This window comes from Stigmatopora nigra, chromosome 13 (genome assembly GCF_051989575.1).
Source record: "Stigmatopora nigra isolate UIUO_SnigA chromosome 13, RoL_Snig_1.1, whole genome shotgun sequence".
In the NCBI taxonomy this organism is placed as follows: Eukaryota; Metazoa; Chordata; class Actinopteri; order Syngnathiformes; family Syngnathidae; genus Stigmatopora; species Stigmatopora nigra.
Window position 1 is genome coordinate 9,709,603 of NC_135520.1, and position 143,029 is coordinate 9,852,631.

Consider the following 143,029-nt stretch of genomic DNA (forward strand, 5'->3'; position numbering starts at 1 on the left):
TCATAATACGTGGACCTAACCAAATATACTCCTATTGTTATTACTCTGTAGTACATATATGTAATACTATTGATGTACAAGAACACACCAAGTTATAATCTGTGGTCATTTATCTTGTGTCACTAGATTAAAGATAATCTCTGTCCTTAATTCCATTTTGAAGATATATATAAATAGTTTTCTACAAGACATTTGCCTCAAGAATGAATTTACTATACGGATACTTGTCTAGACTTGATCCAATGCTAATTTCTGTCAAACAATTGGCATTGAGCAGTTAGTTTTAAACACTTAAATTTAAATTCTGGGACTAGAGTCTAGATTCCGGTATACTATATACGTTCCTTTGTGGAGACACATACCCGTTCTATATTTCCTGGATATGTACTGAACTCTTCATTCCCAGAAGCTTGCACATCATAATTTCCCTCTCAGTGGGACTTTCCTCCCTGCAAGTAACCTCCATGATGAAAAGGCATTTCCACCTCAGACACACATCACTCCGTGCCTTGTGTGAAAATGTAATTTCTTCCTGACTTCCATACCAGTACAGAGGTACACTGTGCCTTTTATTTTCATGTAATTTTTATCATATTCGCACATTTTATCTTCAGATAATCCTCAAAATAATCAAAGAGATATAATATTTTTGTGTAATACATAGTTGTGTATAGTAGCCCACCAGTTTTCCATATATTATGTGCTGGTAAAAGTTCTTTATCTTTCATATATAGATGGGACATTTAGCGCTATCAATGGGAACCAGTCTGTAAATAAGGAAGTGATAACTTAGGCCATTGTACATGAATGACTGTTTCCTAAAATGTTGATTTTATTGTGATTACCTTTTAAAGAACCTGAATAGAATAAGTTCGGCTGATTGGGTGCCATTGACGGTAAAAGATATCCCATCCATTAGAACTCGTTGAAAGTATTGGGGACAAAATCGTATCATTTTAAACTGAAGGATGAAAAGGGTTAGGGTTATTTATTTATAATTGAACATCTATCTTTGTTAGTCGGACTTGAAAGAGTTCATTTTTAATAGATATTTAGCAATGGGAATACCTCTGGGATCAGAGCAGAAATGAAGAGGTGGGCGAGATATGATAACAGCTGGCAGCACTCCTCTTAAGGTGACATCTTTTGACACCTGAGTTTAACCCTAATCATAGGTAGTCCTCTGACAATCAAAGTGGTTAAATTCCCTGCCGTCTATATATAATAAGTGTTCCCACGGCAGTGCTGCCTGTCCATCAGGCCTCAAACTTAATTGCTAGTATGATCATTGACAAGATACTTACACAGTTTGACATTAAGAGATGGAAAGGAAACTGAGGATACAAAAAGGTAAAGATTTAAACAAAAGAATTCCTTAAAATGGTTTGAATAAGATCACACAATATGCATCCACACCTTTTAATTGTAGATGCATCAGGATTTTTTTTCAGCTGAATTCATCTTCCATTTTATTTTGCCATTGGGGTATATATCCATTGGTCAGCTGATATTAAATATGCAATCACAACCAAGCAAAGACTGTTAGCGGCAACTCAAGGTTGCCAGTTGTGGAGATGTAGTGACATTTTTGGCGTGCAAGATTTGCAGGTGTCTGAGGATGACTGGGCTGTCAGGGTGACGCAAGAGACGAGATGTCACTATAAATAAAAGCAGATCTACACAGCCCTTGACTAACCAGCAGTCTTGAGAACTTTTGTGAAGTTGAACCCAAGGGAAATCATTTGCATGTCAATAAAAATAAACTCTGCCTCTCTTTTCTACGTTTTACTTCTGAGAAGGGAACAAAAAGAATACCTAAGCAACTCAGGTTGAGGCGCAATGACAGATTTGGTTTCAAAATAAAGGCGAGTAATGTACGAAAAGATTAGGTTGAATACATGTTCAAGTGAAATTGTGCATGAATTATACTTATTGACAACACTTTTGCAAGATCTTTAGCGCAGCATAACATTATCTCCATTCCACAAAATACTAATATGAACTAGAGTGTAATGTAATGTTTCAATGGTCCTATTCAGAGGTTGGTAAACAGTGCCCTGATTTGAAATTTAATTGCTTCCATTTGTTGTAAACATGGTTGATCCTAACTCATTCACTACCATTGACAGTCATAGACATCAAATCCATTTGAACTGCAAAGGCTGGCCTTGAGTGACCATGTTTCACTGCCATTGATGACGATAGAAGACCAATTAATTTTGACACAGGGACTGGGAACGATTGTCAATAGCAGCCAATGGAAAAAACAATCTTTGAAAAATGAAATGGGGGGGGTAGGGTATCTTTTCTATGGTGAGTGGTTTAAGCGTCGGCCTCACACTTCTGGGGTCAAGAGTTCGACCCAAGGCGGGTCCTCACTGTATGTAGATTCCATGTTCTTGGGTGGTTTTTTTTTACCGGTGCTCCAGTTTCAGCTCACATCCCAAAAACATGCAGAGGAGGCTGGTTAAAACCTCTAAATTGCCCCTTGGCCATGATTGTGGGCATGAATGGTTGTTCATCTCCTTGTGCCCAGCAATTGGCTGGCCGCTGATTCACAATGTCCGGCCTGGTGCCCGAAATCAGCTGGCATAGGTTCCAGCATCCCCCGCAGCCCTTGTGAGGATAAGCGGTTCAGAAAATGAATAAATGAATAATATTATTATCATCACCTCATGTTTTTTTTGGTTTTTTTTCCTCTCGTTCAATCTTGCCCCATTTACACCTGCAAACCGACCCGCCTAGAGGCTCTCAACCGGGTTCCACCACAGCTCTGGCATGTACCCCCTGAGCTCCGCCCCCGGTTCGAATAGAATAAATGAACAGCATCAATTGCAACATGTGAACATTTTTTTTATGGCAGCATAATTGAGTGGTGTTTTTTTTTTGCAGGCTTGAGGTAATTGAAAAGACTTTTGGATGACATTCAAAGGGTTTTCCTATTCATTACTTTCTTCTCCAAGACAGTAAACAAGTTCAAACCTCCTTTTAACAAGTATTTTGGTGTGTCTAAGTGCCTCTTTCCTGCTCCCCACTTTCTCTTTCTCCCTCAAACACTGTAAAGGTGTTTTTCTTTCCACTCAACATGTTGCAGCTAATCCTTTCTGGGTTATCTTTTCAATACAGGCACATTGTGAGTGAAAGTGTATTTGTATTTGTGAGGAATGGAGATTAGTAGCATTAGTAAATATAGGGCTGGGACATTTCTCCCAAATATTTATAAACGTGTGAGCACTAGGCGTGTGAAAATGTGTTTTTATTCAGATTTTCTCAAGGAGTATTTTCAACTAAAACGAGAATACAGGCCATCCAAAATCGGAAAAGGAAAAGTCAATTATAGCATTCAAGCTTCTACTGTGATTTCAACATGTAGCTTCTTATTTGTCTGTTATTCTGTTAAAGGCCGACACGTCTTAAGTTCCTCCTTCGTGACTTGACGCCAAATGCGCACAAGAAAACTGATGTTTTTTTTCTTTTTCATAACTTACTCCTGTTTTTGTAAGATTGTGCTGTTTGTATTTTTTTTGTGTGGATGTTCTATCTTTATACAGCTGCTGGCCATAATGCTTTTGTTTCCCTTTTCTAATGTATACTCTGGCCTCATGTTTAAAGAAGCAAAATCCATTCTGTCATCTTAATCTACCTTCTGTCACAACATTACTTGGTTAAAGCAATCTTTATTCTTTTTATATAAGATTATGTGCTACTAAAATTGAAACAACAAAATAAAATATTAGGTATCAGAGAAAATAAAAGGAATGACTAACAATTTCAACCTGCTAGAAAATACTAATGTCTTTATCTTGTACAATTGGATGCTGTTTAAAAAAAAAGTAGCAAAAATACCAGTAAGTAATTAATACATTTCACTACTGAATAAATGATGAAAAACAAAGGGGAGACTAAACATATTTTTTTCTGTGTTTACTAAAGTAAAAGGTGTTGGGCTTAGTTGGGGTTTTGGGTGGAATGTGTGTGTATTCACCTTGTGTGTGCTGTCCATGTGATTATTGTATGTGTTTTGTCTATTTGTCCCTCATGGCCTCCCTTCCCTCATATGATCAGGTGTGTGTATTTGGTAATCAACCCCTTTCTGTCTATTTAAGTCCAATGGGTTTTTCAGTCATTGCCAGATTGTCTGCCTTACCCTGATTTGTCTACATTACTCAATGTTGCTGGCATACATGTTCCAAGTTCCTCGTTTCCCCATGTCTTCCATGTCAGGTTTGGTATTGTCATTTAAAGTCTAAGTCCTGTCATTCTAAGTCCTTGTTGTTTTCCTTGACACCCATCCTGCCTTAGTTATTAAAATTATTGGCAGAGCACACCATGCCCTTGTCCCTGTTTGCTTCCCCACATTTGGGTCCTTCTACTACATTCCAAGTTTGACACTGCATTCAACATGACTAAAGAGGCATTTGAAACTGTACAAAATTCAATTAGAAAACCCAAAATCTTTACTTACTTCTGTTGTATGTGTTTTTTTATTTATTCCAGCATTACAGAAAAACAGCCTGCTTTTTGTTGCATTACTATATTGTATGGTTCTATAATATTGATGTGCTGTTACATGTATTATAGCATATGCAACCAACCTTGCAAGGTTAAAGAGGCTCATGATTTGTAATTATTGATTTGACACAGAGTTGAATGTAACATTAGCATAGGAATACCATAATTAATGTATATTTTTAGCATGCTCATGTGTGCTTTCAACATATAAATGAATTCATTATTCCACTAAATATTTTCTGATTAGTGTTATGAAAACAGTGGCCTTAAGGTTATTTTTATCCATTTTAGGGCAATACTTGTGTATCATTATCATGAGACAGAATGGTGAGATTCACTTTTTTATTCGTGCAGCAAGTGCACATATCGTGTGGTATTTCTGAAGTAGAACCCAAATCAACATGACAGAGGAATCTCTACAGGGCTAAAACTAATTATAAATGTTTAGCAACAGATGTAGTATTTTTAGACAGCCTTGTGCTGAAAAGCTTTCAGGTTTTGTCATGAGCTTAAAAACACAAGTTTTTCCAAACTAATGAGCCAACAATAACATTCATTTGTTTCACAAATAAGTAAAAGAGGATCATTGATTGGTGATGTTAAGTCACAAATGAGTAATTTAGACACTGATTTTGCAGGCGTAGAGCTAGATTGTTTAGGACTTGCATCTTTTGAGTAGGTGAGAAAGAACAGGATATTGTTTATTGCGCTCCACTTTTTCTTTTTCATTTTCTGATAACAATCCTTATTTCTTTTTTTTCTGCTAAACTGTCTCAATTTTCATGTAGAGGTTAATCTCCAGAAGAACCTAGAGCCATTCTTTAGAGAGATTAGTCACAGGCATTTTAAACCTCGACTCCAATAATGGTGAGAGATGTACAATCCATTAGAAATGGAAGGAATGACACCCTCCGAATTCAAATTCATTTGAGATCTACTGGTGATAAACTCAATTGAAGAGTTTTTACTTTTTAAGATTTAAGAGGCTCACAAATGGACGTCAATTCTCGCCAACGGCACTGAAAGAGTTGAGAGGTTGGAGCAATTTCATTTCATGCTCATGACAACCGTGACATTCAGTCATCAATAAATGTCACACACTTGGCTAGATTATTAGAATAACCAAATTCATTCTGTTTATGGAATGATTTGGAAATTATTACAAATATTATACAACATGATTCTGTAGCTCCTTCCAAACATTACTTGGCACCTAACCACTAACTCCCAGGAGTTTTCTAAGTGGATTGAGAGGAGTAAAAAATTCTGTCTCTCCCATATATTTAGCCACTTCATAAGTCAATGCACTGCAACATAAGCTATTGCTCTTGCAATATATTGCTTATGCCTGTTTAACCTAACTAAAACTGATCAGGCAGATACAGATAGCACTCTCCATGTCGTATCGCTCTATCTCATTGCATGCCTTTTATATTTTACTACACACTCTTCCTTTCATGCATTAAACTTGAATCCTCTGTCAGTCCTTCCAAACCCAATGTTCGCTTAAGTGAAAGTGATAGGGCAGATTCAGATAGCGTGTGGGAATGACTGGGCCGTTCGCTGAAAATAGACTGATAACATATTCATTGAGGCTCAGGCACAATAAGTCTTCAGTCAGGAATGTAGAGCAAGACACAAAAAAAAACAACGTCACATTTTGTTCAGTTCGTTTGTTACGGTAGCATGGACTGTTCCCGTGTGTGTGGGTGGTGGGGGGCGCGGGGTGCACGTGGGTTTGAGCGTGAACGCCTAGGTGTGACATTGCCTCAAAGACAACGTGCTGTGGCAACTGGTAATTGCGTTTTTAGTGTCCCGCTCTTCTTTTTGCCTAGCTTGCTTCTCTCCTTCTTCCATGTCTGTGCAAGTAGGACAAGGACATAGAGACAAAGCAGTGCTTATTAGTGCCCTCCCCAGAACCTACAGACAAATTAAGGCACACACAAAGTTGTCACTTAAAGGTCAGTATAAGCACAGTATAGGCGTAAGTACGACAGCAACGTCAAGCTACAAGAAATGTAATGCCTTGCAGCTGAACATGTTTTTAGAGAGCGAGACAGAGAGAGGGATAGAGATGAAAAAGAATAGTAATAGTAAAAAAAGAGATCAGACTTTAAAACTTTCCATGTGCAATTATTACATTTTACTACATTTTATTTAACTTCTTACTAGACTTCTAAAACACTAGTTTCACAGGTTTGGCTAGTTTATCCTATTTTAAGCCAAATTAGAGTTCTGCCAAGCAACAACATGCCAAGCAGTAATAGAACAGAATTGAATAGGCTTTATTGCCATTATGTCAGTAGAATTAATATTACAGAGGGTCTGGTTCCTAGAGAATTGTGTAAAGAAAAAAACAAAAAAGGCCCAGAATTTAAAAAAAAATTGATTTGTGCTGCAAACCTTTCCAAAAGTCATGGGGATGCTCGAACATATCTCAGCAGACATTTGGTGAGGGGCACGTTTAATAATGAAATCGCCACGTGATTAAAACTCGGTCCAACAACATAATTATTATTTTTGCGTCTTTTTAAACTTGTTCTGAAAGCAGGGAAGGAGAAAAAAAACACGCATAACGGCACATATTTAATTCAGCAGAAACTGGTCATGGGAATGCTACCTTGACTCAACTTTGTAAAAAAAAACATACTTGTGTGGCAGATCGTCACGTGCATGTATAAAATTGTGAGTTGTTCTTTTAATATTTTTTTTCTGTGAACTATAAAGAAAAGGCAATGGTAAAATAACACCCAACAAACATAAAAGTTGCATTAGCCAAAGAATGCACAACAAAATGGAAAACAAATGTCACACTAGACATAAATTGTTGCATTTTTGGTCATCATTTTTTTTTATATTTCTCAGAAACCATGATAAAGCTTTGTATGTTAAAGTAATAATGAATTAGAACATTAGAAAATCTGCTGTTTAGTTCTTTTGGATATCTACTATTACCTAAAACACAAGATGAATTGGCAGTCAGAGTAAAGAAAATAAAACCTGTAAGTTGCACTTGAGTTTAATTTGTAGGTCCATTCCTAATATGTAAATAGTGCAACTTATAGTCCGGAAAATACATTACTGCTCTTGTTTTGCAGAAGCAAAACCAGCAAAATTGGATGGACAGAGTAAGTCAAAATGGGTGTTTTAATGGCTTATATAGGATTAGCTAACAATTAAATGGTGTTTACACAATGGCCACAATAACGTGAATAATTGTTAATCAGCATTGCAATCAATGGCCCCCATTCAGCATTTTTATCCTTTTCCCCAAGTGCCTCGGTCAACTACACCCAAAATCCGGCGAGATCAGCTGCCACAAATCCATCCATCAATGGTTATCGAGAGTGATGCTGTCGTGACAATTACTAGTGCTTTGCCCTTGGGTTGTAGCCTTTGGTTAGTCAAAGAAATGAAGCTGTTTGAAATTAACCTTCTTTTATGAGCATCAGTCAGCCTATTGTGCTTGTTTCTTCACAAATGTTCAGCTTTCAATTGGTAAGGTGTTCTTGGTTGTTGTTTTTTCCCACCCTGTTGCAACATTTATCTTGCTTTACACTTCATTTCATTTGATCAGCTCCACTTTTTACGTTTAACCTTGCATATGCACACTTTCTCAGTCAATGTCACATATAATTAATGCCTCCAGCTTGAGACGGACAGACTAATTAAATTGAATTGCGGTATCATCTGTTTTTTTCCCCCTAGACAATCTGTTTGAAAGTGAAACAGAATAATGTTTCTCATTTATTACTATTTACTAGTTTATCAAGTCTAAATAGATTGAATGAGGTATGGTGTTGTTGCTTAAGAAGTTGAATTAAATATTTGGAAACAAACAACAAATAAAAAAAACCTGAAACATAAGATTTGGTCTCTTTTTCTATCCAAAAGCTGAATGCATTCATCTTTCCAAAACCTTTAGTAGCAACATTGTAACCTGTAATACTAGGTATGATTGTCAGCAAAAATAATTGTCTGTCTCCTTCTGCCCTGCGATTGGTTGGCCACCGATTTAGGCTGTCCCCACCCAGTTGACGAAAGTTGATAGGCCCCAGCCTCCCCCGTGACCCTTGTGAGGAAAAGCAGCTCAGAAAATAAGTGAATGAATATATGAGACATTGCCGTTTGTAATTTATGGTAGGCTTTTTTAAAAAATAAAGTTTTATTTGACAAAACACCGTTATGTTTGTGCAAACTGGCCATGCTGCTCATTCGTTATTAAAGTGAGCCATGTTGAGCTAATAGTGAAATAAATCCAAGGCAAAACTGTGAACAAAGACATTTAATTCATCATTCTATAACCAATCAAACATGCACTATTGATATTGATGGCCTGCGACACTATTACATCTGTATGTATGACTCATTCGACGACTGAAGTTCCACTGTGTTTTCCTGTCTCATTGCTCATAATGCACACTGTCCAGATGACAGATGGTAAACCTGCAGTGGCACACATTACACAGTGGAACAGAAGGTTACATTGCATTCAGTTCGGAAAGACATGGCACGAGAGGGAGAAAGAATGGTTGAGAGAGAGAGGGAGGGAGGGAGAAGGAGAAAGAGATTTGATATGAAAAAAACATGTTTCACTAAAATACTAACTATTTCACCACTGATAAGAAGAAAAGTAACAAGGAGTAAAGGACAGCAGGGAAAAAAAATGGAAAAACTTTAACAAAAGGTTTCTGCAAAAAATCAAACGCAGATGCAATCAATACAGTGCTTAATTTTGAGAATTTCTGCTTTTATAAATTCTGATTTCTGCTTGCTGCCTCTCGTGGGACTCAAGTGTTTCTGATTGTCACGTCAACCCATATCATGTCTATTTAAACCATAGGCATATATCATTCCTGATTGGATCGTTTAGTGTTCACGTGTGTTATCCCAATGTTTGCAGTGTAAGGTTTTCTTTGGTTTTAAGTTTTTGTTGTTTTTGAGTATCTTCCTCAGTTATTATTGTCAGGTCAGTGCACACTCACCGTTTCCTGCGTCCCTGGATTTGGGACTCACTGCACACCGCATACATAACAGGTGTTTTTTTTTTTGGTAAACATCAAATTTGCAATTCTTATCCCCAAAAACAACTTGTATTTTAATATTAAAACGTTTATAGAGGGTGGCCCAAAAATGTATAGACATTTTAGCAACAGACTGTCATGCAAAGACATTAGAAGGACTTTTGAACATCTCGGCATGAAGGGGCACACCCACACTACCATCCCGACGTTAGATCCGTTCTTGTTGGAATCTTGCCAAACAGGTAGATTGCACAGAGTGGTTCACCAGACCTTACACCTTGTATATATAAATGGGTTAAGTGTAAAGTCCTTAGATATTTCCACATTCATCTTAGAATCCATTGACATTGGATTTTCTACCTACTGAAGGGTAACAATCTTACATTTACGCTTATTGACTCTAGAAGTAAGGATAGTGTCTGAAAAACTAATAATATATCATCTGAAAATATTAAAATTGGGATATTTTTTACAGGTGCACATTGTTAATACTACCTCTACATTGGCCACACATATTTTTTTACATGCATTCTTTAGCAAAATGTGTGGCTCCAATAACAGAATACGCTACTTATCGGCTGGTCCACTCTTATGAGCTAAATCAGTCGTAGGGGGAAAAAATTAATAAGAGGCTTATGTCTTCAGTGGTTGTGTTGGAGCAATTTCCTAAACAACATGTAATAACCATTTTTCCGCTAAAATGATTGAATTTCTTGGAAAAACAACTAAAACCCTGGACGCCATAACAATTAAGAAAACGAATGAGGTCGTTGTGTGCAAAGAAGCCAAACTTCTGCTACATATGTACCTTCTGGTAACCGACTCTGGCTTCTTGGCCGAGAGCGCAAAGGGATTAAAACTGTGGTGTGCACTTTTTTGTGTATTTTACAAAATAAAGTACTACATTTGTGGCTCAGTGAAGTCCAATCTAGCAAATCAAGTAAAGTACCTTCTAAAGTGTTAGGGGGCTTTAATGCCCCATTTAGGCTAATGTCCCTTGTTATTCTATACATTGACAGATAGCAAAAGGTCATCCAGCCAACACCAAATTTACGAGTTGTAATGCAAAGCAGTCTTGCACCTGAGCAATTCATTGTCTAGTGATCACAGACTCACAATGGGTGATAATCACTCACGTACCGTCTAGATGTAGCCGTCTCCAGTATGTTGAGATGAACTATTGTAAGTTCATTGACTCAAACATGCTCACAAAGAGATGACGGGTCAGCATAGAAATTTAATAATGCTGCGCACACTGCAATTAACAATTGACTGTCAGCCCCGTGGCTTTGGATCACAGAGGATTAGTATAAGTATCTTTGCATGAAGTCACAGGAACTGCAACATCACGTAAGGCCACTTTGTGTCAGATCACTCCATGTATGCTAATAGAACAGGCCGGCCACATCCTATAATAGGTGCATGGATATGTTTAATACACTGTAAATGTGAGTTTTTCTTCACAGAAATTACAGAACTAAATGTCTGCTTCCAGTGGGCATATGATGAATAGCTATGAAGTAATGAATCTAATTGTGCCTAAAAAATATCAGAATGGGGAAGTGACATATTCCAGTGAGCATGCTGCTTTTTGTATTATTTTCTTTTGTGTGGTCAAACTTTAACATTTAATATCTGGAATTATTTACCTACTAAAATCTTTTATTTTCCAATCCATATAACCAGCCATTTTTTAAATATCTCTGAAGCTGATATTTTGCGAAATCGTGTAGACCAGATATCAAATATTTTACATTGTCCTTGGAAGAACACACACACAAGAATGGGTCATTATCTGACCAGCCTTCAACACCAGCCAGCTGTAAAATATGACAGCTATAGACTCTGAATGGCACCTTTGTATCGATCTAGTGCCTCATGAAAAGAGGCTGACCGTCACTGACAGATTCAATTAATTGGAGAGTAAAGTGAAATAGAAGAACGAGTTAAAAAGGGTTTTCACAACAATGGGGTCCCAACATGTTAAAGATGAACAAAAGTCGACTAAGAAAAAAATCCCACAGTTATAAAACAGTAGGTTTGTAGGGAACAAGGGATTGAAAAATCACGAATAATCACAAACCTGTATCTACTATCAACCTGAAAAAATAATCAGATACAGATCCATTTCCAGTAAAAAAAAATTCTAGCAGATAATCAGTACAATTTGAGAAGCTTGACACCACCATTGTTATGATTATACATTAACCAGGTGACCCATAGTAAGCACAACCCAATACCCAGACTCCATTGGCCCAATTACAATAAGGTAATTTGAGGGTATCGATTGAAATTTTAATCAAAATTTGGACAGATTTACGTAGTCAGAAATGGTATTTTAGAGGAGAAACTGTTGAGCGAGAAACTGAGTATAAACAGAAAAGCAGACAAAACAGGATACACATAACAGTTGAAACACACTGCAGGTCAAATCCGGTTTCTTAACCCGTGGGCATGTCTGTGTGCTTCTACGTAAGCATGTGTGTATGTACATGTGAACGCTGTGACAAAGTGAGGGTACATGAGGTTAATTCTTCACAGCCGGATTGTCGGGTTACACGGGTTAGACAAAGAATTAGTATCTCTTTTGCCTATAATTAACTCAGGGCTTACCTCTCTACAAATACAGCCACACAGTGGAATTCTAAAATAGTAATATGGCAATAAAATTCTGTGGTTAAAAAAAAAAAAAACTTGGTTAAGGCAATCCATTGAAACTTACATTTACTATGCGCAAAAAAAGAAACAAATGTGTCTAAGGAGTAGAGGCAGTTTATTAGCCTCGGTTCAGATGCCAGGTCTTAATGGACTAATTAGGTATTTTTCTCGTATCGGCTCTTTTCGTGTAGATGATCACAGCAGTTTTCATTTTCTGTACATAGCAGCTTTAACGTGACATGCAAACAAAGCTAATCTGAGAATGAAGTAAAGAATATTAACAACTAACAGCACAAGCAGCCTCAGTTCCAGAAGCCTTTGGCTGAGTATATTGTGCATTAATTTTCCTTTTCAGGGGTGCTGGAGCTGATCCCAGCCAACAACAGGCAGTAAGTGGAGAACACCTTGAATCGGTAGCCACCCTAACCCAATCGGAGGCCGCAATGAGATAGATAACCATTCATGCTGTCACTCATATGTGAGAAGCAACCGGAATACCCGAGGAAAACCCACGCAAGCATGGGGAGAACATGCAAATTCCACACAGGAAGGACAGAACCCTCAAGCTCAAAAATGTGAGGTGGAGGTCCCAACTACTTGATATAGCATTGGATCAATTCCTCACATTATATTAATGTAGTTTAAAGGCTATTTATTTTTGTTTAGGATTGGAGCCATGTTCTTCGGCGTCCCCTCTCAGCAATCTCTCAAAGAACATTTAACACACTGAGTGGTTACAGTCGGTTTGCTCATGTTAGCTTCAAATTCTTCCATTCTTACAAATGAATGGTAAAAAAAAACAACTCTGACAAGCAATTAGAATTCAGAAGTATACACTGATATAAGCTCTGGCGTAATATCGACAACCAACCATACATACCGACAGAGAATTATGAGTCTTCAGTCAACATTTTGCATGTTTTGGGGATGTGGAAGGAAACTGGAGTAGAAGGAGAAAACATGGGAAAACATATGAGCACTACGGATGAAACTTGCAACGTGGGATCGAACCGTTGATCTCAAAAGTGTAGGGTGCTGTGTCAACCATTCTCACTCTATTAATACCAAAATATCTAACAGTCAACTTAATTGAAGAGTTAATGCTGCAGATACTTTTATACAAAATAACTGTCATAATAATATCAGCAAACAATAAATAAATAATGATATTTTATAAATTAGTTATGTGTGTTTTGGGAGTGGAACCTGTTATCAATAATTAATGTCTTAAAGCTTGGTTACTGTTGAATTCTTTCATAGATGTGATAGGCACACTAGGTAAACCAGTAAAATGTTATGCTGCATGGCTCTCAGCTATTTTGCTGACATGAGAATTGCTTGTTCATGGTGGTAAAGCATCCACATTTTGCCCTCATACATAGACCTGACTTGAGCGAATCCATTTGAGTTTTAATGCATTGTAATTAAAATTTAATACACTACGCACTAGGTGAATTTGATGTATACTTTAGGCCTATTTTCCAGTGTCCTTTACTTTCAGTCCTTCCGTTCTACCTCCTTGAGCTCGGTCTTACTTCTATGGGTGTGTGTGCGTATTGGCCCTTTTTGTTGGCATATACATAGTATGAATTATTGTTTGCAGGTTTGGACCAGTTTGACTGATCAGTTATATTCAATAAATTTACAGAAAAATACATATGTTTTAATAAAATATGTCTTAATGATTAAATACAACTTTTTTTTAAGTCCAAAGTTAAATATAACTGAATTATATCTGGGCAGAATTTATCTGCGTAATACTAATGGTATGCCAACCACAGTTTAGGAGTCACTGTTTGACCAGATTATGTGACCCATGAGGTCAAAAATCAGATTAAACCTTTGGGTTGAGCTCAAATCCCAAAATGACCATGGCAGCTTTAAGAGAAGTTACGTGTAAGTTTGTTTGTGGGAAGTGTGTGTGCTTTCTTGTGGCGGTCCATTAAGGTTAATTCTGAAAAGCCGGATTTCCAGATTGAAGATAAGTGAATAGCCGGTTGATATATCGGTACATCACTGATATATATATGCTATATATTTGTAAGGCACGTTTCAAATCCTTTATAAATACTGTAGCCAAGAGGGCACCATGGGAAGGGATAGCACTAGTAACCAGAAGGATAAGAAGAGGAAGGATAATTCACATAGTCAGGGTGAGTGCAGAAGCAATGTTAGTGTCAGTGATCTGTTGTGGGGAACCCATTTTTAAGAACAATTTTTTTGTTAGTGTTACTTTGTTGACATCTTACTTTTAACTATGTAATATCTAATTCTGGAACTAGAAGATCGATACTTTTTGTCCAGTGAAAAGTCATCATGCATTGCAGGTGCTGAATGAAAATTAAAGTTTCCTGAGTTTCAGATATTTACAGTGAGAAGTGAAGACAAGCTCGGAAAAAACAATGATATGCATATTATGTAAAACAATCATTGCAAACATTAACTATATAAATACCTTATTAAATAGACACAGCATGTTTAACATATCAACAGCATTTCAGTGATAGTCTTGTTGCCCCCATAAAGCTCATCACCAGCAGCTGCTACAGGCTGCAGGCTAGTTGACCCATGGAAAAAGAGCTTCATGAATAATGAAACAGCTACATCTATTGATTTCAGATATAGCACTGTCATGATACTTGTCTTTTCATTTCTTCTCATTATCAATTCATTCTTTAAGGATAATTAGAGATACAAAATTCATGTTCATTAGAGTATATGTCAAGAGTAATCACTTGAAAATTTCTTTTTAAGAAGGTACAATGTTAAATATATGTATGATCCCGACTTCTTCAATTAGTTTTTTGTTAATTTCAATATTGTTTTCTGGCTTAGAAATGCAATAAAAATTCATAGGTAACAAGCACAATCCTAGAGAGACATTAGTTGGATGAAGAGCTAATTGGGAATGTTCAATCAACTTGCCATGCATGTTTTGGGAATATGGGAGGAAGCCGCAGTGCCTGGACAAAATCCATGTACAACATGAAGACTCCACAAAGGAAGGCAAAAGCCAGGATTGATCCCATGATCTCAGAACTGTGAGAAGGACAAGCTGACCATGTTCCCACCATGCCACCTCATTTAATTTCAAAATATATCATTAGGGAAAACAATTGCACATCTTCTAAAGCCAAATTTTGATTCAAATTATTATTGCGTGGGAACAACTAGCGACAGGTTGAAGCATGCAGGCTTTTTTGCCTCATTTACCTTAACGATTATAGCAGTGCTAATCAAATTAAAAGGGACGGAGATGGAGTATGTATTAGGAAATATAGTTAAATACTCTCAGTATTCTTATTTTGCTGTAATAAATAAATGAAAGCACCAGAGAGGAGTGGGGAGAAAAAAAAAGAAGGAAGAAAGGGTGTTGTTTTATGTGCTGACCTCAGGTGGTGTATTGCGGTTGACAAATTTAATGGACCCTCATTTTCTCTACACTGTTCACCTCGCTGCACCTGTCTGGACCTTTACACCTCTCTTTATATCTGCACATCTCTCTCATTCTCTAGGTACTATGGTAATTATGTATGCTTGAAGGAGACTGATCAGTCTGCCCAGCCACCGTGTTATTGTTAATAAAACAGAACTCTTTGGAAAGTACCGCCCGCTCTCTTTTCCATACTCCTTTGCCAGAGCATCTGTTAATACACTGCCATTACAGCTAACCAATCTAAATGGAGAGGAGGATTGAGCGTAGTTAATTTAGCTTGTGATCAATGTAGATTTAAAGCAATGAGAACGAGAGTTCCATGAGTAGTTAAGGTTTCCAAATGAGGGAACAGATAGAAAGCACAGACGAGCCATCTGTTATAAACAAACCATGAATAATAACAGCTTTGGACAAATAGGGGTTGGTATTTAAGTTCCAAGTTCAAATGTGAAACATCTAAGCACATTGTAAGTAGAAGGGATTTTGTATGTTGTTCTTAAAAATTGTAAATTGATTGAATAAAAAAATGGATTTTCAAAATCTTTAAAACCTAGCTTCGGTGATTAGTTGAAAAAGTATATTCAGTGATACCTATACTTACAAAATGAATTGGTTCCAGAACTTTGGTGACTTTATATATAGAGTATTTTATATCTAAGTTCTCTAATTCGTTCCACGGTGCTCAAAAAAATATATTTTCTATTTGTGCAGGCACATAAGTTTAAGGAGGAACTTACATTATGCAACAACTTCAAATTATTAATTCAAAACAACTTAGCATTGAATAGAATTTGCAATATCAGTCACGGATGGATAACAGAACCCACGTTTACATTTCATTTTCACCTTTAGTGTTGAATAAAGAACCAAGTTTCTTTAATCAGACTCGAAAAACCAAAATAAAAAATAAAAATTATCTTGGATCTTGTTTTCGTATATTGGAACAGTAATTTACATATCAAAGGGTTTCATAACCTGAAAATATTGTATGATGAAGCATTTGCAAGTAGAGGTACCACTGTATATTGGTTCTCGGAGCAATATAAAAGGGCCAAGCATTATTATAAATGTATCCAAGAAACTCGCATTGAACACTAGGATGTTGTATTCTGATGAGCAAATGTAAAATTGAAGTGGAACCAAGAAGTGTTGAAGGGTCCCCATCAAATTTCAAACTGCCTACATTTGAATTGCAAAATTTGGCACATGAAGTACAGATTTATGCTTAGCACAGTTGACGATCGTGATATGAGCACCTTAGCTTACACGTTGTTTATGATTTGAGCACCGTCACAAGAGAAATTGCTTATCATTACGACAGCAAATTTTCACCATGAGTGAGGAGTGATATCCAGAAAAGCCTCACTCTCTCTTAGCGTATCCGAGTGCCTTGCAGCCTGGCCAAGTGAAATATGAGCTCTTGTGCATTGTCTCCCCAAGTGTCTTGGCGTACCCCTATGGAACATACAAGAATCTTGCATCAACAGAATCCCCCATCTGCCCACTTGCCGGTCATCCTCATGTCCCCGGTGAATTTTGTATCAACGTGCACACAAATCATTTATGCCTACAGATAAAAATTTGTTCTGTCCGTGTTATGCAAGTTATTTTAATGTTAAGTTGTATATACTATGGCTTTCTCTCCTCCTGCTCAGATGACTAACATTTTCATTATGTCGCTAGACTTCAGTCCTCAAGGAAAGTGCTTGTAGATATTCATTAATTCATTCATTTTCAACACTTCTTATCCTTGCCAGGGTCAGAGTGGTGGAGCCCATCCTGACTGAAAAGCAGACTACACCCAAGACTAGTCAGACTTAGGGCACACAACCATTAACACTCACAATTACCCCGCCACCGAGTGGGAATCGATCCCACGCTACCCGCGCTGAATGAACTGCTGAATCATCTGGTGGCAGCTTGGATATAAATAACATTTATTTATTATCCATACTATTCATCCTCACAAGGGTGGCTATGGGTGGTGGAGCCTATCCCAGCCAATTATGGCACCCAGGGTAGACCTTGAATTGGTGGTCAGCCACTCGCATATATCTATGGGGAAATTAGACTGTTCAATAAGCCTACCACTCATATTTTAGATGTGGGAGGGAATCGGAGTACCCGGAAAAAACCCATGCAAGGGATAATTGCCGAGGAGAACATGCAAACGCCACACAGAGGTTGGAAGCCACTTGGGATTGAACCATTCATCTAAAAACTGTGAGGCCGACACGCTAACCACTCAATCATATAAAAATAACATTTAATTTTTTTATACTTTAATTTCCTTCTACAGATTAAAAATTCCTTAAGATGATCCCTTGTATTATTATTTAAGAGAAACATGACGGGTCATGGGAAGTGTTACACACATTAACCTGGATTCATTACTAATTTCATATGGAGAAAATCAATTCATGCTATGTTGACATTCACCTTATGAGCGTGGCCATGGAACAATTGTGCTCGTATCCAAAGGGTCCAATGGATTGAAATCATTATCCTCATGTTTAATGTTCGTACACGTATGTGTAGAAAAGCCAGAAGCAATCAAAATCTGACTTACTATCTTGCCCTTGCTCAATGATCAGCATTTTCTTCAAGTGAAAAATGCCAGTTGGTGATCATAACTTACTTTAAAAAAACACATGGAATTTGTATTTTATAATTTTAAGTAAATAATTGGGAATTAAAATTGCTTGCAAGTCTTACATACACAGTTCACAAGACCTTTCATCGGTGGTATCGAGAAAAAGTCTATCCTTTGAAGTTTTGAATGCTTTTTTTTACTAGACAAACTTTAGGAAGGTAAAGTCTAAAGTGTGCCATGAATGCTGCTAATGACTGCAACAGAAAAGAGGCTCTTGGCTGTCTTAACTGACATGCCAGCATGCTTATCCAAGATTTCAGAAAGCTTTCTGGCATCTGTAGTATTCCTGGCGCATCTCGATGGGCCAACTCTAATACAAAAAAAAAGAAATGTCAATCACATTGGCAAAGCACATGACTGTTACTTTCCGCAATGTTTTAAACTTTTAGTTCTAAACTATTGCATGGCTGATAAAGTATTTACCCAATTCAAAGAAACTGAATTGTTTTGACATTCTGATTACAGTGTATACCTCGCCTGGCAAATATACTGAGACATGCCTATGCAAGTAAATACAATTCCAGAGAGAATACATGAATTCAATTAAAGAGCTTCCTCAATGAACGTCGCAGTTCTAACATGAGGATACGAGTATGAGAATCAGACACCCGTTGAGACACATTGTGTTCTACCTTTTTTAAAAACCTTCCATTTAGATCTCAAAACACTGTCAAGGGGATATCAAAACAACACTCTGAAGGGGCAAAGATTGGTGTCAACATGTTTTTTTGTGGAAGTATAAGTGGAGCAAGCCTACAAAAGGAGGATAAAATTCATATTTTTTTCTAAAATAGGATTCTGGAAGTGGTGCATCGCCTAAGCTTTGCTTAATACGGCACCTGCTCTCATATTTTAGCCTTATTGATGATGAAATGTTAAGATCCAAGTTAATGGTAATGACAGTGGGAGTCAAAACTTAATGCCATTCACAAGAGATTTGGCTTGCTGTCCCAATGCGCTGCTCGTTCGGCTAAATCAGATGCTAGTATGACAACAACATAACTCAGACAACAAACAGATATGACAATGAACGACCAACTTTCTCTTTGCAATCTACCAGTTACTTGAGATTAACATATTTGGCTTCTCTGTTCCAGACTATGATATAAATCAAATGAATGAATGAATCAAATGTGTTTTGTACTTGTTCCCCTTACTCATAAAGTGCAATTGTCGAATTCATTATGACTGCGATGGCAGCAATCATTAGATCGCTGAATTGGATTGAATACCTATCACCGTCAATAGCAGTGAAACATGAATGCTCAATGCTAGCCATAATATTCTATTTTGTATTCAACGTGAATCACGTGCAATGGCAGTGAATAAGTTAAATAAAAAAATAAAAAAACAAGGTGAGAAATTTTTGCAATTCCAAAATTATATGTTAGTAATTTCAAACTCAGTATGCAATAAATGATTTCCTGACATTTTGGCCTGGAAGGTGACCACTTTGATGTAAAGGATGTAGGAAAGGTGCTCATATTCTTCAGAATTTTATCACAGCAATAATTGCTTTAGGAGCCAATCAAATAATTCTCTTGGGCATCCTTAATGAAAACCTACTTCTGTACTTCACATGCACATTTTCTCCAAAGGACACCTAAGATTTATTAGGATATGGGGCATATTGTTCACTTGATCAGATCCATTAATTGCTTCCTCTTTCTCCGCTTCAGCTTTTTCCCCAGGGGAATGTATGACAGGGAAATGGACGCTGGAGTTAAAATGTCACCTTCATTAAGATGAAACATAATCAATATGTGGAAACTGATAAAGTCCCAGTATGGCTAATCATGCTTTTAGAGGTCAGAGCGGGCAATAACGTGCCTCAGAAATTGTTCCTGTAAAATGTGTTAAACTGCAAAGAAGGAACACAACGTGCACACGCACATAATCTTGAGACTGGGGGTCCTGGGAAGTCATTGCAACTAATAGAAGCTACATTTTGATAGAGTGGAGATCAAATTCATTCCCTGACAATTTCCATGTCATAATTTAATCATCTCAGATTTCAATAGTTTTATTTGACAGTGTTATAGCATTTAAAGAACAATCAGTACATTTACATGAAATAAAACAACAAATATTTAATTTTCATTTCATGAAGGAAAATACAGTACATACTGTCGGCCCTTGCCACTTCGCGGCTTCAGTCAATCGAGGTATTTAAAATAAAACAACTGCTCATAAAAATGTAAAAACTCCTCGGTCTTATTCAAAAGTAAAGTTCTTTGGGTTGACAAGTTAGCTGGACGCCACAGAGCAGCGGAGTGGATGTTGGATTTTTCCATAAGTGCGCACACCGGTCGGAAGCTGTCTGACTTTTCTGAAAATAGAGCTCTCCAAATGTCCTTGTCCTTGTACAAAACTATATTTATACAAAAAAAAAGAAGAAACAGCGGTCACAACTCGCCATCAGTGTGTTCCTTCTGCGCCGAAAAGCTCCCGCAGCCTCCAGCTTCACCTTGGATGCATCTCAAATATGACAAAGAAACTTGGAATAAAGCTCTCAATAACTTGTCAAGTAAATCTTCGTTTTCATCATCTTCACTTCACCTTCATCTATTTTTTGGGGATTCAAATCAAGCGGAGAATAGCTATAGTCATGTTGACTAAAGTATTTAAAGATTTATTATATCTACATTCTATTTAAATATTGATACATTACAATATTTACACATAGATACAACTGTGTAATAGTTAATACACTTCTTGATACTGAAGTATAGGCGCGAAAACATGTAGTATGCCTTAATAACAGGGGAATCCTACCTTGGGGTTTTTCGATTATCGCAGCTGTGTCTGGTCTAGATTATCCCCGAAAATGGAGGGAAGACTGTATTTGAATGACAAGAAAAAGATGATTTAAAAAATCATTTGGCGGCAAACTCAGTCAAACAAACCTTTTTTTGTAGTTGGCACACCCACCACCACGAGTCGTTTTAGTCCACTCGTCTCTGTAGATAATCCCCAAATCTGGAAACTCCAATTTTCAGCTCCAGCTGTAGATTTTCTATAAAATGAATATAGGAACCTTTCCGTGACCTTCATTTTTTTTGGAGCTGTATTCCTTTATTTCTCTTGACTTTATGTTTTAAGTTGTTACTGTGTTGTCTGGGAGCAATTTTCATTATCTTGGAGGCAAGGAGGTTGTCAAACAAGATTTGGCGATACGTAACCCCATTCATCTTCCTGTCTCCTCTTAGAAGGGAAAGACCCCCAAAGCATAATGCTTCCTTCCATCGCCATGCTTTTCAGAGGAAACTTCTATAACAGCAGGTTTTAAAACCATTGCATCTCAATGGATTACCAATGAGTTTCTTGGTGACACTTATCCCAGTTGCCTTGAGATTATTAAGCACTTAATTTGTGTAGTACTAGTCTATGGGTGTCCCAACAGATCCTCAAGGGCCGTTTCAGGTAGAGGTTTCTGCCAAAACAAGCAGCATTTGATAACAGTCGAACTATTAAGTAAGTTAGAAGATTAAGTAAGAGACCAGATTGGTGAAAAACTGTCCTCTTACTCCATTGAAATTAAAACCTTGGTTGAATATTTTGGACACTCCTATTTTATATTATAGCGAAACAATGACAAAAAAAACAAAAAACAACAAGCGAGAATTAAGAAATAAGCGACAGCAGAACAGGTGATAACCAAGATAATATAGCCCTTTATATAGAAATGAAACATGTATAACAGAATCATATAAGCTATATCATACATATCTATAGATTTTCTACGAGAAATTCATGAATATTGAAGTGTTGCCTACTAAAACCCAATGTCAACTATACACCACACACTACTGCTAGGTGTTGAGTGCTTCAACAGTAGGCATTATTTACCCTCACTTTTAAATACGTATATATTTGCAACAGGGTTGCATCTGTGTTGACACCAAAAACAGACGACAATGAAGTACTAAACTACCAGGATATTGTTAGTGTTAGAATCTATTTATTTTTCAAATGGAACTTTTTATAGATATAACATTACTAATTTAAATAGCACGTGTGCCACTTCTGCGGAATTATTCAAAGAGGGCATTTGTAATTTATTTAGCATTCCAAAGTTTTATGAAAATACTGTACAATGGATCCGATGGAAACTACTAGTGTGTCTTAATTTACACTTGTCACAAGTGTGCAACAAAACCACCAAATTACATACAAGTACCCACATTGATGTTGAAGTACGTGTTTTGGAAGGAGGTTGTTATTGAGTCAATTGGTGGGTTTGAAGGATGTTTCATTATTACATAAGGGATTTAAACTAACACATTTTACTACTTGCACGGTAACCCTTAAAATAATTTATTTTCTGTTATTTATTCTTGTTTTTCAACTTCATTACTCTAGTCCCTCCTGAATCTAAGTGCACTCAAGGAGTCCCCTCTGGCCAAGAAGCTCTTTGTCAGGCAAGCATTTGCAAAGAGTGAATAGAAAGCTTTTAAAACAGTAGTGCAAAACCAATTGGATTCTATAAGCAAGTCACAATACTTTAAACGCTTGATCATTTATGCATAAATGCGTCAGGTTAACAGAATATTCTACTTTTGTGTAAAGCTGGGATAACATGAATAATTTTTTTGTTTTGTTTTTCCTCTTTCCCTTTTAACTTGGCATTTCAATATTTACAGTCATGTAGAATACTGTGTGTGAGGCTTTCAAACTGAGGAACTAGAATTTTTGATGACCTCTGTTAATTGCACATTTCAGTACATGAACTTTTGTAATCCAATCTAACATGTCATCATTCTGAGACACACCTTTTAATTGTTGCACTAACACTGACACTAATGTCGTTTTAATAAATTGCATTACAAATCTGTACATGAATATATTTGTAATCCACTCTAACCCGTCATCACTCTGAGACACACTTTTTAATTGTTGCACTGACACTAATGTCCTTTTACACTGGAACTGTGTAATAGTGTACAGTAAAGGGTTTAAGCCTTCTGTTTGTTATATAACAACAATAAAATGGTAATGTCTGCTTACAGGTGACTCTTGAATGAATTATTCAGAATACTATATTATAGTCATGATCATAATCTTGACAACAGTTGATAAATGGATAGAATTTACCATCAGCCCATTTGGATCTAAATGAGGTTTTAAGTAGAGCTAAAATATGTAAAGGGTAGAAGGTGGAGTTTAACAAAAAGCACTTTGAAAAGCTCATTTATTGAAAACCACAAGAACATGGATATAGGCTGTTTATCATCTGATCATATACTTAGAAAAATGACAAAAAAATTCCAAACCAGAACCTTTTCTCTGTGAAAATCTAAGCAATGAATTGCTCCACTGGTTTTGAGAACTGCATCGTTGTCCTATTGAAAAGCCCATCTGTAACCAAACAGACGAGGGCCCTCAGTCATGAGGGATGCCCTTTGGAACATCTGCACATGATCAGCCGGCGTTTGATGACCCTTCACAACCTGAAGCCTCAGTGCTCCACTGAATGTAAAAGCACCGCTCCACTGTGCCAGGTATAAAACATATCAGGTAGTATCTACTTGGCATGCCAGTTACGTCGGAAGCCATCTGAAAGATCAAGGACATATTTTTTTTCTCGAGAAATAACTTTTTTTCACCTTTCAATGTCCCATGTATGATGCTCCTTGGCAAAGTCTAAATGGATAGTTTTCTGCTACATTTGACACCAGCGAGGGTCTTGATTTGGGTCAAGGACCACCTTGTGGCTTAACGGACAGCCAATTGGGCCCTTTTGGCTTAGCGCCTTCGTTCCGCTTATCCTCACAACGATTGTGGGGGGTGCTGGAGCCTATCTAAGATAACTATACACACCAGGCGGGGAAAACATATAAACTCCCCACAGGAAGGTCCGGACATGGGATCGAACCCTTACTCTCAGAACTGTGGGGCCCATTGGTAACCACTCGCTCAGGTTATCACAGGTGTAATTTTCTTCTACTACTTGACTTTTTATCTTTATTCCACAATGGTCAGATTTTTTAAAAATACTTTAGGTTGACTTTCTTGCTGCGTCCAAACTCAGCAGCGAGGGCACTCTGCAAGAGGTCGTGCTCATGCAGCTCGATGATCCGAACACATTCAAAAAGAGAGATTCAGCCATCAGGAGGACATGACCCTGTGAACGCCTGAGAGAAATTGAGAATTTGGAGCATATTTTTTCTTTCATTGCCCTTCTTCTTAAACTTTTGATCAGGTGATGACCTATTTTAGTTTTCTTTTTTTAATTGAAAGTTCTACTTAGTTTTCTCACTCCCCCTTGTTTCTTTTGCATATTGTAGCTCTATGTACTTATACCTCATTAAGGTCCAAATAAGTAAAAAGAACATTCTAGCAATTGGTGGAGAAACAGGATGTACTACTAAAACAACCCTCAAAAGGGGAACTTTTGTTTTTGATTCAGTTTATTTTTAGTTAGTTTTTTTTCGCAATTAGCTTTAGGCCCCATGTATTATATACTGCCATCTCATTTCAACCTGATTTTCTTGTCCTTCTTTTAATGGTGATTGCCTTCTTAGGTAAATGTTGAATGAAAACGTAATGGTATATTTTATCAAAATTTCACAACATTGTCTACGTGTTTTATAAAGAGGTAAAGGTAAGGTATTTCCCGTGAAGTTGATTTTAGTGATGGTGATTGGTGAATTGATTTTACACATTACTTTTAACCTCAGGCGGGAAATATAAAAAATGAGCTGGATGAAAAAAATTATTTATTTCCGTTATTTCATTCAAAACTTCAACACTTGTGAATTACATCATTTCCTAACAGACAGACTGACATTCATTCATTAATTCATCTTCCATACCACATATCCTCATAAGGAGTGCAAGGGTTGTTGGGAAAATATCAAAGAGACTTTGTGTCAAACTTTAATGACATAAACTCAAAACACTTGCGTGTGTCCTCAAATGGTCTCATCCAATTGCACCAGAATTATACTTACTTTGACACTTTTAACTGTTTACTATTAAGCAGTTGTCTGTATCAGAGCTATTACACTAACCGAAATGTTAGGTTGCTCATTAAAATGATAATTCCCGATTTCATTCTTTCAGGGATTTTTAATGACCAGCCTCCGTCTGCCTTTCTTGCTGTCTGTCTACTTTAATTCCTCTCACTCTCCTCCCTTATTGCCTACTTATTCCCCTTCATTTAATTCTGATTAAATTGTGTTCAATGATGCCCTCCGTCATTCAATCTTGCCCATCCTTTCCATTCTTATCTGTCTACTCTCTGTATATCATCTGAGCCATTCACATTCAGTTTGATCAAGTTTACTCATGGTTTACAATTCTGTCTTCATATTGCCACAACCCCCCGAGATATGAAATTGTTTTTTTCTGTCTCATCTTCTGGCTTTAACAGATTGTATGAATTGTGATGTCGCACATCATCTGACTTTTACTATACATATGTTGTATGATCAGTGAACGTACACAGAACTGATAAAAAAGGACAACCCTTCAAAATATTTTACAGCCCAATGACAAATGATCTGTTGTGTATGGCAAGCCATTGAAAGGTGGATCCACACAACTCAGGAAAATGAATTAAGACTCAGGAACATGAATGAAGATTTACAAAACTAGTGGTTATTAACAAAGGGGCAAAAAAGTGAGTAAAGATACCACAAAAAGCACCACCTACTTGGTGAATAAAACTAAGAATCAAGAAGTATAACTAGAACTACCCATGCGCAAGTACAAAATTACACAAGATACAACCTTGTAGGAGGTCTCAGCGGAACAGCTTTATCCCGACTTCGAACACAGCGTGGGGGCTACCCTGAATTGGTGACCAGCCAATCACAGGAGACGAGGAGACAGACAACGAACCATTCACTATCACACTCAAGTCTAAGGGCAATTTTGAGTGTCCAACCAGGCTTACGTGCAGGTTTTTTAAATGTGGGAGGAAACGGGAGTACCCACAGAAAACCCAGACAGGGCCTGGGAGAACATGCCAACTCTAAACAGGTGGACCGACCTGGACTTGAACCCAGGACCCCAGAGCTGTGAGCCCGACATGCCAACCACTCAACAGGCAGGTTGCCTTAAAAAGGTTTTTATTCATTTAAAAATAAAAATGAATCTGGAGATTAATTATTGATCAAAACCCTTTTGCTGAAAATGTGAAAGGAGATGTTTTTCTGCAGTTTTCATAATTGTATCATCATTTTTGTTCTAAGCGGGTTGGCCTCACACTTCTGGGGTCATGGGTTCGATCAACTGTCTTCTCCCAAAGCTTTTGCTATTTTACTGACCCTCGGTATGAATTTGAGCATGAATGGTTGTCCGTCTACCACCAGTTCGGAGTTCCTTGCCTCGTGCCTGTAGTTGGCTGGGATAGCACCCCACAATGACCCCTGTGAGGATAGGCGGTACAGAAAATGAATGAACGTAAAAGATAGGTTAAACCAGCGTTTGGAAATAAAAAGTACATGTAGCGCACCATTGGCACTTTTATTTCTTAGTACGCCTTGTTATCAATAATGTACTAAATTGGTACTGATAGATTGTCAAATAGCCAATAAAACCAAAAGGATAGGATGTCTGATTCTGATTTAAGATATTTAGATTAATTTTGTAGGTTAATGATGATTTTATCTTGTTCTGTTTACATTGGAACGGTGCAGGCAAATTTCTCCCATTCACATCTGCCTCTGAATAGGAACACAACATAGCTTATTTGTCGTGCATGTGTGTACTTAAGATGCTCTTCCTCTGATTATTCAAATTTAACATATACTTTTTCTGTATTTAATTAACCCCCGATGCTGCCCGTCAAAAACAGACACGCATGCTCTTCTTATTCTTGCCTGTTGTTGTTGTTTTGGTTATGCTCCAAGCCAGCATTGACCTTTGTAAAGGGATAATCCACTAAATCGCTCATGTGGTCATGAGATTTTTTTTTATTTACTGCACAGTGTCTGCTGGCATTTCAAAGCTTCCGTGATCCTCCCACTATTTTCCTCCCTCCACTGGCTTCTATCTCACACGACTGCAATGTAACACAGACAAATCAAGACACAATTTGTGTTATTTGTTTATTTGAAAGCTCCTTGATGGTGCAGTTCTTCACTCGCCTGACTTGGGTATGGGCAGGCGTGGGCTCGATTGCCGCTGGTGGTGGTATGATTGTGAGTGTTAATGGGTGTTTGCCTATCTGTTCGCCCTATGGCTGACTGGCGACCAGTCTAGGGTGTAGACTGCCTTTCGCCCTAAATCAGCTGGGGTGGGCTGCAGCAAACCCCAGAACCCTCGTTTCGTAAGAGGAACAACTGAATGTTTATTTAAAGTGACATATTTTAAAAAAATCTCTATATTTTTCTTGTATTTCCTATGTTTTTTTTAATCTCTTCTTATCGGATCGATCAAGAGCAGTGTTATAAAAAATTGAGACTTTTTGGAAGAAATTTTGTTGCTTTTGGAAACATCCAGTAGCATAATTTGTTCAAAAGTATCAATTATGCGCGATTTGAGAGCACTTCTTTCGAGATCAGTGGTCAAACAGAATATTTATGTATGTGTGTATGTGTTTCTTGTTGTGACGGTCAACAAACACATTACACTCAGACCAAAATGGTAAAATGCCTGATTTGAATATCTTCATAAGTTGAATACACTGTTTGTGCAAGCTTTAAGCTGATTAAGGACAGTGAATTTTGATCACGGGGGAAGAGGATTATACTGACAATGAGACCATGTTGTAGAAGAAGCCTGACTTAAAAACAAACCTATAATAGCTGAAAGGTGGTATGCAAAGTTGAAGAGGTAAATTTAGGGCTAGGGAAAAAAACAACATTAAATTGCAGGGGAAAAGGTTTTGATGCAATTCTATGCAAATTGTTTAGCACAGTAAATGATAGGGTATTGTATGAAGCAAAGGCAAGGCACATAGAGAAAGCACCTTCCATCCCGTTAGCCACTGTGGAGTGGGAAATGGGATTTATGTCACATTGATCTGGCAAATTGCTGCACAGTGCTGTTTTAGAGAGTGAATGCACCTTTTTGACATCTCAAGCTTTTCAGAACCTAGCACAGGATTCAAAGCTAACCTGCTGCAGAGCTCAAATAGTTATTTGCATCATTCAAACTATATTTCATCTTGAAGTCAATGTCTGGCGATGATACTATTCCGTCATATAGAATTGACAAAAGAATCATCTTAATCTAGACATTTTATTGGATTCCTGCTGATTTTAAAATAGCCTTATTGACATTTAATTCAATAAGACAGGACACATTTGTCATTCGTTGACAAAAAAAATTCTTGAATCAATGCATTATATTTACATTGTATATTATCATTTCCAGTGATTGGCTTGCAATCAATTCAGGGTGTTCACCACCTGCTGCCCATAGTTGGCTGGGATAGGCTCCAGCACCTCCTGCAAACCTTGTGAGGATAAACAGAATGGAATTGAATAAATGAAAATTATTGTTCATATGTTATGATTATGGTTCGTTCTAATTTCTAATTTCATTCACTGTCACTGACAGTGGTTGCCATCAAATCCTAACAAACTCGAATGCTATCCAATTTGACTAGGGGACTGGCAGCAATTGAAGAAGAAATGTACAAAAAATTGATTTATATCTCATCAATGGATCACTGCTAGCGCACCTTTTTAAAGTAGGTTGGATGTCTAGCGTAGTCAATAGCAACCAAAGAGTTAAATACACTGTTATTTTAATGATTTTCCCCCCTCTAAATACAGTAGTACCTCAATTTACACAAAAAAATATAATATAATGTCATATATAAGTTAGGTATAGTATACCTATTTTAAAGTGTGCTAAAATATAAGATTTAAACCCTTATTTCAGTATACACATGTAAATATACTTTAAATACATTACATGGCTTTCACTGATACATCAGTGAGACAGTGAGTCCATGTAAGCAGTTGAAATTGAGATACATTCGAGAGCAACATAAAATCTCATACTTGCCTCTGGTGAGACAAGGAAAAAAAACATCTGTGAGACATTATTGAGAAATCATGCCAACGAATTAGTTCTCAAAACCTTCTTAAACAATGTTCATTGTCAGACTTATTTCTCATGAGACAAATTTGAGAAAGTTGAAAATATCACTCTGGTCTGGATTGTTGATCACTCACTTCTCAGAGATATACAAAGACATGAGTAGTCTTCAATTAAGCTTTCCAATGGGCAGTCTTAATTACAGGAATGAAAACAGACTGCAGAGTGACGGCAGGTGCAAGCCATTACACTAGTCGACTACTTAAGCCTGCTGTTCCTCCTCACGCAGACCAACACTTTTGGAATACATCCAGCATTCAGGTATAAACGACTATTATCACAACCGACTAATCTCATTTTCTTGTTCTTTCCAAACATCCCCCGTGGCTGACTTCTCATCTGTACCACTACCTGAATACTGTTCCATCCTCCTGCCCTTGCCAGCTATGAACCAGTCTGCAATGTGCACCTGCTGCTGTTTTGTATTACCATCACTGCCATTATCACTTGTCTGCTTTAGGGTGCACCACCAGGCACCCACTAACAGCAATTTGAATTAAAAGTAGAATAGAGAAGAAGAAAAGGTGTATGCTATGTTAACATAAAGCATTGTCAGACTCAGTGTTAGGCAGGTTGAGTAGATGTGCCTTTCACCCAATCACAGTTCCAGCAACAGATGGGCGGAGCAATGACAGGTGCCAGGAATCATCATCATTGACCTACTTAAGAGAACTAGAGCTCAACCGTCTTGCTATATCGTCTCTATCAGGTCACTTCTCATGTCACCTTCTCATGTCTTGCCTGCTCTCCAACTTTTAGTTTTTGCCCTAGAACCACTGCTTCACCCATACCTCTTATACCTTTGCCTCAGATTCTCCTAGGGACCTTACGGCTCTCGACCCCCACGCTACGTTCACTGACCTGTCTGATGCACGCCTCTGTCAGCTTCACCCAGGCTCACCAAGTTCCAATAAAGATATCTTGTCACCGTCAGAGTTTGACCCTTGCCTGTTTCAGCTAACTATAACTAAACAATGAACTGAGGAGAGAGAACAACCACAAACAAACACATTTGCTGGTATGTACAATCATTACATGGTGTTAGAATTTTATAGACATGTATTCCAGTGAGGCGGCCTGGAGGCTGATGGGTTAGTGCATTGGCCAGACAGTTCTGGGGTCCTGAATTTAAATCCAGGTCTGTCGTCCTATGGGCATTTTGCATGTTCTCTCTGGGCTAGTGTGGGTTTTCTTGGGTTTCCTTCCACATTCCTAAAATATGCCCGGGAGGCTGATTGGACAATCTAAATTTCCACCGATTCAGGCTGTGCGGTTCAGAAAATAAATGGATGAATGAATGTATTCTAGTGATAGAAAAATATTTTTGTTGACATAAACATTTTAGTGACTTAATCAGCGGTCTTCATTGATGTCCGGTAGAAGTGCAAAGTCACATTTGTTTCACCAAAGCCCCTCTCTATACTTTTAAGAAAAAATTTTGTTGGAAAGAAAGTAAGATAAGTCTGCACTTTTTTCCTAAAGGCAAAATAGTTACAGATAAATTGGAGGATGTGTTTGGATGCTTCCCACTCCCCCACAGGTTCATTATCGCTTGGAGTATATGAAAGCACTTACTGGTATGTCTGGTTACAAATGATGACTTAAATCCAATGGAGTATATCGTGTATAGGACATTAAGTGTTAAACAACTAGCTTACCATTCACAGGGCCACAAATGAAGTGGAGCTCTCATCTGCATTTTTGGGTGATCATTTTCAGCAGACATGACAGTGAACATGATCATTCCTCCCATGATTTCTACATTTTCTCAAAGTTATTATATTTTATTATTTTCGTTTAGCGTTGGCATGAAATGGAGACTGACCAGTTGACTGAATTGCCACTGATGCGGGCGGCATCATTTTAGTTACTACCCAGAACACATTGGGACCTAAAAGAAAACATAATATTTTTTAATATGATATCAAACTAACAATGAAATAAAGAATATAAAACCTTCATGTCATTTTAGGAAAAAAATCACATGTAAATTGCATCACATAAAAATTGCACCCCTGGCCAAACTATTAAATAAAATTATAGTCCCCCAAAAAATACTGTAAATTCCTACGGTAGTTCTTAATAATGCTTAATGGTTTTCCTGCTCATTGTGGTGTTTGTCATTTTTACTTGCAATGCAGTTTTATTTTTTCTTAGCAGGATTGTCTTCACATTGTGTAACAACTGCAACATTTTTCAAGGCCGACAGACGTGTAACACAGAAGTTAGCCTTTTAAGCCACACTCCTTCTGAGCAACACATTCATCTCCTACCAGCAAGTTACATTGGCAGTTTGCCCCTTCGCTGCCTGCTTGTTAGCGTTTTCCTGTGGTGTCAGATTGACCTCAACCCTGCAGGCTACTGCCACGAAATTGACAAGTATGGCGGCCAGCTCAGAAAATTTCCCTTCCCAGAGTTTTAGCACTGCTGTTTCAGGAGATAATGATATGTCATAAATATACATAAAACTATTGGGATTTTTAATTAGATGAAACATCGCAGCATTTTAGTTCAAAGCTAGATAATAGAGAGTTATAGATTCTGCTGTGATATTTACAGCTGTTTAAACATGCTATTATAGCGCCGTACATCATCATAGATCATTTTTACTCCTCCTGTGCCCCCTTGACACCCAGGAAACCTGGGGGCAGCCACACCTCCAGCAACCCACTCAAACTGAGCTGAACTGAGTGGCATCCCACTATATTAGCAGCCTCACATATTCACATTTATACATCAATGGGCAGCTGCTGTCATGGAAGGTACTGCCAGGCCCTCTGGGAAGTATTCAGAGCTCAGTGTCCAGACAATGGACTTGCAACTGCAGGCATCTGAAGCTTGGAAACAAATATTTGATTCACTCCTGTCTTCCTCTCACTCTTTCGGTTTGGGTTTCCTACTTGAACGCCGTCCAAAGTTCCCAGGCTGTTGGCACTGAATGGTTAGTAGGGTTTAGCTCCCTCTGGGTTGTGACCCTCTCATGCATTGTGTCTTGGGGGCCTTGTGGAGTCTTACTGCAGTCCTGGTGAGGAATTGTGGCAATGGTTGGGGCCTGGTTGTTCATCTTAAAAGTTTAACCAGTTGATTCCAGTCAGGTGCTGCTTGTGTCAAAATGATATCTCATTGGTGAAACTTTGCTCACTACGCAACCCACTTCCGAACCACAAAACAAATAGAGTCGTTCCAAAGACGACTTAAATAAGATGCAGACCTTGGGTTGTACCATTGGACAGATTCAAGAGGTTCTCTAGCAGATGAAGCACTGTAGTAAATGCAACAGAGCCACCTCCTTGTCTAACAGCAGACACAGTGCAAATTAACGTGACCATTGTGGCTGTGTATTTCTGTGTGCATCTTTATCTATTTATTCAACATAAATACGTTAGAAAAGGGCAGTGTTTTGACAGGAAAGGGAAATACGAATGTCAACTGATTGAAAATTTCACTGAGTGGGTTTCAAATAAACATGTTTTATCATTTTCAATGTGTTTACCAATCCTTTTGGTATTTTTTCCATTTACAACCCAATTTCTGGTCTATTTGTATTTGTATAAAACCCATGCAAGCCTGGGGAGAACATGAAAACTTCACATAGTGAGGACTGATCTGGGATCATACATTCGACCACAGAATTGTGAGCCTGATACCCTTAACACTAGTCTGCTGGGCTGCTAAGTATTATTTATATTAAATAAATATTAAAGGTTCTTTAAATTTGTATATTTTCTGGATGCCACAGCTGGAATTCCCTCTAGACATAGTCTGCTAAAGTAACTGCTCTTAGCAGTCACATCTTGCACATAGCTTTTTTTTTTGTTTGTTTGTTTAAGTGTGCATTACTCAGAGGTGAAGGGCAGGGAAAGGAGAGACAAACACCATCACACCTGTCAATCACATCATAACAGAAAGAAAGTGACGGAGTAGAGTAGTGATAACACAATTATAAAAAGAGGGAAGTGGAAAAAGGAGATCAGATCCCTGTACAGAGGATTAATCATGATTGCAACACACATTGATGTTACAAAGAGTTGCTTTAAAGGGTAGACAGTTAAAAAAGATCTAGCGTTTCCTTAAGTTTACTTGCTATTTTTTTTTTCTTGTACTTTTTTTTAAATGAGCAGAATAGAACAGAAGTCCAAGTAATGGACATAGATTTTTTTTCCATCATGAAGCGATTTAGGCAGTCTGGCCGTGTGAGTGGTTAGCACATCGGCCTCACTCCTCTAGGGTACTGGGTTCAAATCCAGGTCGGTCCTCCACGTGTGTAGAGTTTGCATATTCTGTTGGGCCTGTGCGGGTTTTCTCCTGGTACTCCAGTTTCCTCCCACATTCCAAAATTATACATGGTAGGCTGATTGGAGACTCTAAATTGCCCCTAGGTATGAATGCAAGTGTGATTGGTTGTTTGTCTCCTTGTGCCCTGCGATTGGCTGCCCTCCAATTTGAATTAAATTGATTGGAATGAAGCATGAATAATGAATAATTCATAGTAATATCTTCGAGTATGGCTCACTGAAGTGACTTGGGTCAATTACTTACATAAACAAAGAAAATGTAAGCGAAATGCTGTTGACCATATATGAATAGCTTAGTCGAAGAGACTAAAGTGTCTCAGTAAGAGTAATTGAAATCGTTTAAGAAAATAAAGTCAAATTTGCTCATGACAAAAAAAAGTGTTCTTTAGAAACTGAAAAGGTGGTAAATACATTTCCCGGCATATTCTTAAAAAGCATATATCTATGAATTTCCTACACTCACAATCACACCTCCTGAATCGGTGGCATCCAATCACAGGGCACAAGGTGACGGACAACCATACACACCCACACTCATATCTAGGGGCAATTTAGAGTGTCCAAACAGCCTACTGTGCATGTTTTTGGGATGTGGGAGGACTTTCTACCTGTCACCAAGATGAACACAATTTAGAGGAGCCAAACCACTGGATATTGAAAAATGGCTGTCCACAAAATGTGACAAAACCAGATGAAAACTCCTTCAAGAGATTAGTTTTTGTATCATCCATGTGTATACTATAAAGTGTCATAAGAATTGTGTAGTATTTTAATCTTGCAAGGTTAAAAATTCTAAAAGGTTATTTCAAATGCTAGTGTGATCTCTTAAAAGTGACAAATATTAAAAAGAAAAACAACATTAAAAATGCATTTGTAGAATGGATTTTTAAAACCTCTCCAAATCACTCTCCCTCAGGTTGCCCTTTTAAATTTCATTTTGTCTATATCTACAATGAACACACCACTTTCTCATCGAATTTTGAAATACTTATTTTTTGCTGGCCCTTGTCTTTAACTGCACTGCTATCGTCATTTAACTACAAAATCCCATCTCCCTTTCCATAGTTGACCAAGAGAGGGGAAAACGTGATGATAAAAAAGGGCTGCATCTAAGCTTTTTTTATGCTTAATGGGAAAACTTCCCTTTAAGTTATTAAATGCAAACAGGCATGATATTCAGGAAAGTGCGTGAACATTATAAAGTGAAATCAAATGTATTGAAGTTAAAAGATGTTGGGCTAACTACCCAAGATGAGACAACACAATACATATATTTAGTCCAGCATTTTATTCCATGTTATTTGAAAATGTCAAAAAGTGGGTTTTCCTTGAACTTAATACAAAAATTGTAATTGTTGACTGATTCATTATTTAAATATGCAATATGCATAATTCTTTTTTGAGGTTTCTTTCACTATTGACGCTGATAGGCATCCAATCGTCTGACCTTTTCCATTTATTTGCTGTGATTCGAAATGTTTAACATTTTAACAATAGTGCATCTCCAATTCATTTAAGATGGAAAACTGACAGAAAATAAACGTCCAAGATTGTCAATGACAGCCGATGAGTAAATTATAAAAATAATTTTGGCCTTTACTTCTCTTTAACTATAACAATTCAGCGCCGCCCTCAAAAAATGTCTCCAATGCATGATTGACAACTCCCCAATGCTCAACAGTTGAATGCTAAAGCTCAGAGACCCTCTTTGAATTGCCTTAATTCTATGGCTGTTCCCTCCCTCCCTTGTTCTCTTATGTGGAGTGGTTTAATATGAGATAAGTCACCGCAGATTGACTTCCACTACAGAATAGGGGGGAAGAAAAGGATGAGCTATCACGTTGCTCCCAGCAGACCTGCAAATATGGATGCAATCTAGTCAAAGTGCGGGAAGAACATCTTATAGGGGTTGGCATGAAAATAGATTTTAATAATGGTGAGATATAGGGAAGTAGAGGGAGGACATGTTGAAGTTGAGAAGCTCAGAAAATCTTAAATATCATCTTATCATTTTATTGTAATCACCCATAGATAATTGAGCTTCTTGCGGCGAAGAAATAAAGAAATGACTACTTTTGAGGTAATTGATTTGATACATAAAAGCGTAACAACAGTTAGACAAGGGGAATAAAGAGAAATAGAACACGACACATTTTTTAAACATACAAACAAAGAGTATATTCTATAATCATGCTTTTCCTAATCAGAAGAGACATGTTAAGATGAACCTAAGATCCTGGAGGCTCTCCACTGTTGTTCCAATAGGTTGTCTGGTTCCTTTTTAATTGCTTTGTGTGCACTCTGCACTCTGTCACAACAGCCAACATGTCGAATTCCTTACCAAAGTGATCACTACCAACCCTGCTCAATCCATGGTTGTCATAAAAGAGTGATGTTTATGGTTCCCAACCTTTCCAAGACTATACCTACAGTATCAATAAGCCCATTAGCTCCTTGGCTGCTTATAATGGCGCTAGACGTCCAATCAGATTTGACTTGGAGGAAGCAAATAAAAATTCTCCAAATCAAAGAAAGTTGAATATCTAAGCACTGAAAGATAAGCATTCACAGCCAGTCCTCCTACTTTTAATGAATTGTATATTTCTAGGTAATGAGATAAATATTTCTATCTTTCTATCTTTTTTTAGTCATGTGTTTCTCCCTTTCATTCTATTGAGAAAAATGGTCAGTGCCCTGATGGCCTCTTTTTCTTTTTCTCATTCAGCTCACATCATGTCTTACTTCCTCTTGACCTTCCTTAGATTGTTCCCAACTGGTTGAGCTGATCCTTCTCGTTTCATTCTTTACTGTTATATTGCTCCTATCCCAAACAAAGATTCAATATCGCTGAGGTGACCCTTCCATGGATGACACTATGATGTAAAGAAACATCAGCAACACTCATTTTTTTCATAATATTGCTGCAAAAGCATGCAAAAAGTAAAATTATGGACTCAATCCAATGCTTATTTTAACCACACAGTGCATTTAAACATCACTTAAAAGTAATTTGCTTATACTTGCTTATTTTTTTAATGGTATGTTCTTGCCTGTATATGAATGTGTCTAATGGGGGCACAAATCTATACCACCATTTTTGTTTTCCCTTTCTTATCTGTTGTTTTGCCCGTGCCAACTACACGCCAAGTAAACCTACTGTCCAGTATATATCCATTGAAGCATGCTCGTGTGATTCATGCATGAATAATCTTACACAAAGCACACACAGACCCACTCGCACAGACATAAATACTGTATTGGACACATGTGCGTACACTACTCTTCATTGTGTTTTCCTCAGAATTAGGGAAGAGGTGTGACAGCACTAATCTGCTACAATTGGCCTCCCTCATTCATTACTGACACTATAATCCAGCACACCTCTGATGTGATCAACTTCCAATTAGAAAGCCATCAGACTCTGGGTGCGTTTAATTGCCTTCTCATAGCCACAGTTCCAAAGTAGTATTCCCTTCCTCTTTCCTAATGCTGTGCTGAGCAGCAGGATGCAACACCGCACAGTGTTCATCCATTAAATATTTGCACTAACATCCAGTATTGAGTTTCTTCATAGAGCTTATGGAGAAAGCATTTTGCTATTCTAAATGAACCATGTTCTTGATAATGTTTTGAAGAGGTAATAAGCCACCTAATATTCCCTATGTAATCCCATCAAAGTATTTGCTGCAAAGAGCTATGTCTATTGCAAAGGTAGGGAATTTATGGCTCGGGAGCCACATGGGGCTCTTTTGATGGGTGAGTAGGGCTCTCCGCTAGCATGTGAGCAAAAATATGGAAGACGCTGAGTCCTGAACACACCAATTGAAGAGTCACCTCATCCCTGTGGCGTTGATGCAACCTTTAGCGGCGTTTTAATCTTCATTTATTTTATTGTTTGGTTTTTTGGGGGGTCCTTTCAACACTTAAAGTAGTAAAGGCTCAGAATTATTTTATCAACATTCTTACACAGTTGTTAATCAATGAGGATCAATGAGTGTGTGTTCACAAGGAGTCTAAGAAGGAAAAAAAGATTATAGCGGCAATAGAGACTTTGTGTACTTTAAAACTTCATATATTCTGACTTTTAAATTCCAAATATGGCTCTCAAGGAATGACATTTCAAAATATGAATTGGTTACGGCTCTCTCTGTCAAAAAAGTTCCTGTATTGTTTTGCTTTTGTCTTTAATGACATCATTCTAAAAAGTGGAAACAGTGTTGAGAATACAAACTGATGAAGACAGCTGGTGAAATCTCTAAGCATCATGGTGAGTTACTATTTTGATCTAAAAATATTATATGACTGATTTCTATATTTCAACACAAAAAAACCCAATTATTGCTCAAAGACAGGCACACACAGCCACATGAAAGCTTCAATTGGAAATAGATGGTAATCCACAAAAAGGCTTTCACCACACATAGGAGTTCGACAGACAAAAATATATATACTTGTTATGAAAATGTTTACAAACTCACTGGCCACTGTATCAGGTCTCCTGCGGGGAAAAATTATATATGCGCCTATGATGCCGTTGTGCAACACATATTTCATTCTGTACTGCTTCTAGTAATAAAAAGACAATTTGTGCTTTAGCCTCAAAGGCATATTTATTTGGCAATTTAAAACATGAAAAATGCAGCACTCGGAAAGTCTTTCAGCACCATAATCGTCCATTTCCAATGCCGTTATTCATGAGCAGCATATTCAAAAAATGTCCCGCGTTGGCGCTGGTAAGCTAGGTGACTCCGAGAAATGGTCACTCACAGGGCACATGATGGATGACCATTGGCATCTACATTCAGACAGTCATTGAGTGGGAATTGATCCCATTCTGCCTGTATCCAAGAAAATGGCATAAACTGAGCTACTAACCAATTGCCATAAAATGCCTTGTGTGGGGTAGATAACAACAGCAATTAGCAGAATTTTGCATAAAAGTCAATGAATTGTTTTTTTCTGAAGCAACTACACATTCTCATGGTCTAAACCAGGAGTCGGGAACCTTTTTTTTGACAGAGAGAGCTATAAACAATTCATATTTTCAATTGTTATCCATTGAGAGCCATACTCAGAATTTACTAGAAGTAGAAATACATGAAAATGCGTGCATTTTTAGTCATTTCACTGCCTTTACAGTAGAAAAGTGTCAGAATTATGTTGACAAAATTGTGACCCTTATGCTAATAAATAGGATGCATGCGGAAAGGTTTAATTAAAAACTGGAAGATTAAAGCGACTCCATACATAGTATCCAGATTTTAGCTCACAGTTTAAGGGAGACCCATAAGCACCCATCAAAAGAGCCACATGTGGCTCCCGAGCCATAGGTTCCCTACCCCTGATCTAAACAATGAAAAATATGCCTAAGAGCTTCTATAAACAATGTAATTTACTTTGAAAAAAAATAGTAACTGGAAAACATTTCAAAATTTTGCCCCGGCCTTCCGCAAAAAAATCTGCTTCTGATTTGGCTCCCCTAAATAACTGATTGCCCACCCCTGGTGTAAGGAATATGTGAACAATTGTTCACTTTGCTAAGCAAAAGACCATATATTCTTCCAAAATGATCATATATGTAGATCAGCTTCATGGTTAGATCCAGTCTTGGGGTAAACCTTTCATCTGTGCCTTATAAAGATAACACTAGTTCCTGAGGGGCAAAACAAGCTCTACACTCTGCCACCCTAATGACAGTGTAGTGTGCATTACTGCTGTGCAGCATTTGTGTTCTCCAAAGGGAGATGTAGACGTTCACTTGGCAGATTTTATATGCAGTAGTTGCTATGCAGCAATGCGTATCTTGAAGATAGATGCTCATGTCCACCCACTCTGCATTGCTGTTATGATGTAGACAGGGTCTACATAATCACAAAAACTCATGGGAAAGGGCAACTACAGAATATTTTATAGATGGTTTTACCCCCGAATGCCACATCGTTATATTCAAAAGTATACTGTTAAAAAAAATCCTTGAATTAATATGTAACATTTGCTACGATTATCTTTTACACATGACATGATACATTTTAAAGACCCTCCAATAATTCAAAGAGGTTAATGTGAAATAAATTCAAGTTAAAAGAAAACAGGCTAGACCAACTCTTATTTTTAAGTTCTTGTAAGTGTTGCAAAACAACCACATAGCTCATCTACTCAGGTCCCATTGATTGCATGATGATCACTTGAAAATGAATCAGTATTGTCAACAATAAAATGTTTAATTAGTGGACTAAAAGAGCAGAAACACAGAAAATGTCTCAATTCAAAATCTATTGATTTAGGTCTCAATTATTGCTACCACTCTTGTTTAAATTGCAGCAGTTCCAGCTAAGCACAAACAGCCAGGTTATCTGACTTGCTGCTCTTGTGTTAGTCCAAAACATTGTGAGCAGGCAAACCTGGCTCCTCCATCTTCTCATGTGTGACGAGCTTTAAGTGGTGGTGTAAAGCAAGGTTCAGCAGCATGAGCATACACAGAAGAATGGTGTGCAGCTGTGTGTTTTCAAGCCAAAAGGCACACACCTGCAAAATGTGGGATTTGTACAAACCCAGTCAGGTTTAGTGGAAACTGCACCGGTTTATATAAACATATGTTTAAAAAATATATATACATTTATACATCCAAAAAAAAACATGTTTTCTCAAGAGGAACACTGCATTCCGGAATATAAGTCACACTTTCTTTTTTAAATAGTTTATATATGTGTATTTTATTTGTTTCATCCTGTCAGCCAACAGTTTATGTTGTGTTTTTTAGGCTGCAGTCATCCAAAATAACTGTTAATATGTTACATTAACAGGTTTTGTCTCTTGTTCCCTATTGTACTATTTTAGTGTAAATGTATAATCTTTGTTCTGGGTTTCCTATAATGTATATATATTAAAAATCTGCCTTCAAAAATGCAATTTATACTCCAGTACAACCCTTTCATTGTCCATTCTTTGACTGTTGCGACTATAGGTCAGTCCACCTGTGTGGAGTTTGCATGTTCTCCCCAGGCCTGCGTAGGTTTTCTCTGGGTACTCCAATTTCCCTCCACATTCCAAACACATGCAAAATAAGCTGATTGGACACTCTAAATCAGGGGTGGAGAAACTTTACGGCCTGGGGGCCACATTGATTTAAAAATTTGACAGATAGCAGTAGCACAAGTAAGCACAAGATATGATACATATAAAAAACTGCATCCGTTAACTGTACATATGAAACATAAACAGAAAAAAAGGACTAAAGTATTAACAAACTCATCACTCATCATTAAAGTAAAAAGTGTAAAGTATACAAAGTAAAGGAATATATTGAGAAATATTAAAATGTAATTTAGAAAAAGATAGAGGGGCTGTAATACACGAAAAAAACAAATAAGAGTGGACAGAGCTACTGGCCACTGGCTTCCGCGTGACGGCGCCATCTTGAGGAAAAAACAAAACAAAAAACATTATTTGGACAACGTCGGCGGGCCGGATTAAAAGGCCTAGCGGGCCGGATGTGGCCCACGTTGCCGTAGTTTGCATGGGAACTCGAAATACTCCCTTTGGTATAGTGTGAGTATGAATGTTTTTTGTCTCCCTGTGCCCTGCACAGTAAATATCTCCATTTCAATGCCCATATTTTTGCTAGTTATAGTCTGAATTATATGTTCTTTTTTTTGTTATTTGACCGCAACATATCCTTGCACAAATTACAAGCTGCTACTGCTGGTGTGAAAATGATAGTGCTGTTAGATTAGAATAAGTCACCTATGGGCACTGAGTTGTTATCCCATTTATTACCATGTAAGGCCTAATCTCTACCTAAGCAGTTGCATACCAGTGTTTAGTGATACTTATTCATGCGTGTACTCATTGTAACCCATGTCAGAAATGTGGTGAACTGAGTGCAGGAGCTGTCAGACCCAAACGACATCTCCTCCGCCACCCTCGAGGGGAGTTGACCCAGCGCACGGGGCCTCAACTGATGGGATACCATCTGTAGGGCATGGCTGTCATTCATCGAAATTTTTGAACCGGCAGAAAGTGTGAGTGCTCAGTTTATTAATGATTCTGAAGATAAAATTTAAGATCATTCATCATCATCTTTTGAAATTTTGAAAGCTGAGTTAACTAACTGCAGTATCAAGACTTTACTTGTCCATTAAACCAAGCAAACATCTCTCTGATAGAATTGAGATGACCTTTACTAAAAAAGAAAAAAGAGTGAAGTCAGATAGATGAGATGAATCACAAAGGGTAACTCAATTACACCAAAATAGAGCGCAATACTCTCTCGCTTTGGTTTGATTGCCTCACTTGATTGTTTGTTGATTTAGTTTTATTTGATACAGAAAAAGATCAGTAAGTCATCATGGCAAAGTACTTTATTTGTCATTAGTATAAAATATGTATACATAAAAATATCAAATGCCAATGAAGACTAATTGTGACGTAAATTAATAGTACAGAAGTATAGTACAAAAGATTTAGGAATTACAAATGTGTTATTGTAGTAGTTTTGCTAACATTCTAATTACCCTTATCTTGCATCTAACAATTTGTAAATTGAATTGAATGGAATTCAATTCAATTAGTGCATGAGAAGAATATTTGGGTGGGCAGACCCATGACCAAGAAAAAGAATGAGTTAGTGATAAGAACAAGACAGTATACTCACAGTTGCCTGAAAGACGAAGACATAACTGATGGACATAACGTTCTAAGATGACGCATTCAAGCCCACTTCCGAAATTATGCTGACTGAATATAATTACCGTTGCCCTGACCACAAGGATGCAAACTCTTACCTCAAACCAAGACTGATCCCAACCCCAAACAACACTCCACTAGCCAATCAGAACCGACACCCCATCTACTAGCCCTCTTAAAACAGACTGAACAATTCTATCAAACATCGTTACTTCTCTGGATGCTTATCGCCTGTGGCGATGGCCCTAGTTTTGATCCCTGTTGCTCGTTCCCTACGATGTTGTTAGTATATCTTTTCTTCAAATGACAAATTAGTGTTCTTGGAGTCAGATAGTAGATAGAACAAAATGTGACTTAGCCGTTTGCCCAAGAAGTCAAACCCCAACAGAAGTTAAGCAATATTGTTGTGATCCTTGAGCCCACCCATAAAGTCTACTATTATTCAGTTAATCACATCTCAGGTACCAGTTGAATTCCTCCATCCTCTATATACTGTGTTCTTCCCACTGCTTACCTACACTGTTTGAGTCAAGAATGGAACCCACACGCTGTATCAGCACACCCGGGAAATACCTGCTTTGTACAAGCCACACCGCCAACACAGACAAGTGCTTAAAGATTGCTCAGGAGGCATCTCCAAAGCAAAAATGCATCACATCCCTGGAAACTTTCAGCCAGAGGGAGAATAAAGCTTCACTTATTTGACTCAGGAATCATTGAACTACAGCCAACAACTGCAGCCAAGCGAGGAGGATTGCTTGACTTCAAAAGGGGGCTTTCAAAAAAGACACAGATGCCCAATGGATCACATATATGAGTGAGCCAGTTGCAATTGACTGAACCTTTGTTAGAGTCCGGTGTGTCCACTGTAGCAGTATCCACACACAGTAGGGCGGAAGAAAACCTCAGGCAAAGAAATGGATTTTGCTCTATTAATGGAGTATGGCATGCAAAAACTAGGATAACATTGGTTACGCAGCAATTCGAGATTTGATAAACACTGTGTAGCTGTTATGGACTGTGACACAGGGGAAATTACTTTCATAACATCTCCAGAATACATTAAAAAGCACGTGCCGCGACCCTTGTGAGGATAAGAAGTTCAGATACTGAATGGATGTTTGATTCTTTTTCAAGCAAACATACCATATGCTATAATTTAAATATTTTTTGTTTGTTATGAAAAAGGCAACATTCTCCTTTTGATATAACCAAAATATGTTAGCCCCATTATGAAATCAGTAATTGCCTGCAAAGATGAGCAGAGAAAATATACTAACTTTAAACCTGCTCACAATCACAAAACTAAAATATGTCCATGAATGGCATGTATGCTAGTTAAAGTCTTAGTATCATGTGTTTTAAAACATTAACTAAATGATAGAATCTTGTCAGGGTATTCAACAATATACTTTTTAATAATTACACAGATCCATAATTTTTTTAATTGTCTAATAAAAATCATTTATGTCACCATTTGCTTCTGCATAATTGAAACCATTGGCATAAGGGGACTGGCCATATGACCTCAGGGAAAATGAAAAGACTTATCTTTATTAGGGCCATCACAAATGCATCATAATGGATGCGGGTTGCATCACTTCACATTCCTTATGTAGAGTTCGAATGTTTTCCCTGTCCTTGATGGGTTTTCTCCGGGTATTCCGTATCCTCCTACATTTCAAAAACATGCATGGGTTGCTATATTGAAGACTAAATTGTGCTTAGGCTTGAGTTTTTGCATGAATGTTTGTTCGTCTCAATTTCCCCTGTGATTGATTGTCAACCAATATAGGGTGTCTCCCACCTACTGCCTATAGTTGGCGGGTACAAGCTCCAACACATCCATAACCCTTGTGGGGATGAGTATGGAAAATGAATAAACGAATGAATGAAGTTCAAACCATAGGCAGAATCACCACAACACGGTGGGAGCTAATGAGAGAGAAAATTGGATATCTTGGGCTCATTAACATCAGATTTCAGACACTTAGTGAAAGGTACAGTTCTTACTTTTACGGCTCCTGGCTCTACAAGCAAATATAGAGACAGAAAAATTAATAATTTATCATATGAGAATATTAAAACCGATAATTTTTACTAATGCACTAAGGCGAACAAGGCCAGTTAAAGCCTCATCTTTCCAGTTTCCATCTTTTTGTCCAAGAATTGTTATCATTAGTGTTAATATATCCTTTGTCAGCTGATTAACCAGTCTTCAGTCAAATGTTTTGATCAAAAAAAGAGAGCAGACCACTTACTGCATTGTCCACTTTCTTGTGTTCTAAAAAAAATCAGCTCACTGCTTGGTTGGACAGAATAAAATAGAGGCTTACTATATAAGCAGTGTTCATTTTTCAGCAATTTGCAACACAACATATATAAAAAAAAATCTGATAAAACAATTAATTCCTTTGTAAAAAAAAAAAAAAGAAAGAAAGAAAAACTATTAAAAATGGATCAGAACGCAGTGTAGGAAGAAGTCAAACCCTTCTACATTATTTCTGATAACGACGCTAGCTTTCCGGTGAACAGCGAAATGGGGTTAAAATTGTGTTTTGCACTTTTATGGTTTAGTACACAAAGAAGACAAAGATGATAGCTTGTGGCTCAGTGAAGTCAAATCTATCGAATTCAGTAAAGTATCCCCTGAGGTGATATTGCTACTTAAAAGGAAGCAGATCAGCATCCACCTAAACATACAGCAAGAGCAGTGAAGTTGTTTCCCGGTAGTTATGTAAATTACAAAGTAAACAATAAAGTTATGACTATACCTTGGAGGCCGCCCCAAGACTTGACTGTTTTTAAAAAGAAATGCTCCGGTTTGACTGGTGTCCAAGCACACCATTTTACCGTACCAATGCCCTTTAAAAAAGGTCAGATACTTTAACACAAGAATAGCGCAGACAGTTGGATGGTAGCTAGTATTTTGGACACTAACCCATGGGCACATCCATGCAGTCTGACAGGAAAATAAATATTGAAAAACAAATACAACATAACCATGTACAGAGTAGTATAAATTGCAAAAATGAGCAATATGGCATAGTGAAATATAAACCAGACTATTTTTCCTTACACATAAAAAAATAACAAATGACAATACACAAATATATTTGTCAAATACATTTTCCTTATTATTATTATTATGATAATAATTATTATTATAACAAAAATAATATATTTTATTATCATATGAAACTTACTTTCTACATATATTTCTTCATTGCAAGTACTTTGCAGTCAATTACATCCTGGCCAGATGCTGGATTTCATCCCTAGTGATTATTACCAGGAATCCATGGCAACGATCCGCAGTTTCTGCTAGATCTTTTGTTGTTTTCTCCTCAAATTAGTTGTTTGTAGGTGACCCTCATGCTCGATTGGATAGAATTAGATTATTGACATGGTCCATGTGATAGCATTCCACATATTTGCCCTAAACTCAATTTTAAAATATATGCCACAATAAAGACTGTCATTACAGTGAAGTGCTGTCTATTCCTTGTAAAGTATTAGGTTGAATTGAAGCACTTGCCCGAAACACTTCAGAACACAGTCCGTAGTCAACAGTCTCATCAAACCCAAAAAATAAAATAATGATACAGTGGAACAAGTTGAACTGACAGCTGTACATGTCCATACATGCTTATAATATTTTCAGATTTGACTACCTATCACCTCACATGATTAACCGTTAAATATTTCTTTAACTCAACATCAACTGTTTGTCTTTGATGACTTGTGGAATCATATAATGCTTTACAATGCATATTTCACTTTACGTTCAGGTCTGTTTTCATGTATTTTAAAACATAATTTGATTTCCTTCAAAAAGTAATATTAGACAGGGCTGTGTTTATTAGAAATCCAACAATACAAACCGTTGATGCTGTTAGCACTGAAGAAATAAGCAATCAGTTCAATCTTATCCGTCAAAATGAAGGTGCATATACTAACTCGCGCAGTATAAAATAAGAGTCATTACAGAATTGAACATTTCTATAAATAACCAACCACACATGTTTATTTGTGTGTTTAATGCTTGTAACCAACCTTTTTAGAGACTGTACAAACAATCTCATGAGCATATGTACAAACAAGCTTTGTTTGGTCACAGTGAGACATGAACAAGATGGGTGATTGTGGCCTGGCTTGTCTTGTTAGCCGCTGTGTGAATAAGAGGCTTGCAGAGAAGGCTTATCTGTTTGGCAATATATACATATACACACGCACGCGCACACACACACACACACACACACACACACACACACACACACACACACACACACAAATAAATATCCACACAGTTGGAATGCTTATCTGAGTTGAGGTAGATAAGACTGCAAGGCGCAAAGGCAGGTGCAAATCTCACCATGAATGGAACATGTATTTTGCTTAGGGGACTAGTCACAGATGCTCAGTTCCCTAGGTTACAGAACAGATGCTATGACTTGAAGCAAAAACTACATTTGGTTCTAACAGCATAGGGTGTTTGACGGCATGCATGAACAATAAAAGACATATGGCGCAGCTAACTGGTATAGAGGAAATGTATTTTGACAAAGAACAGTTTAACTGCACAGGACAGTACACATTTTGAAAACATAACAAAATAAAAATTACTGGAATTTCGCTTGAATGTTTATCAGTAAATTGATTTAACAGACAAACAGTAAATATAGTTGTGAAGTGAAACAATAATAAATTGGAGAATATGAATATAAAGAAGTGGTTCTTAGACTTTTCTAAGATCTCCACTTAACCAGGAGGCCAATTTTGAATACCACTGCAGACAAGATGGAGTGCAAGAGGTGTTGTTGCAGAGTGTCTTGTATCGACCGACCTAGCAAGGTCTTGAGGAAGGAAGGGAGGGCCATTTGAGAGTCTTCCTGCAGTCCTTCATTGTATATATGTATTTTGGGACAAAGTCTTGATGACTCATCGAATGTACGGTGGCACCTCTACTTATTAATGCTTCAATTTACGCATTTTTCAAGTTACAAAACAGATTAAAACGCAAATTATTGATCCAAAATACGTTGGTTGGTCCAAGTTACGAAACATTAAAAGTTTTATTCATTCATCTTCCATGCAAAGCATCCTTGGTGCTATGACTTGAAGCAAACACTACATTTGGAAGGGTTGTGGGCATTGCTGGGGTCTAAAACAGCTGACTTTGGGCAAAGGGCAAACTCCACCCTCGACTTCTTGCCAGTCAGTTGTAGGGCACACAGAGTGATAAACAACCATCCACACTCCCAATTATACTACCATCGTTTGGAATCAATCCCACGCCTGCTCGCACTAAAGTCAGGCGAGTGAACCTCTACACCACAAGGCGGCTCCATGAAAAGTGATATAGCATATAAATTAAACAATGAAATGCCTTAAGGCATGCCATAGACTTGACTTTCTACAGCCATCATGCCAGCCATAATTACTTGTTATACTCCTTCCAGCAACACCACGCTAGATAAACTGTCATGATCGATGATCTGCACAACACTTTACAGCCAGGGTGCGCATCAATCAGGCCTCGCGCCCATGAATGCACCACAAGGAGCATCATATGGCCACATGGCAGGCACCAATGTGAGTGACGAAAGAGAGTGCAAGAGAAAGAGATTTTCACTAGACCAACCCCTTCTGCAATTGTATATTTGAACTGAGGTGCTTTTGATTTGTTATTGTTTGGTTGTGTTTCAGTGTCATTTTAATGCTTTAATAAATAGTGTTCTTATATTTTTGCTGTGTTTTTGCATAGATACATAGATTTGCCATCATATTTCATACAAATGGGAGTACGTTTTACATTTTTAAGGGTTTATAGTGCCTAGTATTAAAGATTGTGGAATTAATTATGCTAATTTAATGTAAATGCTGCTTACGAAAAATCCAAGTCACCAAAGTAGTTGTAGAACCATTACATATTGTAAGTAGAGGTACCAATGTTTGTTTAAAGAAAATGGCTTGAACAGGTGAAATGTGTTATTTTATGTTGGTGGAACCTACCAGACTATTTTAAAATGGCATTCTGATGAGAGTTTATTTCTTGGCTCTGACAAGAAAATAAGTCCTAGTAATTTATTTCCCCAGACAGGCACATGGGTCTTGATAAGATGGTTAATGTCCAAAGTGTCTTGAAATTTTCAGAGCAAGTGAAAAATGTCACAAGCAGAGGTAGTATTTAACTGAGTGGTTAAATGGAGCATGATCACTGACCACAGGCATGAAAGCTGCTACCCCTCTGGGTGCACTAAGTTAAAAAATCAGATGGTGTAAAAAATGCCACATCCCAACAACACCTGCTTTTCACCAGCAAAATCAACACACTAAATTACATCGTTTATCATGTCCAAAAACGTTTGTCTGACAATTTTCACCAACATTTCACTGTAATTTTTCTACACATAATATCTTTGACCTCAGAAAAAAAACTCCATGCAGTTGCTCTAAAAAAAAGAAATGAGGAAGTAGCTGCAATTTCCATTATAGTTTCCCCTTTCAATCCTTTCAGTATCCTTTTAGTTTTTTTTCTATCATGTTGCTCACTCAGTCCTACATTGTTCTGCATGCTGCCATATCTTGTTTGAATTCGTTTACAGTAGTTTCATCCATTCATTCATTTTCCGTACCGCTTATCCTCACAAGGGTTGCAGAGGATGCTGGAGCCTATCCCAGCTGACTTGAGGAATCAGGTGGGGGTCACCCTGAATTGGTGCTCAGCCAATGGCAGGGCTCAAGGGGATGAAAAGACATTCATGGTCACACTCAACCTAGAGGTAATTTAGGGTGTTCAACCAGCCTAAATGCATGTTTTTGGGATGTGGATGGACTCTGAAGTACCCAGAGAAAACCCATGCAAGTCTGGGAAGAGCATGCAAACGCCACACAGTAAGGACCGACTTGGGATCGAACCCTGAACCCCAGAACTGTGAGGCCAACATGCAAACCACTAATCTGCCGGGCTGCCTGCAGTAGTTTTAGTTCCAGGAATATGTTTTTATACATTGTTCTGTTTGTGCATTTTTAAATTGCTCCGACTCACTTTTCCTGTCTCCTATTTTCCTTGCAAATGCTTCCAACCTAACTTGCTCTTAATTGCTCTGACAAACTTGACAGCAAACCCCAGACACAACGTAGTACATGTTAAGCATATTTGCTTACGTTCCAATTTGCTCAAAGAAAAAAAAATATGGTTATCACTCAGGAAGATATAGTGTCAAGGTTTGAAACATTACTTCTTGGGATGTCAACTGGCGAATTTGCCAGAAAAAAAAAGGAACCCGGACCCCTATACATATATGGGCGACTAAGAATGTGCTGAAAGTCATTACAAAAGTGACTATAAATCCTAACTGGATTTTAGGGGGTTATTTTGAGTGCATACAGTGGATGTCAATAAAATGTCAGCACTGAGCACCTATAGTAAAAAATCTGCAACAATAGTAGTCCGTCAACAGTCCTTTTAAAGTGCTTATCTTTATTTAATTAACTAAAATATAATTAAATCCAGTAAAGGCTGCTCATATATACAGTAATAGTTTACTGTTAGGAAGGTATGCTGTCAGACAGATATATTGTCAAAATTGCAATTATTGCTCTCATAAAGTGCCGCAAACCCTTAATAAAGTGAAAGATTTATTTAATCGTGCAAGGAAGCACAATTTGAGTAGGGCTGTAGGGTGTGAAGAATTTGATTAGGCAGTAAAATTCTAGTGGTTGTCCATTGCCAGGGGTGTCATTATCATATAAGGAGGGATGGTCTCAAACCCGTCCTCGGGGGCTGCTGTGGGTGCAGGTTTTTGTTTCAACCAACCCAGCAGAGACACTTTGACCAATGCAATTTCGGAAGAAAAGAAGAAGCACCTGACTGCAATCCATTGATTGCACTTGTAGGACACCAGATTGGTGAAAAGGTGTCCTCTTGATGGGTTGGAATGAAAAAGCGCACCCACTGCACCCCTTTGTGGAATAGTTAGCCTACACCAGTGTTAGAGTTATAGATACATAACTTATAAATATATAGAGGCATGCACACATATGATAAAGATATACATACAGACAAATAGATGTAGATATAGGGGGTATATTATACTTTGAGTAGGATTTTAAGCATTGGTCTGTCATCTTTGTCTATAATAGCTTTAATTTGAAAATAAAATCCTATTATAGTTATCCTCTGCGAATGATTATACATATTTTTGGGGAAACGCTTGTCAAAAATGTAGTTTTTCACTCAAAAATGCAGTTCCAACGTGTTTTGTTTTGAAAATCAAAACGCAGGAAGTAGCTTTCATTAAACACAGTAACCTGACTGTTACTCTATGCGCTGTTCGGATTAAACGCGCAAGAGAAGCGAACACCGCGGACCGAGGATCAGCGGAGTTAATGTACTAACCCGTGCACGAACTTCAGTCTAACGTTTATGCCTGCAAAAAAATGTATATAAATATATTTAATTTTGCTTACGGTCTTTCATTGTAAGCAGTTACAGTGAAGGTGCACATTGAATTGAATTGGCAAAGATTCAGGACTGGAGGAGAAAAGGGGAGACAAGCCGCTTGCGTTTTGAAAGTGAATGAAAACATCATTTTAGATATTGGGACACGATAGGACTTGAGATGTTTTCTTCTAATTTATATAACTGAGCTGGTTTTGCGTCACTCGGGATATCAGATTCTTGTAGCGGAATTCTTGGCTCACCTGCGACAAAGACCGGTGCGGAGGGGGAAAAGCCAGCATTGGGGCGACTGAGTGGAAGAAGCAAAGGTAAATGGAGGAGAGGGGCAACGGCTGAAGAGGTTCTGTGTGAAGTTCTCTCGAATGGGATTCTTTATTAAACCTGCGGATGAAGGGATGAGACACGGAGGAAAAAACGGGGAGAGAGAGCAAGAGCGACGAAGGCGAAAAGCAGGACGCCGTCGACCGCTGTTTGAATGCAGAACGGACGCACCCCTCTGGAAGACCTCCATCTAAAACTAAACGGGATATACATTCCCCTCTTATTCCTGTGTATCATTTCATGGTGCTTATTATTTCAATCGGAGCTTTTAATTGTGGAGTTACGTCCGTCAATGATTTCTGACGATGGGATTTGAAGAGATAATTGAACCCTGACGCTTGGCGATCGAAGGAAGCCAAAACAAGGCGATACGTCCACGAAAGGAGGTAAAGTTTTTATTTTCTTCTCCTAATAATGTTTTTATGGGCAGTTTTACTTCCCAGCATGCTTTATGCTGGACGCGTTTTACTGAGTGCAGGATTCGAATGATGGGATGAATGGTGGACAGCTCCTTGGTGCTGAAGTAGATTTATTAGCCCCCTTTTCTATGTTGGGTGTGCACCATGGGACGAGGTAGTGGGTGGAGGTGCAGGCCTTTGGCTGGGTATTGGTTACTGGAGGAAACGAATACCTCCCAAGGTCACGGTGTGAGTCTACAGCAAGTTATACAGGTGCAGAGTGTGTGTGCGCGCGTGTGTATGTGCGCGCGCGCCCGTGTGTGTGAATGCGCGCGCGTGTGTATGCGTGTGTGCGTGTGTGTACGTGCGTGTGGAGTGTGCGTGTGTGTGTGTGCGCGCGCGCACAGACGTTTCTGTGCGTCCGTAATCCCAGGCTAAAATCCACCAGATGCCCGGGGTGAGCAAACTAAGCGTTGCGTGTAAAAGAAGTGTGACTCAAATGCACTTTCTTGTGTGTACGGATGATACATGGAGTCAATTAACGATGAAACAATTCTTCAGGATATAAAGCAAAACCGCACTACCCTCAGCTCCTCATTTAGTGCGTCATATTTTTGCACTTGCGTCTAACCAGAGAGGGGCGGGCAAAGACTAGGTTTGGGACATTATATTTGAGTTCAGAGTGTGTTATAAAAAAATAAATGTGTACATATTGTGGAATAAGAACGAATGTGAACAATGTGTGTATGTGTGTGTGTGTGTGTGTATATATATATATATATATATATATATATATATATATATATATATATATATATATATATATATATATATATATATATATATATATATATATATATATATATATATATATATATATATATATATATATATATATATATATATATATATATATATATATATATATATATATATATATATATATATATATATATATATATATATATATATATATATATATATATATATATATATATATATAGATATATACCAATATACATATACATATATATGGTGCCCGTAGTTAGCTGGGATAGGCTCCAGCACCCCCTGCTCCCCTTGTATATATCAAATGTAACGACATAAAAGAGCACTCCAACACCCAAAGTGAAAAAAATAAAAGTAAAAGATCAGAAATGGAACCTAATATAATCCTATGATTACAGATGTCTTACTGAATGTCGTTTTTAACTTGTTGTTTAACTTGAATGGCCCATCAAAGTGCCTGTTACAATACACAAACACTGTAACAGTGTCCACAGAAAATGCAGCACATTAAGGAATTTATGTACCTATGACAAATCTTTAATGAGTTTTAAGACAGCGGGGACTGTCAAATGAGGAAGTGCAGTTCTCAGCGGCTGTATCAGCAACATAAAATTGATTTATAACTTTTTTATTGGGCCTTCAGCATTTTCAAGCTATATTTAGACTGATTCCTAGATCCATATAAAGATACATCATGCATCATTTCAATCCAAATTCACTTTCGGTTCATTTTTTTCAACCTCTTGTCTCCATAGTTTCTAATTGGATGTTCTCGCATAACAAATAATCGACGCGATTGATGACATTAATGGGCAGTGTTTAACTTTTCTGTTCAATCATTAATCCTAGTATGCAACATTAAACATAATACATAGCATTATTGATTAGTGTTGTCAAGTAGTATCTGGAACGGAAATTTGTATGCTATAGTATTGGTTGCCATTCATTTGGGTTTGCAGTTTTATCACGTAAATTTCATTTTACACTACTCTTATAGATATTGTGGTTATTTTAGCATTTTCGTTGTTGACTCATTGGATTCCTTTGTCAGCTTTAAACTCATTGAAATACTTTTAATCTGATTTGATAGCCATATTATTGAATGCCTATCATTACCATACGTGAAGGAACCATTACATAATCCAGGAAGACAAAACTTTAATTTCGCATTGGTCAAAACTGCCACTTGTCAAAAAAACCCTCACACTCAAGTAGATTGAATTCCAAAGATTGTACTCTCTTCATAATTGAGTTTTGTCACCTACAAATAGATTTTATGGAAATAATAAATTCTCTGTTGCTATGTTTGATCCTGTGCAGCATGAGCTCGATTTTGAGGCAGTTGTAGACTTGAACATAATGAGGCTAAATATAAAAACATACTAATAACAAATCACTAAATAAAAGCCAAGGTATTGTCTGAAAATACTTGTGTATTTGAATGTTGTGCTTTCTTTTAAATTTCATCATACACGGGCACGGAATCGATCCCAGATCACTTCATTGGCTTCACTGGTTGCCAGTCAGTTGTTGTGCACACACAAAGACAGAGAACCAGTCACACTTAGAATCACACCACCGGTGAGTGTGAATCGATCCATGCAGCCTGCAACAAAGTCAGGCAAATGAACCACTAAACCAGGGGCCAAAATTTTCTTCTTAGCATACTGTGCCTCCTTGCCTCATTTTATGTTTCTCTTATTTTATTATCTCTTAAAAAACACTCAAATTCACCTAGGCCCATTAAAAACAAATAATACATTATTATTACAAAATAATTTGGCAGATTGGATTTTTTATGCTGCACCTGATGTAAGGTGTGGCTCTTTGATGCTCAAAGTTTAACACTTTTGCTCTTTATGTCTAACTTGTTCGCCAAATCAGCAAATCTGCACTATAGGATCAGTAAATTCAAACCAAACCTTATTCCCTTTGTGTCCCACTTTACCTGCTTTGTCGTATTTTGTCCTGATGAAAACATTATGCAAATGTTCTCTGGCACTAAGGAGAGTGAGCACCTGAGAACGTGTTGAACTGGTGATTTTCACTCCATTCTGTTGAAGTGTTCTATTCACATGTAAAAGAGTAGTTTGCTTTTCTTTTAGCTTCAGAATAAATTGACTCGGATTGCATTTTCTACCGAAGATTGAAAGACAGAAGGAATTGCTCGATTTTTAAGCTTTGCCTGATTTCATCAATGTTTATCATTTAGACTTTTTGTTGTTTGACTACTGCTCTAATAGTGCACATTTTTTACTATGTTTGTCATATTTTTTTGAATATCTTAAACCATTTCTTCATTGTTTTGTAACCACTCTTCAGTGAAAAAATTATCCATTTGCAATTTTTTTGCGATTAAAATTAAACAGTTTGAGGTAGAGAGACTACTGTAATCATGATACAAATATTTTCTTCATGATAGCAATATTATGAAAATACTATATTCCATTAAATGGTAAATGGCCTTGCCCAAAAATAGGACACACTTGTTTTAATACTCTATTAATCTTATGAATGAATGACCTGGAAATGCCCTTAAGTCATCAGGAAAGGATCCATAATTTTCAGGAAGTGACCTCAGGAATGCTCCACAATGTACCAGACGTGACCCAAACACTACAGAAGTGACTCATTAGCACTCTAAAATTAACAAGGAAGTGATCCGCACTTAATGAATTACCATTGGTTTTGACTGTGAGGGGTAAATAAACAAATGTTCATGCATTTATTCCATTGAAACTCAATAGGACGCCCATTACCATCAATGGCAGCCAATGAGTTAACAAAAAAAACTGCAAAACTATCGTCTTTTACAACACTAGAAGAGCATAGTGAAATAAATGTTTAACTTTTGTAATCAAGTATTGTAGCTTGATACAACATTTCAGTAATTATATATTTTTTCTTGTGGTAAGCTACAGTGTGTTCTTTTAGGGTCATGTTTGTTAAATTAGCTTGTAATATACTTAAGCTTCACACAATTATTGTTGTCGCTCGCTGTCAGGAATAGTGACTTTCTCTCTATTCACATCAAACCATTGTAAACAATCTCATTTTTGTCAATAGTTTACTTACACCAAACCTCAGGAAAGACAAACATACAGTGTCGACTGTTATTAAGCCTACAGTACGAAGAAGTGAAGGTTGTTAAGCTTGTTCTTTATCGGAAGAGGGGGATTTTTATTACACTCTCTTCTCCTCTTTCCCTCTGTTTATCTCAGCTTTCCACAGCAGCTTTCATTCACTCTCTCTTTAACTATCTGACAGAGGGCTGCAGGATCCTGCAGAGTCGATGGTGGAGCTCTAATTCAATTTATTCTACTGCTGAGAGACACAGAGCAGAATAAAGAGAACTAGAAAGAATCAAAGGGAGCAAAAAAGCTGGTGACCACATGTTACTTAAAATATTCAAAGAGGTAACTCAAAGATTATAAGGGCACTTTTCAGATCAACTCAATTAATATTGGTCAATTTTCATCAGAATTATTTTCTTATGGCCTATCTAAATGATTGACAGTTGTGCAGCGACCAATTGGATGCAATTCTGCAATGGACCCGCTGAATTTCTAGTCCTACTTCTGAGGTTTGGAGCAAACAAGTTACAACTCCCCATCAGTAAAATGCATATTTAGCTGGACTTTGTGTAATAATTAATGTACGTCATCATAGCATGTAGCCAAACGGACCAATCAAGAACCTTATTCTCAAAATATTTTTCCTTGAAATGTCCTGTCTGATTTTATTTCCATGATTTAGTTAAAGAACGGTCAATGTGTTATCCACATGAATTGTTTGAAGACAGGTGTACAGGATAAATCCAGACTATTCCTGTAATTGAATCTCTTTATGGCAATGTAAGACCAATAACAACGATAAGAGGTTCATCAGTGTTTTTTTGTTGTTGTTGTGGCAGGCGAGGGACTGAATACTGAAGAGATTAACTGTTACATTTAATTAAGAGGCCTGGATTCTGGATCTCAAAGATCAGTGGTGATTGATGCCAAAGGTAGCTTCATTTAGCCTAGATTGTTTTAACACATTACATCTGTTTACGTATTGAGACAGAAAAAACAAATGCTATATATAATTTAACTCATTGACAGTGATTGAACTGATTGGGCTGCCATTGATGAACTCATTAGAATTCAGAGCAGAAGGATGAAACGAGTCACATGATTGGACGCCTGTAATCATCAATGACACTGAAAAATCTGAAAAGTGGCGATTTATTCGAACTCCAAACCAAAAAGTCAGAAAAAGCAAGGAGTGAAAATAGAACAAACTGTGCAAATAAATACATCTAAATCAACAAGCTTTTGGCTGATGGGTGCAAACATAAAGACCAAACATGGAAAATATAGCAAGTGAAAAATAAAAATAGAAGGTAAAATTGATGAAAAATTCACATAATCCAGAAATCTGAGAAATGCAATCTTTTAAATACCATTTTAGTTCATGTTTATTTTTTAATCATTATTTTTTTGGTTCCTTTTTCTGTAACTTTTTAGACAAATGGTTGCAATTTAAAAAAAAAAAGTCTATGCTTGAAATAGTTCAAACCTGTTGGCGGTGTAGTGTGAGCGCCCCGTTGTCTTGATAGCATTGGTTCGATTCCGGCATGTGCATGTTGTAACAAAAAGGTATCTGGCCCAAAACTTGTGTACCAAATCTAACGGCTGATCCTTTGGTCTACAAGTTGAAAAGTCCATAATGCTTGAAATAGTATGTTTCGGGAAATAAATAACGATATACAATCGTAATAATAGTAATTGTGTTTAATTTTCTCTGCGGCTTAAGTTCCACAAAGCATTACAATTATATTTCCCCCACAATATTTACATTTTTTGATATTATTTTCACTTTTCTTTTCTTTTTTTTCTTTTTTATTTACAAGCTCGCGTCTTTAGTTCCTTGCACTCAGGTTTACCCAACATATTTCTGCCTGTGACACAGGCCTGTGGGTGAAAAAAAAATGCCTTCCAGCTTTTCCCTGAGTGCAAGCAAGATTAGTCAAGAAGGTTTAGTTACTCTTTAGAGTTGAACCTTACGCTATCTTAATCTTATTAGCGATTTAATCTTCTAACCTGAATGCATTGATGGATTGCAGGATTAGAATTGAGTTTTGTGTACAACAACAAGTCAAGATGCTAAGGAAATGCTTGTATTGAACAAACAGTAAGAACCAAGTCGGGATTATTTTTGTGCTTGCCAACTATTTTTCATTCTAGCCAGTTGGGCCTGCAGTGCAACATCAAACAAAAATCTATTCATGTAAATTATTCTAAAAATCCAAATGATAAACAGTTCCTATCAATATTGTAACCGATATCAATAATAGCACTGAAAGAGCAAGTTGAATGACGTCATTGGTATTGGGGAGTAAGAAATAATATGTTGATGCTATGCAATACTCTTTAAAATCGAGGGTCTTAATGGTTTGTTGCCCTCCCCAAGATGGCCAGTTGCTACGCAGTATGCATACTGCCGTGGAAAAAGGAGGGCTTGTCACTCATCCCAAGATGATGATAGGCATTTAATTGTGGAGCGTTCAATGTTTCTACTGTTAATTAAAAAAATAAATTACATTTTAAAAAGGTAGTTTATGTCCAATACAGGGTAGCAGCGATTAAATGACTGTTCAATGAAATATACAAGTTGGACTGGAGTATATGTTGCATTTTTGGGGTTCAGTTTTTTAATTTATCAGAAACCAAGAACAAACATGATATAGAAAGATATGGTAAGAGAACAGGCATACTAGGCACTAGTTAATGTAAAATATTATTATTATTTTTTTAAATTATAGCATAGAAATAACATATGCTGTTGGAGGTCAGAATGAAAAAAAAAATATATATAATATATATATATATATATATATATAATATATAATAAAGATATTAAATAATATATATATATATATATATATATATATATATATATATATATATATATATATATATATATATATATATATATATATATATATATATATATATATATATATATATATATATATATATATATATATATATATATATATATATATATATATATGAGTTGCAGCCCCAGTCAAACTATGGAAAAATATGACTTAGTTTGCAAAATCCTATTGTATTAAAATTAAAAAAAATAAATGCTTAAATTATAGTAGCATGACAGTAGAGTATTAGCCGATACGACACAGACCGAGATCAGAATCGAGAGCCAAAAAATAGTATCGGTCCAACACTAATCAAAAGAATGACAAAATCATTTAAATGCTGGGCCAGTCCCTCGACAAATATCAAAGAGGGAAGCACCCCATTTTTATGTGCCAAATAATAAGTGCCTTTTCCACTTTTAAAATCAGTCCTGGGGCTCTGTTGATGACTCCTTGCCAGGTGGTGGGCTTACCATGTGCAGGTGTATTGTAGCATCCTGTGAGTCACAGTCAGTGACCTATTTGAGGTTTGCCGCTCACGTGACCCCATTATGACTATGTAGTAAAACAAATGTAATGCTCCTGCAGCTCTTTTTTTCTCAGCCATCTTTGGGCATGCACATGATTTTAGATGATGCTGAGCTTACAGAAAAAAAAACAAGTCTGCCTTTATCCTTTAAGAGAACGCGAGTATAGCTGTGTCATTGTGCGTGTGAGAGAGTAGGTGTGTGTTTGCTCATAATGGATGTGTCATATGTAGCACAAAAGCTCACACAAAACCACACAGTACGTGTTGAGAGACTCTAAGCTTGTTAGCAAGGCTTTGGCTCAGAGGAAGTATCTGATTGTGCTGACAATATCGAGGCAGCACTTTGCTGTGTGTAGGAGGGTAGTGGTGTGCTCAGGGAGACACTGTGCAAATGAGAGTAGAAATACCTGGGCGCGTGACCTCTGACACAAAACAAAACGGTGTAATAAGTGAGTGGGTTTTTTAAAAAAATATACTGCAATGTGTAAAAACGGGTATTGTATTTCTTTTTTTTTTTTTCAATATTGCAATGATGCTGATTTTTTTTCTAAGCACCCTGTTCTTTTTCTACATTCCAAAAAACATGCCTGGTAGGAAGGATTAATAAAATCCAAATTACAGCCATCAACAATCATATAATCTGTCATCATTTTAAGTAAGAACAGTGAGCTTGTCAGTTTCCCCTCATTTTATCACTAAAGGTGCTGAGAAGTGCTTCAGGCTATTGTTATCCAATCCATTCCACTTGTTCGTATAGAGAACACATATATCATTGTAAATCCAGTTCTCGCTCTTCCTGTGACCTTGCTTGCAGTCCGTAGGTGCGTTTTTGTGTCTTTGAATCACATAAACCTAAACGGTAGATGGAAGAAGAGTTGATGTCAGATAGTTTTCCAACAAAGTATTCATCATTGGTGGTAAAAACAGTTGGTTTGATCCAGACTTTGGGTAACAGCAGAAAGTCCAATGTAAATAATACACTACACACTCTATGCTACCTTTTACCAAACTACCTAATACGCATTTTGAATAAAAAAAATATGAAAAACATGTTTCAAATTAAATTATTGAAATACTTTAAATTGCTCTGTATGATTGTGAGCGTGAATGGTTGTCTGTCTCTTTATGCCCTGTGATTGGCTGGCCACTGATTCAGGGTTTCCCCCGCCTGGTGCCTATAGTTAGCCGGGATAGCCTCCAGCATCCCCTGTGACTCTTGTGAGGATAAGTGCCCAGATAATGAATGCATAATTTGTTTATTATTTGTTTTATTTCTTTCTTTCTCTTTTTGTAACTATGTGAATATCGTATCTGTCAACATTCATCTTTTGATCATTGTAGAGCAGGGGTCGGGAACCTTTTAGATAGAGAGAGCCATAAAAAAAATCACGTTTTATAATGTTATTTCTTGAGAATTGAAAAGTAAAAATATATGAAAGTGTGATTTTTTTGGCATTTCACCACTTTTAAAGTACAAAAAGTCTCCGAATTATTTTGACAACATTGTTATACTGTTGCTAATCAATCAGTATCAATGAAATTATGCATGTGGAAGAGTAATGAAAAACAAAATTATGATTAAAGTGGTGCTAGAGATAGGTCAACGCCAGTGTCGCTACTATTGGTGTGTTCGGGACTCAGTTCTCTCACCAGTGATTTGCATATTTTACCTCTCAGGTTAGTGGAGAGCCATATGCATCCATGGAAAGAGCCATATATGGCTCCCGAGCCATAGGTTCCCTACCCCTCTTGTAGAGGAAGAAGAGAAAGCAGTCTGTTAACATGTGCTGGAATTGACCGAGTCAAAGGTTTCCAAATGAATGAGTGGAGCACATATATGCCTTCTTTTCTATTTTTCCTTTTTTTTTCTTCAAAAAAAAACTACATTACATTTTATTGAGTTTCTCTACCTCGTTCAACCTATGTAAGACTCTCTGTTGCTATGACAGCTCGTTTTCCGCCATTACAATTTTAAGATATTGTCAGCGGTGGCTTGAAATGTGTCTTTAATTCTAGTTATTTGTCAAGCCAATTAAAGTTTAAATTATTGTGATATACTATTGACGGAATTGTCTGCATATGTAAATGTTATCTTTTTGCCTATATGTGTATGAATATATGATTACTATGTTGTATTCCCGGTCCATCTGGGTTAGTTAGCTATTATGCACATTCGGTGTTAGTTATAATGAATATTCATGACAAAGGGCTAAAATAATATGAATATTCATTTTGCCTCTAGGGCACAAATTGCCAGATCGGCTTTTATTTCAATCAAAAGAACAAGAGACTTGCTGAACCTTTGATTTGTCAGTTAAGAAGAATTGAAGATTGCTCTGTGTCCCTTTGTGTGGTGGGTGAATGGCATATGTACTAGGTCGATGAGGTGATTATTATTACTACTGTAAAATAGCTGTTAATGCATTGTATTATATGTAGGTAGCAGAGTAGGCAGATGATTACTGCTCCCATACTTACAAGAAAGCCCAAATTGAGTTGGATCATTAATTTTTTTTTCATATTTTACTATAACTAAAAAGTCTGACAAGTAGAACAAACCTTCTCCAAATACACACTCAGGTTTTTATGAATGATCTCTATAGTCTTTGAATTTTTTCTCACACTACTTCCTTTTAGATAAATTAATACTTTGTGGTGCTTGTCTGGAGATTGACTTAAAACTAGTTCTTTCCATCAATGAAATGCTTTTTTTTTTTGTTCTGAGAAACTGTTTTGTCTTGTTTCATGATGAAAGATTTCCCAATGCCTGTTGGCACTTCGGTTTTATTCCGTTTAAATTTCAAACAAAATAGGAGTGTACCTAGAGTGCCTTTCGCCCAAAGTCTGCTTGCGAGAATATGCGGTATGGAAGATGAGAGAGTGAATTGATGTTTTGTGTCTAACCATGATGATATATAGACATACATATACAACCATTGTTGCGGAGATGTCACTTCTGACCAGGGAACTAACCACAGCGCTGCAGCCGATAAGGACAATGTGGTGAGAGAGAAAAGGGGATAACCTTCATAGAATGGTGCTTCTTCCTGAATTTCACAAAGCTATTCTTTGTAAAATGATCACTCTCTGCACTGGAGTGGCATGGCTCAGTGACAGAGTGTGCATTAAGTGCTTTAAGTGCATTGAAGGTAAAAAGCGCTATATACTACAAGTATGTGATCATTTACAAAGATGTTTCGTTGGGGGAGTTGTACACCTGTGTTATTGGAACAGTTGGAATTCCCTGTTAGTTGATTGAGTAGCTACCGTAACTAAAGCTTGAAAAGGGGAGAAAGAAAAAAATATGTTTTCTTATTGGTGATTTTGTAGTTACAAAATTTTCCTCCATGTTGTTTAGTTCAAATCAAATGATGAAATCAGACACAACTGCATATAATGAAATTGGTGAAAACCTTCATCATCATACACAGCTGCATATAAGGAAGTTAGTGGAATGACCACGAAGGGATTTGAACCCTCAATCTTCTGATCCGAAGTCAGACGCCTTATCCATTAGGCCACGTGGCCACTTATGGATACAAAGAGAATGCTTATCAGAGCTATTGTAATATTGTCTTGCTGAAATGGAAGATCAACTGACAAACTAGGGGAGCCACTGACCGCTTAAACTTATAGACCAGTTGGAGTGGGTCAGGAAACTAGGTGGCATGGATGAATGATCATTAATTTTGACGGTGTAAAGATGATCGTTCAAGATACCATTTAATTTTGCAGCAGTATGGAACACCACCCTTAAAGACAGTATATATACTGTGGGTTTTGGTACAAAATCCAAACAATAAAACCACAGTCACACACATTACTTTCATTTACACTTTTTAGTACCGCTTTTAGATATTATTATATATTTATATTGCGTGACTTCTCTGTGTGTACCTGTTTGAAAATTGGGAAAGTCAAAGACTGGAATAACTTCACTACTTCTTAACCCCAGAAACACTGCACTCAAATGCGCACATGAACCCAAGTGCTTAGGAAGAAAACACTAGGGAGGAGAACAAAGAGCCTCCTTGAAGAGCAGGCATAAATAATTCACTTTGTCAGATAAGAGTAGATAGAGGAAATGAGACATAGACAGGAGTGAGATGTGATGCAAAGTAAGAAGCAGACAGATGGACACACAAGGATAGTCAGTAACGTTTGATTGCCTTAGCAGTAAAGTTTGACTGAGACATTAAGACTCTCCTCAAGAGATTAATGCATGTTCAATGCCTTCACACTTTAACTCTTTCTTTTCATCCTTCTCTTATCAATTTAAATTAGTTTATGACCACTAGACGTCAAATACATATCAACCAGCAGGTCGAACAAATGCAAAATATTGGCCACTACAACATAGAAACTAAACGGATGAGGGCACTGTATGCATTAAAAGTCTGGCTTTAGCCCACAACAATCCCGGTGAGTGAATTTTGGCTTCCTGGCAACCAGCGAAATAGGATTAAAACTGTTTAGCCCATTCTTTTGGTTTATTTTATAAACAAAAGCACTACAGGTTGTGGAGCAGTCTAAGTCTAATCTATCAAATTCAGTAAAGCTCCTCCTTTTGTGACAGTGGGACTTTAATGTAAAATTAAACTCATTAAAGTATTTTTTTCTGTTCATTTTACTTTTTACTATTGTATCGTTTGGGCTTATTGCTTTATTGCTGTTACCCTGGTATGGAGCGAAAATGGTCCCTTGTCAACAGGAAAAAACTGAAATGGATGGCGACTCAAAAATGGATTTTCTTCTAAAATGGCTGTAAATCCATCAAATGGTTCATGTCAAGCAGCCGTTTGGGTTGGTCTCAGTCAGTTTTGAAGTTTTTTACCCTTTTTTTTGCCTCAAAAAGAGAGCGAAATGTCGCAGAAGTTCCTAAATGGATGTTATTTGAATATGTATGCCTGCTGCCTTATACATGAAAATAATACTGTTGCGGTACCCATTTGCTATAATAGGCATAATTGCCATCACAGTAGAATATAAAACAAAAGAAGAAGATGTTTTGGATGTATTTAATGGGACATTAATGTCTGCCCACTTTTTGGCCTTTTTTCAGTATTCATTGGCTATTGTAAACCAAGCTTGAATTCTTGTGGTTATCGAGCTTTTTTGTGACAGTCATTATTGTGACAGATTATTTTCCGTACCGCTTATCCTCACAAGGTTTGCAGGTGGTGCTGGAGCTTATGCTGGATAATATGCAAACTTGAAATAGGAAGGTCGGAACAGACAGGGTTTCTGCATGTGAATATTAGGTAAATTTAAATGTAAATTTACCAAATATGTGATGAATAACGTTATCTAATCTAATCCAAATCTACAACTGGATCATCAGTCTATGTTCTTGAACTTTCCTAGCTGACTTCGGGCAAAAGGCAGACTACAGCCTAGACTGGTCACCAGTCAGTCATAGGGCACATAGAAAGACAAATGACCATACGCACATAATCATATAATCATACAATCACCAGTGGGAATCAAGCTCGCGCCTAGATGCACCAAAGTCAGGCGAGTGAACCTCTACATCGGGAGCCGGGAACCCTTTCTGATGAAGGGAGCCATAAACAATTCATATTTTCAAACATTATTCCTTGAGAGCCACACTCAGAATATAAAGTAAAAATAGATGAAAATGTGTTCATTTATTAATCATTTCACCACTTTGGATGTAAAAAAAAGTCTCAATTATTTTGAGAACATGTTTTCACTGTTGCTAATCAATGAGTATAAATGAGAGTATGCAGGCAGAAGAGTCTAATGAAGAAAAATGATGATTTAAAAAGGCGCTAGAGATAGTGTCGGTGCCTCAGTTTCGGCGTGATGCTCCCATTGGTGCGTTTGGGACTTATATCTCTCACCAACGGTTCTCATATTTTACCAAACAAGTTAGCGGAGAGCTATATATACCCATCAAAAGAGCCACATATGGCACCCGAGCCATAGGTTACCTACCACTGCTCTCCACCATTTGCCAGCTTTTACTGTATTTTCAAAAAATGCAAAATTTGAACGGTGTTATAGTAAGGGACAACTGTATCTGCATATTTACATCAGACCTTAAGGCATTGAGACATACAGAGAGTAGCGGTCATAATTTTCTCAAGCAAAATAAAATATTTCTCTTTGGTTGTAATATCATACTTCTATATTTGTTCAAAAGAAGGAACAGCATTACCAGCATTGTCCTGTTATTTGGTGCACCCCAAGAGCGCCATTGATTGACTGGGACCACCCTTGTAAAATAAAAGGCCAAACTAAAGCTCTCAAGAGTTCTACGAAATCAAGTGGATACCGGCCCGGTGGCTCTATCTACTTATAAAACAGTCTAGTGCCGGCAGCTAGTACTGCACTTACAATACCTGTGAGGAACCAAAGACCTAATGGAATCCACATAACCGGCTCAACAATCTTTTAACAACAACATTGGGCTGAGAAATCTTAAGTGGTAGATAAACTATTCTATAAACACACACAATGCCATTTGCAGAATAGGGCTTGACTTGTGAAAATTTCATTATAAGTCATAGATGTTTTTTATTTTTAGATTTTTCCATTCAAATTTTACCTAGGGAGCTGATAACGAGGTTTCTTTTATTCCCAACTCTACTTGTATCCTTCATTTTCAATCATATTTAATAGTAGCATGTCATCTAGGCACTTTTACCTTACTATACCTGATGTACATATCCAGTGGACCCTCATGATACGCACTTCACCTTATGAGTTTTTCACAAAACGACTATCCTCACTTCATAAATGCTATTATACAATCAAATTTTCAGTTTATGAACACAAGAAAACACTTTCTCTTGCTTGGTGTGTCCGTGCACTTTCTTTTGCATTGTCTCAGCTTCCTTCCACATGGAAATACGAGGATCTTACATAAAATAGAATTCCTCAGTATCCAAGGCAACTAAGGGCACCAGGGAGAAGACACCCTGAATTGGTGGCCAACCATTCTCCCTCACAGTCATAACTAAGGGCAATTCAGAGTGGTCAACTAGCCTACCCTCTATGTTCTTGGGATCTGGAGAGAAAACCTACACAAGAACATGCAAACCTCAAACAGACGGACCTGGGATCGAAACCTCGATCACAGAACTGTGAGGCTATCCACTGCACCAACAGGAAGCGCACATCCAAATTTAGTTCATCATCCAGGACAACAAAGTCCTTTTTTGGGACGCATGCCTATTTATTTTTTCCTGTCAAGGACATTTGTGTGATGTATATTGATTTATATGGTAAAATAATTACAAAGCGTTGTGATAATAGTCGCTTTGTGAAAAGCTCATAAGGTGCGTATCATGAGGATCCACTGTATATATAAATCAGGTATAGTTAGGTAAATAGTGCCCACATGCACAGATTTAAGTAAAGTTGGAAGTAAAACAATCTCGTTATTTTTTCCCTGGGTAAAATTGGAATGGAAAAATCTAAAAATAAAAACATCTATTAATTATAATGAAATCTTTTCATGTATAGTCAAGCCCGATTTTGTATTAATAATGGCATGAAAAAAGGGACTGGTCTGACAAGTAATCCGATGCGAAATGTGCGTTTTTGATTTGTTACATTCCTTTATTTGTGTTTATAGAATAGTCTAACTCCCACTCAAGCTTTCTCAGCCCTATGTTGTTGTTAAAGGATTGTTTGAGCCGGTTATGTGGATTCCATTAAGTCTCTGGTTCCTCACAGGTATTGTAAGTGCCGTACTAGCTGCCGGGACTAGACTGTTATATAAGTAGATAGAGCCACCGGGCTGGTATCCACTTGATTTCATAGAACTCTTAAAAGCTTTACTTTGGCCTTTTGTTTTACAAGGGTGGTCCCAATCAATCAGTGGCGCTCTTGGGCGCTCTACTGGTTTCTGTATAGCACTGTGTGTACAGTGTATTTTCTATTTTATGATTATTTTTCAATTTAGACTAAAATTCGGATTACGCCGTGTCTCAGGAACGGATTAAAGGTATAATCAGATGACACTGTATTATATGGTCGCAACTTGTTTCAAACTCACGCATGACCTTGACCTGCGATGTCCCATGTTTAGATGGGGCTTGAGAGAAAAAATGATGAAGAAAATAAATGGATAATTACAAGGCATTTCTCCAAAATATATTCATGAAACATGTTTGAAGCGTTGTATTTGTATATGTGTTGTCCCGCTTTATATCACAATTTACTGAAATACCTGTAATATTGCACAGCTCTAATGATAAGTTAATTTCCTTTCCTAAATGCACAGTATCCAGGCTCAATCTACCAAACCTGTGGTGCAAGTGTGTGTGTGTTGTGGACATGTGATAGAAGTGTCACATTTTAAAGCACAGCGTGTTGTGAAAACCCATCATAAACACGTTTTCATTGGTTATTGCACTATGGGTTGCAAAAGGATTTTATAATATTATTCCTATCATTAGTGATTGAATTCCAAATGAGCACACAGACAGCACCTCAAACAAACCGGCTTACAAAATGCACAACTGATGGTGTTTGTGTTTTTTCACAAACACGCATGCTTAATTTATCCCACGCATTTGGCTATTTACTCCCTCTTTTTTATTGAAAATAACTAGTGTTGGAATAAAACCTGAAAGCATTGATAACATTTTGATTTTTTTCTGATTTTTTTTTTGTTTTTATTTGTTGTATTACAGTTCCATGTACTTTTTCATATTCTGCATGGCAATTCATTCGTCAGAGTTAATTATTTTAAAATTTAGGTTGAAAAGAAAATTGTCCCACTATATACCATCCAGTTGTTATAATGAGTAGAAATTTGAAAAGAAGAGAAAGATATATAGAAAAAAAGAGGATTGGCGATAAAATTTGTATCCAGTGCACAGGTGTGTAAATTACGGGGTTATTACCACCACAATTATGTTTTAATAACATAGTGGAAGTAATGGGAATGAAAACACTCATCTCTCTCCCTCTTGAACTACATGTTTTCAAACCCTTTCATCTCTTTCTATTCATGATGTTGCAGCAATAAATCTGAGTGAAGATTATTTACTGTGTACACTTAAGAGATTTGTGGAAATGATCTGTTTTCATTTTGATCATGATGGAGGAATTGCTACTTTGTACGGCGGGATGCATGACTGATGGCTAGTCGTTGCTAGAGGAAAGTGGTTGGGACATGTGACATGCATCGTGTGCAGTGGCGTGACAAAGGTAGAACTGATGTGGGAATTTACCCTGACGTACACTCACGCACGCACACACACACACGCATGTACACACAAATACAGATGTATGCTGAACAACCTGTCAGCTTTGCATTAGGGGCTTTTAGCAGCTCTCGGGAAATCCTCATTTCTTGACACTGAAAAGATACACAGTGAAGAAACAACACAACACAATTGGGAATATTTTGTGATCCCACAAAATCTTTTATTAACCTCCTTTATAGAATTTGGTACAACACTTCTCGACAATCAATATTTTATCAGTATTTCAGATACAGTGTGTTATCTAGCTACTCATCTAGTCCAGAAAAAGGCATTCAAGATAAAAAATAAAACCTATATCAAATAAAATAAATAAAACACGCACACATGCACACACACAGCTCCAGGTCACATCCACCTGTGTGGAGTTTGCATGTTCTCCCCGGGCCTGTGTGGGTTTCCTCCGGGTACTCCGGTTTCCTCCCACGTTCCCAAAAGAAACATGCATGGTTGGACAGTCTAAATTGCCCCTAAGTATGGGTGTGAGTGCATGGTTGTCTGTCTCCTTGTGCCCTGCAAGTGGCTAGCTATCGATTCAGGGTGTCTCCAGCCTCTGGCCCGTAGTCAACTGTGATAGGCTCCAGCACCACCCGCGACCCTAATGAAGATAAAGCGGTCCAGACTTTAGGTTAGAGAGAATTTAGGGTGAGGGTTAGACTTTACGGATAGAGAGAATTTAAGATTAGGGTTAGACTTTACAGTTATAGAGAATTTAAGATTAGGGTTAGACTTGAGGGATATAGAGCATTTAGGGTTAGGGTTAGACTTTACAGTTAGAGTTAGAATTTAGGGTTAGGGTTAGACTTGAGGGTTATAGAGAATGTAGTGTTAGACTTGAGGGTTAAAGAGAATTTAGGGTTATAGAGAATTTAGGGTTAGGGTTAGACTTGAGGGTTATAAAGAATTTAGGGTTAGGGTTAGACTTGAGGGTTATAGAGAATTTAGGTTTAGGGTTAGACTTGAGGGTTGTAGAGAATTAAGGGTTTAGGGACTCCTCACAAATAAAATGAGTGGTCATGTAATTGGTCTAAGTTTCAAGAAGTTAAATCTTTAATTTATGTTAACTTAACATTTTAGTCTTAAAATGTGTGTAAAGAGTGAAACAAGTTTATAGGTGTCCCTTTGACTTTTTTACACTCTGTAACAATCTCCATGTGCCATACGTACTTTAGGCTTTTGTTCAGCTTCTGATATTACCTGCCACTTTTGAGGTGGTGCAGATCATCCGCTTAGTGAATCTGCAAAAAGAATTCAGCTCGACATATCACCAAAATGCACCTGAATGAATTTAACGGACTGGAACAAACACTACCATTATGTTGAGTGGATTACCTTTACAGATGTTCGGGCCAACTGTTTCATGAAATCAAAGTTGGCACTCATCACAAAATATATGAGTTAGCATCAAATACATGAAGTAGTATTTAATTTAGGTTTGACTCAGTAAGAGCGTGTTTTCAAGGCAACACTAAACAGCTATTTTGTTTCATGCTGACTGGCTTTGCTATTTTAAAGGTCTTAAGTGTTTGAATTGTCTGTAACCTGTAAAGCATCCTGATCAGAGAATGTGATTTTGATGAGTGGTGTGCTAGTTAACATTTCATTAGACTTCACCACTTAAGGTCATGCAAAATAAATACCTCATATATATGCTCATGCCTTGTTGAAAAGGATATTTTTTTGTATATCTATATGCATTTAATCAACATATGGTACCACATTATTTTAAAAAGGAACACAACTTCTGTGTGAGTGGCTATTTTTTAGGCAATTGGTTTCATTGTGATGTATATTCATTTCAGAACCTGACCAGTGAGGAAATATGAACCTGTCTTTGCATCATGCCAACTGGAAACAGGACACCCTTGCTTTTACAAAATTCTTACAACATTCCCCCTAAATGTCATCGCTCTTACGTTGTTTCTTCCAGGTCAGCCGTTGAGTATATAATAGAATTTTACATTTTACTAAAGTCTGGGAGAGAGTGAACTATAAGCCCAACTTATGAATATTTTATACTTGTTCAGAAAAAAATAGCCCTTATCATTACTCAGCAGTCATGCATGGCTGGAAATTTTTAAGATCCGTATTTCTAGGCTTTAGGGAAGTAAGTGACATTCAGAACTAAATTCTTATTTAAAAAAAATTAAAGCACTGAATATGGTATTTTGTAAGACTATATTGTAATCTATCTTGCGTAAAAGGATTGTAATGGAATCATTTCCTTAGCGTGGCAAAATAGACTGGCTTTCCTGGGTGATTATTTTGAGAGTTCAGATTGCATCATGTATAAGGGATATGTGTGGATGTGTATATGAATGTCTATCAAACTCTTTTTTATTTGAAAAGCAGTACCTTTTTGGGGGGATAGGGTTGTTTCCAAATGTGAAGCCATTTGTGACGATGTGCATCGTTCTTTTGGAAGTGTGAATACAGCTCTCTTGTGCATCCCAAAATATATTTCCTATGAATTGCAGTCAGCCAAAGCATTAGCTAAGCGAGAACCTGCAAACTATCTTGAGGGGAAGTGGGGCACGGGGGAGAGGACCAGCACGACACATGAGGCGGAATCTGTGACTAAGGCAGAGATCGGTACTACCAAGTGTTTCAGTAGCTCCCACCGCCAGACAGGAGAGATTTGCATGGTCCCAAAAACTACTCCGACCCAGATTTTAAGCAGTGAATAACAAGGGGAATTTGCATGCAACCATTCTTTAAGTGAATATACATTTTGAAAAAGGTGGTGTGCATTTAAATTCATTATTTTTTTAATGGTGTTTGATTTCATAGTGGTGACACAAGCCTCAATCCATTCCTACTAAAGCTTGATAATCCTCCCAAGGCTGTGGTTATCCCTGTGCCTGTGGCACCTTTTCATACCACATTTTCTCTTCCACTCATTCTGTCAAAAATATTTGGATAAAGCACTTTATGAAAACCAGCTTCTTCCTCAGAGGATTTTTAAAACTCGTGAAGGGTTTTGATGACATATGTTAAGGCAGGAATGTAGCCCATGATTGTGTAGTTTTCTAATTCAGATAAAAAGGAATTGAAAATGCCCAGGAAATTTTTGCTCGTATTTTGAGTTACCGTAAGCAAATAATCTCTTTACATCTATTTTTGAGAGACTTAGTACCTTCATTATATACAGACCATACATTCATTCATCGCTTATCTTTACAAGGGGGTCCTGGAACCAGGCAGGGGACACGCGAAATTAGTAGTCAGCCAATCCTAGGGCACAACACTGGGTAATTTAGCGTGTTCAACCAGCCTACCATACATTATTTTGGGATGTTGGAGGAAACTGGACTATCCGGAGAAAACCCACGGAAGCCCTGGGAGAACATGCTAACACCATCTGGGATTGAAATCTCAACCCCAGAACTGTCAAGCCAAAATGATAATCACTCCTACTAAGTATATACCATAATCATTCAAATCATTTCAATCTGTGTGTAGTGCATTGGTAGATAGATGTATTCTAGATACAAATAGTAAAAATGACTGTTAAAGTGATATGCTTAACTCTGCCTTTCACATCTCATTCAGCCTCATAGTGTTAATAGAGAAATACTGTGGCTCAGCAGCACAGGGCTATCTTTCTCATCAGTACAATTTAACATGGCCTCAGGGGGCTATGTTCAATAACTGGACAAACCCACTTTACCTTTGAGCCATGCCGGGTGAGTTTAGAGGGTATCTCAATTGACTTTTTTTCCATCCACAGCTTGTAACTGTCATAAATGATAAATGAAGTTCATCTCCTCAGAGTGCCAAGTGCTTTACACGTCTGTTGCTTTGCTGTGGATGGTAGCAACACAAATACATTTTCAGCTTCAAGCTAGAATTCCAAGTGTGTTGAATGAAATAAAATATGTCTCAACAAATCTTTATGTACACATTGATGTGATTTATCCATTCTTCAATCCATTATGTGCTCCGCTTATCTTGATCGTGGGGTTGCTGAAGCCTAATCTCACAATCGACAGTGAAAAAGTAAAAAAAACAAACCCGTAGTCATGTCACTTATAGCGTAAGCCAGCTTTTGTTCACTACCCACTGTTTAATATTAAACGCGCCATGAAAGCCTCCATGTTTTTCATCGAACATGGAAAACCCCATATAAGGTGTATCGCATTCATAATTTTCAACACCGCAGCAGAATTCGGGCGGAAGGCAGACCTCACACAAGACAGTTCGCCAGTCAGACTTAGGGCACACATACAGACAGACAGACCATTCACACTCACATTCACACCTCCTCCGAGTGAGAATCGATCCCACACTGCTCCCATCAAAGTCAGGCGAATGAACCACTGGTCCACCGGGTAGCTAGAAATTGTCAAATTAAAATAAATACATAAATAGAACAGCATGAGTAAACAGCAAGTTGCCCATGTCAGTAGGGGCATGTCCCAGAAAGTAATACATTTTGGCTATTTTTAAAGTGAGTGTACGCTATAATGATTGTATTACAATAATACTAATAATAATATTAATAATAAATAATACTAATAATGATAGTAAAAATAGTAATACTGATAACACAAATAACAACAACAACATCACCAACAACAATAATAATAATAATGATAGTAAAAATAGTAATAATGATGACATAAATAACATAAACAACATCACCAACAACAATAATAATAATAATAATGATAGTAGAAATAGTAATACTGATAACATAAATAACAACAACAACATCACCAACAACAATAATAATAATAATAATAATAATGATAGTAGAAATAGTAATACTGATAACATAAATAACAACAACAACATCACCGGGGAGACAAAGTTGGAAACCTTCACGTGGTGTCTCCTGAGAGGCCGCTCGCTGCGGCCTGCGAATTCCAACAAATACCACTCAGAGCTGCCAACAAGGACCGTGGCACCCTACGTTTTTCATCCAGCCGGAGACATTTGACTGCCCCTCACCTCCGACTACCCCCCGGATGAAATAATCCGCGTTCCAGTGGCAGCTCTAGCGCTATCTGAGGGCAATCCTCAGGCGCTTGTAGTGCAAAAACAAAACAAACAAAACAAACATCACCAACAATAATAATAATAATAATAATGATAGTAAAAATAGTAATAATGATAACAGAAATAACTACAACAACATCACCAACAACAATGATAATAATAATAATAATGATAATAACAATGTTTACTTTCACCCAACTGTCACTAACCATTGGTGTTGCCGTTCAGTGTAAATTCTAACTGCACCAGGCTGTCTCAATATTGTTTTGTTTTTATGGTGCCATTTCACAGTTTGGAATGGGGCTCTATGGAAGATTGCTCTGTTTTGAAGCCAGCCTCCTGTGTCAATCTACGGTTCTGAAACATTTTATTTTCCCAGATGGGAGATTGTGCCTTCTGAACATATGTAGGGATAAACCCTGAACTGGCTGCCAGAAAATCAGAGGGCATATAAAGACTAACAGTCAATCCCAATCACATCTAAACTGACTTTCAGAAAACTCACATCCAGTACATTTCTTGAAACATTATCAATAAAATAAAAAAACAGGGATTTAGAACAAAAGTGTTAATGCATATGATTTTACTCCTCTAAGATATTTTTTGTGTTTTTTTTTATAGTCAAGCAAACCTAAACAGGCACACCTATGAGAATTTGCCAGTGTGCCTTTCATCTTGTATCATATTATTGTACTAGTATTCTAGGCTTCTGGATTTATTCCCATTACAGTAGGAAAGGCATCAGAATTATACTCTAAAATAAATACTTTCACTGTCCACTGGGACACTTTCATCTTGAGCTCACAATCAGATGATCCATTTGCTATGCTTTCAAACCAATAGAGGAATAATAATCCCTTATTTTGTATACCAAAATGGATGCCAGATTTACTGAGTTAAAGAAAGTTCTTTCATTTTGTTGGCTGCCCAGTTCTTTGTGCGTGTGTATTTTTTCATTTTTGTTCAATTTGTCTGATCAGATTTGAGCTTCCTTGGGCCTTAATTTTGTACAAGATCAAAATATATGACTATAATCTCGATTATCTCAAACCTTTTTGTGTAATTTCTCTTCTCCTCTTATTATTGTAGCAATTATGTGTCAAAGCAAGACAAGGTATACTCTCTGAAATGCTCAAAAAGTCTTAGCAGACTTTTCAAGATACGTAGACTGAAGATTCATTTATCAACACTTTTGGTAGCTAGCTTGCTTCATGCCCTGAAAGGATTTACTGGTATTTAATAGCAGTATAAAAACCGCTGGAAGGGTATTCAAATATTTAGTTTTGCTCAACCTCTGCAACAAAGGACACGCAGTATTTCCACTTTCGACTGATTTAATTAGACAAATTCAAGGAAATGCCACAGTAGTTCCATCAAGACTTTTGTCAAAAGAACATTTGTGGTCCTTTAACTTTTCATTGCTACTTTATATGAATGTAGTTGCAGCTGGCGCATCCCTCAGAGATACCATTATTCTTTCTGTACAGTGCATGTGTTCGTTCAGCAGGCGCAAGGCTTATTTGCAATTCAGTTTTATAGCTGCTCAATGTCGGAACCTCACAGCAGTGAACCATGATGTGCTTTTTCTTCCTGAAAATCCCTATTTATGCAAAAACAGATGTGAAAAGCATAAAGATCAGAAAATCCTTCTGTTTCTTGGTTTTGCAATCAAGTGTAGTGGTGCACTATAATGGAAAAATATTCTAATTATGCAGTGATAATTTTACAATTGGCACACTGCGAGTCCCAGGGATTCGCTTGTCTGAAAACTGTGCGTCCCAGGAAACTTGTCACGAGTCCCAACATACTACGGATGCAAATAAAACATAAGCAACGATATATAAACATTCAGATTTAATTTATTTATTATATGGTTTAGGGTTAGGGTTTATTTATCATTGTACTAGTCTTTCAGCTCGTAGATCCTCCTCTCTTTGCAGCCAAAAGTCTTTTGAAATGTGCGTATTTTTCCTTGCTTCCCCCGTTTTGCTTCATGATCATCGATCGAATCTTCTGCAGTTCTTTTCTTACTAGTTGTATTTTTTAACTGCGAAATAACTATCCAGACTGTTTTGCTTTTTCTGAAACATTTTTTATCTTTCTTACACTATTACGAAACTCTTGCTATCGCTTTCTCTCCTTCGTCTGCTAGTGTCTGCTAGTCTCGTTCACGCGAGAATTATTTCGCAAAGATTATGTGGAATAAATTGGTTTGCTATCGGATATATGTGTTTTGGTTTTTTTTTTTTGATAAAAATTTCTTTGCGTCCGAAAAAAGCACATTACTTGAAATTGTGCGTCTGGAAGAAAAGCTGTGCGTATCAGACGCAGGACGCAGAGGTAACGAGAACACTGATTATGTATTGAATGATTTTTTTTACCCCCCATTTGAGTTAATAATCTGCCAAATCAAAATGACGATTCTGTGGAATTTGTCATGGTGTTTTGGGTGCTTTAAAATGAGATTACACAAATAAATGATGTGATTTTGTGCATTTTTTTAATGATGAATGTGTTGTATATTTAAAATCTTTACAATCTGAAACATTGCCCCTCTTTCTTCAGGTAGTTTTACATTACAACTACTATGAGTTGTAGTTTTATGGTAGTTTTGTTTTAAATTGTGAAAAATAGATACATTATTAACTCTTGTATACAATATATTTTTTAGCATACTTGGCCAATGAACATGATTCTGATATGCTCAGTAACTCAGATGTCATCTTGATTTACTCCACTACATCAGTAAACCTTGATTTGGGTCAGTATTGAAAGGTATTCAAATAGTTTGGGATTTTTGTTGTTGTTGTAATTCCAGTAAATCATCGTCATTTGAGGTTGGTAAATGCTCCCAGAACTAAATTATTCTTGTTAAGTTTACAAATTCATTATATAATTCTTGTGTGAGTACAAATTAAAGATCTTAGCGAGTAACATGAATACACACATTTGGAAATGACTGAGTTCAATGATTTAATCGTAGGTTTTGTATATTTGTTTTGTAAATCAGATGAACGCATGATTGCTCAAGACTGTTTGCTGAGGGGTTTTGTTTACCTCCTACACCAGGCATCGACTGAAATATATGAGCATTCAGATGTCTCAGGCAGTGCCCAGATATTCTATATATAGAATGCACAGATGTGGATGAAAGATGTGATGCATTGCCACAACCAGAGGCTGGTTAACACTACAGGTGACATCCCTAAGGGTTTGTCCAATTATTTTCTTTTCGACTCAGCCTTTTTTGATATGGCCAAGATTCTTTCTAGTGGCCCTCTAATTGAGTTTGACATCCGTACTATTCATTCATTTTCTGAACCGCTTATCCTCACAAGGGTTGTGGGGGGTGCTAGAGCTTATCCCTGCTAACTAAAGGCACTGATGAGGGGACACTCTTAATGGTGGGCAGTCAATCGCAGGGCACGAGGAGATGGACAACCATTTATGCTAATACTCATACATAGGGGGAATTTAGAGTGTTCAACCAGCCAAGACTGGATGTTTTTTGGGGGGATGTGGGAAGAAAATCCACACATCCTTGGGTAGAACTATTATGTACATTAAAATGTGCTTGCTCACTGTGAGCCCAAGGGAAAATTAGAGTTTTTAACATTATTTAATGTAAAATGTTAATCAATTTTTTCAGTAGTAAGTAGTACTATTTTAACAGAGTCACATAAAATCCAACCTCTCGTAAAAACATATCCTTTATCTAATCTCAGTTTTGTTTAGTCCAAAGTCTTTGTGAAAAGTACATCACCTCAAAATCCATAATGAGTCCCCCAGTCCTAACTCTTCTGAAACTCCTGCCAGGTCTTTGAAAGGAAGTTGGACATGCTGTCATCAGCAATGTTCAGTTCCCTCAGTAATGCGTTGTCTGCAAATAGGAGCCATTGACGTTCCTCTTATCGATTTTTCACCAACCTTCATATTAGGTCGGTGAACATAAATAAATTAAAAGTCTAAACTGTGTAGTAGAGTCTTGTAAAAATGGAAGTCCCATTCCACCCTTTTCTTTGCTGAACTGCAACATCTTATATTCTGGCCCACTCTCCTGATAATGATCAATCAATAAACTGTGTGGGTGGTATTGTTGAAAAAGTTACATTCACCATGGGATCACTTAACGTGACTGACTTGATCCATTGATTTTAATTCTGGCTGATGGTTTTCATACATTGTTGCAAAGATGTAAAGTTTTGAAAAAAAACGGATTTCTGAAATACTTTGGGAAAGTCTTCTTCTGCTAATTTTTTTAGCAATGTACCAAATTGTCATTGTGTGATAATTAAGGTTATCCACTTCTCACATTCCTCCTTTTCATCATTTGCAACACTTATCCTTGCAAGGGTCGCGCAGAAGTCAGGCGAGCGAAGCATTGTACAATAAGGTGGCTCTCTTCTCACATGTGATGAATGAATTCTTATAGTATTTGTAAAACATATTTTTTTCAAATATGGAGGTGAATAATTTGCAATTAATATTTAGAATAGAGACTAGCGATAACTACCACATTGAGTTTGTCTTTCCCAAGTTTCATGATAGTCAACAGTTAGTCTTGTTTTGTGTACTCTAAGTGAGCAGATAGGAGAATACAACAATGAGTATGTTGTGTAAATTATATACAGTGGTACGTCTACTTACGACTGCTTTAATTTACATTTTTTTCTGGTTATAAAACACTTTGATATGTTAATTATTGTTCCAAAAACAATATTTTCAAGATATTAAACATCAAAAGAGGTATACTATATATATTTTTAACATTTTTAAAGGGTTTATAGTGGCTACCATTAAAGATTGCTGATTGATTTATGCAAATTTAATGTAAAATGCTGCTTATAAAAAAATCCAAGTTACTTAACAAGATTTGGAACCAATTAATTTCCTAAGTAGAGTTACCACTGTACATCTCGAGTAGCATTGGATTAATGATTTTTTTCCTAGATTTTCACACTGTAGCACTTGTTTGTTGAGAATTTTTTGTTGTTTGTAGTTCTAAATTTATATTTTTATTTTCATTGCCAAATATGTCTCTGATAAACTCATCATAAAAATCGAGTCACAGTTCTTATTCATTGTCATTAGATTCCGCTTCCTTCATCTTGTCGAAACTGTGCTTGCAAATAGAATCTCTTTCTCAAAACGTCTTATTGGCTGTTATTGGCTCATAAAAATGTTCCGTGTGAGAATCCGAGCGTGCGTAACTAATGTTGAACTTTTGGGTTTGTGATGGGCAAAACATTCATTTTTGTCTTGTAGGCAAACACACAAATATTTTCGCAAGCCTAAATTTGTATTGGCTGAGCACAATTTGTTCTTGCAAACAAACATTCTCTTCATCCCAGAGTTGACTGGCATTATATTTGTCATTATTATTTACAATTTATTTTATTCTTCTGCTTTTTGCTTCAATTTACTTACACTGAATGTCATTGAGTCGTTTACACCAAATTCCCTGAAACTAATTAAAGAAACAGAATAGAATCCCAATCCATGTGATACTTGAATTATTATCTCTTTTCTACAACAACACTTTTTAATAAATTTGTTATGGACAGTCTTTCATTAGTACCATGTATCTGTTCTGTTCTGTCCATTGACAATTTAAAACCCCCATATACAGATAAACACATCCCCCTGGTTACTGACCTGTTTTAATAATTCAGAAGACTGACTTACTGCCTGCATGCCAATTGTTGCAATCAATGGACAGTGTCTACTAGCTATTGCTGAGCTTTGCAGTTTCACATCATTAAAGCTTCTCAAATGAAAATACGATTCGCTTTTGCCTTGTAATTTTAATAATGTGTTGTACAGTCATGTACATGTACGTGTCTGTTAATGTATTTGCTTTCATGACTTTCATGTTTGAGGTTTTATTAAAACTATTTGCTGCCATTAACAATGATGGATCTGTAATTTTGGCTTTTTTCAATTGGTCTGCTGTGGATTGATATGAGTTGATTACTTGTCGCCATCTAAATAATTTTAACTGGGAGGGTTTACAGCAAATGAACAAATGCCACTCTCCCAGTTCAAATGAATTAAGAGTCCGTTGATGTCAACGGCAGCAAAGGAAATAATATCAATGGCACAAAATACATAGCTTCATTGCCTGAAGACAGAAAATCACATGAAGAAACATCAAGTAAAAGTGGCATGTGAATTCACACATGTTCAAATGTGTTCAAACCATGATTGACGATATCGAAGTGACATATTTTCCTGGTACATACGCCCGCCCTCTGACAGAAAGACTACGGATGTGCACAGTCTGTGTACATTGCTCATGCTGTTAGCACAATAAACACATGAAGCAGAATTCCTGTAGTAAGGCTATTTGAATAGGCTTCCTCTGTGTTGTTAAATTATATGTTCCCCGCCTAAGGAAATCATACTTTTTTCCCCTGAGTTGTAATATGCATATTTTTGTTGGGAGCCCATATTCCATAAAGGCAACCCTTCATTTTTTGGATGTGATTTTCAAATGAGTAGCTCTCTAGTGAGTACCTTTCTCCACATAGGCAGGTTCAAACTGAAAAGCCATTTTTGTAATTTCTCTGAACTAAAAAGTGTCAGATTCGATTAACACAGCTCTCAGGGACATTCTCATATAATACTGATCCGAGAAATGAAATATCATGAAAAAGTTTGCTTAGTCTATCATTCTGCTGATATTGAGTCCAGCCATTTTAAATGAGTTCCTGTTGTGATTAAAGTGTGATTAAAGTGGATTTCCAATTTTTATATTGTATACATAATATATATGTATATTTTAAGATGGCACATTGTTTATGTTTCCACTAGACAACAACTAAGTCATTAATGTTACATCATCATTGTTATGTCATGCATTTAATTAACATGGAATTAAAAAATGTCAGATACCTGGGAACATCTGGGCAGATTTAATCTTCCAGCTGGCTCATTGGAATGGCCTTTAGTAGGATTAGTAAGAGGAATTCGAGGGCATCGGCCATCAGATTGAGGAATGTTTCAGTCTTGACCAGAATTGACTGAGTATTCATTCATTCATTTTCTGAACTGCTTATCCTCACTAGAGTGGACCCTGGATCACAGCGAACTTTGGGCACTAGTCGGGGGACACCCTGAATTGGTGAACAGCCAATTGCGGAAGGCACAAGGAGACCAGGAGTTGAGACCGCCACTTGACTTGCATTTAATTTGCAAAATTGTGGCTGATTTGTTAAGATGCCTGATCGTGTAGAGCAGGGGTGGGCAAACTTTTGAGCCCGGGGGCCATATTGACTTTAAAAATTTGACAGATGGGCCGGGTCAGCACAAAATATGATACATATAAAAAAGTGCATCCGTTAACAGTACATATGAAACATAAACACAAAAAAGGTAAAAAGTATTAACATATTCATCACTCATCCTTAAAGTAAAAAGTAAAAAGTAGAAAGTAAAGTCAAAAGGAATGTATTAAGAAATATTAAAATGTCATTTTTAAAAAGATAGAGGGGCTGTAAAACATAAAAAACAAATAAGAGTGGACAGAGCTACTGCCAATGGGTTCCACGTGATGGCGCCATCTTGGGGGGAAAAAAAGAAGAAGAAAAACTATTTGGACAACGTCGGCGGGCCGGACTAGAAGGCCTACCGGGCCAGATGTGGCCCGCGGGCCGCAGTTTGCCCATATCTGGTGTAGAGGCTCACTCTTCTGCATGCATTGCGGGCAGGTGTTGGGTCGATTCCCGCTGGTGGCGTTTTGATTGTGGGTGTGGATTTTCATTTGTCTCTCTTGTGTTCTATAGCTAGCAGACTGGGGACAAGTCTAGGTTGTAGTCTGCCTTTCGACCAAAATCAGCTGCGATACATTTCGGCAACACTTACAAGGATGCACAGTACGTAAAATGAATGAATAAATGCTTGATTGGTTGAATTATATATATTCAGTTGTACCATACTTAAATTGTATCTACCATAATTTTCTGACTCCAAACCGCTACTCCCCCTGCTTTGAAACCTGTGGTTTATATTTCAGTGCAACTAATTTATAGATTTATCTGGTTTATGACTTCGGGAATCTTATTTTAAATCTCCTATAATATCATGCGGACACCTGTGAGTTGTGCATGGTAGATATGCTCAAATATTTTTTTCTCGTTAAATCGTTTGGGTGCCGCTTATACTCAGGTTATTCTTACAGTGTAAAAAAATTAAGTATTTACATTAAGTGTTTCTCAAGGCACCTAAACCATCTGACACCAGTCAAAGAGTGTACCCCAAAACATCTAACATACACATTATAATAAATCAGTAACTGTAATAAATGACTTCTTTATTAGAGTGGAGGGTACTTCTTTTACGGCTAGATTTGTGCTTTATGTTCTTCATACAATTTTTCACACACAAAGACATTTTTTTCTTGTTTAATAAAAGCCCCAAATGTTCAGGCAATAGATTTATGTTAGAGCTAACTGTAATGTAGGGCACATTTCTTTTGAATTAACTGAATCATTCGAATCATTTATTCCTTCATTTTATGAACCGCTTATCTTCACAATTGTCATGAGGGGTGCTATATTGAGCTCTGGGTTCAAATCCAGGTCGGTCTACCTGTGTGGAGTTCTCCGGGTACTCCAGTTTACACCCACATTACAAAGACATGCATGGTAGGCTGATTGAACACTCTAAATTGCCCCTAGGTATGAGTGTTAGCGTGAATGGTTGTTTGCCCTGCGATTGGCTGGCCGATACAGGGTGTCCCCCGCCTCTGGGTCAAAGTCAGTTGGGATAGGCTCCGGCACCTCCTGCGACCCTAGTGAGGATAAAGCGTTTTGAAAAATGAATGAAAATAAAACATATACGCATACATACATTCATAATATAAATACAAAGTTTTTTTTTATCACAGCCCCACTTCTGTTTTTCAATATCCCTAATAATGTTGTAATCCTATATGTCTTATTCACTGATCCCCTAGTTTTTCATTTCACTCAATCAGATTTTGCTCAGCCTTAACCTTTGCTCCTGTTCTCTCCCTTTGCCTTGTTTTTTGACCCACACTTTACCTTCAGCCTGCTGGCTCAGCTCTTGTACTATAGCAATTCTTTGTTTAAAATTGTCCTCGAGGCTTTGACGGAGGAAAGCTGAATGGGGAAAAGAGGATGTATAGAGACCAATTATACAGTGTGAACAGGGAGAGGAAATTCAATTGGGAAAATAGGATATAGATGTTAAGGTGTAAATAAAAGGTCAAATTGTGAAGATCAATGGCTCACAAGGTTTCAGTTATTGACATCCAGCATCTAGTTTTCTGTGTGGGATGGCTGGGGTCAAGACATTTTCTCTCATTTTCTACTTGCTCATTGCTGTACGGTTGCAGCTCTATATTTTTCAGACAACAGCAATCCAATTAATCAAGCTATTGACAAGCCAGTAAAATTGTTGATTATGGAAAGCAATCAAGATGTTATGAAAGAGCAAGCCGCTTAAGGATGAATCCTAACACAGAAATAGGAGTACAAATGAGCAAACAACTTTATTTGAATATAAAGAGCGTGCGAGAAAACGCAAGTAATAAAATGTACAAAATAAACACCACGACCGAGTCGGCGAGTAAACTTAGAAATTCCGAGTTACAAATTCAGCACAACAAGAAATACACCCATCTGAAGGAGGGAGAATTTAGAAGGGATGTCAAGAATACATGGCAATAAGCAAAATGCAATAGTCCGCCAGCCTTTGACACGAGTCCTTAAATACTGAGTACTCCTATTGGACAACAGGTGTGCAGCTCCGACACACCGAGTCATCCAACTGTGGTTCTGGAAAAGAAAGCCAGACAAAGACATGACACAAGATGCTTACCAGACTATGAAACATTCCAATGCACCAAATATCATGTCTAAGTCATTGTTGTTCTTCTCTACTCTCTAGCTAAGAAAACCACAAGTTTCAAGCTCAGCTATGAAAACCTTAACATGTGAATCCTGAAGCAGATTGCCAACTTTCACATTGGTCAAGGTATGAACAATTTTCTTTAAATAGTGCTACTTGAGAAACACAACACAGTCATTTGGGCTGCTAACCGTTTGCAAATGGGAATTTAAATTTTCAGAACTATTTGCTTAACCTCTATAACAGGGATGGGCTAACTATTTCACAAAATGGGTGCAGGTTTTCATTCCAACCCATTAAGATGCCACCTTTTCTGGTGTCTTAAAAGTTTAATCAGTGGATTTCAGTCAAGGGCTTCTTGTTTACTGCAGAAATCTCATTGGTTAAACTGTCTATGCTGGATCGGTTGGAACAAAAACGTGCACCCACAGTGAGCGGCCTTTGAGGACCAGTTTGCCCACCCCTGCTCTTTAACGTGTTCATGTGCACATGAAAAAAACGGTTTCTCATTTCTTTGAACAATTTGCGAATGCATTTGTACATCCATGCAAATCAATCTGTGAAATTCTTAGATATTTCTAACATTATTTACAAATTATTTTACGTCGCTCACAGTGTATTATCACGGGTCTCTTTTGAATATTCACACTCACTGCATCATGTCAGCATTAGTTCATTGCGTAACTATAATAAACATGCTCTCTGGCTGAGTATGTTGTCATAATATGTCAAGCATATTTCTTGACATTTTCATTGACTATTTTCCAAATCCGTCCTGAAGTGGTATATTGCTCCCAGGTGAATCTTGACTTCCTCTACTGAAGATTAGATTAACAAATTACCAACAAGTTCCCTGAAAAAAGCACCAAGGTGCATCTTGTGAATATGCAAACACAAATGCATATAAATATAAATTAGTGTATACATATGTAAGGACAGGAAATTGGATTGGGTTGATGACCAGAGAAAAGAGGAAGAAGACGTGCATATTCTTGTTGAGATATGAGTAAAACAGTAACACTTGTAGACACTATTCTCAATCATGGGCTTGGAATAGCTTAGTTTGCTAGAAGGGTGCTGCCAAATGTTGGGAGGGCAATTGGGAGGATAAGTGGAATGGAAAAACGAAAGAATTAATTTTCCTTTCATTGTCTCACCACCTGTTTGAGGGGCCAAAGAGGTAGGGTGGATAGGAAAGTGGATGACAGCCTACGGAGGGGTCTTTGGCATTCCAATCCCCACCTGCAAAAGTTTGCTTTTAGAATGTGGATTATCAGATCTCGAGGAACCAGAAATAGGATTTGAGGTTGAGAATTTCGGACTAGTAGTCGGAACCCAAATGCTCTGTAAGGATCCGCTGATAATGTCAGGAATTTTAATTCCTATCCCTGGCAGTGCTTTGCCCATTTCAGGGGAGAAACGATGGCCCATGTTCCGTGACTCATTTGGTGTGGTGGCCGACTGGAGCTGTGTTCATAAGGTGGTCGGTGCCCGTTGCGGCGGCTATCCCAGAACCCACTGCTGCGGTCCTATCGGGCCTATTTGGCCCGTGGGATCCTGCAGGCCGCTGACGGTCACTGGTTGGCTTTGCGGCAAGCAGGGGCAATAACACACTACGAAAGATGGCTCTATGACTCCTTTCTCAGTGGCACATTTGATTGCAAAGTACTCATACAGGTCAGAGATCAGTAATGGTATTGTTATCACAGTCAATTATAGTATTTTTAAGCCATCCTCTTAAGCAAATAATAACAATAATAAAAATAATGAGGAAATGTATCCCACACTTGTATGAAACCATTAAGAGAGGTACATTGGGAAAAAATGTTATACATAAACAATTAGTATAACATCTTCCACATTTCAGAAGAATTGAGAAACCTTACATGTTTGCAATTACCATGGAAATGAGAATGACCCCATTTTGCAGCTATCCCTCACTGGGAATGTACAATTGCAACGGGGGTGTTCCAATTTGCTTGGTCCCATTGAATCCCCAAAACATAATCAGTATGAGCTATGGAAATTAAGATTCCCCCCCACCCGCCACCCCATACCCTCCTCAATAGAAAGGGTGGTTAATATGTATATTATTTAACAAATCACCTGCTGAATGTAAACTTAATTCTAATATTTCATCCATTCATCATGTCCCTTGAACCGACATATTGGTATTGTTTTGAAGATGGAAGTAATTATCATCGTATATTGCTGATTTTCTCTCCTCTCTCTCCTTTCCAAATTCTGCCTTCCTTTCATTTCTTCCTCTGGTGATAAACTCATTCCTCAAAACATCCTTTGGGGATATTGACTACTGAATTTATCGTTTGAAAGAGGATAGTAAAAAATGTTGCTGAATAAATAGGTGAACTAGATAGTGTGTAAATAAACATGCTGTCTAGCAATCAGCGTTATATGTGAAAAAAAGCATCAATCTTTATACAACATTAACCTTGAATGAAAGAAAAAGTAGAGAGAGCAAAGTAGAGGCAAATAAAATGTGGCCCTTGCACGTGTGATGAATATGAACGCAAAAGTACTCAAAACTGAGCCTCTACTTGAATGGGACTTTTCAGTGCTGCAGTACCCATACTTTCCTATTATGGTCTGTAAAGATATGTATACTTCATTGTACCCCAAATTCGAAGGGCTTGGTGTAAAAACAAACATCAATTGGATATTTCCGTAGTTGAGCTTTAATCTAGTTTTACCTTATAAGTTGATGTGTGTCACACTTGTAGGGTTTTATTTTTTGTCTGTTTTTTTTTCCAGAGGGAATCTTCTTTCAGGAGAACAGCCTGAGAGATTCCTATCCAAATAACAATATGTGATTTATTATATTTACCTTTCAGGTTTTTCCAAAGTTGAGGGTTTGTGAGAGTAAACTGGTTTCTTCTAACAACCTAAACATAGAAAGAAAAATATAGTCTACTAAAATAAAATGAATACATTTTTCACAAGTTTTAATGTAGGGATACGTGGAAAGTAATGTTTCCCAAGAACTCCATTTGGCTTGTTTGTTAGTCCACAGTAGCCTTTTGTCTGTACTGAGTATTAAGCCTCAAGCCATTTGTAAATTTCTAAATAAATACATTCAGTTAACTGTGTCCAAAATGTTATGAGCTGTTCGTGAAGTACAAAAAAAAAAGAACCAATTCATTCATTTTAAGTACCGTTTTTTTTAACAGACATTTCCAATTGATCTTTTCAATTGAGCAACTGTAATTCTGAAACAACCATATTTTATGCTCAATGCATTTGTCAGACAGCTTGAAATGGGTACCTTTCCTGCCCCAAAGCTAACTCTCTTTTACAACCTGCCTTACATTGCAAACTCATCTTTCCTCTCAGATATCACTTTTCCACCCTGGTGCTATACTTTTTCATTGTCTCTCATCCTGTCTTCAGTTACCAATCACTATCCTTTTTCATCCTGTCTCATCTCTTATTGAACAGTTTATTCCAGCAGGAGTTTTTAAACCTAGCTCTACTTTCACTTTCACGGCTAGAGTTTCACTTTCTTTCTTTTTTAACTCGTCTTTCTATGCCTCTATACCTTTCTATACCACGACAAATAAACAGCAAATATCAATCGTCCTTGAAAAACAGCTAGTTCTAATGTCTATATGCCTTCACAAGCAATAAAGTAAGCTTGCAAATGTATCGAGTAACACATTAACGCTAGAAAAATTGCAATAAATCTAAAACTGTTTTCACATAGAAACTAAAGAAAGCTTAACTGTCCTTCTCTTCAAACATTCATTAATTATCCATACCACTTGTCCCACCGATGGCAGTGGGGGGTGCTAGAGCTTTTCCCAGCCAACTATGAGCACCAGGCAGAGGGCACACTAAAATGGTGGGCAGCCAATCGCAGAGCTCTAATCAAACAGCTGCAGTTTTTTTCCTTCTTCTTTAAAAAAAAGAATTGTAGCTCCTATTTACGGCAATATACATCCATTTTCCTCAATTCGAGTCCAAATACATTGCATATCTATTGCCGTCAAGGGCACAGAAACATGCTCAATGATGGTTGAAACATGATTGAATGCCACCCATTACAGTTAAAATCGACTTGAAAGTAGGACGTGGTACGTTAAGTTAATATCAGTTATTCCTCAGCTAATCTCTAATTCAAAATGTAAAATAATACAAACAGTTTTAAGTATGACAATGAATTTTAGGTAATAAAGCAATCAAAAATGCCAAAATTTACCAAGTAAATATGCAAATGAACAAAAGCCTGAATTGAAATGTCAGATGGTCCTAAAGGCCCTTGTTTAACCAATTCTGGTGCCCTAATACATAGAAGATTGAAAACACAATAGAGCAATTTGATTAAGTAACATTCATTTTCTGTACCGCTTATCCTCACAAGGCACAAGAGGCCCTCAATCAGTGGCCAGCAAATCGCAGGGCACAAGGAGACAGACAACCATTCACACTTACAATCATACCTAGAGGCAAATTAGAGTGTTAAACCAGCTTCCTTGCATGTTTTAAAGATGTGGGAGGAAACCGGAGTACCCGGGGAAAACCCACACAGAGCAAGCAAAGTTTACACTGTGCAGACCGAGCTGGGATCAAACCTTCAACAAAGAACTGTATAGCGGTCACCCTAACCAGTCTGCCACAATGCATTAGGTAACATTTCCTTTTTTTTAATTTCAAGCAAAGTCATATACATAAATCTACACTAACCATAGAAATAATGCATATACTCAAGATACATTCAGGCAAGCATTTGTGTGGTCATAAACAAACACGCAAAGTGGTGATCTGTGTTTAACCTTAATACTCAAGTGATTAGCTGGTGGCTGTTGAAAGTCCCACACATCAAACCAGCAGACCCCAGCATGTCACTTTAATCCCACCATTTACTTTAAGTAAATGTCATGGTTATTATGTTTAGTCATGTTTTTGTTCTCTGTAAACTTAATGGAAAAACAAATAATTCTTACTAAGTAAGATTTGATGGCAACATGATAGCCAGCCTCCTGCCCATAGTAAACTGGGATAGGTCCAACACAACGGTGTATCCGTCAGGAAATGCACTTCAGATAATAAATAAATAAATGAATTTCATCAAAAGTAAAGCCTCTCCTGTCGTATGTCTGGCATACGTTTTTATTTGATTTAGTGCTGAAAATGTTTGTTCCCGGTTGTGACAGATTTGCTTGCTTTGGAGTTTTCTGACCTTTCTTAATGTTGTTCAGCTTTTTTTTCTTGAAAAGCCCGTCTTGAAAATGGCTTTAAATCAACACAACAATATATTTGCTTGTGCAGCTCGCTCCATATGGTAGCTCTGGCTAATCCACTCTATCACTAGCCAATCATAGTTGGTGAAAGCAATGACGTATCCCTACGCCTGCGAGAAGGCGTAGACGTATCCCTACGCCTGCGAGAAGGCGTAGACGTATCCCTACGCCTGCGACAAGGCATTATGGTGTTGCCACCTTGAAATCTGATTGGTTAAAGCAACAGTCTTATCGACGCTTGTTTAATGCAGCAGAGCCTGCAGAACTGATTGGTAGTCGGTGGCAGTGGTAGTGGTGGTGGCAGTGGTAGCGGTGATAATAGTGGTTGTAGTGGTAGTGATGGTGGCAGTGGTAGTAGTAGGGAATTCTGCTATACATCCACTAGGAGGAGCTGTAGTAGTAGTAATAGTAGTAGTGGTTAGGACTTGTGTTAGACATCAGATAGATGGAGCTGTGCTAAAAGGAAATTCATACAATAGTTCAAAAATATTGATCCATTTATAAGGGATATCAGATTATGAGGGACACAGAGCTTTTGAGTAAATTTTATATTTAAATACTGTAAATTGATAAACCTATTTTAAAACCTATATGATAGATGCATATAGCTGTATCTCCAAAAATATTTAAGTAATATTTTTCCGTGTCTTGCAGCTCGCTCTTTGGTTCTTTATCTCATTTCTTATTGAGTTCCTTTGATATAAATATTACAAAGTAAAAACAACTTTTTGAGGCAGTCGACATCCCCCAAGATGACTCTGCAGCAACACTTACCATCATCTGTTTCAAAGGATTGCTGTGGTTATACTATACCCGGCAAACGAGCTCGCAGGGGAGAATAAGAAAGCTCTTTATTCATACATTGATAACAACAGGGCAGAATACACAAAAAGCAAGCACAACGGAGGGGGCTCTCGAAGTAGCTCATCAATATTTTAAGGTAGTCGTGTCCTCTGTTACACTAGCGTTCTCACGATGGACGTTTTTTAATTTAAAATAAAAAAAACACGATGATATGCAAGCTGTTCTCTCATAAAACTAACCAAGATTAGGGTTTAACTAATCATCCTTATAATGTTGTTCACACCGTGAGCCAAAAACAACACCTGGTAATATATCAGCATTACTTGTCATTGGCCACCTACCTGATTTACACCGGAAACATCATTTTAAAAGCTGCCTTAAAGAATTAGAGTCTATATGTTGCACAATGATACAATTTGCACCATTTGTTTTATACATGTCCTGTATGGTCCTTTGTCATTTGAAAATAGAGCATTTGTCACTGTGGAGATTTGTCATTCTTCCAATTGTTCATTTAAAAAAAACAACTGACTTTCGTTTTGCCTCTAAATATGGCCTTGTCTTTATTAAGTTCTGGGTTTTGCAACCATTGAAGCAATGCCTAACCCACAACCATAAGGAGGAAGATGAATGAATAAATGAGTGAATGGCCTTAGAAAATAAGACAAAGGCTGCCTTTGTTACATGTACTTTTAGGGAGACATAGTCATGCTACCGGATCTGAGAGACAAGTATTAGTATGACGCAATATGCATAAATCTTCTTCTTGCTGGAAATATCTTGTAGAGTACTTAAGATTCAGCTTTTTTTTAATTGGCAAAGAACTCACCTGATGGTCTTGTGCAGGAGTGGCCAAGTCTGGCCTTCGAGAGCCCCTATATTAAAAACAAATAATAAATCATATTTAACAAATAATAATGTCAACACAAAAGCCACTATAACAAAAAGTATGTTTAGTACGTAACATAAAGTAAGTACACCGAACCACCTATGGATGAAGTGAAAATGTGCTGAACAATTACCGCTGTCAGTGTGCCTTTATGTGTGTGTTTTTTTAATTCACTACATTTCTTACATAGCATCTTTTACAAAATTTCAACAAGTACACGCTGCAAGTGTTATTTTAGGTTTTTCACATTTTGGCAAAGTCCTAGTAGTGTTCATGCTGGAGGATGCATAAAAAAGTGCATTGTTTTAAGATGATATTTCAAATGTGTTTTGATTTAATTTGATTTCATCCATGCAATAAATGCATAATTTCTTGGTTTCATGTAAAGTAGCAAAAATTGCGATTGAGCACACCAATTGGACCTTGTTTATGCTCTATTGCGGTCATTAGGAAAAAATAGTATGCTTTGTTGAAATAGATTCTGTGATAATCAAAGCCTTAGATTGATCACAAAATAAATTAATTATTTAATCAATTGCGAAATCTATTTTAATAAATCTTCGATTCTGAGGTATTTCACTACATATATGACAATAATTTGTCATTAACAGTTTTCTTTTCACTGCCCTAGTGCCCCGTCTCTCGGTCCAATATAACATGAGATTGTGGAAATATGAGTTAGGGAATACACATCTAACTTGATATGTCCAAACAATATATTCCAGTACATTTGAAATAAATGTCTTATTACAAAACAAGACAGTCATTATACTGTCTGCTAGCCATTGTCTTGCATACGACAATTCAATATACTGTTCTGCTGTTGGACAAAGGCAGTCAGCATGTGTGTACTTGGCTTTGTGCTTGTGTTCTTATGTAAGAATGTGGCCTCTTCATGCTTCAAGGATGAGGGTGATGATGGAAACTGTTTTGTCATACTCCCACCTCTCCATGTCCTTCCCTTCCTCGCTAAACATCATTCAACTGTGAAAATCCCTGCTGCACTGCAAAGCGAGACATTTCGAGCTCTGTGTTACTGTGTAAAGCCAAACTAATCATCAAAGTCAAAAAGTGGTGTAACACTATACACTCTATGCTACCAAAGCAGTGTCACAACTCTCAACGTGTTATATCCTCCAACACTGACAGCATTTGGAAAGGATGAAGTCCGAGGTCTTCTGTCAAGAAGATCTGAGATCCAGTAAGGAGTCAGTGATGGATTTATTTATGAATGAAACACAATGACAACCATCACACGTTTCAGCTGAGCTGCTTATTTATCTGCCTGAGGCTAGAAGGAAAGATCAGAAGTCTACTTTGCGCCAAAACTTAGAATCACTATTTGTACATGAATTTTTTACTTGCAGGGGAGATGCCCGCAAAGACATGTCCTAGCTGTGACGTTACGTCTATCGTACGTCGAAACCGAAGGGGAATAATAATGCAGCATGGTATATGCCTTCAAAACGGATTCTGTGTTTGCATTAAACTGAATTTTTAGACATCTGTTGACTTAATAAATGGTTGGTCGATGTTCAGGAAGCAGATTAATGCAGTATCTCTCCAACAACCAAATACTAATTTCGAATATATGTTTAATCAGATCCAAAAGCAAAAGCCCTTCTGTCGCTCATAATTGAACATGCTTGTATTTTTCAGTTTTATCGGAGCTTGTTTTTGTATTACTGTGATGCAGTCCATTGGTGCCAGCAGCTGTGTCTGATATATTTTAACATGAATCTGTGACCCAATTCCAACTACATGGTTTAAATATTCATAGTTCCCACCGATTTACTGTAAATATATATAAAGAATATATAAAGAAAAGCATAGGAAACAGTACAATATTATGATAGATAATTTAATTAAAAAATACCTTTATTGACATTATAAAAGTACAAAGAGTTTTTATAAATATACTAAGTGCATTTTTTGAATTGTAAACTTTGCCTTGTTTATCTAATTTTGCCATATTATTGTGTTACCGTGTACAGTGATTGTATTGTAGAACATCAAAAGTTCAATTTTAAGTGTTTAGCAGTCAATATGTTAAATACATTTTTTCAAGTATTTTTTTATACAACAGTGGGTTCATATTAAAGAAAAAATAACAACGGGGTGTGTAGAAACCAAATAGAACGATAGATAATGAATATTACTTCCCTACTTAGTATAAAATCTTGGCCAATACACAGGACGTATACAATTACAAGCATTGTTCTTGCTTCCTAATTTATTGGGTCGATTTACATTTAGACTAAGCACATACTTTTAAGTGTTTTTAAAGGTGTAAAAAAGGTGTAAAAAAATCCCACTGTAAACCCTAATACATTCACAGAAAGAAAGAAATGTGATATCAACAAATACCCAATAATATTTTGTGATTTACTGTATGGTTCTTATTTTGATCGCACCACACAAGCTCATTCATTCACCTTTCATACTGAGCATCCTCCTGGGTGTTGCTGGGGCTTGACTTCAGGAGAAAGGCAGACTACTGATCACCAGCCAGCCGTAGGGCACACATAGAGACAGACGACTATTCACACTCACAATCATACCGCTACTAGCAGGAATCGAGCCCGCGCCTGCCGCACCGAAGTCAGGCAAGCGTACCAAAACACTGCCAGTCGGCTACCACACAAGTTAGATATAAAATATGAAGCCCTGATGAATTTAAGTGGCATAAATGTTAACAGGGCTTAAAACTTTATAGCTCAGTCAACTGCGTAATGGCATTTGACTGTCATGACCTTAATAGTGATGAGCCAGTTCAACTGTTTGGGATTACAGTGTAATGATGTTGCTGATGTTTGTCTCGATGTGCTCTGAGACTGATTAGTTACCAGTGGATTGTGTAGTCTGCCTTTCAACCAGTCATCTGGAATAGATTTGAAGTCCTGTGAAAAAGATAAGCAATTACACGTAAGATAGAATACTGTCATTATACAAAATATTATGGAACATTGTAACTAAAGTTGTTATGATGTGAAACTTTGGAAATTATGTCTTTTCATCCCTACATTCATTTTCTAAACTGCTTATTCTCACAAAGGTCACAGGGTGTGCTGGAGCCTATGCCAGCTAACTATGGATACAAGGTCAAACTACATATTCGACATCTATAACAACTCCATTGAAATCAGTTTAATAAAACAAATAACCAAATTGACAAATAGAGATTTTCTTATTATTGTAGTTGCATCTTGTGTGTAGTGTTTATTATCCGACACACAAACCACTCATCCACCGGGCCGCCCCTCGTCATGGCTCTTATAACAATATACTATATAAAGGTGTTGAATAATTTTAAGAGTCTAGTTATTATTATTATTTGAGTTGTCACTGGTGGGTGATTGTGCATTTGTGTGTTTAGTTTGCACATGCAAGCTGAGTAATTATATAAAGTGTAATTGAGATGCATTTAAGCAGCTGCTGACCCCTGTTGTTCTAACAAGTAAATCCATTTGCTTCACCATAAGGTGTATTCTTCCGGAGAGAAAAACAAAGTGAGGGAGTGGAAGCCAAAGCACAGGAAGAGAGGTTGTTAGTTAATTGGCCTAGGGGTTTATGTTAATCTGCTAGGCAATTATTTATTACCTAAAAATCATTATGCCATAACTGCTTCCTACCTTCTGCTATAATATGGAATAGACTGGCGTGGGTACTTCTCATGCTGTGTTAATGCTAATGTGGGCACTGACATGCCATGTTTCTATTACAAGATTAACTAGTTTTTGTGTTGTAGGTAATGCATTTTAGACTTCAGATCAGATGAAGATGTTGAGCTAAGTTGATTACGGACTAAAACCCAAAATACCTTCAAAAAGAACATTGCACTCTTCAAGAACATGTTCCCATACATAAAAAAAGGTTTTCCCAGCTCTAAAATCTTTAGATCCGCTTTATTTGCATAAGTAATTGTCACTACATACTGTGGTTTAGCTGGGTTGTAAAGGAAGATTGGCTATAGGTACCATGACACTTGCCATTTACTGATTAATGACCTAAGTGGGCCTTTTCATATAGTATATAACACACTACACGTTCTTGAGTTGTCCTGTCTAAGCTCACTACTCCAGTTGAGGACTGGAAGCACTGGAAAGGACTGGAATGACTAAATTGGAGGTTGTCAAATGCAGCAAATGAGTTATTTTTATTTTTGTTGTTGTTTGGTAAAGGATTCCAAATGTAATCTATTCCTTATACAAAACTACATAAACATTACGTGGATAAAAGCTGCAGAGGAGCTTGTTAAGTCGCAAGAAATCATCTGTTATGGGGTTAAAAAGAGCTTCAAAAGATCTGTGTTTTCTAGCTGCCAAGTCTCGGTTGGTTAACCCAATAAGATTTTTTTTTTGGTACCCTGTGAGATTTGAATGAAGAGTAAGATCAGTTTCAGTAAATGGAGTGTGTGGAGAATCCATTTGTGCAAGCCAGAAGTAAAACTGACTCGATGGCAGACCCCCAGAGAAGACAACCGTCACAGTGAAAGGAAAGAAGTGGATAAGGCTGTTTGCTCATACATATGTGAAACAGATTTAAATTTTATACATCACTACATTCTTTTTTTTCATATACCTTACATCATCCCTTTGGTTAAGTCACAATTCTGTTTCATCCAAGATTCTCTTCATGTCATCGCTTGGTTTAGTCAATTTTATTTTATTATCTTATTTAGCTGCCACCCAATGGTGCAGTGTTTTATTTACTTATTTATTTATTTCTGGAATCAAGTGTTTCCTGTGTGGAGTTTGCATGTTGTACCTGCCTTGGGTGTACTCTGCCTATAGCCTGTTATCAGATGGGGTAGGCTCCAGCACCCCCTAACACTAGGCTGTAGAGTTTTAATGTGTCACGTGTGAGTTTGTTGTATTCACTTTGTTGTTGTTTGTAGTGTGTTGTTTTCTCACTGAAAGAAGCTGGATAGAAAATGGTTTGAGGGATATGCTACTTAATAAAAAAATAGCATTTTTGTATAGATCACAGTGTGTGAATGGGTGAGTGATCTAACAATATTGTAATGGTTAGTGTTGTAATGTGTATTGAGGAACATTAAGCATATTCACAACTAACGTCAGAAAAGTAAATTTTATGTCACCGATGTGTTTGAATGACATATGGCCTTTGCTACCTTGGTTTAGATGTGGAACCTTGGGTGACTTCCCAATAGACAAGATTAGCAATATAAGTAAGACTCACGATAACTATTATTTCACAGTATACCGATACAACAATTGTTGACACAGCCTTAGTAATCAAGCTACAATATTGTACAATGCAAGTGTTAAATAGAAAAACTAATAAATAATCTAACAGACAATCAGTAAAAAGCTTTTAGCCTTCCTCACAGACTATAAGAATATTTCAGGACAGCATTTCTATAAATACATTTAGCAAAGTATAATTCTGATTATAAAAATGCTTTCTTAACTCATTGCCTGACAATGATAGACATCCAATTCATTTTAACTTGAAGGACTGGGTTTGAATGCTCATTCATGATTGCCATTGACATCTTGTGCTTTAATTAGTAAATGATTGGCTGGCAATCAATACAGGGTGTCCCCTGCAGGGTGTCCCCCGCAACTCTTGTGAGGATAAGCGCTTTGGAAAATGAATGAACGGAGGACAATATTCACGTGGAAAGTTTTGCTCTAATGGAAAAATGTCATAGCAATCAGGCAGTTCCATTATTGAACAGTGATATATTTTTAAAACGATATAAATCGATTCTTGGCACAAACATATCACTAACCAATTGGTATAAAAAAAGAGCAATATAGGCATCTTTTTCCTACCTGGTTCCACCTTTGTGAAATTCTCTTCCCTTCCATCGAATATTCATACATCAGCGCTCATTTAATTAATAAGGGAGTTTTCAGATCTCTCTTTTTCCTCTCGCTGCTAATTCTCACAAGTTTATTTTCCATTTCTAGTTCTCACATGCTCCTCTGCTTTTATTAGAGCCGTTGCTTGATGTAATTAATGAGCTCATATCTGCTTTTGTGTCATAAGGGTCATGAGCTGCTCTCATTTTCATTGTAGTGCAAGACGTTAGAAGACACTCTATTTAAGCCCCTTATTTTTCTCTTTTGAACAGCAAGAGGAATAAGAAACCAAGGTTCATTACTTAACACATTTGAGATTAATTTTTTGCCAATATTCCAGAACTCAGTATTTTTCTTCAATATTTTAATTTAAAAAATCTATAAAAATTAATTTATATACATTATACAACCTTGTGGTAGATGATCTCTGCTTCTCCCATTAAGTGTTAGCTTTATTTGAATTTACATTAAATTATTGATATTAAAAATGAATTCACATTAAAATGATCATCAAATTATGTAATATTTTCAGTTAAGATGTATGACTATACATCTGTGTTTGTGGTGTTCATGTATATTTTGTTCAGAATTCTGTTTATGACAAGCACTACTGCATGACATTTACCAAGTCTATCTTTCTATTGATTTTCTCGAAGTTAACTTTCATGCACACATTTTATTTATTTAATAGTGGAGGGTTTTTTTTCAAAATATTTCCCTTTTTTCATTTTATTTTTCTTTACTAAATTAATAAGAACAGTGGTCTCAAATTTCTGGGCCGAGGGCCAATTTCAGCTTAGATGACAATATTTTTCAGCCCCTGTTGAAGGCTTTTGCAGTTTTTTTTACAGTTTTCTTTGCTGTAGACGTGCCAACAAAACTGAAGCTTGTAACAAAATTCAAGTTCTCTGATTTTCTGGTTTTAATAAGCTCTCAATCAAAAAAGTTACAACATGAATCTTGAGATTTGTCGATTTGCATGTAAGCCAATACAATGTGCTAAATCAAACCTGTACTTGATATTGTAATTTTTCAGGTAGTATTGCATATACTTTTCTTTTTCGTTTTATCATTTCTTGAGTATTGAGGGTATATGATCAGATCAAATGATATTCAAAAGGCTGAATGTTAAGCCTGAGTAAATTAATAACGAAAATTAAAAAAGTGTCTTCTAGTAAGTTCACCTGAGGATCTGATGGCCTTGTACGATTTAGATCAAATTGAATAATTATTTTTACATGTTTTATTCTGATGTGAAAGCATGGATGCATATGCTTTTGGGCATAGATTCTCTAATTCTAGTTCTGCAATGTCCTTCAAATCTTGACTTACAATATGCAAAATACGGTCCTCACCTTAAAAATCCTCTAAAAATCCTACCAGCAGTAAATATGTATATACCCACTCAAAAGAATCAATCAAAACGGAGCATTTATTTTCCTGAAGACATTTTTTATGCATCTCTTGAATTGAATCTCGTTTTAGTTGTGCAAGCAGTCAAGGTGCTCTTAAGTTGTATAGTAAAACTTCCTAAATGGCTTTTTTCAAACATTCTTTTGATAGCCACTGAATATAAAACTTTGTTCCTTACTTGTTTTTTGAATGATTCTCATAATATCTGCTTTCTTGCTCTATTGATTTTATCCTTCAGGTGTCCAGTTCTGACGGGCGGAGACCATGGAGAGGTTGTTCCTGTGTGTGGTGCTGGCAGTTGCCATGGCAGTCCGCGCACAGATGTGCCCAAAGCGTTGCGTATGTCAAATCCTGTCACCCAACCTGGCAACACTGTGTGCAAAGAAAGGTCTGCTATTTGTTCCACCGAACATCGACAGGCATACCGTAGAACTGAGACTGGCTGACAACTTTGTCACAAGGTACATATCACAAAACATGTCATTTCAACCAGCCAATAATACTGTAAATAACTGGCCTTTTCTTTGCATTGCACAAAAATATACTTTGAAATCATTACATTGTTTCTTGATGTCACATTCGTTGCTCAATTGTGAAATCACCAAACAAGTAAAAACATAATTTGGTGCCACGTATATTTCCTGGATATGAAAACCACAACCAGGCTGCATGGTCGTAACAGTGACCGAGACAGGTAGAGCCTCCCAGGGCAGCCATTTCATGAGTCATGCTCTCTAATTTGACAGCAAAAAAAAGTCATGAGACTAATTGTGCTGATCCTGCAGCCTGGGGTACCATGAAGTTCCCTTTTATGCTTTGATAATTTAATTTTTTTTATATTGTAGCTGTGCTAGAGGTGTTGGCACAACAGTGGTGTTGCAATAGAGCAATCCTATTGGTGCGTTCACACAAGCAAAGACCAATGAATGCACTGCTGCACTGCATGAACATAGCAGTGCTGGTGTGTAGCTAATTAAAAGCGTGTTAAAAGTGAACCATAAGTCCTTATTTAAGTAAAGTTAATTTTATCGCAAAATATTCTCTTGTTAATTCGACCGTGAGTTAGGCAGTGTGAATGCACCATCATATTATAACAGCTTGTTTTTGTCAGCAAAACCAATTAGACAACTCATTTTACAAATTGGCGGAGAGACAGATGCACCCAACAAAAGAGCCAAATATGGCTCACGAGCCGTGCACAACCACTGATTTAGAGGGACCATGATCAAAAATGTTGCATTGCATTGTATTTGGTTATATTTTCCTGACAAAATAGAGAAACATAAATAAGCCATTTTATTTGTATGACTTCATGTGGCACACCTGCAGTATTCATCTAAGTATCCAGTATAAAAATGCAATAGAGAGGGCATCATTGTTAAATAAACATTTAATTCTGTCTGCAGAAACAGATTTTCTGGTAAGTAAAGTGCTTGCAGTGCAAAATGCTCACAATGCCCATTTAAATGTATTGATTTTTAGATATTAGAGAAGTTTACTTTTTTTCTCCCTCATGACATAGTTTGATTAAATCTTTTATAGATTGCTGAATGAAAAGTACACTGTAAAAGGAATGCACACGCAGACAAGGTTGTCTACCAAGGACTGCATAGAATATATTTATACAGCGCTCTCTTAAATAGTAATTTATAGATTCACTTCCAAATCCTTGTTCCTTTTCCAATAATACTGTGCTAAAATTCCTGCAAGAAAAATGATAAAGATGTGAAGTCATTCAACACTACATATTTCTGTCTCAGTGTGAAGAGGAAAGACTTTGCAAATATGACACGTCTTGTGGACCTATCGTTATCCAGAAATACCATCTCCTATATTACACCTCATGCTTTTGTTGATCTTGAGAACCTCAGAGCTCTGCATCTCAACAGGTAAAGCAGAATTACACTGATGCTGTTGTTAACTCAAATCTGCAGGATGGGATTTTCATAACGGTTGCCTGCCTTTGAATATATTTCAGTAATCGGCTGACAAGGATAGCCAATGACACATTCAGTGGGATGTCTAAGCTCCACCACCTTATTCTTAACAACAACCAGCTGGTACTGATCCACCAGGAAGCATTCAATGACCTGCTGGCACTAGAAGAATTAGATCTCAGTTATAATAACCTAGACTCCATTCCATGGGACGCTATCCAGGTAAGAGTCTTAACGAAATATCATTTTCTTTCAAATGTTTACATTTTGGTGGAACGTGGGCGAGTGGTAACTACGTCGCCCTCACAGTTCTGAGCTTGAGGATTCAATTCCGACGGATTTCAGCCATCTAGTGGTTGCATGTTCGCTCAATGCCCGTGTGGGGTTTCTCTGGGTACTCTGGTTTCCTCTCACATTCCAAAAACAGGCAATGTAAAATTATTAATCACTGTAAATTCTGCTTAACTATGAGTATGTGCATGAATGGTTGTTTAACTCAATGTGCCCTACAATTGGCAGGTAACAATGGGATGCCCTGTATCCACTGCCCATGGTTGGGTTAGGCTCCAGCACCTTGTGTCCCTTTTGTGGTAATTTATAATCGGAATTCACAAATCTGGTACCCGCTTTCTTGTTTTCAAAGTTTTTAGTAAATGCTTCCCCCTTAACAGACATTAGTTTAAATAATTTTCTGTGATTGACAGTAACAAAAAAGATAAAGCACCTAGCACCATCATTACCCCTGAGCATTCACAGCCTGGACTCCCAGTTTTGAATGATTGATATATCTTTGTCAATGGCAGGCATAGACTACTTTTGGAGTGACTTCCTGCAAATTTTGGGACATTCTAGGCTTACTCAGTGTACATTTTGGATAATTTCCTGTTAATTTTCGGTCATTCCTGGGTCACTGCCTCTTTTTAGGTCAATAGAAACATAGTGATGACTAATCAAAATATATAATAATACTTTTAATTATATTGATTTATTAATTTTTGGAATCATTTATCCTCAAAAGGGTCATTGGGGTGCTAGAGTCTATCCCAGCCAATTATGAGTACCAGGCGTTGGACAACCCAAATTGGTGGCTAGCCAATTGCCGGGGAGACGGACAACCATTCACGCTCAAACATTACCTATGTGCAATTTAATGTGTTTAACAAGCCTATCTTGCAGGTTTTTGGGATAGGGAGTAAACAAAGTACCCAGGGAAAACCCACAAAAGGGGTACACATGTAAACTCGGCAGTGAGGACCAACATGGGATTGAACCCTCCACTCCAGAACTATGAATCTGATGCACGAACCCCTCGATCACTAGGCCGATATAATAATAATAATATTTAGGTTTTTTAAATAACCAAAAGTAGTCACTTGCTTTATCAAGTGTTAAAGAATTTAGAAGTCAAATTTGAAGAGCTGTCCAACCTAGTGGCACTGTCCCTTAAAGGGTTTGAATATATTTTTGTATTTCATGTCCGTAACAGAAAATGATAAGCCTCCATACTTTAAGTTTGGACCACAACATGTTGGACTTCATTCCAGAGGGAACATTTTCATTGCTACAGAAACTCAATCGGCTTGATGTCACATCTAATAAACTCCAAAAGCTCCCACCAGACCCTCTATTTCAGCGAGCACAGGTTGGTTGATAACGTCATAACATTGATTTTTTTTTTAACATGTACACACGTGTAACAAATTTAAAGAAGCAAATAATGAACAAATATATAAAATCTACTCACAAATTTAAGTTTGTGTTTATTGATTTCTTATTGTTATTTGAATTTAAATGGATGTTTTTAAATAAAATTTAGGTTCTGGCTACATCTGGCATCCTGAGCTCCTCAGCCTTTGCCCTGTCATTTGGCGGAAACCCATTGCATTGTAACTGTGAGCTACTTTGGCTGCGAAGACTCAACCGTGAGGATGACTTGGAGACATGTGCCTCACCTCTGCACCTATCTGGACGATACTTTTGGTCCATTCCTGAGGAAGAGTTCCTTTGTGAACCCCCTCTCATTACCAGATATTCTCAAGAAATGAGGGTTCTTGAAGGCCAGAGAGTGTCACTCAGGTATCTATATGTAACACAATTTGCATAAACACACAAGTGTTAATTGTCTTTAGGTCACTTACGACCAGGGCTCTTTTAAATTTCCAAGTCCACATCTACGAAAAATGATATGTTTAATTATTTGGATTGGATTGGATAACTTTATTCATCCCGTATTCGGGAAATTACATTGTGGCAGGTAGCAAGAGGGTGATTAGACAGAATAAACAGCACGTTTCATTATTTTGTTTCAATATACCAAAAGAATACACAACAAACTCTAAAATTTGTAGCACACTTTACCTTCATCCTGAAGTTTCACCCCTAAAGTAAGTGCAGATTCTTACTCCAGATATATGAGAGGTGCTGATCATAGTTTCATATATTGCTTTCTTAATACCGCTAGTTGTCTTACTCAAAGACTTCTTTCACTCGAATCCAAACATAGACATTAACAGGACAAAACATTAATAAACATTGATAAAACAAACACACAGAACAATATTTTATCAACGAAAAAAATGGGTTCAAGTGTATTACCAGAAGCTCTTAAACGTAGGCTTGAAAATTTGGACATTTTGGACAGAATTGTTGACAAAAGTTAGCCTTGGTGGACCCCAGTGCACAATGGAAACAAATAACTCAAAATGAGTATAAAAGTCTGAATCTTTCAGGGAACAAAGAGTGCAGGCTGCATTGCATACATATCTTTAAAAGATCTGACTTTTGGCAACAGGTTTTACAGGAACTGGACATTGCTGTATTCATAAGAGAATTTTGCCTTTCACCATGGAACATTTTGAAAAGCGCCTCAGGTGTAAAATGTTCCAAGTTATGTCTTCAGATGTGATTGTATATACACTTTATATACACACCCTCCTGGGTCCCACACAACTCACACATGTTTGCAAGGAGTAAAACTTACAAAGAGCAAAAAGCTCCAAAGATCATATCTCGTGTGACCATTGTAACCCTCGAAAAAAGCCCTTACAATAGCAAGTAGATAGCAAGCCATGAAGCCACCAGAAGTTCATATTCAAATACTATATTTTCACTAAATCATTGTGTACTACTTGAAAGTGAATCTTAGGAGAATGCCACAAATATATAAACCATAAATTGTCATAGCAACATGTTTGCTATACACCCCATTTCAGTTCACTATTGCAAAAGTTGCAAGTCAACAGCACAGACCTGAAAATAAAATACCCACTATAATTTGATATTTACCCATCTTTTGTGTATAAACATTATTAGAAAAGCACACTGCAAAATTTCATACTGTATAAATGGTTATTTATTTTGTATTTCATCCTAAAATCATCAAGAACCCTGAGCAAGTTGTATGTTATGATTTGTTGGATTTTTCTTGCTTAACAGATGCAAAGCCAGAGGTGACCCAGAGCCAGCAATACACTGGATCTCTCCTGATGGCAAACTAGTTTCAAACACATCAAGAACACTGGTCCATACCAATGGAAGTCTAGACATCCTCATCAGTACTGTCAAAGACACAGGCTCATTCACCTGCATCTCCTCTAACCCTGCTGGTGAAGCCCACCAAACCTTATCTTTAGTTATTATTAAACTTCCACAAATCTCCAACAACACCAACAACATCCAAGAGCCTGATCCAGGATCATCTGACATTTCCACATCCACTCGAAGTGGGAACAATGGAGGCAATGTAACCGGCGATGTGAAGGGTGGAGTGGAAAAAACAGTGGTGACTGCTGAGGCAACATCATCAACCGCCCTGATTAATTTTAACTTTCAGAGGAATATTCCAGGTATTCGGATGTTCCAGATACAATATAATGGGAGCCAAGATGACTCGCTTGTATACCGGTAAGTCTGAGAAAGTCACAACACTCACTCAATAAAACACAATGCAAATGCAATTAGATTATGCAATAATACTTAACTGCTGTATTGGCATTTGATATGAGCCATTGGCTGTTTGAGAACTTCATACATAAATAGATTCCATTCCAAAAAGTGCCACTAGAGAAACAATACATAATGAAGAGGAACATATATATATATATATATATATATATATATATATATATATATATATATATATATATATATATATATATATATATATATATATATATATATATATATATATATATATATATATATATATATATATATATATATATATATATATATATATATATATATATATATATATATATATATATATATATATATATATATATATATATATATATATATATATATATATATATATATATATATATATATATATATATATATATATATATATATATATATATATATATATATATATATATATATATATATATATATATATATATATATCGGAAACCAAGAACCAGCATTCATCAAAGTATTTTAGTAGTAGAGAGCAACAGTCTAAATAGGCTGTTAAAATAACAGTTTTTTTAAGAACGCTTTGACCCCTACATCCCATTTAAAAAAAAACACTGTCTGTCAGTGGACAGAGGGGATAAAAATCAAGTATTAGTCCCAGGCCCAGCCTAACAATGTACCGTATTGTAGATAAATAGATCCACAAACATGTTGAAAAGAACAGGTACACGTGTGCAAAACTAATACTTGCTTTCCTTTTATGAGTCGCTATTAAAATAAATATCACTTTCAGATCCCATTCAGAGGGGGGAGTTTTGACAGATATTGCTAGGTTGAGACCAAAATGTGCTCCTTAAATTTCGCAATATACTTTAGTGTTGCACTAACACTAATTTAGTGTGAAAACTTGGATCATCGAAGCAGTCGCGAATGGTTGATATGTCTATTTCACAACGATCTGAATAGTATGTTTGGCAATAAACCTAGCTGTTGGTCTTTTAAATTTGATTTTCAGCTGCTTCTGACATCATTTATGATTATTCTGCATGTGCATGTTACTTTTTCTTGTGGCAAGGTGGATGGTGAACTTGTCATGTGTGTGACTGTTAGGGCTGCTGGGAAATGAAAACAATGATATGAACGTCCTCACAGGACAGATTTGGCTATGGCAAAATAATCAAATGCAGACCTGCGGTCTCAACGTGCCACTGCTAAAAAAATACACATAACCACCCACTCAATAGCCTTTGACAGGGAAAAGGCGCTCTTGTGGCATGTGTTGTTTTCTCAGGATTACATAAATTAAATCAAACTCTCTGAGCGTGATTGCTATTTGAGCTGACTGTTTGCTTTTGTGAAATGGTTGGATGGAATTATTGGGCACAAAAATGCTTGTGGGTGATCTATCAGAATTATCCGATGTTAATATCCTTGGTAATCCTCATACATACTTAATCTGTGCACAACATCATCCTGAGATAGGAGATCATCGCGATTGGATGCTAAGGGATACGAATATTGGTGACAAAGGCTCTAATCATGTTCAGTATTTTTTATTTGCATGGAAATGATCTGTGCAGGCAAAGTCATTGAATGACTGGTTTTACTGAATGTTCATGTCAAAGTGTTTGACTTTATGTGGTTGCTAGTGTTTATATTATACTCAATACATATACATTTCTGACGCATTGAAAAACTAATGATGAAAAAAAACAGCATTATTTATGATTAGTACTCGAAAATAGACACAGGTCACCATACCAGTGAAATCCACCAATGGTCAGATGTTAGTGGATGTTTGTTATTTTTGAGATATAAAAAAAGACAGGAAAAAAGGAGACCCTGTCAAATAATAAATATGATGCTGGACTAGATGCACCTAATTATTAATTCATTTTCCATACCACGTATCCTCACAAGGGCCATTGGGTGTGCTAGACTTTATCCCAGCTAACCATTGGCAACAGGCGGGGACACCCTTAATTGGATGCTAGAAAATCACTGGGCAGAAGGAGTCAGACAACCATTCAGTCTCACACTCATACCTAGGGGCAATTCAGAGTGTTCAACCAATGTACCATACATGTTTTGGGGATGTCGGAGGAAGCCGGAGTAACTGGGGAAAAGTCACGCAGAAAATGTGAACCCTCGATCTCGGCGCTGTGAGGTGGATACGCTAACCACTCTCTCCCCGGGCTACACATCGAACTGTGGGCATTATTATTTAGCCCAAAAAATAAACTATTCTTTACCAAATGGTCACTCCTAAATGTTAAAAGAGCTGGGTAGAGTTAGAACTAGTGTTAGCAATTGCTCCAATTTATCAGAACTTCCTTAGATCAATAAAATTATCAAAACAATAAATACAAGTGTATAACTTAATCTTAACATACTAAATCAGTATGGTTAACTATATAAAATGTGAAACATAACTTTTCATGTCATGTGACAACAAATATATAGTTTCAATGACCAAGAATAGTAACAACTAACAACAACTAATCCAGTTTTAATTTATTCATACAAGCTCTTAACGAAATGCAGTGTGTATACATTAATATGCAGATGAATACGCTTTACATGTTTTTGTCTGTCTTTCATTTATAACCACTTTCTGGCCAGAACTATTAAGCACTTTGAATTAATTAGTGTTTCTCTGTTATTTTCCCCTCCTTTCACAGAAAAAAATTGAATTCCTTTCAACACCTCGGTTGGCAAAACAAAGAGTCAACAGCATTGATTCTTCCTTTTCATTAACGAAAGAGCAGGCAGGGAAAACAATGGGAAAGAGGCCATAAAGTGTAAAAGGGGTTAAAGATTAGGGGTGTATATGAAGAAATAGGACAGACTATATAGAAAGAAATGAGAGTAACAACAGTAGCACACCCACACACACACAATATTTATGTCCATCACACTAAACAAACCAACTGTAATGTTCTTTCATTTTTAATCCAAGTCTGGCTGTGAATGCTCATCTTTCTGTGCTATTGACTCAATTTATTTTATTTTCATCACATATGAATTCAGTCGCATTTACAATTTGACAGATGAGTAAATAAAGAATTCTTGCAAAGTATGCTTATATTGCCACGCGCCATTCTGCTGACCTTGTATACATGCAATATATCCCATAGCTGTAATGTAATACTTAGAATTTTTGATTCAGTATTGATCGCAACAGGAAAACCTCATTCAACATGCTCCGAATGGAAATGAGATTTAGGGTGCTTACCGACACAGTTTTGCTCCTTGTGTATTGTATTTCTCTTCCGGTGGGAGATCTAATTCCTCGTCCTGACTCCAGCAATACAAAAGAAAATTTATGTATCTACAATAATTCTTTTCTAAAGATTTGTGTGTTTTTTCACAGAATTACTAAAAGTGCAGACTGTAAAATCAGTTGAGACTCAGAGACGGTGTTTAAATGTGAATTTGGAAAGTTGCCAAGTGACTGAGTGGCTACCAGTTCAGTAGTCTGCCTTTTGCTTCAACTTGGTACAGAGACTCTAGCTTCCTGTGATGCTGATCAGAAAGAACAGAAAAGACCTGTGAATGGACAATTTACACTGTTGCCAAGAAATTTGGCAAATTTGAAGATTTATAATTAACCGCATGACTTGGCATGTGAAGAATGGAGTTTTGCTAGAGAAAAGAACAGTAAAAATCTACCCTAACAAAATCCTAATTGATGTTCTACATATCTCATTTTGGAATTGAATGCAGCAGTTTTTTTCACCTGAAAATCTACACAAATGCACTTTGTGCTGTACAGTAGCACTTTTCTCTATATAGTGTCTGTCCTCAGTGCAAAGAGGGTATCATATCTTTTGTATGATTTATTGTTCCATTCAGGACTTGAATCGAATAGCCTGCAAAAAAATATTTTGTTTTTTTAGGCCAATGTCATGTAAACAATGATGGCAAAATATAAATTTGCACCTCACTAGTTTTACCAAACCATTCACTGCTCTATTAATGACAATTGTGAAACTAATTGGAATGATAGTATGTTTTATGATTTCAAAACACATTATGCTGTCATATAAACTTCCTAATGTAGTCATGGATTAAAAACTGATAATTAATAACCCACATATGAAATTGACCATACATCTCTAAAAAAACATGCAGTGGTTTCCTTCTCTGAAAATTGCTAACGACAAAGTACTTTATAATTTTGTACAGTTTTAACACTTTTACGTAAAAGATAAATTAATTCAAATCTTAATTTTCTCCTCAGGCTTTAATGAGGATCAATATATTTTTGGTTCCAGCTGTGAAATCCAAACTTTGATGTATTTCACTTTTAAAATGTATTTTGAAACAGTAACATAACTATTCTCTTTTTTTTAATGCAGTCACTGTTAAGAGCAAATTCACCTTGTCCTTCGATGGTGTTCGTTTCCTGACCCCTGTGTTAGTAATGAGACCCAAACACCATGCAGGGATTAAGCCAATTCCCCTCTGACAACAAGAAGAGTTTAAGAGAGTCAAGAGAGTCCATTAACCACTTAGGGAGATTTCAAGATTACAGGACAACACATGGTTGCACCTATTTCCTTTGACTGTAAAACAGCACATTTTTTAAGCAGTAAAGCAAGTAAATTAATTGCACCAAGGCTCCACAGAAGTGTAGAACCTTGGGAAAGCTCCTGAGGCGGTGTTTGCAAAACTTTGTAATAGCAAGGGCATTCTAAATTTCTCCAAAACCTCATAACTTGGGAAGGTTATCCCACTTTGGTCAGCAACTGCACTACCTTTTTCTTATTGAGCTCACCATGGATGAAAAATGCAAGCTGTCCACAAGCCCAAGATTATGAAATATTCAGAACTAGCAGCTGAATGCTGGAGGGCATCATTTACCCGATGCAGGTAGATGTGTCATCTTACAACACGGCCAACTCAGCAAGTTGATGGAAAATGTGCCTCCTAGTAAGCCAAAACCTCATCATGAGTGAATCCCCCCCCCCCCCCCCCCCTTGCTGCTGGTAATAGCTGCCTCCCTTGTTTTCCTGTCTTAGGTTACAACCTCTTCCAGGTTCATTTTACCAGTAAATTACATCATTTTCTCCAAATTGGTAGAATGTAGAGGTTTATGAGCCGTATCATATTGGCACGGTTTCCAATATCTGAATATTCATTAGCGTGGAAAAAGTTACACAAATATCGTGTATGCAGGGAAGGTTATAGACAGGCACATATTCAGGGGACAGTCATAAATGCCAAGGGAGTCTATTGTGTACAACCAAAGGCCAACCATCGGAGTGGGGAATTAAAGCCCAGAGAGGGTTTATAAAGCCTGTAGTGCAGGAGAATGCCACGGGAAACTCTCTTCCATAATAAGATATTCTAAAATGTCTGATTTCACTATCCAAATAAACCGTGTTACAAAATTTGAACTTCGATATCGTATGAGGGGGATTTCTGTTTGTGCCACAATTGTTAGATTTTAATCCCTAACAATAAATATGTGTAACTTTCTGGCCCACTCACACCCCTCTGTTACCATAGAAATTGAGCTGTTTATGTGTGATTCTTTGCTTTATTAAAAAAAATGAAGATTTTTCCGAGCTATAATTGAATACCAAACAGTTCAGGGGGTATCCCGCCTCTTATTTGTTATTGCTAGCTGGGAGAGGCTCCAGTATTGGCGCAACCCTCCCAAGAATAAGTGGTACAGAATATAAGATCTAAAGCAGCTAACACAATTTACTTTTTTGTTGAACACAGAATAGCTTCGTTAAGAAAAGATGAATGTGATACTACACACACATATTCCTTCATTTTCTGAGCTGCTTTATCCTCACTAGGGTTGCTCACTAGTCAGTCATAGGGCACACACAGAGACACAACCATTTGCACTTACAACTACTGTGCAGAAATAGATGCCCACACTGATGTCAGATGAGAGAATTTGTTCTGTCACAAAAATATCTAGTCAAAATAATTCTTTAATTATTTATGTGCTGATTTCATTTACCATTTCATATATTTTACTAATGATGGAAATCTGCAGTTTACAATGGGTAACTTGAGTTGTGCAGACATATATTGCTAGTTTTTAAACTGGTAAAATACTGTACCATCATGCTGCAGACTAAAAGAAAGACTTAAAACACACTTTTAGAATGATATTCTGGGTCGGATACATCAAACATGCAGGAGTCGATTTACAAAGGAATCTTGGTAATTGCAATAGCATCAACACTTGCAAGTGCTGGTAAGATTGACATACCTACATAATCGTAGCACTGACATGTCAAGCTGGATTTCTCCCTCTTTAAGGCCTAATTAGACGTAATCATTTTTTATGCATTCCAATTTGTCAGGATTGTTAAGAACGGTTTTTACCTTTGCCCAAGCCAACAATTTATTCATGTTTTCTGTGAGTTTACAACACCTTTAATTAAATGTTTGTATGTAGTTTGATAAAGTTGCATGCTTAAGTCAGTCTGGGTGATTTGAAGATGGGGTTACTGGTAAAATACCCTTGTAAAGATAAGAATCAATTATACTACATCGAACATGTTTTGTTGTGTTTGTTAAATTGTGAATGCACCCCCAAGTGACTCAGGAACACACCGACACATCACTAAGCGATGGGTTGACGTATTCCTAGCTCATTAGCAAAAAGGCCAATATGGAAGGCTTTATAAAGTGCTATCATATCATTTAGATCAAGTACTACAGAAGTGCTCCTAATTTTCCATTTTGATTAAATATGATCTCTCCTTACTAAAATCTGTAACCTTTCAAATTTATCGGAAGACTGCTTGCTACTTGCAACAAGAATAGCAGATCAGGATTTAGAATGCGACCCTAAAGACTTATGTTCAGAAACAGAACAGTGTAATCATTCTAAAGTGTATTTAAAGCCAGTAGCTATCGGGAGCTTTTGAGTATGAATATAAAAACATCTTGAAAATATTTTTTCTTTTAGCAATATGACCCTTTCAGTATGTTTTTTTGTTGGCACTGTAGCATTTTCAGTTGGCAAAACATCTTATTCGGCTACTCGAATGCAACATAATGTTTAGCCTATTTGTGAAGCACAGAAAAGAAAAAGAACTTAAGGCTATGCGGACATCCCAAGTGTCCAGCAAGTTCTGTGAGTCTTTATAATATTAATAGTGGCTCCCTAATGTCCGCGGGTTGGATAAAATATCCCGTTCTTTTTTTGTGTCCATGCGTGGGAGTGTTTTTTTATTTGTTTGTTTTGACAATGCGAGTGTGAGTGTTCAAGTGAAATACTAACTTCTGCATGTTTTTAATAGCCTTTCTTCAGTCAGATTAGGAAGAGCAGATAGAGTGCATGATGCGTGTGTGTCAAAGCGAGTGCTTGATAGAGAGTGTGCTGATTGTTTCAGTCAGCAAACTACCCAAAAAGCTTTCAGTGTGGGCGTGCTTTGATTTAGTGCCTCCAACCGTCACGGAAGTTATCGCTACTCTCAGAAACGTAGGGGCAACTTGCATGATGGCAGAGGAGGAATCCACTAGTAATAAATGAAAATTATAAACTCACTTTATAACAGAATTGACTAAAGTATATAGAGGATTGTATGCTTGAAAAACGTCTCCCTGACTTTGAGTTTTTAGAACTTGGGATGTCTCGTCTGTGGCACAATTAGTAAAACATGTAAATGGCGAGAAATAATACAAATGGGGGTCTGAAATGATGTGGTGAATAAGACCCTGACATTGACTTTACATCACCCAAGACTTATACTTTAAATTGAATGCTGGGGCCATGTCGGATGCGATTCTCAAGCCTGTTTCACCTTCTATTGTCAGTGTTCATCTATTCCACAAAAGGCCGCAGTCGGTGCAGGCTTTCATTCCAACCCATAAAGAGGGCACCTTTTGACCAATCTGGTGTTCTACAAGTGCAATCAGGGGATTGCAGTATGTCACTTCTTGTTTTCTGTAGAAATCTCATTGTGCTGGATCGGTTGGAACAAAAGCCTCCACCCAAAGCGGCCCTCTAGGACCGGTTTGCCCACCCCTGATCTAGTCACTCTGATTCCTCCCAAAGTCTTTGTAACAAAATCGGGGTCCGTCAGAGGTCTTCCAATTGCATTCAGACATATTCTATATTTTTCTTGGTCGGGTTAACTTTGAAGCAGCATTGGGACTGCACAAGATACACAATGTTGGTGTAAGCATTAAAAAATGGATAAAGCATTTATTCTTTCACATGCTGTAACGAGTCTGGGTGAATGTGGTCTGCGGGTCACTGTACTGAATGTAATAATCACTGTATTTTTCAAGTTATACTTAAGCACACAGCTGTTAGGATGAAAATAAACATTCTCTTCAATTGGATTTCTATTGCTCACCTACAAATGTCCCTTCTCCCTTCCTAAAAAGTGAATGCTATTTTTTCGTTTTGTTTAAAGCAAATATGTTGATTCGAGCACGGCCGACCACTGTCACTATTCTGACACAAACTGTCTTCATCGCTATTACTGATTGACAGCAGCTTGCCCCGCCTCCCGACGACGTCAGCTGTCAGGCCCTGCTCTTCGTGACAGTAAGCGATGATCAGGCAGCCTCTGGTCTTGTAGCATGACAACCTGTCCGTTCAAAGACACACTGCGACATTGTGATACAATGTCATGTAATCTGGCACTTCCGCCGTCAAGAATGACTAAAAACATCGTGCACTCTGGATCAGGCATAATAAAACCTAAAAAAAATAATAATACTGAAGTTTGGTGCTATTGTACTAATTGTGGCATATTTCTCTTGATTTATTGTTATTTATTGTGACTTTTGGGCCTGACTCAGTCAGGAGAGATTCTTGTAGTGTGTGGCACCCTAGATTTTCAAACTTCTGTGGACCAACCATGTTTAGATATCTGTCATAAGAATCTGGGACATTTCTTATGTATTCTTTCAAGCAATCAGATATTAATACCTAGAAAATCCTGTAGTGTAAGAGAACAATGCCGAGAGTCCTTCAGTAAGACAGTGAAGCACATGCTATGCCTTCCTGATGATGATATCCTTATCTAAAGTATGTGAACTTATTCACTTCAATATGTTTAACCTAAAATTATAGTCATTTTATGTTTCAGAGATATGCCATTGAAGGTGAAAAGCTAAACTATAAAATATTACATAGGAACACCATTTTTAGCTTCTTTTCCAAATCAAATGGATGTACTGTAAGAATAGTTTACCTTTGCTTCACTCAGAAAACTGGGTTCTATTTCTTAGTGCTAGCCAAGAAATCAATCAATTTGCAGCTACATAAAACCACTAATGATCCAGTCCAGTGCATTTTACATACTTTAGCATTGCTCAGTAATATCAGCCACACGTGATCTTCTGAGAAAAGCGCCGCAGACGTGTGTAAATTACAACTTCAGCCCCCTATTCCTTCATGAAAGCCAAGATCCCCTTGTCTGTTGAATCATTATCATTGCCATGAATGCTTGAAGGATCATGTATGGCTCTGGCCTGAAGACGGTGTCAAATCATTCATCATATTAAATGGTCTGAAACAAAGCAATCTGGTGTAAGAGTTTACCAATCTGTGCATGGATGAACGCATTCATCCTGAAAGGAAAAGATGAAAGTGACTAATGAAGATTGCACTGCCCTCCTGGCTCTGTCCGGGCCTGTAAAGAAAGAAGGGAGGCATGAGTGATAAATGCACACACAAGCATCAATCCGTACAGAAAAGGATTTCGGTCTGTATCTGTGACAAATGTCCATCCAGTGGATATTTTTGAAATGAATATCTCCTTAGCTCTTGAGCTTCTCATTACATTTCTGCTGTAATTTGAGTCCTAGCATTATAGACAAATGTCATTTTTATCTATCAGCATGAGCTCTTGCTGCTACGCTGCATGTAATGAAAGTGTATTGGAAGAACAACGTGGAAAAACATGTTTCACACCCAGGCACTCATTGCTGAGGGCTTGGCATAGCAGAGTGGATAGATTAGGGTAATAGCCTCAGCCAGGGCATTTGTCTGTCCATAGCAGATCGTCAAATGTTGGCAGTAGCATTCAAATCAAGCACAAAAAAATATTTTCAATGATTGCATCCATATGAATTAAGTAAGCATGATAGAACTCCAATGGCTGTACAGTCTTATCATGCTTGAAGTGTTAACAAGAAATGTGTATTTCTAATTAGATGATACTAAGATGTTTTGAATATAAATGATGAAAATGTGCAAAGACTCAACACTCTGGTCATGTGGCTATAGTGTTAAGCTCTATTCTCCATTTCATTTTTCTTTGGTTTTTGGGAGGGACATGGTAAGAACTGGGCTAATGGCATGAGTTGTTCCTCTCTACTGGACTGTGAATAGGAACTAGATTTTCTTTGTTTCAATCAGTAGTGTGTGTATTCGATTCTACAATCACAACAATATTACACCTTTGGTGTTTATGGCGCCACAGTAAATGAGCTAAAAGAGTGGGATACAAAAATTATATGTATTTGTATTTATTATGAGAAAAAGGTAAGGAGCATACTTATTGATATATTTTACAAAGGTTTGTAAACGGGGCACAGTTTGTCTTTCTCAAGTCACAATAAGTGAAATCTTACAATTTTTTAAACCTCAATCTCCAAATAAACTTACTTCACTCCTCTCTCACACCAAAACATACAATATTGGGTTCCCATGACATGTACTGTATTTAGTGCTGGTGTGGATTTTCTTAAATAAACGTGATCTGCACTCCGTGCCTCTAAGCCAAGATCCATCCACCATGTCATCCTTATTAATAAATCTTGTTCCCCTTGTTTTTTTTTTTACTTTTGTTGCTTTAAAGCCCTGAAAAATGACACGAACAAGCCCAATTGGCCATCACCTAATTGGATCGGGGACATTCTTGGTTTTGGACCTCAAAAATATGCATACTGTCTATTAACGTATTGACTATCATTGACGGCAATTGGTGTCCAATTCATTTGAAGTGGGAGGGCTACGTGCAAATGAACATTGCCACCCTCTCCCTCCAAATGAATTGAATGTCAACCGGTGATAACATTTAAATTTCACAGCAAAAGGAGAAAAAGAGTCACATGATTTGACTTTTGAAAGTGTTGTGTTTTGGCACCTAATGGTTTACAAATTGAGCACTGGTTTTCCCCAAAAAATATTCTCAGTTATGAATCTTCACCCCCATATGTATGTATGCAGGAAATCATTTTGGCAATAAGCAAATACTATTATTTACTGAAAGGCTTTCAGCACTGAGTACTTTGTGATGACTTAAGTCGAGTCATAGGCCATGAACTGTTAATTAAGTTAGTAAATTTAGTTCTTCACTTGTTTGTATTTAAATCAGCGTGAGGCAGACACAAAAACACATTTTCAAAGAAATGTCATTTCCACAGCCGTATACGAAATATATGCCTATCTGTGTGCAAGCTGTGTTGACATCTACTACAAATGTAGGACTTTCACTGCTGCCATTAACCTGCAGAGAGAGAGTGGGGGGAGATGTAAGCAGCCATGGTCAGCTCAGTGTTCAAATCCTTTTAGTATTCATGGGCTCACAAAGATGGCCACAAGGAGCCCCACATACTCTCCTACAGCCATGTGGTGTTATTTCACAGTGGGCACTTTAACGACCTTTGGGTAGATTTCCCTCAACGCAATACTATCCACTAAACCATCACATGCTGTCTAACCTTTGTCTACCTTTAAACCAGATACTCAACTACGCAGTACAGCCTTTCGCTCTGCTCAATGCAGCTAGGCTAAGAACTGTGAACTGCTTCTCACTGGTTATAATGAGAAATTTCATTAGCATTTTAATGAGGAAATCCAGTAAAGCTGACAAGCCATTTTCAAAAAGCTGAAGGACGAATGAGCACATTCCCACATTACCAAGTGTCCAGTAATTAAGTTAAATTGATGGCAAAGTACCCACTACAGTATGTGAAATGATGTCAGAAGTCCAGATTTTATCATCTTTTCATCAAAAACATACTAATTAAAGATAGGACTTTGTCATCCTTGAAACTAGTGCTTTTCAATTACCTATGGTTAACACCACACAGGAAGAGGAAAACATTTCATGACACCCTCTTGTGACTATGAATAGTATCATTTGTCTATTAAATTGCCATTACGCCTCTACACAAGTGTATCCTCATTACCCTAATTAAAAAAAAACTAAAAAATGAATGACTTTATTAACTGAATTTAAAACATTCATCAGATTTTAATTGTATTTATAAATTTATGTACAAATTTGCCTGAAAAAAATCATTTAAACTGTAAACTGAGCATGCCTTGTGCATTGTCATTTTTACTATTTTTAGCATTTGGGTAACTTTCTTTTCTCTCTTCATGTCATCTTCCAAAAAGTAAATATTCAGGGATTTTTTACTGTCTTCATATCGTTTGCTTGGTGTAAAAAAGTCCCCACAAGACACCACCATATTCTGCACTGGATGTGCATTCATTCATTCCTTTTCTGAACCACTTTAACCTCTCAGGGGGTGCTGGAGCCTATCTCAGCTGTCTTCAGGCCAGAGCCGGGGTACACTGAATCGGTGGCCAGACGATCGCAGGCCACAAAGGGACGGACAACCATTCACACTCACACTCATATCTATCGGCAATTTAGAGTGTCCAATTAGCCTACAATGGATGTTTTTGAAATGTGGGAGGAAACCGGAGTTACCGGAGAAAACCCACGCGGGATCGGCAGACCATGCAAATGCGTGACCGAACGTTTCATCGACGGACGTTTGGTTGACGGACGTTTGATCGACGGACGTTTGGTTGCCGGATTCGCTCGCTCTCAAAATTATAATCATGAGAGAGAGAGAGTATACTGTTGAAAGCGATCAACCAGGTAATCTCTCGCTCTTAAAAATTATATTTAAGAGAGAGAGAGAACTGTCCGTCGACCAAACGTCCGTTCGACGAAATGTCCAGGGACCAAATGTCTGTCGACCGGGTACCATACAAATGCGGATTCAAACCCAGGACCCCAGAGCTTTGAGGCCGACACGCTAACCCCTAGCTTCACCGGGCCGCCCTTTTGTATATATTAATTGTGATAAATGCTGAATGAGATGCCCCATGTTTAAATTACTGGGCAACGGATGTTAATAGGAAACGAAGCAAAGTAATTTAGAACTTGAGTTGAGCTCCTGTGCCCTTTATAAGCCCTTATGGATCACAGATAATGTTTTTGATGATGCCTGTAACACTGAATGTTAATTCATTGCCTTTGTCTCCTTTCTCCTGTAAAACAGAATGATTCCGCCATCAAGCAAGACCTTCCTAGTCAACAATCTAGCAGCAGGAAGCTTGTACGATCTGTGTGTGCTTGCCATTTATGATGACGTAATCACCTCCTTGACGGCAACCCGTGTGGTAGGATGTGTGCAGTTCACTACAGAATCAGAGTATATGAGGTGCCATTTTATGCAGTCCCAATTCCTCGGTGGAACTATGATCATCATCATCGGAGGGATCATAGTTGCTTCTGTGCTCGTTTTCATCATTATCTTGATGATACGGTATAAGGTGGGTCTGTTTGTCACTCACCATGTTTTTTCTCTAGAGTTGGAAAATGTTCTGAAAAATTATAGGTGTCTGGATAACCTCATTTGGACGTGCCTTGCAATGTTGATTTTCAGATGATTATCATTTTTTTAAATCTTTTAGATTTTTAAAATTAACAAAGCAACAAAATCAAAAAAATAATTGTACAGTATGAATAAATAATTCTCAAATATTAAATAAAAATCAATGTAATTCCTGGTAGGTTTAGATCATGTAGCCATGGAAAATGTTAGTTATGAACAATGAACTAAATTTACCAATGGTAAACATGTAAGACAAATCTGAGATACTCAAATATTTCCACTAATTGTGTTAACTACTGTGAATTGTTTCTAAATTACATTTCCTAAGGGTAACTTAGGAGCAAGTGATGACCTGAAATTGATTCAATTCATCACTGGGACCAATGAGACGGATTTGAGATGCTAAACACATTTGACTAGTAGGAGAATGAGATAATACCTCATAGCTCATTTGTTTCTCCCACATCTCGTGTTGCTCAAATCGGATTTTCTCCAATTAGCTCATACCTTGTGTCCAAGGGACCCTAAGGACTGTTGAAGTTGGCAAATGAGAGAAGGTCATGTTGGTTTCATTTTTTCTATGAAACAATTTTGCAATGTTTCACAACAATATTTAACCCAAATAAAAAAAAATCCCTAAATTGACTACAAGTTTGTAAGTAAGTTGAACTGTTTTGTCGTATCCTTAAACAGGATGTCAGGTATAAATATGATACACGTTATTTTTGCAATTGAGTCCATGTCCAAGTCAACTTATTTTGACGATCTGGTGATATTAACTCCCAATCAGTTACTATAGAAATGTATTGATTTTTTTTTCAATTTGAACCGATCCCAACATCATAGCCATATAAGAATCTAATTGGGAGACAAATCCCTTCAAGTTGTTGTAATATTCTTGCTTTTTTTTTATGTTGCTGAACATTTTGTCTTTTTGCTGCTGTGTGAATATCCGTAAATGTAATTATGTATAGTTTAAAATATACTGAATAGTATATTGTTATTATTATTTTACAATATCCGTATCCCAATGGCTTATTTTGATGTTTGTAACTCTTTCACACCCTTTCATTGCCATTGACATCAAATCCATTTCAACTGCTGGCTGGCATTGAGGGAGCATGTCTTACTGCTATGGACGGCAATAAACATCCAATCCAATTTGACTGCCAGTCCAAATATAGATTGGATGTAAATCTCTGTGAATGGCAGCCAATGTGTTAAACTTGTAAAGATAAATATGTACATTTTAAAAACCCAATCTTTTACTCCACATTAGGATCATCGGAAAATTATGTGATTAAGCCTGATTTCTTATAAGGCGATCGGATCGGTGACATCTAGTCCAATGAGTGATGGGAGGAAAAACATATTTTTCTGTATGACCCACAGGTGTGTAATCCAGGAGACGGCGCTAAAGGCATATCAATGTCGATGACAAATGTTCACTCTCAGACAAACGGACAGCAGTCGCAAAGATGCAGTGTGACCCCCAGCACCTCCAAGCATGGCTCATTTGGATTAGAGGACCTATCAGGAAGCTCAAAGAAGAAGAGCGAACCAGGAGGAGGAAAGGACGGGGTAACTCTTTCATCAAACTCTTCCCTGCCAGACTGCTCTACAACGACATCTGTTCTTAGCCAGCAATGGACAGTACCTGGAGGTGAAGAACAGGAAAAAGTGTGTGAGGAGAGAGCACGAGCCTGTGTCTCCTCACCTGCAACAACTAGCTCACTAACTCGGCCAAAGCGTAAACCCGCTCTCAATAAGCCGGGTTCGGTTTGTTCAAACACCTCAGCTGCCCTGGAGATTCTTCCTAGTCAATCACCTCACCCTACTTCCTCTCCAATCTCCATGACTTCTTCCATTCTCCATCCTATAGATACCCTAAACACCAACCGCAACAATTCCACTTCACTTGACCAAGCACAGCCTCCTCCCATTGCCACTTCAAATGCACTTTCCTCCATCCGCTATCGAGAAACGCCCATTCTGCGGCGTGCTCCTCGCACCCACGCCTCCTCCGCCAAGTACCAGACTCTCCCTGTCGAGGAGGCAGGAGGAAGCCGGCCAAGGAGGAGGTATTCTCTCAGTGAAGGAGGCTCAAAGAATCTCTCGTCCCACCGAGGGAGTACGGGAGCACCGAAATTGGGACGTATTATGCGGGACAAAAGGAGTCAATCAATGAGTGGAATGCTCTGCTCCAAAGAAGGGGAGGGAGACGCCAATAAAGGGCGCTGTGATTCTGACTGGATCTTGGAGAGCACGGTTTAAATTTTCAACCAGAAAACAAAATACACATTATATATTGTTGTTCATTTTGGGTGTGACAATTTCTGGGTTTTGTGTGTCTGTGTGAGTGCAAGGTAAATTGATTCTGCGACCTGATGCAGTAACATTGTTTCACCTGATGATGGGAATGTTAGTGTTGAAATTTTTGAGTGAGCAAAGACAAGTTTATTTCTGGGTGACAAATGGACAAGTCTTATTTTTCAAGCATTTTTTTGTTGTCTTTTCACATCTATTTGTTATCTGTTTTTGCTCCTATTTTGACAGTTTTGTAGGTGTTTCAAATCTACCATTAAGCAAGCTGATATTAGTGTTGCACTGATGCTATTTTTTGGCTTCTGATACCAATAGCTTTATCATCCGATGTCGACACTGTATCAATACAGTGTTCCCCCGCTACTTCGCGGTTCAGCTATCACGGACTCAGAGCTTCGCAGATTTTTTTGTGAAAAAAAAAATACAAATATTATATTGAAACAACATATTTTACAGTTTTTTTTTTATAACATGAATTTCACTCTCTCTCTACCCGTATTCTATATGGTGTTTTGTATACAGGGGGGTAAAAAAAATAAATAAATTGGAGTTAAATTCAAATTAAGCATTTTTGAAGGGTAATCCCTACTTCGCGGAAATGCACTTATGGTGGTCCCGGTCCCCATTAACCGCGATAAGCGAGGGAACACTGTATCCCTAAAATACATTTCTAAAAATTATTTTAATGCCAAATGACTCTATACTCACTTGAACATGAAGTAATTGCTAACATGGTTTGGGTCTGAGAGTGTTTAAGTCAACTGTGCACACTCTGGATTGTTCAGGTCCCACCTTTTAGACAGAACTATATATTTGAGGCTTGCTGTCTTAAGGAAATCCACAGAGTTCAATTTGAGGGCCTCCTCCCCGTTTCTCATTATATTTGCTTCGAGTAGACTCCTAAGTGGAACAAGTAAGGGGGAGAATACAGCTCCTATGATGCTCTCATCCAATCGCTGCCTACATATTTAAGAATAAATTCTTTTTTTTTTCAGTGTATAGGAAGGCATTGACAGTACTAGACGCCTAATCCAGTTGAAGAAGGACTTCCCGCTTAAAAATGAACAGGATGTCTACCAGTTAACTATTAACATTAACTAAAAATAATTAAAAATTAGTTCCTTTTTTATGGCAATGTGCATTGCTGTTGTCCGTTTCAGGTTGTAAAACCGGTGGTTGGAAACAAGATCCCAAAGACTACATATTGCGCAGCACCGTCATGTTATTTCTTAGTACTCACCGATATAGATGACATCGTTTTAGTGTCGAATCGGTGCTGATTCTATTGGTATCAGTGCAACACTAGCCAATACCTTGCCTTGTCTTGTTGAGTCTTTGACTTTTCATGTTGGTTTCACTTTAGAGCACAAAAAAATGCAAGACAATGGGCTCGCCACCTGATTTCACTTTACCTGCAAATAACACAAAAAGGGAAATTTCACAGGTTTTCTGGTCCATAGTTCTAGAGTCATGCCGTACAGCACATGTGTGACTACGACCGGACAAGAGATAGCAGTCGGTGCCTTCTTTTGCACAAATACTCTCTACCTGGAAGTAGCGCTACATCACACTCCACAGAGTAGGCCAGGCTGAGCAAAGAGTGGACAGAGGAAGGCGGGAGTTTTAAGCCTTTCTGACCTACCGAAGAATAGGTGGTGTTTCTTGACAAAGTAAGTGGGTAAAAATATTAAATGGAGATTTTATGGACCTGGATGAAATTGATATTTTCTAAATGGAATAATATAAATAAAACAACGATAAATAAATAAAAGATTTTCGCTGACATTGGAATACTTTGGTCACGCACTCCTCGAAAGCTCATGTACAGAAAAAGACAACATGTACTGTGTTGTTATGTTGTGTAAAATAAAAAAAGAAAATGTCTGGTTTCTTGGTTGAATTAATGTAGTTATTACAATAGGCACTTTTGTTTGTGCTCCTAGCATCTTTTTAACTGGCCCCAAAAACCATATCGGCCTGAAAATGGCTAAGACAAATATAGTTGGGGCTAGGAAACAAACATCGCCTACACAAGCAATCCTATTTACTGTCTCAAGTACAAATGAATTTCTTTTTTTATTGTTTCACAAAAATAGTCACAACTTTTATTATTTCAATAAGAAGGCAAGATTATAGCAGCTGTGGAAACGGCTTTACTAGCATTTATGAAATGGCCCCTCCCACATACACAATGGAAGGGCTTTTGTGTAGAAATCTGCGTATTGCTACAAGACCAGTTATATTTATAGTATAATTGGGTTTCATATTGTTTTTCTGATCTGGCAAACGTGAGGTTCCGATCTCCATATTTGACAGGTTTAAAACGGAATTTATGTACTAATATTCTTTCTTACATCCCTGTGCCAAGTAGCCAGGTGGATGGGGAGACTTGGTCTAATCAACATCATAGCTCCTACTGCACAATTCACTGCTGTGATACACTTTCATCCTTCCCAACTTTGCCTCTTCAACATTGGTGGCTTCACTACATTGCGTTTTTTAATATCTAGTATAGCCTCCCTTTACTTTTCCAATTCTAGCTTCAATGCAAACATCGCATATGTGGTACTCTTCCTTAACATAAAGCCATATTCCTGTTCACAAATACTTCTGTCCTTAGTCTCGCCTCGACCACCTTCTCCCAAAACTTCATTGTAGGGCTCATGAGCGTTATTCCCCTATAGTTTCCACAATTCTGCACGCCTTACGTGTCAAACATCGTATATGTGGTACTTACTTCTCATTCATTCCTCTGGCTTCTTATTCCGTTCTATGATTGCATCTGTAACTACTCTCCTCATTTCAAACATATATTTTTTTGTTAATGCTTCATAACCATCATCATAAGCCAAAAGCTCAAAGGGGGCAAATGTCACACACAGCAAAATCAATGTTAATCTTGCATCACTTTTTCCTCTATTAGTCTGGCCTTGACTAGTGTTGGCATAGCAACGCTCCACTTTGTCTAAATTACTGCGTACTGCGGCCAATCAAACACAAGCAGTGACCCTGTAAAGGCCCCAATAACAAATCAGCTTTGGAGCGAGGTTGTATCAATGTGCCAAGGCGGGTGTGTCTTACTATCATCATACTTTTTCTTGTTGAGCAGAGACCTATGACTTGAGATAGTCTGGTAAGGTTCTTGTTCTTCTGAAAATGCATACTAATCACATCTTTCTGATTCGTCCATTGATATCATTTTCTCATTCTCTTTGGTGCAACAGTTTTTTAATCAGCCCAAGAAATTTTTAAATAACGTATTATAATACTTTAGAGACGAATATAAATCCAATGAAAGAAAAATGTTCACATGATTGGTACTCGGGTGCAAAGAAATGTTAATTTGCTGCCACCCTCTCAGTTCAAATGGATTGAACATCTAGTAATGAAAAATGTGTTTCAAATCAGAACAAAAGCATGACTGAATTGGCTCCAATATTATATAGAAGAAATTCAAGGATCAAGGGAGCAATTTTTAAGAAAACAGAGGACACGAAATGTGTTCGAGTACATAGCACAGAATAGACAACCAGCTGGGTCACTGTAAAAAACCTAGTTGAATATTGGCATTTCAGGGTCAATATTTGACATCTTGTCATACATTACTTTTGGACTGATTTATAGACCTTTGTGACACAGGTGACAAACTATTTGTCGTTGACCGCCTGAGGCCCGAGTGACTTTGATCTGGATTAGAGCCAAAAGGTAATTGACAGACTCACTAATCTAACTGTGAGGGGAGCAGGGGTCAACAATCCAAGATTTACCACTCGATAATTGGCCTATCAGCCCAAAGCTGGAGCCTGGTGATTTATCTTAAGTGGGTGAAAGGAAAAAATCCTCTGATGACATACATAAGAATTGACATGGGAAAACATGGTGTGTTAGACGTCGAACAAAAGAAGGGTTGGGCTAACAGCTTCTGTTATCAGATATAATGAACAGAAATGATAACTTACACACGCACACATGTAGTGGGTGATTACTTAGCACTGCGGCCTCAAAGTTCTGGGTTGTTGACCCCAGGTTGGCCCTCACTCTGTGGAGGTTTCATGTTCTCCCAGGGTTTCCATAGGGTCTTTCCCGAGTGCTCCGGTTTCCTCCCAAATTCTAAAGACATTCAGGGTAGACTGGTTGAACACTAACTTGAACCTAGGCATGATGAGTGTGAGAGTGAATGGTTGTTTGTCTCATTGTGCCCAACGATTGGCTGGCCACCAGGTCAGGGTCAGCTTGAATAGGTTCCAGAACCCGCCGCAACCCTTGGTAGGACAAGCAGTTCAGTAGAGGAATTAATGACCGTAATGTATGTATTCATTCATCTTCGTTATCGCGCATCCTCGTAAGGGTTACTCGAGCCTATCCCAAATGACTACACCCTAGAGTGGTCGCCAGCAAGCTGTAGTGCAAAGAGAGAGACACAAGACTTTGCACTCATAAGCATTTCGACACCATCAGCAATCGCCTGCTAACACCAAAGTGGGTGAACCACTATTCCATCAGGTGGATGATATATATACATATATGTATGGGGCAGCCCGGCGGGTTAGTGGTTAGCACCTCTGCCTCACGGTTCTGGGGTATATATGTATGAATAAATATATATACTCAAACTATTGCAGTATGAAAAGAAAAGTTGATTGATAAAAAGTTCAGATATAAGGAAGCTTAAGGTAAGCATCCAGTATGTCCACTTCAAATCAACAGAATCATTACTTTGCCATGCTATGGTCTCAAAGTAAAATTATTGAAAGTCTCCTTTAAATCCTTGAATTATCATTTTACACATACACGTCAATGTCTGTCGCGACCAAAAACAGAGAAAAATGATCAAGTAATACCATCTATTACAGTTAAAATGGGTGAATGTTAGATCGATGAAATACATTTGCTTCGCCATCTTTCACAGTGAATGAGGTAAATGTAAATTCAGACATCAAGGGGTTAACCCATGTTCACCACCCAGGTCTTATGCTCTGCTTTGATGCTCCTTTTTCAGCCTGTGGGAGCAAAACATTTACAACCAAAAGATACAAACAGAAGGAAAATAGGTTGGTCTGCCGTAGGCACATTTCTTAACCACAGCATGAAAACGAAGGTGTTTCTTGGGACTGCTTATTCACTTTAGCGTGGACAGGAAAGTCGGAAAAGAAGAAAGAATGTTCCCAGCAGTCAGTTTCCTGTCCGAGATAGGAGTAATCTTTGTTAAAGGATTTACAAACAGCATGGTTGAAAATGGGTGGTCTTAAATGTGTACTGGTCACAAATTATAGTTTTATGTTGAAAAACATTGAAATACTGTGAGATAAATGAGGCCATAATAACATTGTTTCAAGACAAGGGATAAAAAGGAAATGCGACCATAAATAGGTCAAAATTGCTGACAAATAGATGAAAGAAAAGTTGAAAGGAAGAAACTACATTACAGTTCCTGTCCAGCTGTTGAGAAAGGTTCTGCAGTATCTAACACACCCACACTCAGACAAAATACAGACACAGGCTGACAGCTATTCTTGCCGATGGCTGACACAGATACTGCAATGCAGAGAGATGAGGGGAGAGAGCCAGCAAACAAGCCGGTTGAAAAGCGGCACGCAGAGGGTGGGGTAGTATCGGTGAGTGAAGATGTACATGGAGGGATAGGAAACTGGGAGTGGAAGAAGAGCAGAAGAGAGGTTTGATGGTGAATGAGTAAGCAAAATGAAATAACATTATTACATTGTGAGGAAGGGCAAAAATGCAAGCAGGTCTCATATGTTCAGTGCAAAGCCAGCCTGAAAAGTTTTTCTGAAGAAGAGATGATAGATTGTTTCCACAAACTCAGACATTGTGCGGCAAGTTTTATTCAATAACAGTTAACTCTTCCACTGCCAGCGAGTTTGTGTTGTATTCACAGATCATGTGCGATTGTAGTCCATAAAATATTTGAATGGGACATATAGAGTAATCATTCGTTCTATTGCCTTCAATGGCGGTCAAAGAGTTAACTCTGTCCTTTGTCATGCCATATATATAATTGAAGATAAGTGCTAAAAATATATTTTTTACTGTTGTTTTACTGTAAAGTAATTATTGCTGAGCAATAGCAATAAACATTGTTCACTTCATCAGCTGGCAAGCGAATGAGAATTTTACAGCAAGGCTTCATGGGGTTGAGGGCTTGAAAGTAGCGATAAGGGTGTGGTAGTGCGGAATATCATTGATTGGTTTTCAGATGCATGTATCAATAATTGTTTTATAGCCTTATTGTAAGCGTCATTGTGACCATTTTATCACAAATTGTTGTGGGAGGTATCCAGAGGTAATGCTTAATCTTATGAAGGATGTGGTACCAGTCCTGCCTTTTATTTATAAAAATATATATAATGGAAACATTTACAATGGTACCTCTACTTACAAAGGCTTCTATGAATGAAATATTCAGGTTACAAAAAGCTTCAATAGAGGCCACCTCACGGTCTAGAGCACCATGGGAAAACTACGGCCCACGAACCACATCCGGCCCACGAGGCGTTTTAATCCGGCCCGCCGACGTTGTCCAAATATTTTTTTATTTCTTTTTTTTTGTCAATCCCCAAGATGGCGCCTTCACACGGAAGCCAGTGGCAGTAGCTCTGTCCACTTTTATTTATTTTTTGTGTTTTACAGCCCTTCTATTTTAAAAAAAAATGACATTATAATATTTCTTAATACATTCCTTTTTACTTTACTTTGTACTTTATACTTTTTACTTTAATGATGAGTGATGAGTATGTCAATGCTTTAGTCCTTTTTTTCTGTTTATGTTTAATATGTACTGTTAACGGATGCAGTTTTTCATATGTATCGTATCTTGTGCTGATCCGGCCCATCTGTCAAATTTTTAAAGGCAATGTGGTCCCCGGGCCCAAAGGTTTGCCCACCTTGCAGGCTTCCTTTGAAAAAATACCTAGTTGAGAACATAAATTCCACTCAAAGGTAGACTTCAATAGGGTGTTTCCTCTCAGTAAGAATATCAACTACTACATCTATCGAAATGCCGCACACAACCCATTATGAACCTTTCCACTGAACTATATGCTCATATCAACTTGCATATTGGTCATAAATGTGTTTTTTTTAATAATTCCTAAAGCACAAAGGCATATTCGTTGTGAGTCCAACACCTTTGTCGTTAATTTAATTGTTGCTGAGACTTTTCATGGTGAGAATTTGTTGTTCCCTTGTGCTGTTTGAAGTACGTAGAATAGGTTCCACCGCAGAATAACACCTCCAGTACAATTTAATTGGATAGAGACAAAAAAAAACACTGTTGAAACTCTGACAGCTCAGAAAAGCAAAAACAAAAACAACTAAGAAGCAAATATTAAATCACTGATTAATTTTTGGCAATTTCTAAAAAAAAATAAAAACTTCATAATACAGTTTTATAACCAGAATTCAAAAGATATTTTAAGATATGTTGATAATTACTAACTACTGTCTAACTCTTAAATGCAATGTCTGTCACAGGGCAACTGGTGCAGAGACAAACAACATAATATTATTAACCTTTAGGGAATGTAAATCCATCTTGATTAAATCAATAAAATAACTGACGAGGATTTGGATAATGGCAAACTTATAACTCAAAGAGGAACTCTATCATGCTTATTTCAAAATTAGATACAGGGAGTGTATTTAATTTTCAGGGAATGTTCATTTCACTTAACACCACATTAACTTGGATTTTTTTAATATCTTGAAACAAAACGTTTCCCCATTAAAGTATTTTTAAGTAGAGGTACCACTGTATATACTATAATATATTAAATTATTTGTAGATAGTGTGTATATACTTGTGTGGATTACAATTGGCTGTAATTTGCAATATGGCGATATCCTGCAACTTCAATGCGGGAAAACCAATGTCCAAATAATAATTGTAAAGCAAGAAAGTATCTGAAAAACACATTAATAGGTTCTATGACATCTGTTCAGTGTTGTTGTCACAGAGGACAGAAAGTCCAAAACTGAGAGAAAGTGAATTGGCTGAGTCATTCTGTCTTGAAATGTGATTAATCTAACCATTTTATGTATGTTCTTTCTCAAACCACATTATGAACACGCAATCTCATACGGATACACGAATACTGGAGTGAAATGACACATTGATAATTTAGCATTGTGCAAACTGTGCGTGTCATCCTCTGTCGCTGGTGAAATTGTAGTTGTCAGTCTGAATTTTTCTCTCTAACTATAGCTAATCAATAATACAAGAGCCACTCATTGCTTGGCACACAATCAACAGCTGTTATGGCATTCTTCATTTTAGCAACTCATCATCTGATGTCATCTCTGATCAAACATCCCGTGGTAGAGTTTTATTCTGTAAAAAATATGCATTGCTTAAAAAAACATATAATTAGGACACATATACACTGTCCAGATTGAAATGAAGTTACATTATAATATATAAGATAGGCTTTACCTCACATCAAACCCTAATGAGGATCACTTGGTTTGAATGATGGATGAGTAAGCACATTATCAGAAGGAATCAGAATCCGATCAAGGGATAACCCAGACAGTTATAACAGACAATTGAAATGTGGATAATTAAATAAGCAATGATACTATTATCGTGTCTTTCAACAGATTTTGCACACAAAAAAATGAGAGCACAGTATTTATTCAATTTGTGCAAAAATTTAATTTTGCATCATGAAAAAAAATATTGCACACTTAAAAGAGAATATGTAAATAATTTGCTTGCAGTCAAAAGTCAGACTCAGCTTTTGAATTCTATGGTCTTATACCAACTTTTTACCTTTGTGCTTGAAGTGTTTAACTTGGAAGGTACAGCAAGCGCCAAATTAGATATCTCAAAAAGCATACATTGGTGAACAGTGATAGAGGAATGTGGAGTTTTTGTTTTTTAAGACGTTTCACAAGCATTTGGCCTCCATGCGCTCATAACACGGGAAGTATGAAAGGCAGTAAAAAGCAGCACTGCAAAATCCACTGTACTCACTGGCAGTGAGTACTCATAAGACCATTGTTACTCTGTCAGGGCCTTCATTACCTGTGCTGCACGTTGAGTTCAAGTTTGTCATTGCATGTCCCACAAAAACAACAGCACACCAGTTGTGACCACCCTGAGGCCTCTTAAATGACTTAAGTGTAGCAAGAGCTTCCATCACACGCACTTATACGGAAATCTCTTTTGTGAAGGGTTGTGGGAGTGCTGGAGCCTGTCCCAGCTAACTATGGGAACCAGGCCAGCCAATCGCAGGGCACAAGTAGACAGACAACCATTCACGCTCACACTCAGAATTTAGCAATGTGTGCCTTTATCAGATTTTGTAACTGATTTTGACTGACGTGTCTATCAATTTTTGATAAGTCAAATTTGTTTTCTGCATCCCTAATAGTTGTGACCATATCTTCAGAGTAAGTGAATAAATCTTGCTTCTGTTCGTAGGGATGCATATTTTGTTGGTTCAAATGCACCTATCAAAAAATGCTCACAGTACTTACATACATTGATTTGTTGATCGATGAGATTGACCTCAATACCCAAGTGACAAGTAATCAGAGCGGCTTTGGATGTGTTTGTAATGACTTTTCAGCAGAAACATAAATTGATGGCTCAATTGCACCCCAGCATATAAAATGAGTTGAGTGTTTTAATCCAATGTTTCAAAGCTCTTTGTCCCAAAAAGAAAAAAAATGATTGGTGTAACTCAAATGCCCTAAGCGTGCACATGCAGAACTGCTATTTCTAATGCTTAGCAAAATACGACAGAACACTGTCTTATCCAATAGGCTAGGACAAGGGTGTCCACCCAGCTCTGTTCCTCAAGGGCCCCTATCCAGTCAGTTTTCCATGTCTCCCTCCACCAACACACCTGAATCAAACAATCAGGATCTTTATCAAGCTTCAGGACAGATTGCTGATGAGTTGATCATTTGATATGGAAATCAGACTGGATAAGGGCCCTCGAGGACCAGATTTGGTCACCCCTGGGCTATAGGACCTACAAAAGAGAGGGTCTTATCAACACAAGTGATTACCCAACAAGATTCTTGGCACAGCAAATGATTCCACGACGATTGTATTGCGGATTGACCTTGCGTTTTTAAGGTGACGATGAAAACGGAAAGCAAAAACGCAAGCTTTTAATTCTGAGCTCCAAAATGGAACAAGGCAATTACAGGGCTTACTCATCCGGCCTGTAAACGAAACATGCAGCAGACTCTTGCTCCGATGATATCATCACATGTTTCACAACATTTTGAGCACTTGCAGCAAATGGCATCTCACCCCAGAGTTCCCCTCTCCCTGCTTGAGCTTCTCTTTCCTCCCCGTTACACTCGTTGAATTCCACATCCTCTTTTATTCTAACAGGCGGTTGCTTTTCTGATGAAATAATAAATCTGAACAAATAATAAAAGGGAAAAAAGTTTTAAATGTCTACAAACTATTTAATGGTTTTCTCTAGAGCTTCCTCAACAAATACAAAAAAAAATCTTAATTTTATTGTTGCTTTGAGTTCTATACGATTGTAATGTATGTATGAATGTATAACATTGTAAATTTGTCCCAAACGGGATGAACACACAGCTTGACTCACAAGCACGAGACAGAATCGAGAGGCAGGTCGAGGATAAATGTTTACTGCGCAAGCAGGTGCTCACGGGCCAGCCAATAAACATAACAAAAATATCTGGCATCGAAAAATAAGACTCACCAGGGAAAGGTACAAAACCTATCAGTCCAGAGTGTAGTCTGCCTTTTGCTCCTAGTCGGCTGTGATAGGCTCCAACATCCCTCGCAACCTTTACAACAAAGTCTGGTAAGGAAGATGAACAAATGAATGTTTAAGGGCGCTACGGAATATTTTTAGGGGGTGAAAATCGTTTAAATAGGCCTAGTTTAGAATGTATTTTTCATGTTGAAAAGGGGAATAGGATACATAAAAAGAAAAAAAACATTCAATATCATTGCTGCCTAATAATTGTATGTAGATACAATGTCTAGGCTTTTTATTCTGCTTAATAAGGAGCACCCACTGTGACGGGTACAACTGCAGTGAACATATTCTCACAAAATCACTTACAACCTCTGTCATACTCCGCCATCATTTGACGATGACAGCCAATTACAAAGAGATGGTGGCGATCCAGGAGAGTTATGCTAAGGAAAAGACACTAGAACAAAGGAGCCAAAGAAAAAAACATTGATTAAACCTGTGTAAACCATGATTGCTATCCCAATGCCGTTTTCATTGGCACCTGCAAGTTTGAGATTCTTGTCAGAATGGTGTAAAAACATTTTTTTATTATAATTTGTCCATGAAAAGGTTTGTAACCATATTTCACGAATGTTTTTACTGACAGTCCTTATTTCTGCAGACACCTACTACTTTAGTTAGAGTGTGTTTACCTCCAGGTTAAGTGGAGGTGAAAAAGTTCAGCGTTGTCGAGAGCTTTCAACTGTTCTCTGGGTGAAAGAGAAAGTGGTGCATCTGGATTTAGACAGAGAAGATAATGAGGGCGAAAAGGTCAGTGTAGATGCTTGGCACTGAGTGAGTAGATTGGTTTGGTGGCACAACCTCATTCCCTCTAGCACTCTCTGTGAGAGATTCACATTCAGTTCAATTCTTCTAATTCACAAATATCTGTCACAAGGCGTTCATCATCAAGATTTTTTTTTAGTTATGGTCAGTATTATTTTTTTTGCCAGCCTAACTAATATTTCCCATACTCCACTATAATGAGCTCTAGTTGTAGAATTAAAAGAAGTTTCCAAAGAACATTTTTGCACACATTTCTTTTACCCCAAACTTAAATCAAAGCATTATAATACTTACTACTATAAATACTAAAAAGTATTGATCCAAAGAATACTCAACTCACTTGTAGAAAAGTATTCCTTGAAAAAAATGCTCAAATAATAACTGCTTACAAAGTCAGATTTTTTTAATCATACTGTACTATAACATGACCAATTTAGACTAAAGAATACACTACATTTATTGAAATCCAACCAGACAAATTCACAGAAACTAAACATCACCTGTCCAATGAGCATAAATGCACTCAGGTTGAGCAAACGTTTGAACATACAATAAAATTAAAACAATCATATTTCCAGTTTCCCAGTCCATCGGTACTATACATAAAGACTAGAATAGAGATTTAAATCTGCACTTTGGAGTAACGTTAATAGCAGCACTCTGACAAATATCTTAATTTTATGGTGCTTTAAAGACTCCACTTGTTTGAACAGGCATATGTGATCATAGGATTTCAGACTTGGGTGTGAACAGATTACTGTATTGTTACATCTGATTGGTATATAGCATGTATATATTGTTGAGTTGGCTCATTGGTGAGACTTCTAGAGCCACCGTATGCAGATTCAAGAATAATATTTAACAACTTGAGGGTAGCTCAAAATAGCTGAGTATGAGTAGCCTATCATTTTCCTTTTCACAAATAAATTTAAATAAAAATAAAAAAGTCAAAAAAAAACTCTTCTTAGCACTTTTTTTCTAAAAAAAATGGAAGAAAGGAAGTTTATTGTCATTGTAAAATAAATATACAACAACATTTTGTTTGGTTGCATCCTTCTTTATCACAACAGCGAGTCATATCAGATAAAAATATAGAAAACCCACAAGAACAAAGGAGAAAAAAAGAGAAAAAAACTGCAGTGATGAATAGATAAGTGGTCTGTGGTAAAGTGCAGTCTGTGTGTTAAGTATTAAGGAGCAAGAAATTCTCCGTTGAGCAGAGAGATAGTTATTTGTGTGTATGTCTGCGGGGGCAGCATTATGCCTGCAGCAGTCTTTTTTACAGCCATTGGGAAGAAACTGTTCTTCCGCCTGTTGGTGCACGCTCTCATGACTCTGACTCTACCATAGGGGAGGATATGTGTGTGTCCAAGCTGGGCAGGGTTATCACGGATCAGAAGAGCGGGCTTGAGTAGATCTTCTCCAGTCATCTCCTGGGATCTTTTAGTTGTTAATCCCCTCCACTTCTTTCCCGTTAATGCTCAGACCTGTGTGGTGTGGTCTTGATCTTCCGGAAGTCATTGATTACTTCTTTTGTTTCCTTGGTGTTAGGGTTAAGGTAGTTGTGACTGCACCAAAGCCACCAGTGCTTGGACCTCCATCCTATATGGTGCCTCATTGTCCTTAGTGATTATTTCCAACAATGGTTGTGGCGTCCGCAATTTTTATGACGGTGTTGGAGCCATATGTGACGGTACAGTCGTTAGTGTACAGCATGTATATGTAGGACTGAACTCAAAATGCCACAAAAAAATTCATTCATTCATTTACTGAACTGCATAACCTCAGTTGGGTCACAAAGGGTGCTGGAGCCTATCAGCCAACTACAGACACCAGGCCGAAGCATACCCTGAACCAATGGCCAGCCAAACGCATGGCACAAGGAGATGGAGAAAACCAGTTAAGGCTCACACTCATACCAAGGGGACATTTAGAGGGTTCAACCAGCCTACCCTGTATGTTTTTGGGATGTGAGAAAATTGAGTACATGGTGAAAACCCACGCTAGCCCGGTGAGAACATGCAAACTCCACACAGTGAGGAACCAATTTGGTTTTATTGAATGGGGTGGATTGGCATCTTAAGTGGTTAACGCGTCAGCCTCACAGCCCTGGGATCAAATCTAGGTCAATCCACCTGTGTGGAGTTTTCATGTTTTCCCCGGGCCTGCGTGGGCTTTCTCTGGGTACTCTGGTTTCCTCCCACATTCCAAAAACATGCATGATTGGACACTCTAAATTGCCCTTAGGTAAGAGTGTGAATGGTTGCCTGTCTCTGGCCCAAAGTCAGCTAAAATAGGCTCCAGCATTCCCAGACCCTAGAGAGGATGAAATGGAATATGAATGAATGCATTAATGAATGTATTGTATGGTCTGAAGTTTTCCAATTTTCAGCTTTTACACTGCAAAGACATTAACGCAAACTCTGGTAAATTACATGGATTCATAGTACCCTGGACACAAGTAAAAAAATCCTTTTGTCCCTACATATTATAAAATGTTCCAAAATATATTCGTGTTTCTTTTAGCAATATTTGTGCACCCCTGGATTATTTTGCTGCCATGTCCATTCAACATTTAGGAATCTGTCTTGAAGCAGACTTCAATTCCACCCTGAGAATTGACATCTAAAGTCCTTTTAGTGGGAATCTGGTGGTAGATGCCAGATTAACGTAGGGTAGCTGAGTGCAGGAAGAGTTCATGGTTATGCAATAACTCATGTTGTATGCTTTTTTGACAAGGCTGACATGACTGGTTGAAAGTATGGAACATTTAGTTTCTTTCCAGTAATTCCTAATTGTTTTTCACTTAAAAAATAAAATCACCAACTATGTTGTGTTTATTTTTGGTTGTATTTAATGTAATGTTTATATGTTTTAGGATCTTGAAATGGGACACCATGCAGAACTAAAATATTTCAATTGGGAAAATACTTAGCAACTGTCACCCATTTTATATGTTTGGCAGATTATTTTGGTAATGACATTATATTCATAAATAATAAAATACCATCTTATGCATCATTAGGTTCATAAATGTATTTTTTATTGTGCAGCTAACAAAGAGTTCAGACTTGAATCTTAAAGCTGAATGCTATCTTCCTCTGGCATAAACTATAAACTGTGTTTGGCAAAGAATTTCAGCAAATAAAATCAATATCCTCTCACTCACTGTGACAAGCAATTTGTATTCTCCTCATCCCTTTTATGCAGCTGTGACAATTAATTCAATCTACAATCAAACGATATCTAATGAGAGAATATCTCATTAGATTCCAAAACCCCTGTTGGCTGTAAACACGGAACGCAAAAATGAATACATAGGCAAACTTGTATATATTTGTGAATGCATAAATGACTTTATCATTTGGATACAATTGAAATCATTCACTGCCACCGTCCATTTTCAGTTGAATTTGACAATTTGGGGTGTTCAATCATTTGTGAAAATTACCCGGAGAAAACCTATATAAGCATAAAAGATGGAAGAATTTGCACATTAAGCTGTTTTCCTCCTTACCTTGTAAGTGCAAACTAGGTGAACATCCTACAGAACTCATGTCATTAATGGAATAGGATATAACAATCGTCACAAACGACACTTTGAGGTAGCATATATTGCACACAATATTTTTTATTTATATATATATATATATATATATATATATATATATATATATATATATATATATATATATATATATATATATATATATATATATATATATATATATATATATATATATATATATATATATATATATATATATATATATATATATATATATATATATATATATATATATATATATATATATATATGTATATATTTTTTTATTATAGATTATTATGTATTATTATTATAATGTATATTTTACAATTCTATTTATGAACCATCACTGGACAAGTTTATTCCTATACATGATGTATGATAAGAATTTATATATATATATATATATATATATATATATATATATATATATATATATATATATATATATATATATATATATATATATATATATATATATATATATATATATATATATATATATATATATATATATATATATATATATATATATATATATATATATATATATATATATATATATATATATATATATATATATATATATATATATATATATATATATATATATATATATATATATATATATATATATATATATATTGACAGACTAATGGTGGCTTCACCTGTTCAATTAAGGAGAGGCCTAGCAGTGTGCCTCTACATCCCCAGTGTTTGACCTCACCTTCAAGATTTAGATGACCCAGATAACTTGCAATTATGCATTTTCAGGACCATAACTGATTTATTATTCCTGTCAAGGTGAAGGGAATTGGGCAGTCCCAAATGAGCTACGCTGACTCTTTTATTGCTTGCTCAGTGCGAGGACGGACTTTGTTTATATAATCAGTTTATGAATGTTTAACAATGGGGGTTGAAATTAATATTGGGACTGCAAACCTACTTGTTGGCATAGTCACTTGATAAATAATTGACAGTTACATGTACAATAGTATTTTCAGTGCTATGTCCAGGGTACTGGTTGATTATAACTATAGCGATGTTTCTTACTTGTTTCTATTGAGTTAGATTGAATTGAAGTACAAAAGTTGAGTTACTCAATAAATGTTACCCCTGAAAGTCGCAAAGATGTTATATGAAATTACTTTAAAGACATGACTGTGAGTCACGTGTAAATGTATATACTATTTTTGTAATTTTACTAAAGTGCCACTATCCTGTTCTATGACAGAACAGACACAAAAAGATTTGGGGTATGGTTAGAAAAGTGTGAAGATGAAGAGTAGAAGGGAAGTGAAGAGAGAGTGTATTCTTTTTATGATGTATTGCTGATGGGTGCACTGAATTTGATAGAGCAGTAGCCTTGGAGCGGACCTGCGCGACCTCCTAAGGTGCTATTGAAATATGACTAGCTATTATGTCTAACAAGCTGCACATGCGGGAGAACTTGCAATAGGGTAGAACAGGGGATATGTATTTTTTGATACAAGGCTGTTGAAGGCCTATAGCTTTGTAAAACTCTAAACAGGACTATGAGCAAACTAAAGAATATATATACACAAGTGGTTAGAGCGTCGGCCTCACAGTTTTGGGGTCCTGGGTTCAAATCCAGGTCAGTCCTCTGGTGTGGAGTTGGCATGTTTTCTCTGGGGCTGCATGGGTTTCCTACGGGTACTACGGTTTCCTCCCATGTTCCAAAAATATGGATGGTAGGCTGGTTGGACACTAAATTTCCCTTAGGTAAACATCTGGTCACCGACTGGGATAGGCTCCAGTAACTCCCGCGACCCTAATGAGGAGTTCAGAAAATGAGACGAGATGAGAGATGAGATATAAATATACGATTCAAACACAAAACTATGAGAAAGCGTGCGAGCATGGATAAGAACAACAACAAAGACTGGGAACTGTTCTTTTCCTATATTTCTTCTGATCTACTGATAATATTCCACTTCGGCATGGTTTTAATCAAAAATATAGACCTTCTTGAGTCGCTACGTTGCAATCTCTGTTAGTTCCGGAGAAATTTAGACTAGCTGGTTGCTGGATGCAGCACAACACACGCAGAAACAATCTCTGAGGGTTGACTGACATTATCCCTGATTAAACATCTGTTCATTGGTATAACGCATCAAACCCGGCAGCCTTTTGGGGAGTCCCAATGCATAAATTGCAGTGGTGTACCCATGCCCGATTTCAATTAAAGCACCTCAATCAATCGTACCTCTTCAGTTCAAATTCAGTTCAGTGTTAATGCACCAATTTCACCAACTATTTTATTCATTCATTTATTTGATCATTAAAAAAGCTCATTTAGAGTAATATATATATATATATATATATATATATATATATATATATATATATATATATATATATATATATATATATATATATATATATATATATATATATATATATATATGTATATATATATATATATATATATATATATATATATATATATATATATATATATATATATATATATATATATATATATATATATATATATATATATATATATATATATATATATATATATATATATATATATATATATATATATATATATATATATATATATATATATATATATATATATATATATATATATATATATATATATATATATATATATATATATATATATATATATATATATATATATATATATATATATATATATATATATATATATATATATATATATATATATATATATATATATATATATATATATATATATATATATATATATATATATATATAATATATACTGTACGGAAGTGCAATGTAAACATAATTTGTATACATGTGCTTTCGTGCACGACAAGTCAAAGACTCAATGCCTGTAGATTCAGCAGTCATTTTGTCAGATATAGCGCTCCTGAAAAACTGTTGAGATATCCAGGTGTTTTGAGGCCAGAATTTGTATTTCTAACATTTGACATGAATGAACTTTCCTTCAGCAGCCTGCCAGATTGATTTTGGGTCAAGAGTCATTTAATTAAGGCTTCAAAGCCCAAGCTTTGTTCGGGGAGTGTTGTTTACTTCGGAAATTTGCTTTCATGTGTGTGATAAGGATGATTTCACATTTATCTGTGAAAGAAGGACCAAATGTACATATAAACCAATTCAAAATAATAATTGCACCTTCCAAAATAAAAAAATATTTTCAAGAATTTACAATACTCAAGGCAACTTCTGAGACTTTATCTCTATATCTTCATTCATTTTTCAATGTGCTTATCCTTACAAGAGTCCCGACAACCACGGGGGTGCTGGAGCCGTTTGCACACAGACTCATACCTAGGGACAGTATGGAGCGGTCTGAAAAAATTTGATTAGATTAGATTAAATCAACCTTGTTCATCCTGTACTCAGGAAATTCACTGTCCCAGTAGCAAGAACACATTGTAGACATAAATAAATAGGTATGAAATAAGTAAAAAGATAAAATAAAATAAAATAATTTAATAAATAAACATATAAACAAATAAAATAAATCTATAAACAAATAAATAAATATATTAAAAATAAATAAATATATGAATAGATAATTACTTTTCCTGGTAAAATATTTTCTATTCATTTACCAGTAGTTTTCTTTTTCAGGATCTGAGTAAGCCAGATTCTAATGACCACTTGTTCTGATATGAAAGAAAGCATCTTTTTAGCTGTTTTTCTCAGTGCAATAATTGAATTTTAAAGCTAATTCCTTATAACAGTTCTGGCGTAATTTGATTTTTATTCCTACAGTTAAGTATTTAATATAACTGCCCGGCCCAGGGCTATCCAGGTGGGTGGCTATGCCTGTCACCCAACCACAAATCCACAGCACCAGATGGGTGGTCCAGCAGCAACAGGTGCCAGCATTTATCGCCACTGACCTAGTTAAGCCAGCCAGAGCTCAACCATGTCGCTAGATCTTCCCTACCAGTGCACTGTACCTGGCTTTTTGCTTTATTTCTTGTTTGCCTAATCTCCAACTTCTTGTTTTTGCCCAAGGACCTTTGCCCCGGATTCTCCTGCAGAGCTCACGGCTATTGATGTCCATGCTACCTTCACCAACCTGGATGATCCAAGTCTCAATAAAAATATATCGTCACCATCAGAGATGCCATTCTTACCTGCTTCAGGGTCCTCCACCCATGAACGTAACAATCACTTCTTTCCGTATAGCAGAAAGCGGAACACTGTGCCATACAGGCCCTATTGTCTTTCTGTTGTTTTTCAGAATACATTTTAGTATATGACTATCATCATTTCAGTTCGCATCACAATAACCGAGGAATTTTTGCCGAGCTGACATCGCTAGCATTCGTGGACTACTTGAAGTAGGCAAATTGTCTCATAACAAGAATATTGTCTACGTCCTGGAAATTTTGGCTGTTATTGATCTTTTTTTGCACTGTTGACTGACTGGCTTGTCACCTTAGGGGATAGAATTAGTTGAAGTTTACCCTTCCTGTCACAGCCTACACAAGTAATACTCGAACCAGGGCAACCACAACCACAGAGCGGCGCTCAGAGCCACTGCGGGCGTTTACATTTTTTTCAGTTGGTACACATAAAGAATGAATTTAGTTAAACCTTTCCAAACTATGAAATACAATTCTTTCTGCTGGGATGCATTTAATGACTTGCAGAATGTGTGTTATTCCAAAATCAATCCATTAAAGCTTACATGTGTATAACTCTCACCACCAGAGGATTGAAACACCGAGAACGGGGAATAAAATCAGATAAGAACAGTACACCAATTATGACTAATCATGTATGTCCTTGTAGTCCCTACATTCCCTCTTTCTCCAACCACTATCTCCTTCCCTCACGATGCTACTGTATTTTAGACTCCTGAATACTGAATAGCTTATAAAATATTCATGCCAACGCACCAGAGTACACACATGTACGTTTACACACACAAACACACGCAAACAGACTCAAATGAATTGTTCCCCCTCTGTGCCTTATACACTTGAATGCATCGGTACATACGCACAGCTCCAAACTCATTGACATGCTGTAAGAGAAAAGAAGCAGCTCAAACCAAGCAGCTATGAAAGTTTAATGTGGGTGGTGTCCAATGGGTTCCAAAACTGGCACTGTTAAGCTATATGGGTGTGCCCAGGCAGCAACACTCTGTGTCTCTTTCACTCAAGATAATAAAAGTTTAATTCACCGGATGTCAAGCAGGATCATTTTATTGAGCTGTTTGGCGAACCTTTTACTTTTGTGCCTCTCGAATATTTGAGACAAACTGAAACATATACCACTTGCACACTGTGCTATTATATAATCTCACCCATTTTCAGCATTTGTTGTTGATGGGGACAGTATTTAAGGACCGTTAAAGGAATAAATGTCTTGTAAATTGGACACATCACACACACTCACACACTCACACAAACTGAACAGGCTCAGTTGGATGCTTTGGACAATTTGTTGCCTTACCAACCCTGTTGTGATGCTTCTTCTGATAGAAGGTAATGGTTGCTGTTAACAGGGCACTTACACATGCACTTATGCATCCTATTCGTCATTAACGCATACAGGAAAACAAATTTAATATCATGTCCAGTACACATACTATTGCCCACCTTGACCATCTCTATTATAAGGCTTGCTCTTCAAGGTACTGACAAAAACCATGTTTAATGGACAGCTCAAATAAAAGTACTGTAGTTTTGGGTATAAAAATGTTTTTTTATGGGAAACAACTGAGGGTGTGTATCAAAACAAATACAATGCTAATTTTCCCGAATTGTTGGGTTTCCAAAACTTGCAATAAAAATTGGTTTTCAGACAATCATAAGGGACACATCTCCTTTCAATTAATTTATGTAAATAGGTCATTTACAATAATGTATAATTGTTTGAAATTCTTACAGGGAACCAATGAAAAACCTAAATATATTAAAATGGACCCTTCCTTTTGAGTCTTTAAAATAGTTAAAATTGGAATGTTGCTGCTAACAACGCCTCAAAAGGTTAGCATGTCCATTTCACAGAGTGTAAGGGTTGAGTCCCTGATGGGTTCCAACCCATGCCTACGTGGGTTTTCATGGGGTACTCCAGTTTCTCCCCAAAATAATGCATGGTGGGCTGTTTGAACATTTTCAATTGCCACTACGTATGAGTGTGAGGATGAATAGTTGTTTGTCTATTTGTGCTCTGTGATTGGATGGCAACCAATGGAATCAGCTCCAGCACCACCGCAACCCTTTTGAGGATAAATGGTGCGCAAAATGAATGAATGCTGCGTACAGTTTTCTTTTTCTTTTCATTAAAGTAAACAAAATTATCAGGGAAAACGTGGAAATCAAAATAGAGTGGAAAGGCTAAGGTACTCTATCTTATGTGGCATAAAATGACCTGGCCTTTAATGAGAAATCTAGTATGAACTTTATATTGTCATAAATACTGATAACTGCAATATGATAAACCTGTTCCTAATTCATGTGTCAAGATATCTGAACACATAATGATAGACACTTATAAAAGTGGTGCACTATAAATCCATATCGTTTCTTGGTCATCAAGTCACTACTAAATACATGCTCAATTACACCTAATTAGATATCAACAGTTTTCAAACAGTATGTGCCCTTGAGACATACCTGATTATAATTAGTGATCATAATTAAAAACTAGAGTGCTCAAGTGAAAGACGTCCAACATTATCTTGAGGTTGAATCTAAATTTATTTTAAATAAAAGGGCTATTCTCGGGCCTCTGCTGGCATTTACTTCATTCCATTGACGGTGGTATGTGTCCAATTGTTTTGTATCCAGTCAACCTTCTGCTGTGAATTGTAATGAAATTAGTTACTGAAATTAATTCGACCCTTTTGGAACTTGGATTTCTTGTAAGCAGGGTCATATTTTACATTGAATTAACGTAATTCATTCCACAAGGTTGGAAGATAGCAGTTTAATGTGGTTATTAGACCAGAATTCAAGCAAATGTGTGCATATTGACACATTGGCCATTGAATACTATGTAACCACTGTAAAATATATTTTTCAATACTACCTATAGTTGGCTTTGAGTTGTATAAGATATGGTTTGACTTTGCAAAATTGTTTCAAATATATTTAAGATGTCATTGTTAGTAACTTACAGGTGGTGGATTTATAAAACTATTTTTCAAAAATTAATCAACACCCGAATGAGTGGACACCTGGTCGTTGTCTGGTCGTTAAGTGTATACATACTGTGTAAGGGCAGCATAACACTGATTTTCTCTCTTTTTTTCATGGTTGCTATGCAACAGTGCTAAATTATAAGTAGTTCATGACTGCCCTCTTGTGGAGAAACACATTATCCCTCTGCCCAGACAAATATCAGCAAGTTTTGCAATTCCTGATTGAAAAACTAAAAATAATCATAGCTTGTATTTTGAGAAATTAAAATGATTTATAAACTCAAAGAAGAACAAAGTCACGTTAAAATTTGACAATAGCAACAGTAGAATATGGATTATTCTCCTACAATAAGAACAGAATTACATTATGGATTTGGCTACTGTTGTATTGTTGTGACCTACATGCTTTGTGAGGTAATTTGCCCCAATTTACATACGTATTTTTATATTATATTCTAGGTGGCGCGTTGGATGAGTGGTTAGCGTGTTGGCCTCACAGTTCTAGGGTGATGGGTTCGAATGCAGGTTGGTCCTCCTGTGTGGAGTTTACAGAATTCGGCTCTACGTGAGTTTTTTCTGGGTACTCTCGTTTGCTCCCACATTCCAAAAACATGAATGGTAGGCTGGTTGGACACTCTAAACTTCTCCTAGGTAAACATCTGGTCACCGATTGAGGGTGTCCGCCACCTCTGGCCCAAAGTCAGCTGGGATAAGCTCCAGCACCCTCCACGACCCTTGTAAGGATAACCGGATCAGAAAAATAATGAATGAATGATCTTATCTTATGTTATGTTAGAAAATGTAAGGTATTCGTAACTCATAAACCACAATCATCTGAACTACAAGGAATATATTTTTTTCATGTTTTTTTTCCATCTGAAAGTTACTTTTTTGGGAGCAAAACAATCAAAACAGTCATCAGTGCAAAGCCTGGGTGTGGGCCCTCTTCAACAGCAGCACCATGTTGTCAATGTGCAGTGTTGGGGTGAGTGTGTTCCTACTTTCAATCAGACCTCTTAAAAAAACCCTCTTATTATCCTCCCAGTCAGTGCCCCTTACATTCACTGCAGCAATGTCCTCCTCCCGATTGCTGCATTTTCTTTTGTTTGTTGGGCTATTGCCCAGGCCACCAAACAATATGGGCTTCCATACCTCCATCTTGCTAATAAACACCTCAATTTAGGCTCTGAGAAATTGCACCCCCCCCCCCCCCCCCCCTTTTAATTTCACCTATCGCTATGACTCATCCTCCACATAGCATTGAAGGCTTGGCTCATCTATATGATTCTGGTGGTTTGCATTATCCTGACATGGACTTTGGGTGTGTAGAAGGATGCCACTTTTTTTTAAGTGAACTAATCAAATAAAAACATAGATGACTTGCTGAAACATTAGACATAAGCAATACTTAATAAAGACCCTGCAGAAATATTAAAAATAATGTAAAAACATTTTGACATTTTGGGAAAAATCTACTAAATGGGTGTGGATGTGTGTTATGTGCTATACTTAAAAGAGAAGCTCACTCTACATAGTATAGCGATGCAATAAAATATGAATATTTAATAATAATGATAATAATTAATAATAATTGCAATAATGATTAATGCTAATAATAATTAAAATAACAATAATAATCATGATACTACTAATAATAATGATAATAATAATAGTAATTATAATAATAATGATAATAATTAATAATGATAATAATAATATATAATAAAATAATGATAATAATTAATAATGATAATAATAATATATAATAAAATAATGATAATAATTAATAATGATAATAATGATAATAATATATAATAAAATAATGATAATAATAATAGTAATGATAATAATAATGATAATAATAAAGATTATATTTAATAATTATAATAATAATGAAAATAATAATGATGAAAATAATTAATAATAATAATAATGAAAATAATTAAAAATAATAATGAAAATAATAAAT

At 37.1% G+C, this 143,029-nt stretch overlaps 1 protein-coding gene, 1 long non-coding RNA gene and 1 other non-coding gene across 6 annotated transcripts; 1 reads left to right on the forward strand and 2 right to left on the reverse strand.

The window, feature by feature from the left end:
- Positions 1-20,327: 20,327 nt before the first annotated feature.
- On the reverse strand, positions 20,328-31,143 carry LOC144206869 (uncharacterized). 3 transcript variants are annotated; one of them, XR_013328459.1, is made up of 4 exons: positions 31,000-31,143; positions 26,557-26,658; positions 21,059-21,122; positions 20,328-20,654 (listed from the first exon to the last, which is right to left on the reverse strand). It is a non-coding gene; the product is annotated as an uncharacterized LOC144206869 (long non-coding RNA). The 3 variants fall into 3 exon arrangements; XR_013328460.1 differs by having other exon boundaries at positions 21,059-21,716; XR_013328461.1 differs by lacking the exons at positions 20,328-20,654; positions 21,059-21,122 and adding an exon at positions 23,458-23,839.
- A 19,510-nt stretch (positions 31,144-50,653) lies between these two features.
- lrfn5a (leucine rich repeat and fibronectin type III domain containing 5a) lies at positions 50,654-120,706 on the forward strand. Of its 2 annotated transcripts, XM_077731656.1 has the most exons (10): positions 50,654-51,495; positions 82,904-82,990; positions 97,298-97,520; positions 98,820-98,948; positions 99,038-99,218; positions 100,483-100,638; positions 100,813-101,072; positions 102,432-102,899; positions 116,157-116,430; positions 117,885-120,706. In XM_077731656.1, exons 3-10 carry the CDS (start codon positions 97,324-97,326, stop codon positions 118,764-118,766), a joined length of 2,547 nt encoding a protein of 848 aa, XP_077587782.1. In that variant the 5' UTR covers positions 50,654-51,495; positions 82,904-82,990; positions 97,298-97,323; the 3' UTR covers positions 118,767-120,706. The 2 variants fall into 2 exon arrangements, with proteins under 2 accessions (XP_077587782.1, XP_077587783.1); XM_077731657.1 differs by lacking the exon at positions 82,904-82,990.
- On the reverse strand, positions 62,204-62,276 carry trnar-ucg (transfer RNA arginine (anticodon UCG)). The gene has a single exon. It is a non-coding gene; the product is annotated as a tRNA-Arg (tRNA).
- Positions 120,707-143,029: the final 22,323 nt, after the last annotated feature.

Excerpts from the sequence above, each read along its gene's own strand:
- lrfn5a (XM_077731656.1), top strand. The coding sequence starts at position 97,324 with ATGGAGAGGTTGTTCCTGTGTGTGGTGCTGGCAGTTGCCATGGCAGTC. Across the intron at positions 98,949-99,037 it reads AGAGCTCTGCATCTCAACAG|TAATCGGCTGACAAGGATAG; the intron begins GTAAAGCAGAAT and ends AATATATTTCAG. Across the intron at positions 101,073-102,431 it reads GGCCAGAGAGTGTCACTCAG|ATGCAAAGCCAGAGGTGACC; the intron begins GTATCTATATGT and ends CTTGCTTAACAG.